Genomic DNA, 144,179 nt, shown 5'->3' with positions numbered 1-144,179 from the left:
GATTTTGGTCTGTGAGCATTTCACTTCATTCACACCTACTCGATTTCATTGAAGGGTTAAAAGATGCTTCATAAAGCTGATATGACATATGTAAATTCATAATGGCTCATTCATACACTGCATCCATTACAAATCTTCCCTTTTGAAGAATGACTGACTTTTCCCCAAGTTTCCTTACTCATAAAAGACACATTCTAGCTGTGTTACATCAGGCTGCAGATTTCAAACACCCATGTGTTTGAAATAAGGAGATTGCAAGGATGTTAGGGTTATTTGTAATATTTTCTCTTCTGCAATTAAAGTCAGGTTGCAGTAGGTTCCAGAACCCACTGAAGCCAATGCTGGTCACTGTGTGCTCTCTGCTATGTCTTTGGCCTTGAGCTAAGGCCTGTGGTACTGCTGGGAGAGTGAAATCATATCATTCTTCATCTGTTAGAGCAGCCCTTGGACTGCAGTCCTTCACTCTGAAGTGTATTTACTTCAATAGTTTTGGCCTTGGTGGTTCATTTCTCCTCTGCAGGTACACCAGTGATCAGAGAGCCTCGTTTGTCTGCCATGCTGAGGATCCTCATCTGTCCAGGTGGCATAATTTAGTCCCAGCGTTTGTCAACATTTCTATCCCAGTGCTTCAGGAATCCACTGGTTTTGACTTCTGCTCTCAGCTGATAGTGCTTGTAGCCCTTGAACCTGATAGTTCCCAGTTCAGATAGAGGAAGGCTTACAGCTTTATTTGGTAACAATTGATCCTCAGGGCTCATTGTTTACCCTGCTTTTTGGGGAGCTATTTCATTTAAGAATAAATGAAGTTATCTCACAACTAAGGCCTAAAACTAAAGAACAAACTTTTACCTTTATGCTGGGGGAGTTAATGGCAGGAAGTCAAACCTGTCCTGTCTGACACTGTCAGAATAAGACTTTTACATGTTATTATTGGTTGAATTGTGGACAAATTCAGCTTGTGTATTTGTGAGCCAGCAGTCTTCCTCTCCTGTCACCTCCTGCCTGGATACAGGGGAACAGGAACCGGGAAAGGACCAGAGGTTGCTCACTGAGAGCTCTTAGATCAGTACCTTCTGCAGGTGTCACAACCGTGGCAGGTTCATGGGCTGGTGAGGAATGGTGTGACTGCCTTAGGTTCATGGTGGCCAAGCATGACAACCTGAAGCCACAGCTCACTGCCAGTTTGCTAATGACAAAGATTTTTGCCCAAAACATGCTGAAATCGAGGGTTTGTGATCCATCTGCAGCATAATGACAGCATAACAGTAGGGCTGAATTTAACGACGGTTTATATTCCCTTCCTAAATGACTTCCAAAGCCACTATTTGCTGCTCTATTTGGTGTTGATCAGTTCAGCCAGAGTGAGAAATATTTATGGCTTTCATGCAGTGCACTTATCACATTAGCAAGCTCTATAGCAACTGTCTTGTAATTAAACCCCACACATATTCTAGTCTGATTCCATTGTGATGGAACTGATGTCCTTTTCCAGTGGGCACAGTTGAAATAAAGGATCTGTTCTTCCACTCAGGAAGCCTCTCACACACATAGGACCAACACAGTATTAGCTTAGAGCATATGGCTAAAAAATTTTGTCCTTTCTGCTGCTTTACTTCGTTGATACTTTGCCTTGGGTAGGGTTATGTATTTGTGTGCTCAAGAAATTGAGAGCTTTTGTGCTGTAACAGGAGATATTTAACTTTGCTGTCAACACCTGCAGCAGGTGATAGGTTATCTACAGATATCTATACCATGCACTGCTTCCATTTATTTTTTTTTACTAGGTTACCCTGAAATGTTAGAAATTAATTCCTGGAGTCAGTGTCAGCTAAAGTGACAGTGGATCAAAGCTGTGAGACAAATTGCTCATCACAGTTCAGGGAGCTGACTCCTCTGTGCAGGCAGCTGTACATCACTGGAGGCTCCTCACCCCCCCAAACTCTGCTCCACAACTGCTGCCAGTGCTGGGGAAGATCATAGGTGGATGTCTTTAAAATAAGCTCATTCTAAACACCCATCAGAGGCATTGCTGCATCTTGGAATTGTTATTTGTTTGGTTGGGTTTGTTTCTTGTCACCCTGTTTAGAGCCTGTGTCACTATGCAACAGCCTGAACTACATAAACAATGATGTTAATCCATGAAAAATGAGAAATTAAACCTTGGCAGGATTCTAGTGATCCCTGTCCAGGTTCATCAGATGAAAGCTCTAGTTTTATTTTTAATTTTTTTCTGACTATTTCTAAAAGCTCAGAAGCACAAAATTCATTTAGCTTTGTTGTCTGACAGTCAGAAATCACTCTTGCTGATAGTGAGCTTGCTTCATCTGTTAGGGAAAGCAGATAAAAACATTTTTAAACCCCCAAACCAACCCCCTAAAAACCTTTTCCAAACAGTCACTTTGTTTCCATTAGCTCACCAGTAACGTTCGAATCCTTCCCGTTTGAGAAGCTGCTCTCAGTGAAATACTGTGTTTGTAATTTTTTCCCTTCAGGTATTTCCACTTTGAGCTGTTCTCGTAAATTAATGTTCATTTTGATTATCTGTGTGAGATCTGGGTTGGTGTGTGGTGAGTCAGAGCATGTTTGCTGTGTGAGCTGGAGGCTCCCAGCACCCCTGGCTTGTCAGAGAAAGTGAGAGAAATCAAATCTTTGTGCCTTTGCTCTGAGGTCAGCTGGGAGACACGCTGCTCGAAACCAGCGATTTAACAGCACTGTGACATCCAGCCTTAAAACTAATGGGACACAAACTAGGAAATGAAAACAAAGGCAATGCTCACAGAGAATGGGCCACAGATGCGAGGCAGGCTGTGTGTGCAGCTGGCAGGGCCATCACAAACTGCTGCTCAAAATAGCTGTCCTTCAGAAAGGCAGGCTTGACTGGGGCTTATTCCCTTATTTACGTGTCAGACCTTTAGCAGTTTGGAATGAGCGTCACTTGTGAGTGGTGTAGGGTACAGTCTAAATACTAATATTTTTTAAAGTCACAGGTATGGCTTTGTTTGCAGTAAACCAAACAAATCTAGGCCAGAATGTTAACAAATATAAACCGATGCCCAGCCAGGATGTGTGTGCCTGAATGCTAGTTTTAATGTAAATTACAAACACAAAACAAAGAGAGGTCAGTTTGAGTTCTGTATGTTACATTTAAATTGTGTTCTGTGTGTTACATTTAAAGCACATTCTGTATGCACAGCTGTAAAGGGTGATTAGGAGTTTGTATCAGGATTAAAGGATGCTCTGTAATCTTGCATAAAATGTAGCCACTAAGATTTTTTTCTTGACACATTCATCTGTCTCATGTTTACTGTGGATGGAGCTGGTGCCAGCCAGTCCTTGGATACACATTCATTCTGCTGTTGCAATATGGATCATATTCATCCCTGTCAAAATACATATTCAATCAGGATTTTTATTCCAGCACAGAACTTGACCCTTTGACAAAAATACGCTTGAGTGAAACTAAACAGTGGCTCAGAATTTGCTTATCTTTTTGTTTGCAAACTCTGTTTTCAGTTTACTTAGAGAATGTGAATATTTCTCTACAAAGTGTTATTGGAAAAATATTGTAAGAAATATTTAAGCATTTTAATACTCTTAGTCTTCAACTCACCTCCCAAAATGTACATTTGTTTTAAGGAGGCAACAGGAGTGGATGCCTGGAAAAGTAACAGTGGAACCATCACCATCAGACCCATATTGGGATGTGCACGTGGTGGAAAGATGACTTTTTTAGGGCTGGCAGATGCACTCACTTCACAGGTCATTAAATTTCTCGTTATACAAACTCAATCATCTGCATTTTTGAAATAGGTTTAGAATCTCAAAAAGATTAGACAGTGTGAAAAATAAACGTAGAAGTTGAAGTTTTGATAGACAAAGCATAATTTGATAAATTCCATAATGATCCTACAGAAGTTTATTCCTGTTGTCTAACTCCTCCATATGGAGGGTTCCAGTCTAACCTTAGGTCTACCACTGCATGCACAGTAATACCAAACAAATTTTGTATTTGCCAGTCTGCTGAGAGATTCTGATTCATCTGCCTGTGCTCTTCAAGGAGAGAATCTTGTAATTTGTGCATGAAGATATTGTCAATCTGGATGTGATGAGAAAACTGCATCCTTTTAAAAGGATGCGTGTTCTGCTTACAGGGCTGGTTTTGCACCCCCAGCTCCTTCCAGAGGTAAATTTAACCATAATTAGTTGTTCATTCTACCAATAGCTTTTCTGCCCCTAAGCCAACTAAAAGAACTTTTCTTTGGATCAAGGGAGTTCTGAGATCTGGGTTTGAAATGATGTCTGTTACAAAGCACAGCCAGCTCTTTCTTCTATGTGAATCTGTCATACTTGGCCAGCTGTTGTTTGAGACAGTTATTCCAGGAAGCCTGTCATTGTGTCTTTTTAATATGTTTTTCTTTGTTGTTGGGGGTTAAAATGATTTTTAGTTCTTCTGAAAAATGTTCATTTCTGTTTGCAGAATGAGTTTTTCTATTTATGGACAAAACCAGTAGGGTGGTTCATGGTTGCTCCCAGGACCTCTCAGGGAATGCTTTTCTGTGGGAATGGGCTCAGTGATGACAATGGCTTTGGCCAGAAATCCATTTACTCGCTAAGTGGGATACAGCAGCTTACAGGAAAAAGGACTCCAAAGCTCCTTTCTTTCACCTCAGGCTACATAGCAAGTCTCACTGCATTGTCTGCATTGTGTTGGCACTTGGATATTTTTTTTTTCCCATTATATGTCTGACAGTGAAATAGAAAGTAGTTCATCTTTCTGAGGGTTTTTTTTCTGGGCCAAGGATAGTACTTGTAGTAGAAGTCAGCTCTGTTTCACTGAAAAATTAATAACATTTTAGGCATGTCTGCACTCTGATAAAACCTATGCAAAAACTGTAAGATGTACACTCCTAGGGGGAAAAAATGTCTTGTAATATCAAGTTTTCAATTATTTTAAAATTCTGGCTAGTGTGGCTGTGGTTTGGGACAACAAAGATGCTCCATTTGCAGGTTTGATCCCTGTGTGAAGGACCTATAAAAGTTGGTGCTCAGTCACAGGCCAGCTTATGGTGCTGTAAAATTTAGTTTCTGCTAGAATTTCATCTCGCAGCTATACTGTGAAGAGGATAAAGCAGATGATCACTGTCAGACACCTCGTGAGGAGCTGGTGAACAGATCAGCTGAGCCAGCCATCCCAGCATGTGTGCTGTGAATGTAGATGCAGGATTCTGGAGATGGAAAATGACCACTCTGCTTCCCTTCAAGAAAAAAAAAATGCAAGCAAAGGTCACATCAGAGTGAAATTTCATTTACTCAGCCCATAAAATGAACACATTTTCCTGCTCACATGTAGGTGCCAAGACTTTTAAAGAAACTGTTTGAAACACTGAAGATCTTAAGGTCCCCAAGGAGTTGTGATAAGAAAGAGAAAAAGGCAGAGGGCGAGGTGTCGACAGCACATCTGAAATCTGCTTTAACCTCAGTGCCCAGCAGCCACATGAAGAACAGTTGTGGAATGTTAAACTAAAGCATGGTTGAGGAGAGAGGAGGAGGTTCAGCAATTTGCCTCCCCACACGTTCCTCAGTGACAGTGACAAATGCTGGAACATTCAGCCAGGCTGTGTGAGGGGATCCGGGGCTTCCATGCCGAGATAGAGGTTTTGGGTTCACTGCCCTGCTTGGAATTGCCAGGACAAGGCACTTGTCCTGCTCCACCCTCATTCTTCAGTGAGTCAAAGAGGAAAATGCCACACTGCTGCTGTGAGGATTAATGTCTTAAAGGTGCTGAACTACTGTGGGAATGGGGACCATGTATTATTAATTAATTATTAAAAATAGGCTGGGAGCCTTCACTGCGGCTGGCTGCCAGTGCAGCCCCTCCATCTCTGCCTTGCTAGAGAGCTCTGTCCCATCCAGCCCCACTTAGCTACACACACATGACCTCTGGGTGTGAGTATTCCTGCTCAGACCTGGGAACCAAGCCAAGGGAGAGGTAAGATCTTGCTCTGGTTTATTAACACACTGACAAGAATAAGTGCTTGCCTTGAACTCAAACAGTAAAGAATTCCTACATTGGTGTTTGATAAATAAAAGCCAGCATGGGAGAAGTAGTGGAGATTCAGGAGGAAACAAGAGGTTTTGGGGATTCTTCTTTCCGATTCCTGAGTCATGATGGGATATTTTGGGAGTGGACAAAATAGTGAAGCGTTAACAATCTTCACAGCTGAGTGAGAAGCAGCCAAAAACAACCATTAAATTCTGCACACACTCTTTGTTTATCAAGCTAATACTATTCACACTCTTCTTTCCCTTTTTACTTTTTTAATTTGGTAAAAGAAATGCTCTGATTGTCCTTGCCACAGCTGTGTTTTAGTTTTGTGTTACTTTTCAACTTTGGTGTTCTTAGTCCTCTACCAGGTGGCAGCCATCATGCTCTTTATTCCATGCTTCTTATTGATTTGGTCAAAAGTAATTAAAGAGATAATTTGTTCTCAATTACATTTCCTTGAATTTCCTGAGGCTGGAAACTCTGCTCTCCAGCTGTGTCTTCCCCCAATTCTTTCTCAAATTAACTTTGCTCTCACTCTGAAATAAAACAGAATAACATGTTCTTTTTTTGTTTGCTGCTTTTGGATTGAATAGAGAGTCTGTGCTGTAGCAGATATCGATCTGATAATTTTATTAGGTACTCCTGCCTTGGTTCATGAACTCTCATGTTTTTAGCATAACATTGCAATAAGAAATCCTGTGTTAGACTAGCAGAAGTAAGAAACCAATTTTTTTTAAAGATGTTTATGGATGTTTCTGCTTTCTGAGTGTCCTTTGTGCCTGAAGGGTTCTTTTCAGCACTTCTGTAATCTATTTTGAACTCTAATAGCAAGGGGGAAGCAAGCAGTATTATGGTGCAGATGAGGTTTTCTTCTTTTCTGTTTAACAGTGATTGCATTAATTTCTAGTAGAATGGATTTTTGGCAATTGAAAATGGCTTTGGGACATTTGGTATTCTGGGAGATTTGGCAAAAACATTTGTAATTTTGACTTAACTGGGGAGAAAATATCTAGAAAACATTAGCTAACGCTGAGTAACATTGTCATTGCCAGTAAGCAATCAAAAAAGTGCATAAAGGGCTTTGGGAGGGTTGCAAATATCTAATTACAGGCACAATGTCCAAAGACCACAAAAAGGACAGAAACAGAAGAAAAAGATAGGTGGTATAGAGAGATGTCATACCTAAGAGGACACTTTTTTTTTCCTTCCTTATTTGTATTGACTTCCAAGGACACATTTTAAGATTTTTAAATCATCTGAATGAAAAGAGTTTACAAAGACTATAAAGATGGAAGATCAAATTATGTAGTTGCTTAAAGGGTTCAAAGTTACTGTAGGGTAAATGCACTGATAACAATAATATTGCAACTGTGATCAATCTGATCCAATTATTTTACAAAACTTACCAACCTTGCCAGCACTAGTAAATAATCCTTGGAGACAAGAAAATAAAAGGATTTCTCACAGGAGTATGAGAAATGGAAGCAAATGGATGGAATAAACAATCCCAAGCTATTCAAGATGGTTTTGTTATGAAAACAGGGTTTTTTTCTTTACAGGTGCTTTCTATGATATCGATAATATCGAAATGCTTTTTCTGATATCCATAATATCAGAATCCTTTGTGGATGTTCATGGAAGAGAAGTGCTTTAATTCCCATTCCAGGCACAGTAAGTGGAGGCACGATGAGCCGTGGAATTCATCACAGTCAAGAAAAGGCCTCTGCTAGCTGGAATAAGGTGCTAAATGTTTTATTTAGGGTGTCAGAGGAAATTCCTGACAGAGATGAAATTGAATCTATTTATTCCGCGTTTCCTTCTTATGCTCTCACTAGCAGGCAACCTTTGTCTGACTCCTGAGCTGTCTCCTTCCATTTGGCTGATGTGTCTCCACTGACAGTAACATGTTCATTGGAGTGCAGAGGGACATCCAACAGGACTGGAACTGCTTTACTCATTAAAACTGCCATGGAAAACCAGTGGGATGAGGCCCCTTTCTGTGGGTGCTGGCTGGCACCATTCTGACCAGAGCAGCAGTGTGGGAGCTGGGGAGCTGCTGCAGCAGCTCTTACCAAGTGCTCCCCTTGGCAACTGAGATCCTCAACTGCAAAGTGCTTTGCATTATTGATATGGCACAGCACAGCCTTAACAAATCAGGTGTTTTGTCTTTGTGCAGATTTAGCTGTGGCTTTTCTCCTTTTTTTCCTAAGCACTAAAATAGTGTTGCTCTGAAAGAAATCTAAATTTTCTGCAGTCTATTCCTTGTCACGTCCTTTGTCTTGGAGCCTCTTGTGTTTAATTGAAAATTCTCTTTTGGTCCTGATGTCTGTTCTGTGTTCCCACTTTCTAGTGAGAGGGCAGGATGGGTCAGTATTGAGCAGCAGCAAGAAAAGAGGAAATAGGGGAAAAAAAATCCTGAGTGCTTGGCTAGAACACTGTCTTTAAAATTCAACATTTAGAATCCTGCCTGCAGAACTGCAGCAGCCATCTCTGTATGTGGTGCTTTACAAAAGCTGCCTAAACATTTTCATAAAAGCAAAAACCACATTTTTTGAGGTCAATCTTGCATGTGGGTGACTAAATGTTGTCTCGTGATGAGGCTGTGCTGATTCATTTTCAACAAAAACACATTCAGTTTGCAAATGTTATCATAATACTCCTGGTTGAGTGATATATTGTCAGGAAGAAGAGTGCAATAGGTGTGTCAATCTGCTAGTTTTGACACTACATATAAACTTAATGAGTTACCCGGAATGAAAAAACATCATTAATTCAGAGGAAAGAGATTCTTTCACCAGCTTAAACAAGCAAACAAAAAAATTGGGAAAATCTCAAAACTTACAGAATGACATCTGCAAAGATGACAGGTGTGTGACACGGGGTTAGTGTTATCAAAAGAATGAATTTGTCAGAATCGAGCAATTTTTAACCTCCAGAATTATCTAAAAGAGAAAGTGGAAGTATTTGGGAGTTGTTAGGGTGAACTCTAGAGTCTGCAGAAGAGGGGTTTGGCTGAAAGAAATAATTTTTTTGATCCAAAAATACTTCAGGAGCTTGCAGTTTTCTTTCTGGAGGTGAGGAGATGACGAGAGGAGTTGTTTGAGGCAGGGAGCAGGGATGCCAGGGGTTCCTGTGAGCTCTGGTCGCCTGCAGGTCCTTGGGAGGGCACGGAGCTCCACCTGCTGCAGCAGCAGCACTGCAGCCTGGCTGCCTTCCTCCCACCTGCAGCTGCTCCATCCCAGTTCTCAATCACCATCATCATTCCCACAGAAAACTTTTGGGTCATTTCCTTATCTAATCTCACTTTATGGTTGTTTTTTTTTTAATTTATTGTTTCTCACATATGGAGCTGTACAAGCTTTTTTTTTTTTTTTTTCTTAACGTCAGGATATGATCATTGCAACTGGCTTGAAGGAAATTAGATGAGCTATAATAAAAGTCTTCTTAAGTTGAAGATGCTTTAAGTTGAAGACACTAAAAAAAAACCCCACCAACACCCAAGCTGCAAAGACTGTTCAGATTGTCACAATAATGTATTGTTGAGTTTAACAAATGAGACACTCCAGCAGTGTTCTCTGGCTTTATAACTGCACGGCAAATTAAAAAGAGAGAGTTCTACTGTTCTATAATTACGTCCCGTTTTAAGCTCGGATTGCACCTTTCCAAATTCATGCCGCTGTAATGACAGATAATATTGAGGAAACGAAGTTTTTCCCTTCTGTTTCCCGAGAGGACGGCGATGGAATCACCCCCTCAGGGCCTGAGGGAGGGCGCGGAGCGAGGTACGCCTCCCTGAGGGAGGCCGGGGCGGACACAGATCTTGTCCCTTCCCCAGGGACTAGCAGAGCTCGCTGGCCAGAGGCAGGAGAAAAGGAAATGTTGCACTTCAGAGAACAAATTTTGGATCTCTGTGGCGTTAAACACTTCAAATAATTGCAGTCAAACGTCTCCAGCCCGTGCCCGTGGTCACCGGCGCTTTCCCGCCATTGAAACCTGAGGGCTCCGTTGCCGCCCACCCTCAGCCCCTCAGTGGGGAGGGAGCCTGACAGATTCTTAATCTGTATTAATTGTGTAATCAGGGAGAACTAATGGTACCTGGCTGCTGGCAACACTTAGCTGCTTCTGGAAAACAAAACAGAAAAATCGGGGAAAAAACCCCCAAAACCAAGTAGGTGTCATGAACAGAGCCAATTGGAAATTTCCTGTTCTTGGAGTATCCAAGTCAGGTTTCTTCTAATATTTTCTTTAAATACAGGGTGTGTAATTTAAAAAAAAAAAAACACCAAAAACCACAACAAAATAACCGGTGCTGTGAGTGTCACTCTGTTCCATGCTGTTCCTGGAGAGGTGATGAGAAAGTTAGCACAAGTTCATAGATTTTGGGGATGTTGTTACATTTTGTGCTGTGGGATGGGGCTGAGGAGGTGCTGTTCCAGATTACAGACGTGCCAGGGAAGGCAGCCTTGAGGAAATGGTAACTGAAAAGGAGAAAAAAGATCAAAGGGTGTTCAAATACTTAGAATTTATTGGATTTTTCGACTGAACTCTCAAAAACCATGTCCCCTGATACAAGTTGAATATTACTCAAAATATGAAAACCTCAGTTTTTAAAACCAATTTGCTTCTGAAGCAGCTTCTCTGAAGGTGTTCCACCTGCAAAGTCTGTTCCATCCATCTGGCACCTTTCTACCTTCAAAAGTACTGTGAAATTTAGAAGGGCTTATCAGAAGAAATCATTATTTGTCTTTTAGCATTATTTATGGGTAGATCAGTTGTGTTCCTGAGTGTACAGGAATGAAGTTATAAACATTTATGTTTTTATGCTGGAAATAATTTTTTAAAGTGCTTTGTCTAGTAGCTCGTTTCTAAAATCCAGTCTACTTTTGAAAGCCTATTTCCACAGACTACGACATTTAATATTCAAAACCTGCTTTTTATTACAAATTGTTACAATAAATAACTTTGATCTCTGGGGAAAAAAAAGTCAAATTGTGATTATTAAATTTATGTAATGACAAATACTTTTTTTTTTTCTTACAGTTCAGTATAAGAGACTCTTGATGCTGAATGTGTCCAGTAATCTCTGATTGGCATTTCCAGCAGGTGAAGGCTGAGTACCCAAGTCCCTGCTCCTTACATTTTGAACCTTTGTTCTGCTGAAATCTTAGATAGGAACATGATTTTTTAAACTTTTGTGCCTTCTTAAGTCAAGATTCTAAAAAGCAAAATGTTCTCCCCCATTTTTTTAAGTACCTGAATGTTCTCAGGCTTTGCTCTGTTGTGCAAAAGCTACACAGCAGAGCAAGTGTTCCAGCCACAGCTCTGAGTCTGCTGGGCCCCTTTTTTGTGCATTTGCTCTACCTGGGGCACATGGACAAAAATTATGAGGGCCTGGAGCTTTGGATTGCTTGGAATCAATGAATAAGTCCTTTGATCTAAAACTAGTGCAGGAAGGAATTACTGTTTTCATGCTCCTTTTAGCCTGAACTCCAGACACAGCTGAGTGATCTGAAGTCTTTTTTTATTAATCTACCTATATAATTTTTTTTAATAGGCAGGAATATGTCTTTTTTTTGAAGAAACTGATGGTTGAGGGAGTTCCAAAATTGTGCTTGTGTCTGACTTGAGGGCTTTTTATGGGTCTGTGCCTTCCTTGGGGGTGAAAGCACAGACCCAGAATAGAGGTTTATGACAGCGTGTACCTTCAGGGAAAAGCAGCTACAAGTAAGTAATTTTCTATTCCCAGGTTTGGAAATTGGATATTCTTTTTATGTCAGACACAGTAGTCTATATAATAGACTCCCAAGAGAAAAGTTACATTTCTTAAGCATTTAAGCATAACAATTTATAAAGCATACATGCATTTTGCACAGGTACTATGTGAATGTATTTGTGCACCAAAGACACTTCCTGGCATACAAAGTTTTTCAGCACTAGACTTGTGGAGACACTTTTGCTCTAGTTTGCATCTCAGTAGAAAAATGTATTTGCACCACTTGGTTTTGAAAATTATGTGTAACTTTTGTAGATTGTTAATCCCTGAGCACTCAGAGCAGCCATTCTTTAAGTCCAGGCCATTGAACAAGCTCTTCTCCCTGTCTGGTATTTTAATGAAGGTTGTGGTTGCTCAACTTCCTGCAAAGTCTCTGTCAAACTTGAACTCAGACTTGTTGCCATGCTGGTGAGATGACACAATGCTGTCACAGGTCATGACCAGCTCAGAAAATATTTGGAACCCTGAGACTGCACATACCTTCTCTGTGCTGAGCTGTCCTTAATTAATGCTGTAATGTTTATTTTCAGTTTGGTGACTTTCAGTCTGATCCACAGGAACCAGGGAAGATGTTCTTCCTCTTCAGAGAATTGGGAATGGATCTGAGTCAAGGGAAGGAACCTGAAGCACTAGACACGAAACTTCTGGTCCAGCAGGACATTTCTTCTGGTCTCATTTCAATAAATAAATAAACATTAGAAACCAAGCAAATGAAACAAAACACCCACATGCAGGGGGGGGTCTGTCGAGAGAGGCTTTGGCAGAGTAAACTCCCATTTAGGCACAGGTGCTCTTAATATATAAAAATGTGTTGTCACCCAGGTGTCACCATTGCCACTGCAGGTGGTGCTAAGGCTGACAGCCCTGAGGCTTCATTCTGCTTTTCTGTGGCACTCACAAGTTCTCCTTGCACTCCAAACTTGCCTACAGAGACCACTCACTCTGTTTTCTCAGAATTACCTTAAACAGTTGCTAAACTGCATAATCAGCCTTAGAGTAGGTGACTCCAGGGTTTTCTAAATTTTTCTGGAAACTTCTGACTCCCATCAATGGATGGGAGTGTTAATCTAAGGAAAGAGATTCATTTGCAATTGAACAGCAAAGAGTACAAAAAGATGATTTACATCTGGCAGGGTTTAGTTACGGCCTGCTGCAAATAAAACTGACAAATTACCCCTGCTAGCCCCAGCAGGGTACAAATTACACGAGTGTTTACAAGCTTCTGAGACTTTAGGTCTTTGAAGAGCATTCACTAGGGGAAAAATGTTGTATTACAGCAAACAGCAATAAGACAGACATCTATATAAAGGCTTAATAATTAGGTTAAATCTAAGCAAATGTGGCAGTCGAGACAACGTGGGATATTGTAGCAGCGTAAGTTGGAGAAAAATTAAACTCTTGCATTGTTTGAGATTAACTGCATAGAAGTCAAGGAAGTTAAACCAGTTTCTTTGCATGTACTGCTGTAGAGACACCAGAGCTTTACATTTCACAATAAAGTGAAATTTAAGTGTTTAACTGTTCTAAAATTTTTATGTGAGAGCAATTTCTAAATTTCATACTGTTTACTTCTGGTAACATTAGATTTCGCATACTTCCCTTTCCCTTCTCTGCCCCCAATTATTTTTATTATTCACTTAGTCAAGTGAATCAGTTTTAGTGGATTTTTCCCTTGATAAACTTAACTGAAAATTGTAATAAACTGTAAACAAAATAATAAATCCTATGTATTTTGAAGGCTGGATAAGCCATTTTAGTAAAGCATGACTTGGTTTTGCCATAAATGCACTGTTAGTTATGTTTGCCTTCAGTCATTATTCTCTGCTAAGTTTCAGAGGGATTGTCTCCTTGAGGACAAGTTAAAGTTCTTCTGATGATAACCTGCCAAAGATCACTTTACTTCTTGATCTACGAGTTGCAGGTGCTTGGAGCTTGCTTTTGGTTGCTTTGCATTCTTTATTTTCAAATTAGTAGGAAGAGAAATAGTTGCAAGTGTTCTGTAGGATGCAAATTCCCCTCATTTAATTGGTATTAAAAGACCTGCTCAGCTCAAATAGTAACACATTGATTTGTAGGCATTTAGATGAAGCAAGACGGACCACTCATTTCAATGCAAGTTACAGGATTTTTACACATAGGTAATATTTGTTCTTACTATTTTAATTGAATTATTTCTCTTTTTTAAATCTTATTACCACTCTCTTAAACTTTTATGAATGCTAATCTGATAAACCTTATAATGCTTAATACTCAAGTATGTGCAGGCATTGTCCTGTTCATCTCTGCAGCACTGATAGGTATTAGGTGGATAAATATTATTACTCTCAGGGCTAAATTATGGAAGTCAAACTGGGGATGTGAGATTAATTGTCACTTTTACAGTTGCAATTGGAACTTTGGGTGTCTTGGGGAAGTAAATACCCAACTCACCTTACTAATTCTTCTATACTTCAGTGCTGCCTCTGCTTCTCTGATTTTATTTCTAATTTCAAAGTTGACCTACTAAATTAGAATCTCCAGGGAAAGACTTTTTGTGAGCTGCAGCCCATTACTCTGGGTGAGTGCAGTTGTTCTCTCTAACAGCTGGACTGTTTAGCCTGGTTTTACTGAGGACATTTGTTTCCTAGGCCACATTATGATAAATGCAGACTTGCCTTCCACTGAATTTTTAATGGTAATGCGATCTGCAAAATTATGTTAAACATATATTTTTTAATGATGTGAATAGATTTGATCTTAATGTGTTTTGATGTCATTTTTAGGACATATTTAAAGGACTGTGGTCCTTTATGTACATTATCAGCAGAATTGTCTGTTCAGTCCTGACCTGACCTGTCCTCCAATCCACAGAAGACCATGGTTTTTGTGAAACTCTTCTTGGCTACAAAATTTGGTTTGCAGAATCCCTTTGATTCCTGATGCAGAAGATGGAAAGAGCCCAATTTAATTTTAACATCCCAAGCAGAGTTTGAAAGGCTGGTAAGTAAGAAACCCTCTACCTGTTAAGCATCCCTTGGCCATCTTCTAGTCCCACAAATTTAACTTGCAGCTACATTCAAAACTAAGTTCACATGCCTGGTTGGAAACATTTTCACAATGAAATCGTGATAGCCATTCATCTTAAGGGTTTGTTACTTTGGCTAAAAAAAAAAAAGAAACAGTAAGAATGGCAGAGAAATCAAACCCCACAGACGTTTTAACCAAATATTGAAATAGGAAGTTGCAGGAGAAGATAATTTCAAATAAGAATGACTATGCTACTGGTTTGGATCAAAGGCCATGTCAGCAATGCTTCTTGTAATAATTTCAGACATTAAAAAAGGAGAATGGAAAGTGCAAGAAATAAAGAAGAAAACTGGAGTTTTCTTCTCCAGGGCAGCAACTTTTAATCTCAATTAAAGCAGTCAGGCTAGCAGAGCAGCATGCTAATACTTACTACAGAGAGCCAGTGAATACAAATGACCTTTGTGGATTTGGTTTTTGCTGCTTTTCCTCCTGATTGAAAAGGACACTCAGCAGTTGTCTTAATTGGAAGTTAATTGATACATATTCACAGGAAGTAGAGTCTGTGATCTTGCAGCTTGTTTGTATGAAAGAGTATAATGGAACGAAGTGTGAGGAAGTTTTTTAAATGATCACAGTGACAGAGCAGAGTAGTAGGAATTTTAAAATTATCTCAGAAATGTTTAAGGAGTCATTACCGGAACAGACTTAGCTGCATTCACACAGCTTTAATATTCTGCCTTACACATTAAAAACATAATTAAACTAAAGATAAACCTTATAATTATGACCTCATACCTCCTGTCAGTAATATTCTCTTACAGTTTCTTGAGTCCTCATGATGATATAAAAGAGGATGATGAGACAGGATGCAAACTACTCATCTTTCAAAACTATCAGTCACTATTCCCAGGTATGAAGTGCTCTCTGATGATGGGCACAGTCACTCCAGGAGACCCCTGTCCCCTCCTGGATATCCTTTTACCCCCACACAGCATGGAAACATGGGAAGGAATTTGCTTAGTACTTCCCAGTGCTGGATTCAGTTGGTTGAATACAGTATGGCAGGAAAGACACCACCTTTGTCCTTGAGCATTCAAATATCTGTGGCTTTGAGCTAAGAATTATGTTTTCATTTCTATTGCTATTTTTACTAGAACTGAGTAAACTCAAACAGCACAGCCCCTTCAAAATGCCATTGAGCTCTGAGGGAGATCCTGTCTTATTGCTTTGTTCCAGTGACACCTGTAAATGGATCCAGAAATAATGTTAAGTAATCCCTGCTTGCATGGAGGTGTACTGTATGAGAGCCAAGAAAGTAGAAGTCTTTCTAATTAACAAATTGCAGAAGCATTAAGAACTACTACACAGCAAGAGAGACTACAAAACTATTGGAAACTTGTAGTGGTTAATCCATAAATAAAAGCAGGTTGCCATAAACCACTTCTGAGACCAACTCAGCCCACTAAGACCATGCAAGTGTGTTGGACATACTCTTATTCACAAAAAATAGTATTTAAAATGAAGCATAATGCTTCAAATGAGACTGGCTGAAAACACCTTTTTTGTGTGTGTAGCTGGAAACTTTGCAAGGACAGTCATCTGAGCACAGGTGCCATGTAAAAATGACAAATTGTGGTCATCCTCAGTGTCTAAGAATTGACCCCTTTGAGCTGCAAGCCCAAAGGGGAAGTGTCTGTGCTATTCCATGAGCCAGCCAAGCCCTGCAAAGGGCACACAGAACCTCTGCATGGAATTAGCCAGAGTCAGGGAAATGCCTCCTGTGCTCCTGTTTCCCTGGGCTGTGCTGGTTAGATAAAATGAAATGTCAAACTGCTGGAAGTTCAACAGTGTTCAACCGGCTGCTTTTTCTGGTTTAAATTAGGAACTGGATTGCTCTTTAAAATGGTTTAAGTTTCCTGAAGGCAGATCTCTAAAAGTCACTCTGCATGCAGAAAGCCCAGCCTCTCCTAATCCATCCTTTCTGCCTGGAACAACAGACTGACTGTAACCTGAAGAGCAGTTTCTCCTATTTCCTTTCCTGATAGTGGCTGTGGATCTCCCTTTAGTACAAAACCATTTCAATGTGATTGAAATGGCAGCCTGTACTGACAGACTTTAATGTGTTATTTTTGGAGTTCTAGTTACAACCTTGTCTGTCCTTACCTGTGAATCTGTCCCAGTGCTACTCTAATATATGCAGACAGAGGATGTTTAATGTTTAGGAGTGTGATAAGCTGGCATCCCTTAGTGCATATATTTACTGCAAGGTACAGTGGAGTCTATAGGAACAGGCAGGAAAGCAAAAGGGAAAGCAAGGCAGTGCTGAGAAGGTGAAGTGTTTACCTGCCAATTTTAGTTTCCAGTGTATTTAATACTTTATAATGTCAGTTGCTTGGAAACCAGTGTTTTGTGCCCTTTTGCTGCTTGGCAGAAATCACTCTAATTGGCATGTTTCTAGCACTGTCACTGCTAGCAGTTTGCAGCATTTTTTTTTTCTCCAGAAGCAAAATTTTTCTTTTACATGAATGATGGCTCACATTAATTAGACAGCAGTCATGGGGAAAGACAGCCATTTAAGTGTATGGATGTATGAACCATTATCTCTATCATCAATCACTGGGAAAGACTGCTATTCCTATCAGCATTTCTGCCTTTCCAGAGGCTGTTCCTTTGAGTCTCAATTCCTTTCCTTTTAGACAAAAATACTTGTTTATGTTTGAGATTTCTTGAGTGGAAATAGTTCATCCTTATTCGATTTCACTACTTATCTAAACACAATAGTGTAATTCCACATTTTTGGTACCCCAATGACACATTGTCACTGGATGCTAGAACAATGCTGACATGTAAAATGAGGTTTCCATTATTTAGCAGTAAAATGTCATTGCTCTGTAAATACCTTAATGTAGTAAAGCAAGACATTAAGTCATGAGAATTGTTTTCTACTTTCACATGAAAGTCTTGAAGCAGCATTATTTCCTGGTGGAGGATCAGGGTCCTCACTGAAATTCTGCTTAACAAGAAGTGAGTTTTTATTGGTAATTTGAACATAAGGTCGCTATAGTACATTATTACAGCTAGAAAATGGAAACCCCAGAAATTGTCACATGATTTTTTATTTCTTTTGAAGTATTGGTAATAGCTTACCCACAGCTTTTTGGAGAAGAATTTAAAGCAAAGCTCTGAAATCTCACAGGTCTATTTTTATGTTCTTCATCAATACAAAACTGACTTTTTGGTGCTGCTCTGGAAGTACTTCACCCACTCACCTTTGTTCATGTACTCCTCCTGAGACAGGGTTTCTGTAACTCCTAGAAGTCAAATGTCTTTGGGCTTCTCAGTGTTAGAGAACCTCCTCATTTTCCAGTGAGAGGTTCTGTCTCATTTCACACTGGAAGCAGCATCTGTGTTTTAACATCTTTGTAGTTAATTGAAAACCACTCTGAGACACTTTAAATATGCAGCACAACGTGAATGCATCTACCTGTGACATCTCCTGTCACAGTGTGGGTGGTGTTTTGACTATTGAAGATCTTTATTTCCTGCCACACAACCTTCTGTGACTGTACCACAAATTTGCTCATGTCTTATTTGAACTTGTTTCTTGACTTATTTCCCAGTCAGATTTCCATGGATAATGTGCATCCTTCCCATTATGCAAATCCTGGTTTTGTTTTTTAAACAGACACTTGAGTACAGAATATTGTAGTAATCTGCACGAGAATAAGATGGAAATCAACATCTGAAACAGTGTGGGTATTCCAGATTGTTTGTCTGTCTTCAACTGCTCCACACAGATGTTGATGTGCCGCTGCTTGAGTTCCTTGGCAGAATCATCAGTGGTTCAGCCTGGTAAATGATCACAGATGTCTGAGTTTCTGGGGGTTGGTACCTGCATTTAATAGATTTTAAATGTCATTATCATCTGGTCTTCACTGAATTAAAGAAAAGTGGGTGGATGAATATTTACCCATTTGGTTCTTAGTGTATAATTCTTCAAGCATTGAATGGGAGCAGTCACCACTGTGTTCCTGATTCCTCATGTGGGCATCTCTAACTTGGCTGTGTACACTACCAAACCAGAATTTTAAAATTATTTGCCTTAATATCTACATTTGAACTGTGAGTAGTTGCAAGCTTTTTCTGTCCATGTGCTGAGCTTTAGAGCATGACCCAAATGCAGAGCTCAGTAGTAGGACTTGCTGGCTCAGGCTCGCTGCCACGTAAATTCAACTTCAGGGCTTTTGGTAATTTCAGAAATAAATTTCAGGATAATGTGTGTGCCCTGTAATAACTCACTGAATAATTTTAAAGTGAGCAGTGCCCTGATTCTCCTTTACAATGAGACTGCCTTACACTGCTCAGGAAAGATGATAGAATAGTCGTAATACAAATAAATTTGGGACATACTGGCATGGATATAAATTACAATGGTGAATGTAAGGCCCTGCAGTACTGAGTGAAATGGTCAGCAGCTCCAGTATTTGCTGATAAGAGAATGCAACTGGTGTAAATCAGTATCACTGTTGACAGTTTACAAGAAATGCAGGGTTTGCTCTCCCATTGTTCTGTGTGTGCTTTGTAAATAAGAAGAGCACTGTGTACATATGGCTTTTCTTTTACCTTGGCAATTCCTGCAGTTTCATAATTATTTGCTATTTAGCTGTTACAGCACCTTGTCAGAAAGTTAAGGGACATGGAAAAATTGTTTTAGCCATTAGAATGCAGCAACAGCTCCACTGGAATCTGATGTGTTCTAAAGCAGATACATTCAACATATATTTTGGGAGACTGGAAGGATTTTTTAAAAAAGTGTCCTATTAAAAGTGAAACAGCAGTGAGGGCAGTGGTGTGTAATCAATTGAAATCTGATTAATGCAGTGTTAACACTTGTGCCTCTGCAGAGAATTGCCATGACATCCTGAATCCTTCAGCTTGTCAGAACTTCCATTTTAATATATGTTCAAAAAAACCAGACCCTCCGGTACCATGGTGCCCTGAAAAGGGCGTAGATTTCAAGTTTACTCCAAATGGAGTCAGCTTTCTACTCTCCCTGTTTCCTTCCTTGGATATTGCTTTGAAATCTTCAGGGTGCAGATGCTCGCTGTTCTCATTTGAGATTTGTGATGGGATCACAGCTCATGATGGCACGGCTGCAAATGATGCAAAGTGCTCATTTAGAAGATTTGTAGTGGGTTTTAATACAGTTTTAGTCTGCTCGGGAAACAGTTCAGCTGTATTTGCTGTAGTTTCAAAGTTGTTGCCTCCTGCCCTTTCTGGTTTACAACAAAATGGATTGTTGTACTACATTTTGTGCCTCAAAAAAACAAACAAACAAACAAAAAAAACCCAAAAACAAACCAAAAAAACTTGCTGGCAGTGATGGAAGTTGCAGTGTGAATTAAATTGCACTTGTTTTTCACCTGGGAAGCTCCTCTCCAGTTTGCCACTCCTGCAGCAAGTCAGGCAGTGCCCAGCAGGGCCTGGCCTAGTGCCCAAAGAGGAGCTTTTATGGCTCCAGCAGGGAATTGCTGCAGATGCACACTGAACTGCTTTTATGAAAATAAAGGAAATGGCCTTAGCCTGTGCTCCCAGTGGCTTTCAGAGCATTGACACACAGGTTTCATTTATATTTACAATTGGCTGTAAGCCTCTGGAAAAGGCTGGATTCTTTCTAACAGTGTCTGGAGCAGGAGATGTTCTGTCATTAGCTTTGTTGATATAAAGGTTGATTCCATTAAAGAAAGAAAATGGCATAAGCCATTTTATGAAATGGAGGCTAAAAATTTCCATGATCAGAGAAATACCTATGTATACATTGCTTGATAGCTACCTAATGACTTTATTTACTGCTTAAAATATTTGTTTACTAGGAATCTTCAGCCTTAGAGAGAGAAGCAAGCTGGTATAAATTGTCTGCAACTCCAGCCTCAGGGAATGGGGCAAAGGGAGATGAGCAGGATGAGTGAGAGGCTGAAGCACCTGGTGACACCAGGGTTGCATCAAACAATGGAGCAGCCAAAGGCTTTGCAATTTTCTTCCCATTTTCCTGGCTAATCTGTTCAGGCTGGAGCCAAACCAGCTGAGCTGAGCAAGGGGTTGGCATCACATCAGTGCTTTAATAACCATCTCTCCCCTGAATTTGTTTTTGCACACCGTAGATCTGACATTATCAACTATAAAATTTGATCTTCTGCAACAAATACAACCTTGCTGTGATTCCTTTGAAGGCACTGAAGATGACCCAGGATACTTAAACAAGTAGAAACTATGTTAAAAAAAAAAAAAAGGTAAATATCTAGCTTGTCCTTACCCCAATGAAAAAGTTTCTGACATTGCTATCACAGCTTCATAATATTTTACTAGCACTTAAATGATAACTAAGACAAATTTAGTATTTCCTTTTTTTTTATGAATAATTTCTTAATCAAAGGCACCAAGAATCCCAAATCTTAGCAGTAAAAGTTCAATTCCCCAACACTTTAATGGTCAATTAACTGATGACCTTGAGTCTCTAAAGGATTTACAGAGTAATTTAGGAAGTGCATAGTTACACCAAGCTCTGAAAATACACTTGCAACCAATTTTCTGTATGTGCAGTACACTGCTGGGTCACTCCTTTGTGCATGTCTTTGACCCTTATCTGTAATAATATATTCCTGCAGAGAAAACTGGAATTATTCCACAGTACATTATTACTGCTCAGAAAACTCTTTTAATGTTCATGCTGATAAAGATATTAATGTGGAAGAATTAGACATATCCTTTTGTCTGAACGGCGCTTGAAAATCTGTGTTGTGACTACAGTTGACTGAAGCTCAATTACTTTAATAAATGTATTCCAAATTTCACCTTGATTACATTTGCATTTTAATGAAGGATTCTCGCCTACTTGTCAAATAGGCAGCCCAGCCAGATTTATTAAGTTATTGTATAAACAGTTTATTGTGATGCCCAAATTTAAATGGAGAAATATTTGATGTCATATTCCAGAAATATGTGGTAAATCTACAGTGTAGAAGAGTGCATTGGTTATGTCTGTATTTTAATTTTGAGTTTATTTTACTGGGGGTTTTAAACAGCCCATGAACCTTTAGGATAATTCATAAATACCCCAAAAAATGAAATTATGGATAGGTGTTTTGGTGTATTTATTCCAGATGGTTATTACAGCACTTTTATATGCTGCATTGCTGTTAAATATTCTGGTTTTTATTTCTTTTGCTATAGTTGAGAAGGAAGGAGGGAGTAAACTGGGGAATTTGTTGCCTGAAATTACAGAATCACAGAACGTGCTGAGTTGGAAGGGACCCACAGGGATCACAGAGTCCAACTTCTGGCCCTGCACAGGACCATCAGCACCAGACCATCATCATATCCTGTGCCCAGGAGTGATGAGCACCTTGTGGCCTTTGGGTGCTTTAACTCCTCTGGTAAGAAAAGAGAGTTATTACTTGTCAGTAAAACAAATGAGGCCCAGCTTTTGAGCCTGGATTGTGTTTAAAATAATCAATACCGTTTGATGACACCTGAGCCAAAAGTCAGCAGCACATTCACTGGCAGGGATGTGTCCTGTAGTGTGGGCTAAGATGCTCCTTGGACTTGGATCTGCTGCTACATCCTTACTACTATTTTACTCCAAGGCTGCAGAGTACCTGTGTGCCAAATCCCTTTCATTGCCATAATCTTTGCTTGTTCTTCTTCTATTATTTTTTTAACCCGTGTTGTTATCCCACAGGCAGCACAGCACGGTCATTTCTTTATTTCCTTCTCCAGCAGTAATACCCTGCCTCTTCCCTGCAGCTCACTGACAGGCTGCACTGGCACCTTCCCTTTTCCTCAACACTGCAGCCTTCCAAGAGCATGTGGAATTCAGCAGTGAGCAGGCAGCTGCAGGGCAGTGACAGCTGAGCTCACACAGTGAGCCCAGTACTGCTAGAAATTAGAATTAGGATGGTTTTGAACCAAGGACTGGACAAAGTGATGCCGAGCTCAAGACATCCCATAGTTCTCCTGTGTGATACTGAAAGAGATAAGGGAAAGTTCTCCCACTGCATCTGGGGCATTGTTGTCCTTTATTATCATAGTGCAGAGGGAGATTCTAATGTTGAACACTTGAATATAGAAGAATATGAAATGACCTTTAAAAGTTAAGTTGGTGGGCAACAGAAAACTCAATTAATTTAATAGTGTGTGATCAGAGCCCTGCCCAAGTTGTGATGATTTTTGGCAGGCACCACCTCAGTTCTGTGAGGCAAGGTGGAGAATACTTTCATATACTTGGTCAGGAATCACTGAGGAGGAAGAGCACACAGAGAGCACCCAGCAGGCTTGGGGCACATGAGAAAGAACTGAGCTCTAGCCACCCAAATATTCCTCTGATGTGGAGGAGTCAAAGGAACAAATAAACATGTAAGGTTAGCTCAGAGGCCTTTAGGTGATCTGAGGGCAGTGATTTTCAAAAGCAACAGTTTCCAGTTTCTGTCATTCCTTGCTATTGAGGCAGTTCCCCTGGATGGACATGAAAGGGATAATGCTTGAAGTCTGGGTAAGTGAGCAGCTGTAAACTTGGCAAGTGTGGGGGGAAAAGTGCTTGAAGTGGTTTTGAAAAGAGGACCTTTAGAAGGCAGGAGGAAGGTGAGTGAACGCTGGAGAGGTTTCATAGCTACCTCAGAAATGAAGAAAAACCTGGTGAGCTTGTGCCATGCTTTTTTCTTCCCCAGTGTGGGACCCCACAGCACTAAGAATAAAATAGAATTATACTCAGCAGAAGTAACTGGGTTTCTTCATTACTCCACAACTATTGCTTACAACCTTCTTCAGGTTTTCTCTCCATTTGATCACTGAATTTTCTTCAGTCCTTTGGCTCCCACTGCCCCTCTAATGCCCATTGTAACACTGGAGTTGTCCTCCACCTGCCAGCCCTCACTGATGATTAAATCCTTGCTCAGCATGGCAGGGGGACTCTTCTGGAGGTTACAGACCTTTGGGGCTTTGGTGCCTCAAAACCTCACCCATCTCCAGCAGTCTTTGCTCATCACTTTGCTGTGGCTTTTGTCACTCCCAAGTACCACCTTCCTCTCATGAGCTGACTCTCAACTTGGAAAACTCACTCTCCACCGTCATCAGAGATGCCATTATGCTCTAGTCATGAACTGAGACAACAATATGTAACCATTAATAAAAAATAAGAAATAAAATCTCTCCTGAGAGTACAAAAAAAAACCCAGATCAAAAAAACCAATCAAGTAGTACAGACAGGCTGAGTAATTCTCAGCAGAAAAGTATCATATTTACTAGAGTGACACTGAGTATCCAGCATTCTAAATGGTCCCTAATTGAACAGTTAGAAAAGGTGGGAAAGGAACAAAGTATTCCTGGGAGACAGTGTGATGGAAGGAGAAAACAGGTCAAAGAGACTCATGCAGTGAATGAGCAGCACCCACAGCCTGTAAAAAGCTCAGCTTTCTGTTACACTGCTTTGGCCAAGACCCTTCTCACTGGGGTGAATCTTTTCAACTTAATATTTACTATTTCTGTGCTGACAATATGGTAACCCAGGAAAAACTGAACAGAATTTGAAGCACATCTTAAAACTCTGGACTCAGGTATATAATCCTACCACCTCCAGTGGCATGATTCCAACAGAAAACAAGTGCAAACAAAAATGGAATGCCAGCAGTGTGTCAGCATCTGTTCTCAAACAAATCAGTCACATTATTTCCTCTGCCTCCAAATCTGATTTCACATAAATGCTTAATTACAAATAATAAGCAGTAGTATAAATTTGTGGATACAAATAATACTGTATTATAATTTATAAAGTACTGTAAGCATATTAGAAATAAATGAAAATTGTATATCCTGATAAACATAGAACTATCCAACTCTCAATATTAATAAATGCTAATAAGTGCAGTCATTAACAATTTAGAAATGCATCTAAGTATTCTTTAAAAAGCTAAGAAGGGGAGGAGATGTGATGAAAACAATACACAGTTTTATTTTTTCTGCCTTCATTTCACATACTACTTTTTTAACTTCAGTCTTTCTCCTTTCCCACAGGAGACAGCCACATCAGGAAGTCAGGAAAGAAGAAAAAAAAGATGACCTTACAGTGGTTTATTACTGTTTATGCCAATGTCTGGATTCCAAACCACCCTGGAGCAAAAAGGTAAGTTTGAAGGAAGATTCATGTCCTGCCTTCCATGAGTGAAACCCACAGTGACACAGACCCATCACAGGTACACCCAGAGCTGCTGCTGAAATTGTATTCTGAGAATTTCAGGACTTGGTGGGGATACAGTTTGTCTTTACTGACAGCAACTGTCAAACTTTAGCATTAAATGATTGAATCCTGAAGAGCACCTTGTGTGTGCACATGTGCAGAAGCACAATCACATGTCATTTGCCTTGCTGCCATTCACTCAGCAAGTTCTAAACTGCATAAGATGTTTTATGTGGTGCAGCTTTCAGGATTGGGCTCATTTTAAGGAAAGGCTGTGAAAATTAAAATTCAATCAGCCAAGGTAAAATTGGGCCTATGAAAGAGAGAGAAGGAAGACAGTGCTTGTACCATGTTTGTTTCTCTGTACTTTGGATTAGTCACTAACACACAATCTGGTCTGTTCTAAGTTCATTAACCCAATTGCTCAGCAAATGTGTCTTTATATATTTACATGGAACAAGCTGAATGCCAAAGATAATGTTGGTTTGGAAAAAGATGAGCTCAACGTTTTAAATTTGCACACTGTTTTTACTTAAATGCAAAACTTAGAAGTTCCTATAGCATCCAATCCCCCAAGAATCCACAGCAGAATGGGATAAATGTCAGAATTCTCCTAAGTTTGAAAGCTCTGGGCACGTCATCACAATAAACCCATTGGAAATTTCACATCGAAAAATATTCTTTGAGGATACAGAGTTATGTATCAATACTAGAAAAACCTTGAGAGATGCCTAGAACCCACTGGGACAATTAAACCTCCTGCTACAGAAATAATTGGATGTGTCTGTTTGAGCCCACATGGTGCCAGCTGGGCTTTTTCCCTGACTAGAATGTAACATGTTGGTTTCTCCTCTTTCCACTGAACACCTTTTCCAACAGCTCTGTGCCACACACTGGCTTTTGGAAGCTTGGACTTTCAAATCCAACAGCTTGACCCATTCCATACTGACCTGTTGGAATCCAAGGGGAAGGAGTGAGGTGCTGAGGATCTTTTTTCCTTTGTATGTTGTTGTTTCTCTCCTTTCAAGAAATAATAACCATTTCAGTGGAATGTTATTCATTCCCATGCACCAGAAACAAATCCTGGATTGGCTTTGTCCCTGTGCAGTCAGCAGGGAGTGGTACAGTCAGACCTGCAGCACAGCATCCTCCTCTCTTATTGCAGCTTGCAGAACCAGGAGAAAATACTGAGATCCCTGCCAAATCTGTGTTTTCTTCCCTTTTTCTCTTTTGGCTAATAAATATGCAAATTAAATACATTTAGTAATAGATGTATGTATATTCCCACAGCCTTCCCTTGAAGGGTTATCCCACTGAACTCAACAGGAATTCCATATGCATTATCATTACACAACAAAGCCAGCTATTAAGTGATATTTAGTAGCTGATTTTATTCTATCAATTATGTATGACAGTGATGGGTATTTTGTAAAAGATCTCTTGCTTCTGAACTTTATACTGCCAAAAGTAAATAGTAATTTAGATTTTCAACATTTTTTTAGTCAATACAATAATGTTGACATAACGTGTATTTAAATTATTCATGAGTGGTTGGTAAGAACAGTGAACAGTTTATGCTCTGACTTGCAGGGTAAAGCTCTCCAAAGCTGCTGTGTTTTCTGTCTGTGTTCTCAGCCAAGACAAAATATGTCTGTGTATAACAGAGGCATAGAGTAGCATTATGTAGAATTAGCCTGATAAATTGGAGGACAGAAGCAGTCCTGGTGTATGTGGTGAATGGCTTTTTGACCCCTTTACATATGGGGACCAACCAACAGACTGGGATAAAGCAGAGTTTGTCAGCAAGACTCCCAGGTACAGGCTGGCAGCAGGGTATAAATGCACAGAGCCCTGGATTTTCCCCAGGTTTTCCAGTCCTGCAGCCCCTGGTTGCAAACTTCCTTTTGCCTCTGACCACTTGAGAGTCTTTATCTGTTGGCTCTCAATGCAGCTCACTACAAAACTACGTGATCTTAAATATTTTTGTTTCTTTCCAAGTCAAACTGGACCAGAAAGGCACGTTTACCATTTAGTACTACTAATTACTTTTTAATTGGTATTTATATTATCATTATTAGGCTGACAGCATGCTCTGCTACACTCTAAATTACCACTCAGGAAGGAGCTCTTGGACCCATTTGGGGAGAGTTCTGGGACTGTTCAGGAGCTGTCAAAAAGGCAAGAAAACCCCTAAGAATGAAGAGGAGGCAAAAAAATAAAGTATTTATGGAAAAATAAAAATATTTTAAAGTGCTTTATCAGTTCCCATCCTTCCCATTCACCCAGGCTGGTTTCACAAGTAGTAAAGTAGTAAAGTTCAAAAAAGTGGTGAGATATGTTACAGATCTGAAATGACTTCCACATGAGAAGCAGTTAAACAGACTGAGGCTCTTCAGGGCAGGAGAGAAATGGCTGGAGACAAGGTTATGACAGATCTCTCTAATGTCATGGAGCACATGGAAAAAAAGTGATTAGAGTGGTTATTCACAAGTTCCCTTGACACCAGATTTATTGCACACCAAATTAAATTATCTGGCAGAAAATTTAAAGCAATGGGAAGTGTTTTCAAGCATGATTAAATTTAGGAACTCATTGCTACAATATATTGCTGGAAGTATATTCAAGTGCAAACACAGTTTAACAGAATAGAAGGAAAAACAATTAATGGATTACGAGTGCAACTGCCTTGTAGCCTCATGCCCCAAATTCACAGATCTTTATGTAGCTCATAGATATAATTTTGAGAGCACACACAACCCTAACCCACATGGGCTCATATTTATATTTCAAAGCTGGGAAAGAGATTGTGCAGCAGGCAGATAATCTGTAGATACAGCTGAGCGTGACTCCAACAGAAAGATTTCTTTTAAGAATTCATGACTCAATACAAAGCCTTTAGTCCAGTGGTACCTTTGCTTATACAAATTGGATTTTTCAGTGCTTGGTGGCTGAGTGAGGAGCTGCATTAGTGCAAAGGTTAAAATGTTACATCATGCTGACAGAGGTAAATGTTGAAGCTGCAGTGGTGGCAGCTGTGGTAGAGCAACAGGTCACTGCTGGGGAAGTATCATTTATCACTCAGCCCCCGCCCAATCAGTCAAAGGTTTTACAGAGCAGATTAGAGTTCTAAGCTTGCTTTCTTCACCCCATTTTAAGAAAAATTAAAAATCTCATTTTCCACAGACAGGGAGTATGTGATCCAAATGTACAAAATGCAAGCCTAATTTTTCATGGCTCCTGTGTAATGAGCAATGTGTGTGTGCAGACCAGTTCAGATGACACACATTTCCTTCACAATGCAAAGGAAAATGCGGAACTTGTATGAGAGATTAAACACTAACTGGATATTTTTTCCCCAAAGCTTTCCAGAGCAGTGTAGCTTTGCCTTCTCCGTAAAAATGTATTTTTTAAAGGAGGATATAAGTATTTGTGCAAAGGATCTTCCTTATAAAACTTACTCCTGAATTTGGGGCTTTTCTTTGAGGTTGATCAGTGCCTCTTCAACTGATTTATCACTGTTAGATCTCTGCAGAACAGGTAAATGTAGTACCCCATTTCATAGATGATTAACTAAGGCATAGAAATCAAAGGCAGGTGAAATTACTGAATCCTTCTTTGCTTTTTTCTCTTTTCTAATTAATGTCTGACTAGCTCACAGCCATGGAAGTTAATATTTCAAAAATATTATTATTAATACAGACAAGCTTGATTATTTGTCTTCAGTTCTTCCAGGTGGAAATGAATGAAAGGACTGGGCTCTTCCAAGCAGGGTTCTGACTTCTACCATGTAGAAACAGCTTGGGCTGCTATTTAACACAGCCACCATTCCTCTTCTGTATGCAGTGCTTCCCAAAAAGAGAGGAAAAGGACCTTTTGAATTTGGGGATTACAACTTCAAGGTGTTGTGTGCTCAGGGAAATGTCACTTATTGCCATGTGGGACACACCAAGCACCTCGGAGGATGATTTAGGATTTGACAGCTAACACCGGGATTTCTGCCAAGGAGCCTGACAGGTGTTTTACTGCATGAGTGATTGGAGGGGATAAGACAGAGAAAATGGGTGTGTCTGACTCTCCAGGGGATTGGCACCAAAGCAGGAATGAAACAGCAGTGGGAAGGGCGACAAAGATGTTAATTTGAAGGAAAACAGTGAGTTAAATTGACTTTGCAAGTGTTCCAGGGATGGAGAAGAAAAGCATTCACCTTACAGTGGGAGGCAAAACCAGTAAAGGGTATTTTTGGAGAGAGATCTGCTCAAAGAGGGGGAGTCTGGAAACTGCAGCCAGTGAAGGACTGCTTGAGGGTGTCTGGAGTGGTGGTGGATGCTGATAAGGAGACACAGAGATGTAATTAGATACCTGATGGTGTTAAATGCATTAAATTCCACATGACATTTAAAAGAAGAATGGCAAAGTGATACAGTAGGTTTAGGAATTCACCAGGCTTGACAGTTATGCCACTAGCACAGCATGGCACTAAAAACAGACTTTCTTCATAGTTTTTTCAAATCTACCTTATTTTCTAATACATTATTTTTATAAGCATCTAATGTAAAAAATATTTAGTGTCTTCCACTTAATGGCTGGGGTTCTTCACAGCTGCAAGAACAAAGCTTATCTTTTCAGCAGTGATTAATGAATTGGGTGCATTTGTATTTGGGTACCTATCTTGAAACCTCTCTAAAATCTGCTTTTCTTTGAAGAAAGTTTAATTTTCAGGAATACTAAGTAGCAGGTGTCTTTAGGATGTCTCTTTCAGGGCAGCATTAGTGGCATCCTCTCTGGAAGGGAGAGAGTAATCACTACTGAGTTGGCAAGATTTTACAGAATTGTTTTTGTCATCCCCACAGGTAAAACATGAAGAGGTGTCAAATGGTGTCCATAAACAAAAAGGTGGTTAAGAATGTTGGACTGCAGGTATGTTACCTGATGGTTTCTGCATGACAAGAGAAAGCAACTCATCGCAACAGTTTATGCCTTTTCCTTTCTTTCTTTTTATTCTTTTTTGATTCCCAAACAACCTAATGCAGCATTCGGTAAATTCAGATAATATGTGCGGGTTTTTTTGCATGGGTGGCAGAATAACCATTTTGCTGCTGTGCAAGCAGTATATGCTTTCTGGAAACTACTCCATAAATCTTGCCTTTGCAAATGGAAGAAATCCTGTGCTTCAGCAGCTTTGTAGAAAAAGCCATGTTCTATCTTATTCCTGTGGAATTGTTTCTATTTCCACCAGTGCTTTTTTCTGTAGTCTCTCTATAACATTTCCAGCTAACATGAGGTGTGTTCCCTCATCACTCAGCTCTGGGGTGGTTTCCACAGCTATAAGATCAACATAAAAACCATTCTTACAAACAGACTTTGCTGGAGGTTTTTTTTTTTTTCCCTTGAGGTCAAGAGAAATAAATTTTATACCTGGACAGCCCCATCAAGTGTGCAATATTAATAGGGTTTTACCAGCACCTGTAGAATGTCTCACATCCTGGAGAAGGCACAGTGTGCATTATTTTAAAGGTGGTTATGTCCTAGGGTTTGCTGCCAGAAGAACTACAGAGTGAACTTGCCATTCATTAAGGACCATGAGAGTGTAATACCAAGGAAGCAGAGGCCCAGAAGGCAGGGTGAGGGCACAGAACTGGTTCTGATGCACATCACATGTTCTACAAACTCAGCCCTCTCCATGCAAAGCACTTGGCATGCAAATGTCAGGGAGCATTTTCTGACTTGAGAGCAGCACAGGCCAGGGAAACCTTGCAGCACTTTTAGTACATCCCAGTGCAATGTGAGGGCACTTCCCTGCCAAGATGTGACTGGGGTGAAAGATGAAAACAATCCAAATTCAATATAATTTACCATTTTTTTTAATACATCAAATTATTTCATACATTTGTGTTTAAAAAACCCCGCCTGTACATTATATTAAATTTCAATTTTTAGTGAGAATAAGAGGTCTTGCTGTATGTTCTGAGCAACACTGGTGCTTGCCACAAAATGGTTACTACAGGATGTCAGTTTCTTGCTTTAGCTGCCCTGAGAGCTCTTCCATTAAAAGCAAATCCATCTTATTGCCAATATGAGGCAGAAGATCATGAAGAAGCAGCTGAATCCTTACATGACACCCCAGTGAGCCTTCAGAGGTAAGAGATTGTTTTTTGTAACTCTTGTAACACAACTCAGCTTCCATTTGACCACATTTTGTTTTCAGGCCTTTTAAAAATGAAGTTATGTGATTTGACATTAAAATAAAAATATAGGAATGATGATGGACAGTTTTATGACTGTGTACAAAAATTACAGGTTAACTATTTACAGCAGTGTTTTGGGGTTATTTCTGAATGGGTTTTTTGGCATATACAGTGGATATATTTACTCTGGACATTGTAATCCTTTTCACACAAAAACTGAATAATAAATTCAGCCCACACACAGTCTGCAGTTTGACTCTGAAGATTTTCTTACCTACAGCGTAAAGTTGATATAAAATGTAAACACTTTTAATATAATTGTAAAATAGGAATGTATACACGATACTGCAAAATCAAAAGCTGGTAGTAATGCCCACAGGCAGAACATAAAATATGTTCTTCACATTCATTGTCTTCTGCCTTCCTTAGTGTCTTCCCAGTTAACTCTGCAGAAGTATGAGCATGTTTAAAACACAGCTTGTTTTCGGTTGGCTAGGCTGGTTTGGTTTTTTGCAGCAGGCAGGAAGGGTGATATTGTCAGGAATAACAGGCTCTGAAACAAATGAAGGATTTTGGAAGTGACATGGAAAGATTAAGACAGCTGGGCATGAGAACTGAAAGAGAACGTGATGAAGATGGACAAAACTGATAAGGAGGCACAGATCCCCTGGGTAGCTTTGACTTTCTTTGCAGCACAGAACAGATGTGTTCAGCTCCCTGTGCCAGCCCTGCCCTGCCAAGGGCTGCCTGTGAGGACTGAAATCTCAGTTCCTGCTCCGACAAGGCTGGTCACCCCTCTCGTGGAGACACAAAGCCATGACAGAGGCGTTGCTTTCCCCAGGCACTTGTCTCGTTTACAATGGGGCTGGTTTTTCCATACTCTGCCTGCCAAGGAAGCTGAATCACAGAGGAACACTTGACTGCTGCGTGCTGCTTGTCTTGGCTCTCTCATGAAGTGAGAAAAACAAACAAATATGAGCAGTGCAGTGTACGAATGCACAGAGCAGAACTTCCCTCCTCAAAATAGTGCATGGAGGGGCTATAAAAGGGCTGTGTGTGACATGATTCCAGTTACCTGGATAATCCAGCCAGGGATAATAAGGATTTGGCTGTACAGCCACAGCAGCAGGACACTACTGAGTGTAGAACCGGCCCTGCTGAAGCTGAGAACCAGGAGTTTCCTTTTCTACTGCTTTAATGAGGAAATTTCACATCCCTTTCCTCCTATCCCAGACATGTATCCTAAACTGGTGGGAGGCAGCTCTTCCTCATGATGTGCTGCCAAATCCTCTGCCTTTGCAATGGAAGCCACAGCCCAGTCATGAACAGACTAGAAAGGTTTGGAACAGGACTGTCAAAGCAGCACTGCAGAATTTAGACAGAACATTTAAAAATGGCAGTCTTTTCACAAGAGTTTTATTTTTATTGTAAGCTGTAATTCTCCTCCTGTATCTCTGCATTCAGAGTGAAATGGTAAAGGCTGCGTGTTGCAGAGCCCTTACATCAGTGAGATTTATCTCAGCACAGGGAGAGAGGAGAATGATGATAGCACAGGGAAAAGGGATAGTAAAGACAATCAGAAAGTGTGGCAGAACAGGCCCTGGTTGCACTGGAAAATCCATAGAGACCAAACAAAATAAATAGAGAAAAATGAAGAGGACAAATCTGTAGTAAAATGAAAGCATTTGTTGGGATTTTATTATTTCCTTTCATACCCAAGTTTGTCATCCAGAATTTGATGAACAATGAAGAAGCCGTGATTTCAATGCTCAGCAAAGGGAATTGGTGCTCAAGTGCAATAAAGTAAAGCTCTTTGGCATTATTCGCTTTAAAGGTGCCTTCCAACCCAAAACATTCTATGATTCATTCAGAATTGCACTGAGTGCTGCATTCCCCAAAGAGCCATTTTTTTCTGTGGAAGTTATAGAGGCTGTGAAGTGGCAGAAATGCCAGGCAAACTCTGAGTTATTAATCAGACATGCATTTGTTCCCCAAAGCTTCTCTTTTATTGCTGCTCTTTCTGTTAAAGGTTTCCTGCATTGCTTGCCTGACTCCCAGAGTGTGTGAAGGGTGACCATTATGTACAGAAAAACTGGAAAAATATGGAAGAATCCTGATTTGAAAATTCACCCAGACACCTTTGTTAAGGTTCTGGCTACTCTGCAGGTGTGTTCTCCAGAACTGCTGCAGCTGTGGAGGTGAGAGGAGCCCAGTTCTTGATTCCCTGTGGGATGAGGGTGGGGAGAGAAGACACCTGTGGTGAAATCTCTGGTAACTGAAAAGTTACCAGATTAAATCATTTAGGATCTCATTAAATGAAGATTCATTTTTTACAGTACATTTTGAACTCTTCAGGGGAAAGATGTTATGACAACTTTTGTCTTATTAATCAGTATAATTTGATTATTATGTCATTGTTGATTTATTTACCGCCTCAGTGTAAGTGACATCTGTCATAAACTGTTAGGACACTCGAGGAGAAACATTAACTTGTGCTCTCCCACAAGGGGGGAAGGGGGATTGTTCCCAGTCCTTGCATCCATGAGCTATTCAGGTTTTGTAAATTGCCACAGACCCTGGAATCCTCTAGACACATTTTGTTCAGCAACACTGGGGAAAAAAAAACCCAGCTCCTTCTCAAGATCTTAAGTTGGGCTCAATTCTTATTCTGGAAGTTACTGGCCGGCGAGGAAGGACATCAGGAAGGGAGGAGAGCACGTTGACAGCGTTACCTCTGTGCAGTGCAACCAGGAACCTCTGACCAAAATGGCAACGGTGCCACCTCGTGTTTGCTGTTCTCATCACTGTTCCCCTGGCTGCGGGACCAAGAGAAATCTCTCACCGGCAGCGGTTTATTCTGCATTTTACACATACCGAGTGTTATCGTGCCTTACAAAGGCAAATTTTTAGCACCCAACGCGTCCAGATCAGAATCTCTGTATTGTCTTGATGTTTTATAACGTCCCTGTAACAATACCTTCAGTATAGGAAGCATCTACTCAGTACAGATATCCTGATTTCCATCTCTAAACAGCATTAACTCTATCTGCTCTTCAGTTTTGCTCTCCTTTGTATAAAAATAGCTCAAACACAGGGTAGTTGTAAGATTTAAGACAATTTTTTCTGCATTAATTATTTTATTTTTGTTATTCAGATGGGGTGGGCAATAGGCATTGAGTTTATTCTGGAGTTATTTCCTGATTCTGGATTAATTCTTGCCTTACAAACATCAGTATTGAAACACCAAGCATCATTAGATGCATCTCCCAGGTTTCCAGCTGAAGGTACATTTTACATTTTCCCCTGATTACCTCAGCATATGTTTGCCATCACTTTGCAGGGAAAGGTAGTAGAATGACACCACTGAACTTGTAGACAGTGATAAATATGTGATATTTATGAACCTGTCTGGGCTCAAATGTGTATTTCCCGGTGGGTCACAGTTGCTGGATGATGGAATTGGTGACCTAGTGATTTTCTTAGCTGATTATTTTAATGAACTGATTCCCTGCCTGTCAAAGCTTCCTGAGGGCACACTGGGAAGAAATGCTGTTTATCCTTCAGCCACAACAGGGGGAAACAAGGCCAGGTGAGCACAGTGACCATTGATGTGTAATATTTTACTGATTAATGGCCTTATTTTGTCTTCCTCATTATCAAGACGTAATTGTTTCTCAGGGAAAAGAACCAAGAGCACAGATTCCTTTGACTTACAGACATTAAAGATAAGTAAGTTCTTAAAGTTCTGTGCAGCTCCCGCTTTTCTCTTTCTATATGTGGCAGTGATAAATTAGCACTTGTATAGGTAAAGAAATCATATTTTCCCCTGTCCATGCTTTTCTTTTCCTCCATCTCAAAGTCCAGTGGAAAACCTTCCCTCCACAAACTCTGTGGGCCTGATCTGATGCTCAGAGAAATCAATTACAGTGATTCTGGCAGATAAGCATGACCAGGTCTCCTGATCTCTGAAACCTCAATTCCAGCATTTGTTTCTATTTCTTTAAACTTCCTTGCAGCCCTCAACAGGTTTTGAGAGCCCCCAGTTCTGTTGTTCTTCTGGGATTGTTTCACCATGATCTGGGTCAAGTTTCATTGACAGGGCTGCTGTGTTACCCTGTGGCCAACAAAAACAAATCTTAATTTAGCAGCTTGGAAGCTTCAGGTTAAACTGTGGTTACAGAGGGTGGAACCTTCATCTCAGTCCTCCCTCACTGTATGCAACTGCAGGCAGAGTTTGTGAAATTTCATTAATAAATGAAATTTATTTATATATCACATATAAAAAATAATGGAAACAAAGGGGCTTGCCCTCAGCTAGAGGGCACGAGCCACACTGCCAAAATCCAAACTTTATACCAGCTAAGGAGGCAACCTAATGTGTCTGCCTGCATGTAAGATGAGAGGATTGTGCCAAATGTAATTAGCTAATGTCTGAGAAGCCCTGTGAGCTCCCAGAACAGGATACCAGTGTGAATGTTAGGAGTCTCTAATGGTTTTGTCTTTTATGTATGCTTTTGCTTGATGATAGCTCTTCTCTCTCCTATTGCCACGAGGTTTCTCTCTAAAAACAAAGCAGATTGTCTTTTTTGCTTCTCCAGCATCAGCATAATGAAAAAATTTCTGCTTCTTTCACTCTGAGGTGACAAAGAGCTCCTCTGGAGCAAAAAAGCAGCTTTCCTTTTCCTGCTTCCTGAAAAGCTTGATTTCCTCAGGCAAGATCCTCAGCTCTAGTGAAGTCTTTATCTGCCAATTTAAAGGACTGAAACAGAACACTGAGAGGGCCATACCCAGATAAAAGAGGATTTGAGCTTTTTAAACTTTGGAGAGCTTTTCCCTGCAGATATCTTGGATTCTCCCAAATACTTCCATGAACAATCTCTCAGTCTTAGACTCTCAAATTCAGCAGCCCCTTGCAAGGGAGGTTCAAAGTAACCCATTTAACACCTGGAGATGTACCAAGAGTCCAAGCAGCTTGCTAAAGGTCACCAGAGTGTGTGGTGGAGCTGCTCAGATCAGAGTTCTGTCCCATCCTGTTCTGACCCTCTACAATTTCAGCTGATGGAGCAGTCACTAACAAATTCCATTAGCCAAAACAAGCCATGAAAACTTGGGTTGGTCACTTGCTTGGAGGGGATTCAGAAAATGAACCGTTTCCTGCTGTCCATTCCCAGTGTCACCCAAACCCCTCCCTCCTCAGGTTTCACCTGTGACACTGAAATAAGATTTGCCTGGGTGTCACTGGGCAGAAAGCTCTGCTTCCATGAGAATTTCCTGGATTTTGGGCTGGCAAGTGCTACAGGAAAAATCATCCATTAAAAGAGTAAATAATGCTTCTTTCAGCACTCACCCTTCCCTTCTGCTTCACAAGGGTTCTGAAATTGTCATCTCTATTCTCTTTTCCTAGGAGAGATTTCACCACTGTAGAAAAGAAGCCAACCATCCTATTTTATCAACAATAGTCCCTCTGTGTTTTATACTGGACATAAAAAGCAGCATCTTATAAATAGGGATTATAAAAGAAACATCTCTGTCTTGGAGATAGGCTGTTTTATTGGCAAGAAATGTCACTGGAGGGGTATTCACAAACTGGGGTGCATCTAATCAGAATTTCAAGTTTATATATCACCCCTCTGTTCTGCTATCTGGTAAGTTAATGGTACCACACCAGCACGTTAAAGAGATGGAATTATATTTATCCTGGCATACTAATAACAACAATTCTTTCTGCTAGGTTTCAATCAATATCACTGTTGTAGCATTGCAGAAGATAAAAACTCAGGCTTACAAACTCCAGGATATTTGGGATCTGCTCCAGCTGCTGTTAAGGTCAGTGGAAAGATTCTTGTTTACCCTGATGAGTGTTGATGACTGTAAAATCAGAATAGATTATTATCACAAGTGCCATGGCTGATCTTGTAACCAGCAGTTTGATCTGATAACTGGGTCTGTGTAGCCACAATCCTACACACACAATACATTTCCCAGTAGGAAAACTGACCCACCACATCAAAAATATGATCAAAGACAGACAAAGATGGGACCAAATGCAGCTGGGAAGAATTCTCAGGTGCCCCAAGCTTGATTTTCTTGATTTTGAATCAAAACCAGCTGATTGTGAGGAGGTGGGAGGAGGTACCAGGGCCTGAAATACCCTGAAATAGCCCTGGGTTTGTACTCTTCTTAATCATCTGAGCATCAAAAATGGGCTGTAGATGCATTTTGATCTACCTGATGTAGTATAAATCAGGTCCTTGATTATTCTGCAGTCAAAAAGGGAAATAAATGGTATATTTCACTAGAAGGGAAAAACTCACTTTTGCACAAAGTACAGCAACCTTGAAACTCTTTCCCCTCAGAACATGCCTCCCCAAGGAGCTGAAATGCTCCAGCTACACAAACCTCCTGCAGGCTTTGGGCTGATGGATGCATCAGTCCCACACTACAACATTACTTTTAGTGGTGTCAGTCCTGATTAACAATGCCCATTTTCAAGATTCTCATTTTCCATTGTTGATCCAGATTTCTGCAGTGCACTTCACAGGGGCAAGATTAGACTTGAAGTAGGGGAAAGCTGTAAAGGAATCCTTTTTTCTTTGTTGACATCTTTATTTTTCCCCCCTGGCAAATGGTTGTTTCTTTCCCATGTAAATTATATAGCTTGTTATTAGGGTGGCTGTATTTTAGTACATTACATTGTAAATTACACTCAACCATTACATGATAGATTTGGTCATTGTGCCATAAATTGTAGCAGATTTTTAAAAGAACTCATTCTGGTTGACCACTCCAACATCTAATTTATTTCTAGGTTGCTGTAACAGTAATCAAAACATTGAACACAGAGAGTTCATGAGGGCATTTCTCAGAATATTCCAGCAAATCCTTGCTTTTCAAAGGCTGCTGTTCCTTACCTGTCACCCTTCAAACCATGCTTACAGAGGAGAGCAGGTTGAAACTAAGGGAAATACACATATTCTGTAATGAAAAATTTACATTAAAACAATGTCCAGCTGTTCCCATTTCTTGTAGGAAAAGAGGAAGAACTGTGACACACATACACACATAATCTAAGTGGCTGGGAGAAAAATGGCAGAAAACCAAGCTTTTGTTCCTGTAAAAAACCAGACTTGATTACTGCAGGCTTCTAAAAAGAATCCAGGGCATGAGCAAGGGCTGAAAGTTGTTCAACCCTTTTGGAAGCCCTCTACAAATTCCACAAGAGAGTTACCAGATTTTCTCACAGGTGAAGTGCCAAAGGAAAATACTGAAATTATTAAACAGGACAACCATTTAGCATGGAAGCTCTGTGGGGATGAGCAGTGGGCAGTCAGACTCCTCAGTCATAGACAAGGAGCTGCTAATTTTCCCCTACAATTGCAGTTTCTATATCCAAAGGGGAGCAAAATCCTCTCACCCTCACAGAAATCCACAAATTCTTACAAGTAGCCCTCTAAGGAGCTTTTGCCCTATGACAACTGCACCTGGATTTTTGACAGTCATGCAGCAGAGCATGGCAATTCTGTCCCAAACCAGAATATTTTGGGATATTATTTATCAATCTGATGTGCTGGTGTCTGTACCATGGCTTGTCTTGGTATCAGAGGACAAACACGTTGAATTCATACATTTGAACTTTTTAAAATTGTGATAAATGTAATGTATAAATTAGGAAAAATAATGAGGTCCTGCTATGTTTACAAGCAGGTTATTTCCTGGTGGGTTCCTATCCCACAAGTGCCTCACTTGCTTTTTCCTCATTAAATTATCTCTGACACAATAATTACCTGAGCCCTGGGCCATGTTCACCAGTGCACCCAAGGCCACTGCAATTACATTGAAATAGAGCTGGAGTGGCACTGATCAGCCAGATGCAAATTTGATGACTGCTCTAATTACTGTATTTGGGAACCCTTAATGAAAGAAGAGTACGGTTGTGTATGTGTGAGAGAAGGAAAGATGCCTCCTTTGGGATGCTACACAATGGGAAAGTGCTAGGTATATTAAATATTTATAGAACAATTAGTATTCAGCTCCTCCCACAAGTTCAGATGTGAGTCCAGATCCAAACTTTCCCTAATGGGTGTATTTAGCCTTTTGTTCAAGCCTGATCCTGCTTGTAACATAGCTGTGCACAGCCCTGCCTGTGTTTTCCTGTTGCTTGTGTTGTGTGAAGCTGGAGCTGACCAGAGAAGTCCATGAAAAGATTCCAGGCTGACTGTGGAGTGGAAACTAATTAAATTAATTGTCTGTGTCAAATACCTTTATTAATGGAATATGAGATAATTAAACAATCCCAAAATATTTCCATAAATGCTTGAATTTGTGAAAAACACTCAAAAGAGGAATATTTCAATATTTGCCTCTACAAATCTGTTTGTAGTTTCTTTAATGACAAAAAAACCACTCAGGTTGGCAAAATTGTTCAAATTCTTAAACTAACAAGTTTGTTATAAATGGTTTTTATGAACTCATAGACAATTAATGGTCAGTAATAGTTCCAATAGGCTGAATTCACAGCACTGCATTGCACAGCCACATCTGAAAAGAATCCTCATAGCAGGAAATCTGGAAAATTAGGTGTCCAGTTTAAAAAAAGCATATAAATGAGAAGATATCTGCTATTAAACTCCCTTGTAGTAACTCTCCATGTGGATTCTGAAGGAAATTTGACTGAGCTGAGCTTTGATGCTCTGTTTTCAGAGCATTAAAGTGAGGTAAGATAAGCTCCTGCCCTTTCAGTACTACAACAGACTGTCTTGGCAGTCACAAGGAGAAAAAACTTTCAAGAACATGAACTGGTTTGCAGGGAAGTGGAGCAGTGAGATGAAACCAGGGCTCCTCCCAGCACAGCACAGGTCACCCATGGCACTGAGCAGATGCCCAGCACTGTCTGAGCTGCTGGAACAGATCCTCTAATTTTGATATCTGACTTCATCAGACAGGTCAGAAGCCAGGAGACAGCATGGAAAAGGACAGATCATGGAAAACACCCAAAGACATCTTCACATGTGTTTGAGCTCTTGCAGGCTTGCACAGTCAACTTTTTATTGACTTCAAATTGTGATAGCATTCCAGAAGGTTATCACTGGATGAAAAAGCAATCTCAGACTGTGAAGGTAACTTTCATTTTTATCTGAACATTTCACTGGTCACATATTTATTTGCCATGAATAATTTAGCACAGTTAACAGCTCATCACAAATCTTTGGTATTTCCAAAGCCACAGCCCTCAGCTGTGGCCCGCAATGAAAAATAGGAATCTGCAGCTGCAAGAGTAAAATTGCAAAGCTTGGTTTAAATAAGAAAAGCATTTCTCTCACAATACCTGTTACAGTATCAGTGTACAGAGTAGAGCCCCACGGCCACTGCTGAGTCAGTAACAGAAATACAACAGCAAAACCAGTCCTGATCTGTTGCCTCCGCTGAGGCGTGGCGACCTGGTTCAGGAATGGCGCGGCGGCCAACCCTCGGCCACTTGGGCCATAAGCTCACAGACACCAGTGTGGTGGACAGCAAAATGGCATTTATTAACTGGTTACATGGGGTTATATAACCTCGGCTCTGCTTGCATCACTCCTGCTTGTGTCATAAACTGGGTGTTGCTGGCCAACAGACGGGGGTTAAGTGACTTTAGCTGCTGAGGGGAGAGGTTCTGTCTGCCTGTACAACACGATATCTTCCAATCGCCTCTCCCTAATTTATGACACTGATCCATAATTTTTAAGGAAGAGAATGTGCATCCTTCCAGTCATTATAGTTTCCGCTGCTTATTATGCCACATATTAAACTCTGTCCACTTCAAGAGCAGGAACAAGGAGCTGTTTCCTTTGCATAGTGTTGACAAGTGATTTGATTCATATATTCATTTGGAATTACCAAATGAGAAGTAGTTTAAGCAGCCTCCTAAACCTCTCCCTTTTCATTTCTCCTCATGCTTCAGTTTAGTGCTCTCAACATGTCTGAACAAAATGCTTCTATCTACAAGCTTCACTTTACAAACAATATCATCACCTGAAGAGCAGATAAAAGGTACTAAAACACCTAAAACCAAAGGTATAATGGCTATTTTCCAAAGCCTGCCGGTAAACAAAACTTTAACAAACCAAATTGGGAAGGTATTTGTGTTTAATACCTCAGGGGGGAAAAAAGGAGGGTGGGATGGAATGTTTTCTGCAGCTGAAGTTCAGGCAGAAGTTAAAAAGACAGTTCACCTCAGTTCACTACAAATAGAGGCTTCCAAGCAAAGGCTTATCTGTGAAAAGCAAATTTGGACACCAAAATGGACAAACTGTACCAAGGAAAGAACTGATTTAGCAGGAGACCTGCAAAGAGGAAAAGCTGGAGACACTGGTGGCTGCCTGGGAACAGACAGTGAGCCATTTCTCTCCAGTGGCTGCTGGAGTGGCACAGATTTCCTTCCAACTTCACAGCACCAAGAACCAATATTGCAGCTCTGGCTGTGCTCCTTCATAGCCACAGTCCCTGAGTTTGGGAAGTGTTGCTGAGAGGCCTGGCAGTCCTGAGGATGGGCAGCCAGCAGAGAAGGGAGGTCCCCATACTCTTGGCAAGACCAGAATGACCAGATAGAGAATTGTCTTTGAAAAGAGAAGGGTGGGTTAGTTTTCCACTGCTCCCCTGCAGAATATTTCTGTAGAAGGACTTATTAAACCAAGCCAAAATACTATTTTTTGGAATATGGGAGGCCTCCATCCAACCTGTTGTGTCCGTCCCATCTCCAGGTGATCCCCTTTTTGGGTAAGGGGAAGAGTTATATTGAGCTATGTGACAGAAGGAACAGCCCTGCTGTGTATGCATAATTCCAACCCCATGGGCTTTCTCCAAAACAGGGATGGGTTTTACTATCATGAGATATTGTGATGAAGTATATAAGAACTTTAAATTACTGTGCAATGGATGCAGTATGAGAATTTTAGGCACTGAATTACTTCATTTCCAGTCTATATTTTTTCTTCCCTTTGAAGGTAGGGAGGTTCTTTGCTCTCTCAGGAAAGACAAAGCATGGCTAAATGTTGGAAGATGGTGAGACTACTTTTTTTTTCAGGTAAGTAGAACTCATCTTGGAGCCTGATGTGCCCTTTGGCTGTTACTGTTTTGTGTCTGGACATACATGTTAGCCCCAAAGAACCTCTGGGCATTAAACTGCCATTTTTGGTGTTTATGTGATCTTATGTGCAGACACTGGAACTTTGCAGGGCCACTCTGAGCTGTGAACATGCCTTTGAGGAGAGTCCTACCAGCCAGGAACACAGCAAAATGTGGTGGAGAGACCATATTCCACTGTACAAGGAATCCTGTTGGCAAGCCATAGCATCTGAAATCAGGAGACCTTTCCAAAAAAAAGCTTTTTGCAACTGTCATGTTTCTGGCTCATCTGCTTTGCCCATCGTGATAAGCAATTTATCCATGATCTTGCCTTACTCATATCCCTGGAAAAAAATTGCTGCTCTGTGCAGAGTGATCAGTTTCTCTTTCAAGTTTCAGCACGAAGTGCAAGGCTGTAAGCAGCAATATTGGGTACTCTGACTCATTCCCTTGGAAGGCTATTTTTATGATTGTTCATGGAACTATATCTTAAAACTCTCAGGTCACGTTCTTAAATCACTTTCACAGCTTTCTGCCAAGCCATCCCAGCGCAGTGGTTCTCCCCTCTGGGGTTACAGCCTCCCCGAGGCTCTCAGGGCTGGAACTGCCCTCCCTCTGCAGCCTGAGAACCCAAAATGTTGGCTGAAGACCTCCTTCCTTTTCCTCACCTCGGTAAGTGGCTACAAGTCAGTGCCGTTTAAAATTTAATCAGTCTTGTCCTAACAGGACATAGTTCTTGGATTTTAACCCATCTTCTACACAAACCACTAAATTCAGCCCCACTAACTGCCTCCTGACAGAACCTTTATCTCAAGAACCTCTAAATGAGCTCTCATTAGCACAAATTGGCCCTGAATATCTCACCACTTCCTATCTCCTGCTTTCTCTGCAATCCATTAGCATCTGTTAGCAGCCTCGTTTGAACAATTAAACTTTACGGTTTCTAGAAACACACAAGAAACACCAGGTTCTACTGTTAGATCTGTGTCTTTGAGGGACCTGGGAAGGGATTCACACGGCCCAGCTTAAGAGAGCCCAAATTCTACCTGCACTTCATTGTCCTCAGAGGAAGATTTAACACAAGTTGTTTATGTCAGTGGTGACTCTACCAATCTCTGGATCACTCTCTTGGAGGTCTCCTGGAAAAGCACTAAAACTCAATGTCTGATGTTAAACAGGAAGAATCTACATACTTTCCTCATAGCCCAGGGTCATGTTTCTCTGGCTGATCTCTGCACACAACTTTGCCTTCTCCTCAGAGCTGACTTGCCACAGTTTTTTGTTGTCCTTGTTTATGTCCACCTTGGATGGCTCAAACTGCCCTAAGCAGCTGGATTTTCACAGTCATGAGATAATAAATTCTTATTTAACTGTATTTCAACCACCAGCAGGCAAACTCAAACTCTAAGCCATTACAATGGGTCCTGAAAGTGTGCTCGTGGATTAAAGGCTTGAGGGGCCCTGGAAGATGCTGATCCCTGGCAGAGGATATGGACTCCATCCCTACTGAAATCAGCCCCAGCAGTAATTGTGTGGTGTGGTGTGAACTGTTTTTCCTGAGCTTGTCTGGTGACTGTGTTTAAAGTCCCCTGAGAACAAACAGATCAGAGATTTTACAGCTGCACAGAGCTTGTGCCTGAACATTAATGGCTACGTTGGCAAGCAGATGGGAGCTGGTCTTTCTTACTCTTTCCTAAAGATGTACCATCTCTTCTTTTGACATTTTGATAGATCAGCAGATTCTCACTCTGTGTTATATTCCAGACATGCAGCTGAGAGACGATTAATGTCTAGGAAAGTGAAAATGCTGCACCTTTATTCCTTATAAAAGTCTTTACTGTGTCACATCTTGTAGGATAACATCCAGAACAGGGGAACGGTGGCTCCATTCAAGTCTATTGCAAAACTCCTGGGGATAAAAGTCTCTCATTCATAAAGCTGTAAGCACACCTTACTACTTTTTTAAACTTTAATTAATGAAATGCTCTCAGGACGAGCCAGTGAGAGCAAAGCTTCAACTTCAGCCTACATCTGACCAAAAGTCTCTATTTTGCTGATACAGGTGTGAAGGTTTTTCTAGGACCACATAGCAGAAACAGCCTATTCCTTTCTCAGTGTAGGCTGCCATGTCATTCCTCACCAACTTGAAAACCATTATGGAAATAGATCTTTATTTGCGGTTGTTTGGGGGTTTTTTCCCCATATGTTAGGTTTTAGAGATAATATTGATTTCCTTGCTCCCTTTCAGGCATCCCCCACAGTGGGTTTCACCTTATAGATGTCATGTTCAGTAATAACGGAATAATTTGCTAAAAAATTGACCCTAATGTTTTAAATTCGTTAGTTTCTGCTGCTCTTCAATGCTTTTTGCTAAGTCTAGCAAGAGGCCGAGGTTAGGAGATGGCAGATTTAGTCCAGGTGTGAGGAAATGGCTTTGCGGGCTTTACCCCGCTCGCTGAAGCGGCTCGGACACTTGGGAACGCGAGTTTAAGAACGCAGCGCAGTTCTGCCGGGGGTTGTGCAAACTCGGCTCAAGTCCTTTAACTGCAGGCGCAGGAGAAGTTCCCTAAAGGCCGGACCAGCCGCGGGCTTTGCTGCCCGGCCGCGCTGCGGCAGCGCCGGGGGCGCTCCCGGGGCCGGGCGGGGACCCCGCGGGGCCGGGGCGCTGGGAGCCTCGGCGGGCGGTGTCGGGCTGGCGGCTCTTCCCACCGCTCTCCGTGATCGCTGAGACCCGCGGCAGCCCCCCCGCCCCGCCCGGCCCCGGCCCGGGGCGGCTCCCTTGGCTCGGCGCCGCTCGGTCCCGCCTGCCCGGAGCGCTGGGCTTTCCGCGCCGCCCGCCCGCCGCGCCGCAGCCCCATGTCCGCGCTCCCCGCCGGCGCCGACATCAAGCGGGCTCTGGAGAACAGCCCCGAGACCAACATCGAGGATGAGCTGCCCGACGAGCCGCCGCCGCCGCGGCCCAAGAACTACCTGCTCCTCAGCATCCTCTCCTGCTTCTGTCCCGCCTATCCCGTCAACATCGTCGCCTTCGTGTTCGCCGTCATGGTGAGTAGCACCTCCGGCTTGGGCTCCGAGCGGCCGCCGCCGACCCCGGCAGGGAAAGGGGCATCAGCCGCCTTGGAGCCGCTTGTCCCGGGTGAGGCAGCGAGCCTGGGAGCATCAGCAGGCGCGGGCAGGGGGACCACCGAGCTATCCCAGCAGCGATGGAAAGCGTGGAGTGAAAGGCAGATTCCAACAAGTTTTCACTGTCGGGTGGCGGGTTTATTCCAGTTAACGGGGTTTGTTACATCAACTAAGTCGCACGCTGAACTGGACAGAGTATCTGTGTGAAAGTGTCCGCTGGAGAACAGAAATCAGATTTGGTTTCTGCTTTAGTTAATCAAATATAATAGGAGTGCCTTTTTTCCAGTAAACAGGCTCTTTGATACTATTTGTTAGAATAATACAGATGATGATAACGATTGCAGGTTGTTGGCAACTGCCCATGTAAATTGAGTATCAAACACACTGAGAGAACAGCCTTACTCCTACAATCTGAAATTGATACACGTTGTCCTTAATAACCCAGCAATCCCCTAACTTCCAAAGAATTGTTGGAACAGAATCTCCTTCTCCGAGTTAAAAGTTGCAGAGTCAGATCCAGAGTTTTCTAGTCATATACATGATCGGTGTTATCAGTAACACTGCAATGTGTTTCTGTTGTTTAGGAGCTGAAAAAGGTTTAAAACATGTTGTGTATTTTCATCCTTTTCTCTGACAGCCAAGCTGAGAAGGTAAGTAAAAATGTAGTTATTTCTTTTTGCAATTAAGTATAAGAATAGCTAACTATGTCTAAAATATCCCAAAACAGACTCTTGTAAAGTGTGATGAGTAAAGATTGATGAGAAATCACATTGCTGAAGTTTGAAAACTACTATTCCAAAGCCATTGTTCAAGTCTTTTTTATTTTTTTGTAGTTAAGTATTAGCTGTCTTTTTTTTATTATTTTTTTATTTTCTTCCTTCTCTGTTTATTTCCTTTGTGGTTACCTTAACTATACAATATGCTTTTTTCCTTATTTTGGGAAGATTTGGTTCTGCTGGTACTCAGCATCCTTTCTGTCCACGGACACTGAGGGTGCTATATAAAGTAATGAGAGCTGGTGATCTGGGGCTGGGAGCGTCTGTTCCCTGTGACAATGCTTTCATCAAGGTGCTGGGGCTGTACAGAAGTTAACTGTCAAGGACAGAATTTGGCCTCTAAAGATTTTTGCACCCCATATGGAGAAATCTCCACCCACAGCCTGGTTGAAGTTCATGCAGGCTTCTGGAGTCAGGCATCAGTAACTGTTACCAGGGGATTTGAAGGAACCAGGGTGGGAAGAGCACTTCCTGAAAGCTGAACAGCCTGTGCAGGTCTCAGCTGCCCACTCCTTTACAGGGGGAAACAAAAACCAGACCAGTGACCTCCCCTGTCTGGGAATAGCTTCTGTTTCAACACATCCTACCTAAAACCTCTCCTTTTCTATAAAAATAGCATGTCCAACTTCTTTTCCACAGCCTGACCCCCCTGCCTTTCCAAGCTGCAACCTGTAACTGCTGCATTTTCCTCAGCTGCAGGTTCTGCATTGTAGCCTGGGCTGGTTTTATTTCCACTTCTGCTGGGATCTGCACCCTCCCTCCCCTTCTCAGCTGGAGCTGCTAAGGGTTAACACTGAGATACAAGAGTGGGTTGTTTTCTTTTCTTACAGAAGACACCTCTACAGTCTGCAGAGCTTACCTGAGACCTTGGGTCAGATTTAAAGACCCTCACAAGTGGATTTTCTACAAATTTCCACTTTGTAAAATCGACCCAAAAGGAAAAGTCCTGTTGGCTTCTAGAGGGGGCATGGTTCAGCACCCTGTGTACCTGTGTCATGTCCTCCTTAACTGTTCTAAATTCAGACAATGTTTTCACTCTAAAAGTAGAGTCTGGGCTCTAACACACCCCCAAAATAAGTGACAGATTTGTCTTCAGTCTCTTCTGTCTCTTCTGCTGCCCCATTTACAACTCCAGCACTGGTTTCCTCACTCCTTTCTCACCTTTGGAGGCTCAGACCTCACCGTTACAGATCTTACCTCCTTTACTTTATTTTTAGAATAAACCTTTTGCAAGTTCTCCTTATTGCAATAATAACTTTCCTTGTTCCTTACCTGTCTGTCTCTCATGGCAGAGTGCAGAGGAGAGCTGGTAGAAAGGGCATTATTGGCATCACTGTGTTGCCATATTGGCATTACAAGAGCCCCCCTCCAACGAGCCACTGGCCACCTGCAGGGTGAGCACTGCTCAGCATTTCTGGCAAACGGAGTTCTGTTTTCTCCAGGACTCCTGGCTGTAGGATTACTGCTCTCAATACCCTTGTGCAGCCCCAGATGCCATCAGTTCTGCTTCTTGTTGCTTCCAGCAGCTGGGTCACTGTGAGCAGCTGTGTCACGTTGCTGTGCCATCAGTACATTTATTTACTCAAGTAAATAAATGCTGATCAGCCCCAGGGACACCTCCCTCAGCTCTGCCCTCTTCTTTCCCATACAAGTGTAACCACAAGCAAGAGTTTGGGGGCAGGTACCAGGTCAGGAGGCTCCTGTGGCACAGGAGATTTCTCTGGTGTGGGGCTGGGGGTGGGCACTGTGTCACTGAGCTCTTTGGCTCCTTCTCTGCAGTGGTGAACCCAAAGAGCTCTCAGTGAGCTGCCAGCTGTGCCTGAGACCTGGCTGGGGTGGACTGGCTGTGTCTGGCTCATGGGGTCAGAGCTAGAGGGAGGCTGTGGAATAACTCTGGGAAATGAATCAGATATTTTCAATGCCAGCACTGAGGTCTGACAATTGAACACCTTTTGTTGGCCTTTCTCAGTACCCCCCCCTCAGCTGTCTTCATTTCAAAGATCTGTATGTCAGACTAGTTCTGTAATTCCCTAGGGCTTTACATTTATAACAACCTCCAAACAGTCTCTCCAAAGCTATTTCTCACTGATTTTTTGCTCTAAACTCCCTCTTGCTGTTGACACATTTTTGTTTAATCATTTCCATGCTTCAAACAACATATGTGGTCAAGCTGCCCACTTGACAATCTTGGCTCATCTGCCTCTGATAGTAACAAGTTCTTTGTCTGCATTTGTTGCTGTTGGATTCAGATGCCTGGTCTTTATATGGGTTTCCCTAAGCAGAGACAACAAATTAGAAGGTGGTGGAAGCTGTGGAGACAGGAAAGGATGGACCTTGCTTTGTCAGGGAGCCACCTCTTCTGATTGGGATCCTAAGGAGCCATGTGCAGTGTGTTGGCTGTGGTCAGCTCAGTGACCAGCAGAGTGACCAATGTTTCTGTATTTAGAAAGTTTACTTGTAGAGTTTATTATTTATATATCCCTTGTTAGGTAGCTTGTAGGTACCTGGATATCTAACACCATATGGGACAGCTTGTACTCACTTCAGGAATATTAAACAGCATATTTAATATTCAGGAATATTAAACAACAGGGCTCAGCAGCTGCTGTTAAGGCATTTTTGCATGGCCCTGCCTTTGCAAACTGGTAGGTTTTTGTTTTTCCTCAGCAGCACCCTGCAGAGCCAACTCCCCTTTCACATGTCCTGCTCAGCACCTGCCTGTTCTGAATTGCTCCCCAAGTCCCCCCTGTCCTTTGTGTTTCCCTGTGAGCTGTTCCCACAGTGAGGAGTCACCCTGAGTCAGCAGGTCTGGTTCTTCCTTAGGTCTGAACTAGAGAGTGTCTCCTTTCCAGGCACAGCCAATTGAGGTTCACCCAGCCTGGCTTATAGAGCCTAGAAAATGCTGATCAGAGAACCTCAGTCTGGTCTGCCCAGATCTGTAAGAAAAGTAGAGGAAGATTTCTGAAGTTACTCGGTGTTCTTTCATGAATTTGCCATGATCAGTGTTCTGGGAGTGTGGAACAGAAAATACACATAAAAAGGGATTAATATTTTATAGCTAATTCAGCACATTTCTGTTCACATGAGGTTAAGTCACTTTATTGTTGAACTGAGAATGTTTTATAAATAGATGTGTGTGAACCTGCTGAAGTCACTGAGATTACTCAAGTAAATAAACAGCTGCAGAACTGTGGCTTTAATTTACATTATGACTTCATAGCCAGTGAGGTAGCAGAAACCTGAGAAATCATATGGTGTTTGGTTGAAAAGGGCTGAAATTTGTTTTAAAAGTTGGACAGACCAAATGCCTCATACAGATGCTGTGTTCTCAATATATTGCCCAGCCCTTGGAAATAAATAGATGTAACAGTTAAAGCTTTAACAGTTGATGTTATCTCTGTCTAATGTTGAAAACTGGAAGCTTGACCAGGAGCCCTTTGAAGCAGATGGAAGTAATGAATTTCAAAAAGCTTTGCATCAGACCCCAACCACTCCCTCAAACCTCTTATTTTTTTATTGAATGCTTTCTAAGTTATTTCATTTAATTTAAACCTCTTTATAGAGAAACTTTGGTCTCCTTCCTGACTCTACCAAATCCTATTCTTTAACATTAATGTTGTTTTCCTCCTCTTCATCGTGGATTTAGATTAAAATGACATTATTTATTAAAGTTTGCATGATGAATTATTTATGCAGTACCTGCAGAAATCACATGGACATTTTCCAGACTTCCTAAATACATTAGTAAAATGGCCCAGAACTGCAAGGTGGTGCTGTCAGGTCTTGCTTACAACTCTGTCTCACTTTTGAGACCACAAGCCTGGGGAACTGGGTCGATGGTGTGTGCAGAACCCCTCTGCAGATGCCATGCAAGGGGAGTGCTTTGGTAAGAGGTGAGTCCAAAGTCCAGGGCCAGGTGTCTGTGGTGCTTCTCTGTGTTTCCCTGCAGCCACAATGGCATTGGTGGTTGTTGGCAGGCACAGGAGGAGGTCAGTCTGCTCAAGGCCAAGCTGAGCTGTGTTTCTCCTCATAATCCTCTAAAAGACATTTCCAAATGTACTTGGAGAAAGCTCTTCTGCAGCCAGGACTGCTGGGGACAGTGGAGTGGCTTTGGTGAGAGGACAGTGCCAGCCCCTTTGTAGCAGGATCACTGTCCTGTTTGACCATGTGCTCATGTCCATCTCTCATTTCCATCTCTGCCCTCTTTCCCCATTATGTGCTTTCCAACCTCAATGAAATCTGACAGCAGAGCAGAGATTTTAGCGATATTCTTTGGGGACACAAACCAGAGAAATGTTTAGGCATGTGGGCTTCCAGGAAGGGAAGAAATGTATCAGTGCTCTCTTTAAGGACATGAGTGCATCAGTATCTCAGCCTTTTGTAGACTCCAGAGAATAAGTACCTGCACTTATCCTTGAGATGCAGTTCTAGGAATGCAGGCTGTGTTGCTTTGGGACTGTCTGGGCTGGGCTGATGCTCCTGCAGTGCTGACACCACGAGTGCACCCAGCCCATTAGCTCTGTGTGCTCACTAATTGACACAGCACACACATCATGCCCCTCATTGCTTTCCTGCTTGGGAGAAATGGCTCTACAGCAGTGCTTGGTGTGCTTCATCCCTTTCCTGCCCTCCACAGTCTCAGTTCTTCACTCTGTTGTTCTGTTTGCTGCAAAAAGTGATTTATAGCTGAAGCACTTCCATTATAGCACTTGGTGATACTTCATACAGTCGTTTTCTAGAGACAATCTGTATTCTCTAGTCCAGAGAGCAGTTAATTTGATCAGGTCCCCATATCTCTCCCCCTACTCTTCCCATTTCTCTGATACCTCCTGAAATATATACAAGATACTAAAAACCATGTTGTGACTAACGTGATTCCCCGAGGAAGTATGCTGAGTTCAATAGTGAAATCTGATCTAGAAATCTGGACTCAGTGTTATGGCTTATGAACTCAAACTCTCATGATTTTACAAAAGAATTCTTAGGAATAATGCCCTTTTTAATGCTTTGATAGCATCTCATTCTTGGGGGAAAAATTTCTACAAACTGTGTTTAGACTCATATACTACAGTACTTGGTGTGGTTCACTGAATCTTTTCCTTTTAAAATGGTTTGGTTAAACCAAAAATTAATTCAGAAAATCCTACAGTCTGTCTCACAAAAGCCTAGAGGGTCAGAGTGGTCCTATCACACATTGCAATCTGAGGATGTAATGAATGTAAAGCATCTGCTAAGTCACGGGTGGGTAGAGAGAAACTCGAGTCTCTTGAGAGAATATCTGATGCACACCTCAGGATGGATATGATAATAATTATCAGTGTCTTCCAGAAATGCAAAGGAACACAACTTCTAGCCCATGAGGATGGCACTCAGATATTTTGTTCAGATGCCTTATATTTCTTTGGTTTGTATTTTTCCCACCACTGGCAAACTATTTATTAATTCTTCAAACTTTGTTTCGAAAAGTAAAATATTGGAAAAATAGGTAATTAGTAAGCTTTTTAAAGTTTTGCTGAGACTTTCTCTAAAAATGCTGCCTATTTATGCTCTTTTTTATGCTTATAGTCTTGTAAAGCATACGAATTTATCTCACTGCTAGTGAAGTGGCCAACTAATAATTCCCATATACTACAAAACTGTTTCCAAAGATAAAAGCCACTGGTTTATGCAAGTGGGTTGATGGTTTGACAGCTTTTATGCTGGTGTGTGTGGTATTTTCAGGGCCCCATTTCATTGGGAGGAAAGATTAATCTGACTCCATGTTCTTAGAAGGCTAATTTATTATTTTATGATATTATATTAAAGAATATTATATTAAACTATACTCAAGAATAGAGAGAGGATACTTCCAGAAGGCTAGAAGATACCAATGAAAAACTCATGACTCTCGCCAGAGCCTTGACACAGCTGGCTGTGACTGGCCATTAAGTTAAAACAATTCACATGTGGGATAAGCAATCTCCAAACCACATTCTAAAGCAGCAAAACACAGGAGAAGCAAATCAGATAATATTGTTTTCTTTTTTCGCTGAGGCTTCTCAGCTTGTCAGGAGAAGAAGAATCCTGGGCAAGGGGATTTTTCAGAAAATATGACGGTGACAGGTGTGTATCATATAAACAAAGCCCCACCACTGAACAAAAAAAAAAACCCAAAAAGAGCTGTAGCTTCAATGAAAGGTACTGAAAATTGTCGGCGATGGAGAGAGATGGGGAGACTGATTTGGTGATCAGAATCCAATTTTATTGTGGGCTACAAACACTTATATACTATTTCAGGGAGACTGGTAATGTGCACTGCAATGATTAGGTTAAAATCACATACACAAAGTTATGCATATAACAACATCTCTTGCTTGCAGAGTTAATGGGATTTTTTTTTTCTGGTAACCTGTTTGATTTAATCTTCTTGCAATCCAGATCTAATTTTCAAAGTTCTGTTTGCTTTTGCCAAAGCATCCTGTTATCAAATCTCTTATCTTAACCAGGTCCAAAGTCCATGATCTGTCTTGTGTCCCCCAACATTCCAACATAAAATGAGTGGAACAGAAAATTGGACTCCCTGCTTACCTTGGCAGCGGACATTGATTTGTTCTGTTGCTTCAGGGGTGTCATGCTGCTTTGCCAACAGGTTTGTGTTTGAAGGGCGGAGCTGTGATTCCCTGTTTGCCCTCTGCAGGCTCTGAACAGTTACAACCAGGGGGACATAGAAGGCTCCAAGCGGCTGGGTCGCAACGCGCTCTGGGTGGCCGTGGCCTCCATCATCATCGGCCTCATCATCATCGGCATCTACTGTGCGGTTCACTTCACAACGGTGAGCAAGGGCTCTCACAGCCCTCCCTGCAGGCCTCCAGAGCAAGGCACTAAGGGCTGCCACAACCACCTCTCTTTATCTATCTTTATCTATCTAGGGATCCATGTATGCTTTCCAAAAGGATTTTATCGTATTTTACACTTTAGAAAATTCTGTTGTCTGTGGTTAAACACAAGCGACTCTGTCTTAGCAGCAGGTGGTTTTCTAGCAACTCTGGCAGCTCCAATATGTTTTTCCAATTTTGGCCAGTTACTTTTGGGTTTTCTCCTCCTCAGCTTCACCATCTTTCAGATCAAGTGACCTGAGATCTTTAAATTTCAGGTAACAGAGCCCCCAGGTGATAATTTCCAGTCTCATGGTCTGGCCAACTGATCTTTTAGCTCTGCAAGGAGGAGACAACAGTCAGTTACTCCTCTACTGTTTGACAGTAAAACAGGTGATCAGAACTATATCAAAAGTGATCAAAAATGTCATTCTGACTTGTGTCTCTGTGGGGTAAGGCCCTTCACTCTCCATGCTGTGTTATTGTCCTGTCCTCCCACACCTGCAATAATAGAAACAAACAAATGAACAAATGAAGCTCTGGGGTTACCCAAATGGATTACTGGAAAAGAGAACAAAAGCAATTGAGGGTATTGATAATCTTTCTTAAGGTTGTGCAACAATGTGTTCTTTTCTCCACAGTACTGTGCACTTCCCATTAAAATAACCAATTTAAATGAATTTATTATTGGCTGGTTTGGTTGGAGGGCATTTCAGTGCACTGTACAAACTTATGCATAAGCTATAAACAGAGAACACCCCATTTACCACTGAAATGAAGACACCTCTGGGGAGGGAATGCAGTAACTGGTTAAACGTGTACAGCATTTTCATACAAAAATTGAAGTACAACATATTGAGCTGCTGGGAAATTACTGGACAGGGGGTCCAGCTCTGTGGGATATTATTAGATGGTGCTGCAGACTCTAAGTGTCCTGTGCATTCATTAATTTTCTGTGCATTTTGCAAGCATGACTCTTGGTTCAGCTTGTGTTCAGCTCATTCAGCGCTGGCAGATTTAAACCCAAGGCCCTTCAGGCTGGGAGTGCCAAGTTTTGTAATTGACAGCAGCAGTAAATTCCACCACCTCACTCATCATTTCTCAGGCAAGGAGAGCTGCTCAGTTATTTTTTCAGAGTAGGGGAGGGAAGGGCAGTGTGAGGAATGGCAGACAGCACTGACCTGAAGAATTCACAGTGACCAGGCTGCAGCAAACCAGTATAATACAACTTTGTTTTTCCTTTGAGGACTTTTTAATTTGATTTTGGTTCTGGGTTTTTTTTTTTTAAAGAGAAAACTCTCTGTTGGGTGGAAGCAGCCAGGTGGTTGGGAACCCTCAGAACACTGCTGGGATATTAATTTCTGTACATAGTTTCCACAGAGCTTTCTTGGCCAAATGGTACCAGGACTTTTGTGAGGAGTCCAGATTCACTGGATTCACTCTTCTCTCTGCCCTTCCAGCCTCTTCACTGCTCCCCTTCTCCCTCTCACTTGTCACCCTCCAAAGAGCCTTTGCTTCTAGGAAAGGATTTGATGGCAACAGCAATCTTTTGATGTGAAAATGAGTGAACAGAAGCACCCAGCTGGTCTTTCCACTCTCCATGCTTACCTGGGTCCCCTCAGTTGCCTTACTCTTGGACATTTTCACTTTATACTAGTAAAGTATAAAGTTTTAGTCTGATATTCCACTGCTGTGAATGGCTTTGCACACTCCATTCAGTGACCTCACACCCATTTGTGCCTTTCTCATGGTTATTTACTGACAGCCATTTTGCTGAAGGGATTGTAAATTAATTCTATGCTCACTTTAATATATGTTTCAATATTAGTAAGGTAGCACAAAATAGCCTTTATATAATAATATGGCAGATTTATTTGATCACCATTAAGCACAGATTTAATGTTACCATGACCTACACATGCATTTTTCCTGGAAGTTAGATTTCAGCAATATGCAGGAAAAGCTTGACCCTTCCAAGATTAATTCCTGTACTTTATCCACTTGAAATTAATCAGATACCACAGTACCCAGTTCTTTCTGCTGACATTCCTTGTGGCTTTTTTTGTCTTCAAGGGATAACAAATCTCACTGCAAATTACCTTGGGGAGATACTGCTGCCAGCATCAAAGATGCAAAGTGTACTGAGAACTCAAGTTCTCTTCCACAACATGAAGCCTCTGAGAAGCAACAAAAATGAGACATCCAAGTCAGGTTGGCAGGGAGGAATCTCTCTACCAGTTGTTACACAACTTTTCTTATAGGTACAGGAACTTGAATCAGGTTCAGCTGGCTCTGAAGCCTCCTTCAAAACAACTCCACATGCCTCAGCCAGGAGAAGAATATTGAGTCAGGTGTGTTGAAGGTAGAAATGGTAAAAATTGCAGAGAGAGGAAGAGCAGGAAATTCCTGCTTTGAGCAAACAATGATTTTACACCACCAATAATACTCCCAAATGTACCCCAGTAATAGTGCCAGACTTGGGAAGACCCTTTCACTTCTCAGCAAACCCCCACTTCCAAGTGTCCTCATGTGCCTTCCTTGGCTGGTTCAGTCACAGAGCAACAGTAGCACAGGAATAACAGCAGCCAACACCTACACATCTACTGCAGGGAAGAAACACCCTTGACTTCTCATTTTGAAGATTTACTCAGAGCTAAGTCAGCTTGGGGCTTCTCCTGCTGCCTTGGAGAGCCTCATTTCTCTCAAGCACTGGCATGTTATCTTTAACAAACATATATTAAGAGAGGTAGTGATACATATTTATATCCTGGAGCAGGGCCCACCCAACACTTGGGAACCATCTATGATCTGCAGCCATGGCCCTAAATGTAGGCAAGGGGAAGCCATCACTTGCATCACTAGAGCTGACAGCCCAGCAATAAAACTCATGTGTCCTGCTCAGTGTGAAGTGGCATGTCCCTCATCCTGCTGAGGACTCTGAGTGCAGAGCTGTGGTGTGTGTGAGATCAGGGTTGTGCCTCATTCCACACTGGGCCAAATTTATTCTTACTCTGCCCCATTTGCTTTTAGCCTCCCCTGTCAGCTTCCCCTGTCAGCTTCCCCTGTGCCCCTGCCTTGCCAGTCCCGAGTGCTGAGTTACACTTCCAGGGCTTGCTCAGATGTAACTTTAGCTGGTATTTGTGTCACCACAGTCTGGCCCTGCATGTGTGCCTCAGGCATGTTGTCCATCAAGAACTGCAGTGAGAAATGTATTTGCCTTCCCTGAGGGGACAGCACCGTGACCTGGAGCAGGGCAGGGCTGTGTGCCACAGCCTGTGTGTGCCATACCCTGTTTGCTCCCACCCAGTGCCACTGTTCTCATCATGCTCCTCTCAGAAACCTTTCCCCAGACTTGCACAGCCTTGGAGTCAGCCTTCCCACCTCTAGGCATTTTGTTCAGCAAAAGGTGGTGATTTTGTCAGTCAGTGAGGGCTCTCAAGTCATTTACAATCTGTGTTTTCAGAGCAGCCTCAACGTTTTTGAAGCAGATTCCAAATTCTGTTTTGGTTTGGGTTTTGCTGACATGAGACACCCTCAGATTACACTTGAGTTCTGCTGGCAGGGTTCAGGGAAACAAGAGCCTGGGCTGGATCCTCCTTACTTAAGTGAAGGAGATCCCAGGTATCCCAAACCCTACTCTTAACTGGATCTAAAGATGTCATATTCTACTTCATGCTGCCATGTGAGTAGTTCAGAACAATAGTCAGCTCCTCACAGCACATTACTAGACCACCTCTAGTGTCTGGGTGACACTTTGCAGTGCTGCTCAGGGCTGAACTAGAGCTCACATGAGTTTTGCCACCCAGCTGAGCCACAAGGCGTTTCATATACAGCCCACGTCTTCTGTGCTCCTCTCTTGTGGACTTCTGCAGTCTGGACAAGTAGGAGTGAGCCAAGCAGAAATGTGGAGGATGAGTGAGAGCTATTAGAAGTAAAATCTCCAGTAGACTGAGACAGCAACAGTTTTGCTCTGAGGAAGGAAGCCAAAATGCTGTGAGTTTGGAATTTTATGCAAACCATTAGGATATTTCAATGCTTTCGTAGAGGAGCCTGAACTTCTGACCCCTTCCTTAATCTCACTTGATTTAGAACTTTGCCCCAGGGAAGCCACAGAAATGCCACCTGTCAGCATGGCTTCCAAGGAACACAGAGCCAGCCAGGCTGTGGGGAAAGCACCAGCTTGCACTGCTCAGAATCAGAAGGGTTTTAAATCAAGCACATGTGCAGTAATGCAGCACTGGTAATTCCAGGTAGAAGGAAAAGGAGTAAGTGTTTAGACTGTGCAGCTGGGACAGATGTACACATACAGTTTCCTCACTGACTTAGAAATAATTCTTCAGGAGGAAAAGGAGTGCAAAGTTATTTTTAGTATCTCTGCTGTCCTGTTCCTGAAGCTCTTGGAAGCCTTTGCAGACATTCCCCTCAGTGACTGCCTGTCTTTCAGTGCCAGAACAAGCTGAAGACCAGCATGAGGACAGGGATTACTCAGCCAGCCTACAGATCTTTACACTGGCCATTCTGTCCTCTGCACCTTACCATAAAAATAAACAAGTCAGCGTCTCGTGCTGCAGGGACTGGCCTGCCAGTAAGGGATAGAGCTCTAAGCCTGAAGTCAGGGCATTCCTGTTCTTTAATTCTTGGTGTCCACCCAACCAGGGAGCTCATACTGCTGCTTTTCTATTGTAAGGGTGCACACTGATTATTTCCTTGATCCTTACCTTGTTTTACTGGATTTCTGAAAACATAGGAGCCTAAAGTCCTCTACCTCTCTCTCAAAGTGTTCCCTCCCTCAGCTGGGAGGCTGAGCAGTGGCACAGGGTGCAGTTGCACAGACAATGTGGTTACATCAGCCTGACTTCCTTAGCAAACTACATGAAAAATCCTGGTCCAGAAAGAGCTGTTTCATCTGTGCACAGAGGAGATGTTCCCACAATGGATTCTACCCAGTGGAGCCATGAGCAGCATCCAAGAGACAGTCAGCAAAGGCATTAATGCTGTCTGCAGGATATATTTACTAGGCAGTGCCTCGGGTCCCAAATCCCTCCTTGAGGAGCTGCTAGAATAATGTATCTGCCTGATGGAGGAGATCCCTCAGACTCCAGCAGAACCCAAAATCTGGGGATAGGTCAGGGCATCCATGGGTATTATCTGAGAGCTTTCCCCTACACAAGAATTTGAGGGAACTCCTCAAATCCCTCCTCTCCTAATGCAGATGCACAGGACAGGTTTCCCAGTCCTTTTAAAGGATGTTGTGTGTTACTGTGGGATTTACCAAGTTATCCACTGCTGGAGGGTTGTTCTTGTCTGACTGCTTTATGTACCACTCCAAGGAAGCAGAGATGCTGTTGACCTCATGAATCTTTGCCAAGTAAGAGCCCATTTCCTGGAATGGAAGGCCCTGATTTGCATTGATTCAGGTAACCCAGTTTAAAAATTCAGTTCGGATTGACAGATGACCAATGCCATTAGAAACTCAGCTCTTTGACTCAAAACTGTATTGAGCTGCTAGTCTAGAGGGATGTTTGTTAAGAGAACAAGTACCATTAATGTGGCATAATGTATCCATTAGATCTGTAGAATTAATAATTTAAACTCACAGGGCAAACTCTGTCTTCTCCTTTAAACACACATATTTCTGTGTCCTTGCAGCATGCTATCTGAAGACCAGGACTGCACTTGGATGATATCAACATGTAAACCTCTGGAGGGAGAAAAAGAAGAGATGGAAACCATTCCAGACTGTTAGCTCTGACCCTACAAGTCTGCAGAGGCATGTTGCTGGTGAATGAACTGATAGCCCAGTTAGTTAATCAGCATGGCGTGACGAGGTTTTCAAAATTATTTATTTATAAGACATCTCAGTATAAAGCAGCATTTTCTCTTTCACCCTAATGTATGATGAGATCTTGCCCTAAAAAAAAAATCCCTTTTCTTTCTCTTTTCCATGGAATGTCTGCTGGATCTGTGATGTTCCCTGGCTGACCCCAGCCAGACAAAGCCAACATATCCAGACTGTTTATGGTGCACAGTGTAAGATCTGATGCACAGCCCACTGAAGCTAGTAGGAGAACTCCTGTTACTTCTGGCAGATTTTGGATCAGGCCATTAAGGATTTTTTCATTACTTTAAAATATTCACATCATGATACAACTGTACCCATGGGTTTGTGATTTTATCCTGCTCTGTGATTTTATAATGCCGTGGGCGCACTCTGACTCAGCAGCTGCTTTCTTTTGTCATTCTCAGCTTTTAGAACTTTACCTTGGATTTTTAAACACCTGGGACCGATTTCAATCACTTGATTATTAAGAGAGACTCTTGTTCCATAGCATCCATATTTTTCTTAATGATTTATCTTTGTTTTGTTGTCTTTCATTGTTGCACTCCCTTGACTTAGCTCCTGTCCCGTATTAAATTTGCACTGATCATACTTTCTTCTTTAAACCTCACATATGTAAAAAGTTCCTATTTTTTTACCTGACAAAAGATCTTCTTTTTAAACAGATGTCATTCATCCCTTTGTTGTTGTGCTTCTAGCAAGGCACATAGTTTCATTGTGTTCTGCTTTGTTCATGTGGGTTTTGTTTAGCTCATCCTCTCATCTCTATGACTGTGTATCACTGCAGTTAGAGATGGACAGACTTCTGCACCTCCGCCTAGTTACAGACACACTTCCTGATCCTTAGACACTACTCAGTGAGCAGCCTCAGGTTCCAGAATTGATGGCCTCTAAATTACTGCAGTCTCTTGCTACCTTGTGAAAATCTAGCATGGGACAGCTGTTTTTATTAGCTATTTCACAGAATACAATTGTTTTGTCACACAAATATTCCATGTTAAAAGGAGTGAGCTCTGGTGAGCATTAAGATGTGGCTACATCCTCAGCAGTTGCTGCTCTGCTTTATTACCACACCTTCAAGAGAGCTGTGCCAACTTCCACTCCCTCCCCCTGCACCAACATGAACCTGGAGTGACTGCCCAGAAATCCAGGGAGTTCTGCAGGTGCAGGTGAGAGAAGAATCATCTGTCAGGAGTTCAACAGCCTATTAAAAACCAAAAAAAAATTTCTCCCAGAAACCTTTACCTGTTAAAGCATATGCCTGAAAGTAGCATGTATTTTTTGTGCCTTGATATTATATTTTCAGTGTGCTTTTTCGCTTTCCTTCCTGCCAAATTCTGTTTTTCATTGAAGTCAGTGAAGCATTACCTCTCCTTAATTCCTGCAGTCTTAAACTTCACAAACACTGGTGAAGTCAGCTGATTTATTAATCAGCTGATCAGATTTGTCCACATGGGAATCTTGCCACTGATTTTGATGATCCCAAGAATTGGCTGTTCTGTGAACTCCTCTTTGGTTTTTGAATACTATTTTAATGGTCTGATATGTCTTGTGGGACTTTTAGTAGCTTGCCTTATTATCAGATATGATAGAAATGTCATTGACAAGTGGAATAAAATTACTTTTAATTCATGTCTATTCTGGTATGTGGGAAGTGTCTTTCCTAAGTTTTGTTGCCTCTTCTATTGGAAAGAGTAATATCCCTTTTTCTAAGCCCTTGGACAGTTTCAGAATGAAGTGAATCACAGCAAAAGGAGGTTTCCAAAGTTATGTGGGCACTAGAGGATAGGGATAGGCAGCTTGAAGTATTTTTTTAACTGCCTGACAAGGGTTGAGATCAATAGGAGCTTAGACACCCGACTTGTTCAGAAGCTTTTGAAAACCATACTGGAAATCTAACTTGCATCTTGTTCCTCATAAATATCTTTGAAGTCTCACTCTTAATATAATTGAGAATTGAGCCATTGTACCTTCAGTGCTTCTGAAGAGAAATGTTGGTACCGTACAGTGCTATTGATTGGTATAAAAATAAAGGCTTTATATTAAACCACTTAATGTGACAGAGAGGAGAGAATGCAGCAATTCCTCTAATGTCCTTAGTGCTTCTGTGTCATAGGTAATCTTATTTTTGCTTTACTAATGTATTGGTATTGGTCCTCTTCATTTATTTATGTTTACATAAATTTTCAACCATGTTTGGGAAGTGCAGCTTGTGCTGGAAAGTGGTATGGTCCTTGTAGAACCACATTGTTCTGATGTGTGGCAGAGACATCCCAAAGCAGGCAGCAAACACAGGGAGCATCAATGACATTTTAGTGCCCAAATCAGCAAGGCCCGAGTGCCAGCAGTGGGTGTGGAAGGCAGAATGCAGGTGTCTGACTGCGGGATTTGTGTCTGCTCCATATTTAGAGGGGCATGTATACAAATCCCGCTATCTCTGACAGCTCTGGAAATTCATTGTCACGCATCTAGATTTTGATTTGGTCCATTATTCTACATTGGACCTACCTTTTTTGTAGGAAAAACCCCTGTTGTATGATATATGTGCTGAATGATGTTATTTGATGAAACAAAGGGAGGTGGGAAGCAGTAAGATGTATTTCAACTCAACATCTGTGTCCCAGGTGCATGAACAGCGTCTTCCTTCTGCAAAGCTGCTTCTGGCTTCCATTTTTTGGACACAGTGTCCTCACGCACTGAAGGCACCAACTAATGCCTCAAGTCCAGCTCCCTTTTCTTTCCTGCACATATTACAGGCAGAGACAGATGGCAACTTGAAATTGCTGGCCTCAGCTCCTGGATCATGTTGGCACCTTTGGCTTCTTACAAGGCAGCTGCATTCTGCAAAACAGCCCAGTGCACGTATCTTGATATGTAATCCTAGAAGAGGCTTCTAAATATAAGTGGGGGTTCTTTGCTGCTGTATGAAGGGGGTCAGCCAAACACTCAAAACGTGGTGTAAGTTTCTTCAGATTGCACAAAAACCAAATTATCTCAGGGTTAATATGAAATTAAATTCTTGGGGCGCCTCCCTGCAGGCACACCCAGTGGTTTACAGCTTTCCCCTGAAGATCAGCACTGGCTCTTCAATTTATGTGGTTGCAGCCAGGATCCATGAGTGGTGAGGGTCCAGAAGTTGTAGCTTTTGGACCTCTATCTTTGGATATGTGCTCACAGTGTGTTCTGCCTCTCAACCTGGAAATAGGTTGTATCTGGTTGCTGCCACAGTGTCCCTCACTCTCAGCATCTGTTCAGGTGCCTCTGCTGAAACAGTGGGCAGACGTCTCTCTCTAAGCTCATTTCCTCCCCTGCACTCTAACTTGCTCTGCCAGTTATTTATTACTGTTTGCCTCAGAAGGGGGAAGATGGAGTCATCTCCCCCATTGGTTTTTACTTTGTGTGTTTGTGTGTGCACACATGCAAGAGTTGAAGGCCAGTAAGATCTAAATACAGGGAAAGTCACTGGACTGGTGGGGGCCAAGCTGGTTAGAAACATCCTGGTTACCTGACAGCTGCTCAGGAGCCTTTGTGGGAGGTGGAGTCCATATCACCAAACCTTGAACAGATGTGGAACCTACCCTGGCTTTGTAGGAGATAGCTCCAGGCAAGGCTGGAGCCCTCAGGGCTCTGCAGAGCTGCTGCCTGACCGCCACCTTTCTGAGACAGCCCTCAGTCTCCACAGGCAGCACCTTCAGGCTCAAAAACTACCTAAATGTTGGTTTCCTCTTATAATCCTCCCCTCTCCAACTTTATTTTGAATTGGCAGATCTCAGGAGATGTGCAGTGTTGGAGCAGAGGAGGGATGCAGTGGTGTGTGAGGGATCTCTGTGCACTCCCAATTTTCCATTTCCCAAGCACAATGGCACATTCTGCAGCACAGCAGGACACGTGTCCCTGAGATGGGACTGAGCCTCTGAGGAGGCTGCCCAACCTCCTCTGCTGCACTCCCTGCCAGCCTGGCAAAGGGGGCTAAACCCACAAGTGACCTAAAAGGAGGAGGGGGCCTGGAAACAAATCAATCAGCCACTGCAAAGATGGAGGAACAAATCTGGGACTCAAGACAGTAAGAAATTTACCCTGTCTTGAACTCTGGGGTAAATTCTGTTCTGTTCCCCCACAGCTCACTCTCCACAGTATTCAAGCTGCAAGAAGCACTTGCTCATGTGTCCTTTATAATGTGATTTATGGCATGTGTGAATCTGATCTCCCAGCTCACGTCTGAGGATGGCTCCTCTGTGTTTGTCATCTCTCGCTGGAGGGCTGAGTCAGCTTCCACACCACTTGCAATGACTTCTCTCTGATGCATAAGCTTGCATCATGTCAAGGGAAAAGAACTTTGCCAGATTTCAATGGATTCTTCAGGACTTTGAACTGCACAGCATGAGGCTGAAGGCATTTCTTTTTTGACACCTACTCTGAGGTAAGAGAAGGGGAAACTCCACTGGAAGTGAAGTATCCAGACGAAAGCAGGCTCTGTGGTCATGGTGAGCTGTGGCAGCCTCATGTTCCCTTTTCAACCAGTATTCAGTGGGGGCTTAATTGCCTTTTGATTTTAATCAAATAACAAGAGAGATAATCTAAATAGTGCAAATGAGAGATTCTGGCCTAGAGCATGGTGTTTGGTGAGTGCCATCCCTGACTTCTGTGCCTGAAAAGCTTGTAAGGTCACTCTTACCCCATAGAATCCAAGACATGCATTCCCCTAACACAGGTCTGTCCTGACCTCAGACCTATCCTGTTTGGTCCTTACTCTCTTTTAAAATGAGTCAGCTGATAGAGAGGGACAGTAAGTGATATCTCCAAGGGGTTAGAGTGACTCAGTAGCAAAGATGTCACTTCACTTGACCTCTCAGCTTGTACAGCACCCAAAGTGCTCTGTTAATGATTCCCAGAACTTTGACCAGCTCAGCTGCGTCTCATCATTTTAAGAGCCAAGAACCAAATTGCCTTAAAATTAACTTCTGACTAAGAAGATTTAACAGTCAGGCCAGGTCTAGCTCATGTTTACTAAAAAAGGTTGGTGTGAGGGAAGGAAAAAGGAGCTGAGCTTTGCTTGTGGCTACTGACATGGCAACTAACAGAGACCACACAGCTCTTCATTCATATCCTGCAGGTCCTTTACAAGCCTCTGCTTTTAAAACCTCACATTGTCCTAGGAGGTGGTGTGGCACAGTCACAAGATGAAGCATTTCATCATTACTTTTATCTTGTTTTATGGGCTGTGAAGAGTCTGAAAGTGAATTTTGGTTTTGTTTGTTTGGGGTTTTTTGTTTGTTTTTTTTAAGGGAATTTCTTATTCAGAATTAGTCGCTTGTGTTTCCCCCCTGCTCCTTTTACCCCAACAGGGGCAGAAGTAGAAAAGGTATTTTTGTAGTCTTCCTTTGGAATGTGGAGGCTGGTTCAGATGGGATGGAAGAGGGAGAGTTTTTATGCCCTTCAGGCTGCAGAGCATAAAAGGAGGCAAAAAGTCACAGATGCTGTTAAAGGGAGGAGCAGAACTCCAGGGTTCCAGAGAATCAGTGGGAGGCTGAGCTCTGCCAGGCCCTGTGGCTTGTCTTTAGCTGATCCCTCACTTCCCACATCTCCTGCACCAACAGCTGTGAGGGAATGGGGCTCCCACTCAGGCTGAGGGGAGAAAACAACCCTCCAGTGAAGGCAAGGACCGTGCACACAGACGTGTGTGAGGAGGTGGGGGATGATTTAGGTGTTCATGGTGGGATGTCATCCAGCCCTCTCAGGGAGCAGCATCTGACAGAGTGAGTTACAGCTGATTGCTCCAGGAGTGTGCTACACCCACCTGTCAGGAAAAGGAGAGACAAGAACCAGTCCTGAAAAGGGAGCAGACACAGGGGAAACAGGGAGGGGAAGGCAGCAACAGTGAGGTTGAGATGCCTTGTCCATGGCCTCTGTCCTGTCCACAGGCCAGCAGCTCCCAGAGGTTTTGGCATGGAGCACACCACGGATAATTCATCACCATGGCAGGAGGAACCATCACATTTTAACAGCAGACTTTAAAATGAATGTTTGTATCTACAGCAGACTGGTTACCACAGCCTTGTGATCTGCTAGCCGTCTGTGCCCTGCAGTTTGTTTCCACTCTGTGGTTCCTAGAACAAAAATCATTGCAAAGGCCAGGCCCCAGATGAAGGTACCGTGGCCTGTAGTGGATCTGTGTGGCAGCTGTGCAGATCATCACAGTGGTCCTGGATGAGCAAATGATGGGCAAGACACGGTACCTTGTACTGCAAACAGTGCTGGCCAAGAAAACTGGGGAGAACAAAACAACCGGGGTTAGAGACAGGGAATTCAGGAGCACTAAGCTGTGTGAAATGCCAATAAAACAGCAGCTGCATTTTATAGCAGGGGCTGTGTGCAGGGCTGGGGAAGGGCTGCCTGCACACACTGCCCTGGCAGCCCCTGGCAGGGGGCTGTGAGTGACAGTCCTGGGCAGGGTGCTCGACCCCAAGGGGCATAAAGGGAGCAGCTGTTCCCCACAACACAGCGGGAGCCAGCGCTGCACTGGCACAGCCATCCCAGCAGAACTCGTCCCACAATGTTACAGCGTGTGGATGCTTCCATTTGGTAGGAATCCTTCTGTCTCTGTGCAGGTTGCTTCTATTTGTAATGACACAAAAGCAATTTATCTGTAAAGAGAATGGTGACACACCTGCAGGCCTCAGCTCTGGGGCTGTGAGAAAAGGGGAATAAAAAACCAGCAACAGCTGGGGGAGAGCCAAGGGCAAAACCAGATAGTGTGAGTGGGAATGCTTTGAGAAAGGTATCAGTGTAATTTCATTTGGGAAACATTTATCATTTAAGGACTTGGCCTTCCATCTGTGCCCCCCCAGACGCCAGAGCTGATGGTTCCAGCGTGCTCTGACCGTGCTCAGGGACGCGCCATTGCCCGAGGCTCCAACACCACCCTCAGGGGCTGCCCGGGGCACCACGGCTCCTGGGGCGGGCACGGAGCCGTGTCCAGCAGCAGTGGGTGCTGAGGAGGCACGGGGGAGCCCGCCATGGAGCCGGCCTTGGAGCTCGCCATGGAGACTGCCATGGAGCTGCCCATAGAGCCTGCCATGGAGCCCGCCATGGAGCTGCCCATAGAGCTCGCCATGGAGCCCGCCATGGAGCCGGCCTTGGAGCTCGCCATGGAGACTGCCATGGAGCTGCCCATAGAGCCTGCCATGGAGCCCGCCATGGAGCCTGCCATGGAGCTCGCCATGGAGACTGCCATGGAGCTCGCCATGGAGCCTGCCATGGAGCTCGCCATGGAGCTGCCCATAGAGCCTGCCATGGAGCCTGCCATGGAGCCCGCCATGGAGCTCGCCATGGAGCCCGCCATGGAGCTCGCCATGGAGCCCGCCATGGAGCCTGCCATGGAGCCTGCCATGGAGCCCGCCATGGAGCTCGCCATGGAGCCTGCCATGGAGCCTGCCATGGAGCCTGCCATGGAGCTCGCCACGGAGCTCGCCACGGAGCCCGCCATGGAGCTCGCCACGGAGCCCGCCATGGAGCCCGCCATGGAGCTCGCCATGGAGCTCGCCATGGAGCCTGCCATGGAGCCTGCCATGGAGCCCGCCATGGAGCTCGCCATGGAGCCCGCCATGGAGCGCGGGGCAGCCCGGAACGGCCGCGCCGGGCTCGGTTCCCCCCGGCGGGCGCGGGCCGGGCCCGGCGGAAGCGGAAGCGCGGCGGCGGCGGCGGGAGCGCGGCGGGCGGTGGGTGCGGGCCCGGCGGGGCCGGGCAGGGCAGCGGCGCTCCCGGGGTCGCGGTCCCGGGGCTGGCAGGCCGGGCTGGGCCCCCCGTGCACTGCGGAGCTCCCGGTGCGCCCGCGGGCCCCTTCCGTGTGCACCCAGGCGGGGCTGGGTCTCTCGGAGGAGAGCGGGGACAGAGGGAGCGGCAGCGGGACTGAGCTGTCCCCAGGGAGCGGTCACAGCCCCGAGGCTGCCAGAGCTCCAGGAGCGCTGGGACACCGCTCTCAGGCACTGGGTGGGAGCGGTGGGTGTCTGTGCAGGGCCAGGAGCTGGCCCGCGTGGTCCCTGTGGGGCCTCCAGCACGGGACATTCATTCTGTGGTTCTTTGTTTAGAGCCCCTTCAGCTGCTCTCAGCATCCTCAGCAGGGTGAGATACCTTACTCTAGTGAGGTCACATTTCAGGCTGGCTGCTTTTGGAGCCTTCCGACTGAAAGTTCCCCTGGTGTTGCAGCTGGCGAGGTGCAGCGCTGTGTGCACGGGGGGCAGGAGGCAAAGATCGAGCCCTTGGCTTGGGGGGCCACAACAGCTCCGTGCTGTGTGCCAGGGACCTGCTGGGTCAGCTCCCTGCTCTGTAGAGCTGCTCATGTATAGAACTGCAGCACATCATCAGCAGAAGCTGAAAACTGTCAGTGCCTTTGCTCAGAGTGTGGTGTCGCTTCACAATGAGTTAATCACGTTTCTCAGGCTCTTCAACTCAAAAGCACAGCCCAAGGCTACTGATGAGTTTCCTTCCCTGCCTGCTGGTGTTCCAGTTGTGGGAGTGCCTGTGCTGATCCAGCTTTCCCTGCTCTTTCAGATCCACAGAAATGGGGAACACGAGCAGCGAGCGCGCGGGGCTGGAGCGCCATGGGCACAAAGCCACCCGAGGGGACAGCTCAGGAGGAGCCACCAAGGAGGGGGACAGGCCCAAAATCCTCATGGACAGCCCTGAAGATGCAGACTTGTTCCATCCAGAGGAAATGAAGGTATTGCTGGTTTGTTCTCCCAGCATTGCTTGCTTGGAGTTCTCTGGGGCTGTTTGGAACCTGCAGGGAGCTTTTTGTCATTGAGTTTACACAAAGCTGTCCATCCTTCCTCCTTCCCAAGCCAAGGAGAGAGTGAATTGGTGTTTAAGCAGGTATAATTTGGGCTGGAAGGAAGAGCATTATTTTGCCTTCCACTCTTCCTGCAAATTTGGAAGGCTTTAACACCTTTGCAGAATTTGTGCAAATGAACTTGTGAACAGTATCTAGAAAGGCATTTTAATTCTGCATCTGACAAAACCTGCTTGTAGTAGACTTAGAGAATCCTGCCTGAGGGCAAAAAAAGCTTTCAGTACAACACAGGTTGTCATAGTCTGGCAGGAAAGAACCTTTTTTTTTGATTGAGACATTGTGCTTGCAGGCTCCACTGGAGAAAGAAGAGTTTCTAGCTTGGCAGCAGGACCTGGAGGTGAATGACAAAACCCCCACTCAAGCTCGGCCTACGGTGTTCCGCTGGACTGGAGGAGGGAAGGAGGTTTATTTGTCAGGCTCCTTCAACAACTGGAGTAAAATTCCTCTGACAAGGAGGTAAGGAAGTGCTGCTGCAGTGTGTTCCCCATGGACTGGCAATGCTCAGAGCCATGAGGGAGGTGGGCAGCTCAGAGATGGCATTGGGCTTGGTTTACCACTGTCCTGCCTCTCTCCTCTGCCCTTGATGACAGTCTGGCTTCTCCGTTCTTGGATGGCACAGGGTGGAAGTTGAGCTGTGTGTCAGTTCACTGGGCACAGCACACAGATAACCCCGGACAGTCCCTGCTGTGAGTCTGTGCCTGGAGCAGGGCTGGGCAGTGCAAAGGGGAGCTGGGTCCAGCACACACAGTGTCTCTGTGACACATCCTTGCCATGTCAGTGGCTTTTACCCAGCTCAGAGGCCCAGTGGCCTGTTGGAGCCATCAGGTGTTTCTCAGCTTTTTTGAGATGCTGCTAAAGCCTTCTGAGGAATCAGGGAGTTCACAGCCCAAGGAGTTTGGAAATTGCCAAGCAGCAGCTCTTCAGACCCAAAGTAACCCAGAAGTATCGAGTTGCTGCTTTTATCTGCTCATTGTTCATTTATTTCATGGGCATTTGGGAAATGCAATTTATGATGGCAAATACTGAAAGGCAAGGAAATATGAGAAAGCTGATCTTGTTCCATCAGCAGTTAAATGAGGTCTCCTGTGCTAACAAGTACCGTGAAGATGTGAGAGTGATTTTACAAAAGCTCAGTGCCAGTTATGGGATGTCAGGAGTGTGGGGGAACTCACTGTCACAGAGGAAATTATCATGAGCATTAATCATAATTTGATTCCTTACCTTTGGATTGCATCAGAGATTCTCTGCCTGTTTAAGGTTTTGCATGAGGAGGCTTGTGCTCTGTGTCACAGTGTGTGTCACAGCTTAGAGACCAAGGCACTTTTCAGAATTTTGCAGAGCTGATTGTTTGTCTTAAATTCCAGTCACAATAACTTTGTGGCAATCCTGGACCTGCCAGAAGGAGAGCACCAGTACAAGTTCCTCGTGGATGGGCAGTGGACACACGATCCGGCAGAGGTAAAGTTTGCTTTGAGTCTCTGTTTATTGACTGATGCATCTGAAGAGGAGAAAGGGGCTGTTCAGGCTGATGAGAGAGGTTTCTGCTGGCTGCTGGCCTGGGTGGCAGCATCAGCCTGAGCTCAGAGGGCAGGAGATGCAATGAGGGACAGGATCTCTTGGCCATTGGTTTATAAGTGATGCCAAGCTTTTCTTGTCCAGTGCCAAACTGCCTTTTAGAGCATTGCAGCACTGCTGGCAGCCCAGAGCTTGCTGTGCCTTCCTGGCTCTCTGTGCCAGCATGTTGCTATTGCTGCACTAGATCTTTTCACAGTCCAGTAATTGTGCCAAAATCTACCAGGCCTGTTTTTCCTCCTCTGCTGTAAAATGAGCTTTAACCCCAGCCTGCCCAGCAGTTCCCCACTTAAGGATGCAGTGTCCAGAGCTGGTGTCACAGGTAACTCCAGCCCAGACTGACCCTTGCCTTGTCTGGAGCCCTGTGGGCTTGGCAGGTTCAGCTGACATTTTCCCCTCCCAGCCCTTAAAATCCTGCACTTCCTCTTAACCTAACACTCATTGAGCTCTTCTCACATCTGGTTCTGTCATATTTCAAAAGTAATTGTACCTCATTCTTGGTAATGCTGCTTGTGCAGTTCTGAGAATCTATTAGTCCCACAGGCTTTTTTTTATTCTGGTTTTTCTATCTTGTCTTTTGGCAGCCAGTAGTAACCAGCCAGCTGGGTACTGTCAACAACATCATCCAGGTGAAGAAAACTGACTTTGAAGTGTTCGATGCTTTGATGGTGGACTCCCAAAAATGTTCAGACGTGTCTGGTATGAGCTCGCTGGTAACTTTATGTCACACTTTTTAGAGCTGTTCAAAATTTCATTTTCCCTTTTTATCTGAGTTGAAGCTCCAGCAGAGATTAATCTCCACTTGTGTCAGGCCCTGTGATGTGTGCAGGAATCACAAATGCCCAAAGGAAGAAGGTGGAATGCACAGAGGAGGAAGCCTATACAAAGCAGCACAGATCTGATGAGGAGGAGGTCCTGGGTGCTCAGTAACTTTGTTTGCCCCTGCTGTGTGCAGTGGCTGGGTTTAGGGCAGTCACTGATGGATCAGTCTCTGCTTTACCACATCAAACCAACATTGACAGCCTGCACTGCTCCTAATTCAGTCTTCCTCTGCTAAGGAGGTGGCTGAGGGGACCAGGGGTTGCACTTTAGCAGGGAGAAATTAGGTGCATCTCAGTCATAATGCAGGCTGGGGAGTATCCTCACGGTGTAGTGTAAATTATCTACCTAAGAATAATACAAAAATGCAATTCTTGCCTTCAGTTTCATGTTCCAGTGCAACAGGAGAGAGGTGAGATTTAGCTTGAGCCGTGTCTGAGGTCAGCCCTGCCCTGTTGGTTGCTGAGCTCTGTAGGGATGGAGCCCATGACTGAGGCAGCACCTTCCACCCTCCTTCAGCAGACCTTTGAGCCTGGGGCAGGAGGTGTGTTTGGGTGTGTTTTGCTCTGTGTGACTTTGCCCTGGACAAAGCCATTTTGGAGAAAGTGTTATGTGATAGTGGGGCAGGCCAGGAGGGGATTCTAGTAGATGCCTTCCCCCACAGGCTGTAGCAGTGTTTGCTTTCCCTGATCAGACTTGGAAGGGCCCTTCCCACAGCCCAGTCTGCAGGGGGGAGCAGTTGCCTTTCTCAGGTGCATCCCATGTTCTTGTCCCTTGTAGGGCAGCCTGCACTGTTGGCTGTTTGCAGGAGAATTGCTGGGCAGAGGTGACAGAGAAGTTCTGAAGTGCAGTTGTGCCCTCAGAACTCTGCTGCCCAGACCCTCACGGCTCCTTCCAAGTCAGACTTTGGGCACCTTAAATCCCCTCTTGGGCAGTGACTGATCCTCTGGCACTGCACCAGCTGCTGCAGTTGTACTTAAGTGCCATTGATTCCTTTAGGCTGCGTGTACCTATAAAGAGCAGATGTTCTTACAAAGTATTCAGGATGAAATATTTACCATATTTACCATTTACTCTCTGGCAGAGCTGTCCAGTTCACCCCCAGGACCGTACCACCAGGAGCCCTATGTCTGCAAGGCAGAGGAGCGATTTAAATCCCCACCCATTCTCCCCCCACACCTGTTGCAGGTCATCCTGAACAAGGACACAGGCATTTCTGTGAGTACATCACTTTGGTTTGCTAAATAATGCCCTTTTGAGGGTGGGAACAGATGGGGAAAAGTCTGGATATGGGGAAGGGACAGCTTAGGAAAAACCTTAGGATAAGTTATTGTGCTGGTGAGTTCCTTATTATGTACGTCCAGATGCATTCATCTGAAGTAAATCTATTTTTCTGGTTGACTGTCTTTAAAATGGAAATCTAAAATGCTGTTTTCCTCCCAAAAGTTTAATCTTGTTAACTGTTAAGACACCAGAAACACATAAGGGGTAATCACAGTCTGATTCATGGTCCTGGTGAGGATGCAGAGGGTTTTACCCTGGGGTTGTTCTGAAATGGTGACTGTGTTTGTGATGGACTCAGTGGCTGGTTACAGATGCTTTGTCACCCCTCAGCTGTGAGGAGTGAACCGTGACTTGTGTTACTGTCACACTGTCCCTCTTCTCTGCAGTGTGACCCCGCTCTGCTCCCTGAGCCCAACCACGTCATGTTGAACCACCTGTATGCACTTTCCATCAAGGTGAGAGGCCAGGGCATGTCGTGCCCAGGGGCAGCCTGGGGGTCTGGCCATGGCACTTGCTCACTTGTTTTCCCTCTCCTGTAGGATGGAGTGATGGTGCTCAGTGCTACACACCGTTACAAGAAGAAATACGTGACCACTTTGCTGTACAAGCCAATATGAGCATCACAGTCATTTGTGACCAATTGTTCTGGGCCAGTGCAGTCTCAGAAAAAAATGCTTCACTTAACCAAATGTACTTCTGCTCTGTGCTGTAGCAAGCAAACTCTGATTTCATATTTTTCCTGAGACTTCCAGGTTCTCCTGTATTTGCCTTATTTTGTTAGCCCCACCGTGGAAGTTCTTGGAAATGGCAGCTTCACAGCACCCAGACAGGTGGCCAAGGTGTCAGTGCCCCTTGTCAGCTGAGTTAAAAAACCACCAATTTAATTAGGCTGAATAATGTCAGGGCAGCAACAGATCAAAGAGCTTTAGCAGCGAGGCAGACTGGGAGTCTGCCAGCCCAAAGTCTGGAAAGTTCAGGATTCTTGGGGAATCTGATTTGAGCATAACACTCAGCAAAAGCAAGCTCACTACTACTTCCATTGCTCATCAAATACTATTTCAGTAGCAAGTTCCAAGCTTGCCTGGCTGAAATAAGTGTGAATATTGATGATCATTTTGTAGCAGCCTTTTCTGGGCAAAATCAGCAACATAATCATCATCACTACAAGCTCGTTATTATTTTACAGTAGAGTGGGGTGCACTGTTTCTACTGTGAATAGCTCTGTAGTTTTTTCTCTTCATGAGAACTTAAATTCATCTTTTCCCCTGTGGAATTTCTGGTAAAGACAATTGTTTTTAATGGCTGGATTTTTCTGTAAATCATAACTGTGTCTTGCAGTAATCTGCTTTTGGAAAACTGGTTTCTCTTGCTGTCACTCATGAGGACTTCCTTATGCTGAGAGAGGAAGGAGATGGATGGATTCAGTTTAGGGACGAGTCCCTCAGTAACAGCCCGAGGGTGACTGTAAGTCTCCTGTGTCCAGTGGCCAAACTTACCCCTCCGTGTCAGCAGAGTGCTGGATGTAGCACCCTCTGTGCCCAGGGCTGGAGCCGGGCAACTTTTTATTCTGTTTCTGTTTTCTAAGTGATTCTAGTAATGCCAGGCTGCCTGTCCTTGGTGCTGACAGCCTGTTTTATCCCAAAACAAATGCAACGTTAATGCAAACCTGCTGCCAGTGTGCTTGTTGTGGTGCCTGGGGCACCGTGACCGTGCCAATGACAAGCAGCCCCTCCCACTGTGGGGGAAGCACTTTGCACAAGTCTGTGAGGACTCTGGGTGGGGACAGAGCTGCAGCAGCCAGCGTGGGGTGAGCCACAGTGGGAGGGTGCCTTGCCATCCTGGGGTCTGTTCACCAGCCTTGTTGCAATATCTTCAGTAGCTGAGTAGATCTGGGTCTAGTGCAATGGTTTTCTCTGAAAACTCTTTCTTCATTCTGTGCTACGGATAGTATTTAGTATTCTGAACTACAGAATTGCTTGTTTTCAACCTCTTTAGAAACAAATAAAACATTTTCAAGAGATGTGAGTGACTTGTCTTGTTACTACCCTTCCCACCTGTGGTAGCCTCGCCTCAATGAGTTATTTTGTTATTACATGTGATTTCCTGATTGCAGTTTTATGCCTTGGTGGGTTGGTCAAGATTTTCATTAAATGATGCAGATTGGAACACTTTCTCCTCTTGCTCCCAGTCAGTGAACAAGACCGAGGTGTTCGTGTTTATTTCTGATGTAAAGTTTACAGGAAGGACAAGAGTCCAGTTATTTAAAAGCTCCAGCAACAGAGCTGGAAAGCTTGGGATGGGCCTTAAGCCTCCTGTCAGCTTCTCTTTGTTCCAGCAGCCACTTCAAGCAGACCTTTTCCCCAAGCCTTTGTCCTCACCAGGGTGACTCTGCAGGTCCAGCTGTGAGGGGACAGTGTGTGACAGTTTGTGTCCCTGCAGTGTCCAGGGAATGCCAAGGCTGTGGGGTGTGTGCTCAGTGCTGGTACCTGCAGATCACTCCATGTTCTTCAGCAGTGCATCAGCTATGGTGGAACCACAGGACAGGAGCAATTGCTGTGTAGAAAGCTTGAGGATTTTTAATTTTGATTTTTGGCTTGTAACCCCTGGCCCTGTCTCAGCTGCCAGAGGGCTCAGTACAGGGACTGCAGCTGCCACTGCACCATCAGCTTTTGCAGCCCCAAAAAGTTGGGAACCCAGGGTGTGGAGGGCCTGCAGGAGGGACCCTCCCTCTGCTCCACCCTTCCCTGCCCACGGGGACCAAGCCCCGCTGCCCCCAGGCCTCCCCAGCCACGAGCAGCAGTGATGGAGGTGAGCTGGTCCCTGGCACCCCAAGTGACAGTCCCAGGAGCCACAGATTTCCTCAGGTAAGCCACTGCCGCCCCCAGCCCCCCAAAGCCTTTCTCTCCAGCAGGATGAAGAAGAGGTAAGCTGGTTGTTTTTGTTTTTGCTGGGGAGTGGGTTTTCAGGTGTTACATTGGGGTTTTTTGCTAGGTCATTTTCTGCTTGACAGGTGAATGAATTAATCACTCTGTGTTCCCTTATTGCAATGGGATGAATCAAATCCCTCCAAAGGCAAAAGCTGGATCAAGAGTTGGATTTATTAGCTCACTTACATTCCCCACCCACAGCTCACAGTCTGTGCTGTTATGTTTATTCTTGGCTGTTGCTAGGAGAGCACATTTTTTTAAAGGTAGATGCAGACGCTTTTGTTACAGTCACTTTTGGGGACCCTGGAGTAAACCAGTACAGGAATAACAAGAGCTCCCTGCCCTCCCCAACCCCCTGAATTTCAGCACAGCATGTGGGGGTCAAGCTGACATGGATTTGTGTAGGGTTCTTGGGAATCAGAAAGCTCAATAAATAATTTTTTTTTTTACTCCACCAGTTTCTGGATTAATTTAGTTTTGTTACAATTCGGATCATGCATCATAGGACTGCAACAATGAGCTTTAAATAAGTATTGTTTGTGCACAGTAAAAGAAATAAAGGAACATTGAACAAGTCAGCATTTCATCATATACATCATAGTAGGCACAATAGATAAATCAAGCAGCTCGGGGTTGATGGAGAGCATGTTCATGGAGAGTGTCATGTAGACCAAATTGTAAGAGGAGCCATTGGGTACCCACCCCCAGAGCCTCCAACAAGCCCTTTCTCAGGGCTGAGGGGGTGGGTATGTGCACAGAACCAAAAACACTGAACAGTAGGAGGACAAATTAAGTTACTGTAGGCAGCAGTGTGAATATTAAAAACCTCTTCCCGTGAAAGAATACTTCAGACCCTGTAAAAACTAGTTCAGTTAAAAATAGATGTATTTACATTTAAGTCTGATCTAGCAAGTTTTCCCAGCAGGTGTAAGTTGAGCTGTACAGTAACTGCAGGTTGTACTCAATCTGACTGGATTTGTGAATGGTCTTTTTTTAAAGTTGCAGCTATTAGGCCTTAAAGCACCAGTATTTTACAGCAGTGGGATGAGGATCTGCCGCCCTCCACTTTGCTCCCAGTAGACGGCTGGGATAAGTCCCAAACCTGTCATTAGATCACACTCTTGTTAATTAAGATGCCTTTTTTCCAGCTCAAGATGTGTGGGGTCACTTACCAGGGCAAGACTGTTTTCCCAGATACTCACAGGTGCTTCAGCTGTGCCCCTCTCACAGGTGAGGCAGGACTGAGCTGTGGGTGCTTGCAGCTGACTGCTGCTCTAGTGCAGCACCTGGATAAACCCACCTGGGTCAGTGCATGTGAACATGCCTGGGGTTTGTGAAGCCACTTATGCTACTGTTCAGGGAATGAAGAGTATTAAATGCTAAATATTGCCAGGGTTTGCTCAGGGGTCAGCTGTGACACCAAGGATTCCCCAGCCCCAGAGCCAGGTGTGGGGCAGGAGGGGCAGGGGCACTCCAGAGAGAAGGAAGCCGTCATTTCACCATGCCAGTCAAGATAGTTATTTGTTTTATTTGGTTATTGTTCAACAACAAAGTTCAATACTTTCCCGGTGGAGCTTTGAACTGTCCCTCTGGTTCCCTCCCTTGTCAATAATAAAAAGGTAATGAAGAAAAATCCTGTACTTTTAGAGACCTAAAACCTCATTTATGCTAACAAGCTTCAATTGCAATTTAATGTTACAATATTTCTTCATGGGAGCGAGGAGGACTGAGGCGAGGCCCCTCCAGTGTCTGAGGATGGCTGTCCACAACCACCAGTAAAACAAAAAGCCAGTGTTGAAAAACGCACAGTTTACAATAAAAAAGTAGAAACCAATTCAATTCCCTTTTGTTACGAATATAAAGTTTCTTGTAAATATGTACAGTCCTTTGAGCTATTTCTATAGCAGGAAGCATTTCACGAACAAGACACAAGATATACACTTTCAGGACTCAACAAGCCCGTTTCTGAGGTCTTGAAGATCTTCCATGAGATGCAAAGATTTAAAGACTGATCTCAGTGACCTTTCGAAATATTCAGACCAGGAGACAAAAACTTTCAGCAAATTTCCTGCCAAATCATCTGACTGAAAATAACCCAACAGACAAGAGAACAGAATACAATATTCATGAAACTCGCCAAGGGACACTGACAAGGCATTGGAATTTTGATGGGTTTCTAGAACAGGTTAGCACAGGCTTGCAAGGGACTAGCAGAAGTTTAAGTGTGGCGCCAAGGGAAGAAGACTGGATGCAGTTTTGCTCTTTCCAGTTGTAAAGAACATGGTTGTTCACTTAGAATGTTGCTATTGCAGAGTGAACGGTCAAAACCTGCTTTGAAAATCATTTGCTCTCTGCTTCATGTTCACAGCAAAAGAGAATAGGAAGCAATAAAAGGCTCGAGGTCAGACACGGGGAAGCGAAGGTGCGTCAGCAACTGCCAAAGCTGCTCCCTGTGGGTGTCCTGTGCCAAGACACCGGATCTGATTGCACCACAAGCTACAGCTCACGGGAGGAGCCAGCCCGGGCTGCTCCCCCTGGGGAGCTGAGGCTGGCAGGACTCATTGCTGAAGAGACCATGTCCAGTGCTGAGAGGAGAACACAAGTGTGACTGTGATTCTTGTCATAGAATAAGGCTTGTTAACTCTTCGGTGCCAAATTTCCAGAGTAATTAACGGCTATTTTGCAGCGTAATCTAAAGGTTTCAGTTAATTTACAAGTGAGGTACAATACACTACTCAGCAAAGCAACCTAAAAGGAGAGAGCCAGTGATGGTGCAGCAGCATGCAGTGAACTGTCATGCAGAAGACCTGGATAAAGTCTTACAACCCAGTAGCTTATAGGTAATGCACTTTGTCTCAGGGCCGGGCAGGGGGCTTGGTTAAAGCAGGGTTCTTCCCTCCCCATCAGAGCTGCTCTAAAGCGATTTTAGTGAGAACAAAATAACTTTCAGAAGTGGCAGGTGAACAGGCTAATCAGAAGAAATTTTTCATGTGTTCTGTGGAGAACATCCAACCACAGCTCCTATTGAAAGACTCACTCACCTTGGCCCTTCTTTTTTCCAGGCCATCAGGGGCTCCCAGCACATCTCAGAACTTTGACCAACTCTCTGTTAAGGGGTGCTAACCACAGTGATGACCTGGGGTAGGACACGAGTCCCATTTCCTGGATGAACTACTAGGGACTAAAGTGGATACAAAAAGTTCATGAACTGCTTGAAAGAGTAACAGTAGTACAAAGTGCAAAAACAGGAGTGCAGGAAAGTGCAGAGAAATTAACTGAGCTGCGAACGGTCTTGGAAAGCATCACAGCTCCTGCTGCGGAGCGAGCTTTGGCCCAGGAATGCTGTTTGGGAACTGGGCTGCAGACAGATGGAGTGCATATACTCAGTATATTTCCTTTTTTTCCTGCAGGTCAAGACGAGTAACTTTGTCTAGCTGAGACTTACACTGAAGACTGGTCCCAGACCTGGCAGGGAAATAAAAGGACAAGTTACAAGTCACAGGTGTTTCTCTTCCAGGCACGAGGTGGTGGGAGCAGTACATCCATCACCTGCTGCTGCCACAGAGCCAGGGCTCCTGTCATCCACAAACACTCACATGGCTAATAGGAAGAGTAGGCCTAGGTTAAGGTCTGCTAAAGAGAATGGAAGGGGCAATGGGGTTCAGATTGAGATTGCTAGAAGTAAGGCTGGTATTGGGGTTGTGATAGATAAGATTGGGGAGGATGTTGATGGTCAAATAGGTTCTTTGATAAATAGTTTTACTCCATCTGCTAGAGGCTGTAGGAGCCCGAATGGGCCAACAGTGTTTGGGCCCTTTTGGCCTTGTATGTAGCTTAGCACAGCAGGCTCCCGCATTCCCTGCTCCAGACATTATTCCCCTTCAAATCCTCTATCACTTGCTACTAAATGCACCTTTGCTTTCAGCCCATTCTAGGGTCAAGCAGCTTTTCCAGTGCCAGAATCAGCCCAGGGCTGGTGGTCACAGGGCCAGTGAATAACAGACACCATGTGGGCTGTGCTCCAACAGAATTTGAGGAGCAGGGGGGTGAGATTTGATCTGCTCTTGTGCTCTCCAGTGCCACCAGCCCTTCTGCACTACACCAACAAGCCTTTCCCTGAGAACAGACATTCCTACAGGCTCCTGCCTTACCTTATTGACTTGAGCAAGAGGAGTTCTGGCCCCGCTCACAGGCACCCTGCCTCGGCCGCTGTCCTCGAAGAGCCGTCCTGGGGAGCGCTCCCTGCGGGTGCTCAGCAGCCGCCCCGGCGACTTCTCCCTCTCCAGGGGCCTCCCCGGGGACTTGTCCCTGCGCAGCTCCGTGCGGCCCTCGCGGTACCGGTGCGGGGTGCTGGGCTCCCGGGGGTGGCTGGGCCCTTCGGGGGGCCCTGGGCTGGAGGCCACCCTCTTGGTGATGTGCTCGTTGTACGTGGGAGGGCCTCTCTTGTTCGGGCTGCTGTCATTCAAAAATAATTGACGCGAACCGCTGAGTGACAAAAACCTCCTGTTACATTTTCTTTTAGCAAAAATGTAACTTTTCCCCCAGCACCTTTCGGGTGAGGAGTATCAGCCCCTCCCTGAGGCAAGATGGAAAATGCAGAGGTATTTTGGCAGCTGGAGTATCCATCATGTGAGCCACACTGGCAAAATGCCTTAATGAATTGCCAGTGTAAGTCATGTTCTCTGGTCTGTTCTGTACACAAGACCTTTTCATACACTCCAGCCATATCCTTTTCCGTATAAAAATACACTAAAATTTGCTGTATGTGTTTTCACACAATTTTCTGTAGCTCAGGGATGTTCAGGCCAGGCTGGGATGAACTACAAGCCTCAATTTCTGTTTCCTGTGCACACAGTGGCACCATCAGCCCCAGTATTTAATTACCTGTATATCACATCACAACTTCCCAGCACTAATCTCCCTAAGGCAGACCCATTATTTGATAGAAGGGGGCTCTTGCTTTACATCTTGTTACAGCCAAGCCGTGTTTAGTGTCATATCAACAGTATCTGAGCTCAAAAAGCTTTGAAGCCAGAGCTCTATCACAACATCAAAGCAAACTAGCACAAGGTCACAAAGCATTTGTGGAGATTATCCCCATCTTCCTGGAGCTGATGTTTGTTTCCTTGTGGATGTTAAGCCATTAGTGACTCTATTCCAGCATTACAGTAACTGACAGTCAGCAGGCTCTAAGAACAGAACAAGGGCATCCCACCACACCAGGGGAAAAGGCATCAGAAGGGAAGTTTGCTCCTGAGGCACCCAGGGACTGTAAGACCCCGACACCGTCATCGTGACACCCGATGTCCCCGTACCTGCGCGTGGCAGAGGAGCCTCTGTGGTGCTGTGGCTGCTGCTGCTCGTTGTTGGTCTCCTTCACCAGGTTGCCCTTACAGCAGATCACCCTTAGCTTGTCCTGGTAGGAGGAGGCCAAGTAGATGGCTCCCGAGGAGATGGCAGGCCCCAGGTACCGCGGGTTCGGGATCTCCAAGTGGGCTCGTGCCGGAGTTCTGTGGAAAATTGCAGCAAAAAGTCTTTACAGTGGCAGCACAGTACTACCTTTTCCTGGCAAGTCCATCTATTCCTGCAAAACAGGTTGTTCAAAGAGATGAAAAGAGAACCACTTACCCTATAGAAGCTCGTGCCTGAATCTCGATCACTTCAAGGGAATTGAAGTGGGTCACGAACAGATAGGGCTCCCTGTAGGCTGGAGGAGCAGTGCAAAGGCAGGAAAAAACACAAAATACATTCTCTATTAAAAACTTCTAAAACACAACAGCAAGCACAAGAGAGGCTGACAGCCCTGTGGGAAAACTAAGGAATACATTTTATGTAATGACACAGACAGCATCAGTATAGGGGGAGATGCAAGTTTAAAGAATTGTTGCTTTGAAACTGTATCTCAAGGACTTTACTAACCAAAGTATCATGAAAAAGGCACTAAAGCCAGACTATTAACTGAACAAAATCCCATTAAGCAGTGCAAAAGGCCTGAGGGACCCATGCTGCCCTCATATCTTCTTCACTATTTCAGAAACTTAGAGCATTGTTAAAAATTCCACTAGCCAGTTCGACCAGTGTCAGAACAGGAACAAAAAGTAAATGGAACTTTGGTTTAGTTTTCCTTAAATTGCTTATTATTCAGAGGGTTTGCCATCTGGATTTATAATAAGCTTAAATAGTGGGAAAAAGCTCCATAGTTTCTGGAAGAATTGGGAAGGGAAAAGGAGACAGAAGGGCTGAGTGCAGAGTACCCATTCCACAAGGATGTTTCCTGGTTTCAATAATCTCCACAATCATAGAGTTGTCCCTCAACACCTACCAAAAGCTAAGGGCAAGCGGTTCCATTTCAGGTCATCTGTCCTACTGCGTCTTCCATAGGAATCCACAAAGACACCAAACTCTGCCAAGAGAAGTCACATCAGGTCATGAGCAGCTGCCTGAGCTTTATTCATTTATTTCTGAAGGGACAAAGGCAGTTGTTTTTATCAGAGACATATCACAAATCCCAGATTGCCATGAATTACTCTAAATGCCATGGAACTGGTTGGATGTAGGAATACTGCCAGGCCAAAAGGTGCTGTGATTCCATGTCTCTTTGTTCCAGCTCAACTAAGGTCATTATTTAATCTACAGTTGGGCAGGTGATGACATTCCTACCATTACTCACCCAAAATTACTGCTAGAGGGCTTCAGAAGGTTTGTGCATTCCCATGACAGAATACAAGAGGGCAACAGAAGCAGCTATACAAAAAAATAACACCCTCTCTTATTTAATCACCAGAAGGTTAAAAAGTCTCATCTGTCTGCACAGAAACCAGACAAAACCTAAGTCTGAGAGCCCCTGAACATCTTATCAGGGTAATCAAGCACCTGTTTGTACTTAACACACTGCCTGCAGTCCCTCCCTCAGGCACAGAAATCTTGTGCAAAAGCTGATCCACCAGCCATGGAGAACTTTTAGGTTAAAGCAGGTTATCCAAAATTCAACAGCATTTGGGTACCCTCTGCAGCTCAGAGAACAGGAGATGTGCAAAACCTGCACAAGCATCCACCACTTACCATGGAAACACAGCAGATACTCCTCCCTCTGCCCTGCTGGGTTCACTTGGATGATACTGACTGGGAAACTGTTGGTGGAAGCAGCAAATACAGCAGAGGCCAAAGTGTGATCATTTTTATCCAAAAACTCTGGAAAGGGAGTGGAGAAAGACACTTTGATTTGCACCAACTTTTTTTCAAAACTGCTTTCAAAAAACCCTACAAAAGAACCTGTGGAGCCACTTGGAGCATTCTCAGGAATTATCTCCTACCCTCCAGTGTGTACTGCTTCATCTCAATTTCATAGAACTTGTTGGTTCCAATGATGATGCTGTAAGTGGTCAAATGGATGCAGCTGCAAGGCTCAGAGGTTTCAATCTCCTGGAAAAAAGGACAGCATGGACAGATATTAGTCCCCTGTACCAGCTTACAGATAACACTGAGTCTGGAAAGTTGGATATTGCTACATTTATCTTTACAAAAGGCAGAGGTTGCAACCTCAAAGACCCTAGCAGTCTCTCAAAAGCATGCGAACAAAAACTCTTGCTAGAAGAAAGTTTTGTTTTGTTGGAAGTGATGCTTGAATGCAGACTTGCATATCAACTCGCCTCTGGAGAGATTCTCTTCCTTTTGCAAGAATACACTGCTCTGGAAGATATTCTTCTGCTCTGCAGCTCAGATTTCTGGAGCAGCAATGAGCATCTCCCTGGTAGGTCACAGCCAATCTTCCTTCCTTCCTTCCTTCTTTGTACATGTGAGAGAGATGTTGTCCACCAAGACTTGCCTTGTGACTGAAGAGCTGGGATACTCTGCAGGTTAGCCTGACACAATGCTCAGATTCCCAGATCTTCTGAGGACAAGATTCCTTACATAAATCCTACTTTATCTGGAAATTTTGTTGGCAGAAAAGAAAAGCATATTCTGGGCTTGCTGCCATCTTGTTAGGATGTAAATTCAGCTGTCTGGATTAGTGGAGATAAGGAAAACCTGCCCTCTAAAACATGCCTTTGCATGTTGTGCATGTAAACCCTCATCTGAGGAAGGGCTGCAGACCCTCAGTGTTCCCTGCTGTGAGCAGGCGTTGGGGTATCAGCTGCAGTGCTTGTAGACATTGCAGGTGTGCCCAGATCTCTGTCAGTCATGCCTTTCCTCCTGAGGAGGCCAGATCTGCATGGCTGTGCCCACTGCTTCCCTCCAGCAGCCTCAGTCACTCTGGAAAATGAACTGGTGCCTGCAAAGTCACCTGCAGGGACTTTCACCCAGGGAGGTGTAGATTGACTGGAACAACCTTTAATTTGTGCATAGGAGAAAACACAAGTTTCTGGGTGCCAGAAGTTTTAAGGCAGATGGTGTTTTAACTTTTTGTCCTGAGGAGAGATTTCTCAGGGTATGATTACAGCTCAGCCCAATATCTCAAAAAATCACAGTTCTGTTCTGCATTTCCCCAAAAATGCCAACTCTTATTAAAGGAAATTGCTGCCTACTCCACTTTGAGTCAGTGCACAGTGCAATTTGTTATCATTTTAGCTGGCAAACAAATTTTCTCATGCTCACAGAAAGGTTTTAGATGTTTGCTCCAAAGAAAAGGCTTAGAGCACTATATGAATTAACCTCAACTACAGCAAGGAGTTACTAAACTCACCTTTCTGATACAGAACTTGCTCAAGCTCTCGTTGTATCGCAGAACCACCACTTTATTGGGCATGGCTGCACAGATACAAAGACTGTTCTCAACCTGTAAGGAAGATAAAAAGCATAGTTCAGGACAGCAATAAAATAAATTCTATTGCTGAGCGTGTGAAACGGATCTGAGAACCTCTTGCCACAAAAAGAACTTTGCAGAGATAAGCAAGTACATTTTATTAATAGGGTAATTATTGTGAATTCATGAAATAATGAAAAGCCTCTTCACATTCTCAAAAAAGAACGTGAATTTAAATGGCTTCTATGATTTCTTTTATGCTTGAAAGACGTTAATAAAATATGAGAAGGTTTTGCACTGAAAAGGGATTGACAAATTGAAATAGGTTAGGTCTACATTTTAACCCCTGAAACTTATCTTAAGCATCACTTTGAAATGAGTGGTGCTCAGTTTGTTACCAATGTAGTCCAGAGAAGTTATTGTTAATGAGAATTTTTGCTGTGGTTAAATGTTCCATACTAAAACCAGCAATCTGTGTAAATGTTTAGAATTAAAGTGACACAAACACCTAAGGAAATTTGCTAGCCTGGAAGCATGACATTCAAGAAGAAAAACTGGACAGAATTTACTAATTAAAATCTCAAAACTGTAGTCAATAGTGAGGAGGCAGCAGTACCATGCTATGCTGGATTTCTTACTGTCTAGCAGTTTAAGCTATACCACCATGGCATCCTGACTGAATTGATCCACATTAGCAGCAAATCCCCCATTCTGTCTCCAGCTCAGCCTCTATTCAGCCCATACATTCTTCTTATTTGAAGAAAAACATTCAGAGCAAGAATGTAGACCTTGGATGTGTTGCCAGTGGAGTAAAGATGCTGATTTGTTAATATTAAACTCAGAGCAGTCTAGGGGTGGTCTGGGGGCACGAGGGAGCTGTGACTTACTTTGCCAGCAGCAAAAAGGTGACATCCTTTGACAGCCTCAAAGACATTTGGTGAGACATCAGGCTGGGCTGGGAGGTGAGACTGGGCTAGGGACTGCTTCACTTTCTTTACATCAACAAGACACAGAGCCCTTTCCTCTCCTGGAAACAAAAAAAGGGTGCATTTCATCAAGGGAGAACTCCCTATTCACTACAAAAGTCTTACCTAAGCAGCAGCTCATTGTTACAGGCTGTTACTGTGGAAACAGTCACAAGGTACCAGGCAGAATCCATGCCATATTATTCCTATTCAAACTGAAACAGAAAACTTAGAAAATCCCAACCCTACAACAGGCAGTAAATCCACCAGGAGAAAACCATTCCCTGTGTGGATTATTAGTGTTGCTGAAGTCTAGCAGAACACAGTAATTGTGGCCTCATTAAGACATTATTCAAAATTAGCCAGTAAGTTATATTTTGCCCTTCAGAACTTCTTCAAGTACAAGATGTTTTAATCACTCTGTGCCAACAGAACTGGCAAGGGATTTCCAAGAACTGCCCTAATGAATTGCATTACAGCCCAAGGCCAATTCCTCTCAGAACTAGTGACAGACTAACACAGCTTTCTCATTACATGTGAGATTTGCTTTGTTCTCTACTACCCTGGCACAAACAAACCATGGACATCTTAAACCCTTACCAGGAAAAAAACCCCATAAAACTAGCAGAACAGGAAAGAATTTCTTTTTCATTCCCTGCAAATGTCATATAGACACTTGATAATTTGGGCTTTCAGATGAAGATACAGCCTAATGTTCAGCATGCCTACATCCGTGTGGGAAGGATTATCTCTGGAAAACCACAGATGGAGAGATTAAAGCTGGTGTTCCTTTCATAAAGAAATCTTAAATCATGACAGGAGTCCCAGCTTTGTTACAGGGCAAGAGAGGGTAAGAGTTGGCCCTGTGCCCCAGTGATCCCATAGAGGTCCTCAAATATTTAATTACATTTAAAATGTTATGCAATAATTAGGAAGAGATGTTCACTGATTAGCTCAACACTTTTTAAACTGAACTTAAAATGACAACTGACCTCTAACCTGGAAATGTTTTGTCTCTGGTTGTTCCCTCCCTCAGCTCTGAAATCAGTGTCTTGTGAAGGTTTAACTGAGTGCTCATTCACACAATCCCTTACCAGCCAGCCTCAGACAGGACTGTGTTAACCACAGCAAGGCATTGCTGCCAATTTGCTGATAAAAAAACCAGACAAAAACCTGGAACAAACCCAAAGGCAAGCAGGGCCTGGCAGCACAGAGCCACTGCAGGGCCAGTGGGGACACACAGCCCTGTACCTGCTATCATGAGTAGCTTCTCCAGATCCTTGATGAGGTGAATTTGGAAGACAGCTCCCATTCCTGGGATGTGCGTTAAGGAATTCTTCAGTACATTCAGAGCATAGAGACCTTCTTCTGCACCCACCAGCACTACCTACAATAGGGGAAAAAATAGCTCTACGTGAGGAGAACAAGGAATGCTCCAACAGCAGCTTGGGTGATACTCTTCAGCAATGAAGAGAAAAATCAAACCCACAAACAAGTGCATAATTACACATTGCAATCAAGATACCATTTCCCTGAATCAATTATCCACTTCTGAGAAAGACCAAGTGCACATGACCATTACCTGGTCACTGAAGGGCATTGTGCAATTGATATCCAAACGGTCTTCACCCTCCAGCTTCAGCAGAGAGTTCCCCAGCAGTTTCTGTAAATGACAAAAATATTTTTTTTCTTGTTGAGTTAATCTTCATCTCTTTATCTGTGGGTATTTTAACAGTGCAAGGTCATCATTTCAGACAGGCAAAGAGATTGGCATAGATTTCTTTTTCTCAGAAAGCTAAAAGTTGCAGGGATGCCTCCTACAAAAGAATTAGTAAACTTTTATCTACCTTAGACACAGTAAGGCAAACTGATCAGAATTATCCTAAATTCAGGCAGAACCTATTGTTGTCTCTATCCTTTCCATTTTCCCCAACCTCCTACAACAGAACAGTGGAATTTTCCAAGGGGAAGGATTAAAGAAAAGTATAAATGTTGGTGGGAGCATGTTTTTTTCTCAGAAACAAAAGAAATGTGAGCCTGAGGAAAAAAGAGTATTTCCTGCAGTCAGATATTCCCTACCTCCAGAGCTAATTCTCTTATGCAATGCCACAGAATCCAACTTCCCTTTGCCAGAAAATAGAGTTATCAGTGTAACAGTGTGAGAAAGGCTATCCAAAACCTAAACAAATCTGTATAACCTCTTATTAGGAATAAAAGTTAAACTAAAAAGTACACACCCACACACACCTCCCCCAGCAAGAAACATAATACCTCTGGCTCTCTAAGAATGGGAGGGGAGGGAGTTTTTGCTTCTTTTAAGGTCTGCTAGTTCCATGTGGTACCTTATGAGACTGGATTTAAACAATGTCCTAACTGCTCTTCCTTCCTCTGCTGGAATTACAGAGATATTTTGGGATTCTCTTACTACACTCCCCAAGTCTAAAGAAGGGTATTATAATACACAGCATCATTCTCACAGTGAACTGGCTCCTGGTGCTCAAATCATAAGGCAGAAGCAATAACTTACCTTCAGTTAAACCTCAGTATGTCAAATACCGAAAAAATATTTTTCAAAACTCTGCTCCCTCCCAGAATATTTTATTATTAAATGAAACTTTTATACTCACAGCATCAGCCTCAGCTTTTTCTCTGGAAACTCTCCCACCTGCCACTATTGATTCCAGTGCTGTGACCCAGCGCTGTTTGTCAGGGAAGCTGGGTGCTAACAGGTAGAGTGTTCTACCAGGCCAGCAAGTGGTGTGTGGATGAGACTCCAATTTTAGGATATATGGCACATCTGAGATGTTATATAGATAGAATAAGACTTAGATTAGTTTTTGGAATATTGTCAGTGGACTTAAAATCAACACCTTTCAGCCTCATTGGAGAGAAGTTGTATTTATCATGACGTACCATGGCAATTTACACATTGGTTTCTCCTTTACAGGTCCTGCACAGGCTAGCTACTTACACCTAAATATTAGCTGGATGTATGCAATCCATACATACAAGGCTGTCTTTAACTCAACAAAAATAATTTCTTGCCTTTTATTCAAAAGAGAAAGAAATTCCATTGTGGGGAAAAAAAAAACCAAACCAAAACAAAACCAGCCCCTTGACTAAAGTTTTCCCTGTACTGATTAAGGAAAATCTGTAAAAACTGGTTATGGAAACCTTTGTTTTTAACAGTCTGTATCCTTTAATGTAACAGTCAAGACATACAGAATCTTATCCATCAGTTCTCTTCAGTACATACAAATCAACACATCAACATTTTTTCATAATAAGAGACTGTATACACCCCACAGCATTTCTAAGTTAATGGCTTTGTGGTCAGAGCACAATGGTGGCAGAAGTTATGATACATCACAGTTAATAGAGAAGAAATTTAAATAAAGCGAGTGTTTATGCTACAGATCTCTTAAGATTTACTTCCATTTGGCTTGATGACTATATTAACCACAGTTCTACCACGACAGAAGCAACAGCCTGGGTGTAACTAGGTCTGAAGTGCTGAGCTACTCCCATAATTCAGATAGAGGTAAATTACAGCATTACACAATGAAAACTCAAGGGAGAAAATTCTGTTCAGCCAAACAAGGCTAACTGATGGCAAGCCAGATGAAATCCATTTGACCTCATCTATGCAAGATTCTCACCTGTCTTTGCTGTATTGGTAAGCTCAGTAGCTCCTACAGCTCCATGAACAGTTACATCACCATCAGGAAGGCAGAGTTCAAATTCCTCCAGAGGCCTCTGTCCAGCTGCAGGAGAATGGGAAGACAGATTAGGAACAGACAAACAGGTAGGAAGAAAATAACTGTGATAGCAAAAGGAAGTGGATGCACACTGGAAGTTTTCACAGTTGGATTATTATGACATGCCAGCCAATAAAATGGCTAAGAGAAAAAAAATAATGTTTCCTTATCACTGAAGATTTAGCTAAATTTGGTACAGCTATAGGAAACAGTATTAATCTTTAAGCCTCTCAACCCTTCAAACAATATCTGAAGATTAAAATATATATTCTTGCTAGAAATTCTAAGTTACCTTCTCTTGCTTCTGCATCATAAATGAGCACTTTGGTTCCTTCCAGGACAATATACTTCCTGTCCCAGCCCTGTTGCCCACGTTTATTATTCCTGAGGGAAATAAGCACAAAGCCATGTTGGACTTTCTGCTTGGATTCTATATAAAGCAAGCATGCAACTCCTATAAAAGAGAAATTTCAGCAGTAGCAATTGTAATTATAGTGGTGTAATTGCAATGCCCATGTAATAGGCCTTTACCAAGTATCTCATTTTAAGAGCCAGGGTAATAGGTAATATCAGGCCAAATATTTCAGCACTTGACGTGGCACCAAGAGTCCTGTTTATACCTTGGCACTTTCATCCACCCTTCCAGACGCAGACTGGTGCTGGGCTCCTTCAGCTGCAGGCCAGGGGAATTCATCTTATCCCGGCAGAACGCTTCTGAGAAGTGTGTGGCATATTCTGCTGGCAGCCCACAAGTAGCTGGCAAGCAAGTTGAGCATTTTGGGTGACACATCACCTGGCATTCTGACAAGAGGACAGGGAAAAACTTCTGTTAAATGACAAAAAAAAGAAAACAATCATGACACAGCTGCCTCAACTTCTAACACACAAATCCCAGCTTCTCCAAGGTTCCCCTTCCACTCCAAACCATGATGTTTTCTCAATGTTTGCACCAAGTAGTTTCAGAGGCTTCACGCTGTCATTTCTCTCCCTGCTCTAGATGGGTGATGCCTTTCCTCCCCCCGAGCTGTGCTGAGTTTTGCCCTTACCCAGACACTTGGAGGCCTGCCTGCCGAAGTGCACGGTGTCCAGGCACACGGCGCACTTGGTGGCCCTCATGTTGAGCCCCACGTTGAAGCGATGGGGGATGTTGTGGTGCATCCGCTCCTTCAGGCGCCGGCTGTACTCTGCAAGGGACACAACCCATCAGCAGGGTGAAAACGAAATCAATAAAGAGATGACACTGCAGAGGGAGAAGAAGAGGTGCTGAGCAGGAGCCTACCCTCAGGTGTGGAGGATTCCTTCCGGCGGCTGGAGGGTGGAGCCAGCAGGCTGATGGGCGTGGGCTGGTGCTCTGGGGAGCGCACTATGGCAGACATGATGATCTGCTGCCTGGCTGTGGCTGGCGTGGAGGGGTGAGGGTGGTCTGATATTTTCCGATGAGCAGCTACAGACAAGAAAAACGTCCCTGGTTAACAAGACCAATGTGGCACTCTGGTTCGTAGCAGGGCTCTGTGTGACCAGTCTGCAGTTACAGCCCACAGAATCAAGTGTAGCTTTATTGTAACATCACAGCAGTGGTAATAATTAAACAACACAGGTTATTGCTAGAGTGGCACACTATTAAAGGCACATTTTCAAACCAAGAACGTGTGCCTCCTTCCAGATTCACCTTTTCTGTTAACCCCTACCTTCTTCACGAGCAGATCTGAGTTCAATGCGTGTTTTCTGTAGAGCCTCCTCCAGCTCAGCAGAACGAGCCTTCTCCTTCTCCAGTGCCACTTTCAGCTCATTGTATTGCAGGGGAACCTGTGTGGGTAAAGAAGGGTCCTCTTTCCGCCGACTAAACAGGCCCTAGCAACAGAAACACACAGACAACTCCTAACTCCTAGCAAGAGATGGCTTAACCTAGGCAAAGTGACACTAGCTAGTGGCAGTCCGGCCAGAGGGCCTAATGGCAATTCTTATGTGTAAGGATGGATTTTTAGTTCATATTGGCACTGGAGAGAAAAATGTCAAGATATGGATTAATTTAAAGAGGGACATACATTACCTGTTAGTACTCACACCTGGAGTCTCTGAAAGCATCTAAACAGAGGATCTCAAAATATGTGGTTAAAATTAAATTACTTCATTCAAAATGACAGAACAGCTTATGACAAAGATGTGACAGGAGTCACATTGCCTGACTGCTCCGTCCTATGCTGTGACTAAAGGACAACCACTCTTGATACACATTAAGTTTGTACACATATACATACTTAGCATTAAAAAAACATGCTTAAAATTCTATATTCCTACAGCTTCACTGAGGTGTAGCTACTGGGTTGTAACCTAAATGTTGTAGGAATAACAACATACCAGAAAAGCCACAAAGAACACATTCTGCCTAGTAAAGTTTGTGTTCACCAACTCAGAATGGTCTTAAATGAGGACAACATTTTGTTACACAAAGAAAGATAAAACAGAATATTAAGAATACACAGCACATAACTAATTACAAAACCATTTAATTCCATGCCTCTCAAACCTTCTTCACCCACCTTTTTCTTTTTTGCTGGTTGGTCCATCTTTGCCTGCAGGAAATCAATGAGTTTAGTTTGCTGAGAAATAGTGCCCTCCATTTTCACTTTTTCATGGGAATAGAGAACCTGTGAATCACACACAGACGCAAGAAATTTCATCTTAACAGAAGAAACAAACAACTGGAGAGCAAAACAGAGCTAAAAAATACCCTAAAGAAAGTGTCACAGACAAACTGTAAATCACATCCTAAAGCCTCACAGGGAATGAGGCAGAGCACTGCCCTGCTTCCTCACCCTCACCTGAATGTTTTCCAGCTGATATTCCAGGTCACTTCTCTCAGTCTTCAGAAGATCTGCTCGGTCCAGAGCCTCTTGCAGACCTTGAGTCAGGCGGAAGATGTGATTCTTCTGCAGATCCATTTGTTGCTGCAGCTTTGCCTGCTGTTGAAAGGAAAACAAAGGCCAGGGTTTTGGATTTGTTGTCTTCTTGTTTGTAAGTAAAAGCTATTAAATGTTGTCACTCCTTGTAAAATAATCATCATTGCAGAACTTATAAATAAACACACAATTCTTCAAAAGCTGGGAAATTACAATACTCTAGAAGATTCCTTTCCTTTCAGAATGCATTGTGAATAAACAAGAAATTCTGTGTATTTATATTAATCTGTAGTAACCCTATTTTCTCAAGCTCTCTGTACAACCACCAGAATCCACCTCAGTACTGTGTAAAAATAAATTAAAACTATAATCTTTACTATAAACCAGGACAGTCATAGTCACATGAGATAAGGAAAATAATGGCCAGCTTTTTGCATCTTTGTCTCCAATTAACACCAAAGGAGGGCACATGAAAAAATACTTCTACTTCCTTTAGGATTTACACTTTTCTTGACAAGGTCCCTGACTAGGAAAACTATTAATGTAACCTCTGTTACAAAGCAAGAGCCAGAAATCTTTCCTGGTGATGCATAAAGGAGTAGGCAACATGTCAGTACCCCCAAGAATACCAGAAGGCTCTAATTGTCCATAACCACCCCTGAAATCCTCCTCTGGAGCCTTTTCCCCCACCACCCACAACTGGTTGCCTGCATTCAATTACACTCTGATATGGTGCAGGTGTGTGAACATGGATTAAAATTCTGTGACCCAAATGACAAGAGCTGGGAGAGAAGCCTCACCTGTGGCCTCCAGGAGTGCACCCTCAGCATGATGGCTCCAGAGCTGGTTTTAAGCTATGGCCCTTGCCCTTGGCCTGGTCAGAGCTGTGTCTGTCTGGGCACAGACCTGGCCTTGCAGGTCTGACCTAGGACCTCCCTTGTGACTAGAGGCTTCCATAATGATCACTAGTACCTTCAGCAAATCTGCCCTGGTCCTCTTGTTCAGGTGCTGTGGGTGTGAGCCTGCAGGCTGCAAGGTCCTGTCCTTGCCTGGCACGATATGCCCCTTGGCTGCCAGCTCCCCTGCCCCTGAAGAGCAGCTCACTTCTACTGCTCCCTGACATGGCCACACACTCTGCAAACTTTTAGTGAAAACAACTCCTCCAACTTGATTAATCTCCCTAGTTATATAGAAGAAGGATGGATGTGTAACTCTTATTCACACAGCCTCCCCTCCTCAAGATGTGGAACCTTCTGAAGTTCTAACATGAATCTCCAAGGTTACCTCCTCCAGAAGCCTCTGCTTGAGCTCCCTTTCTGTCTCAAGCTTCTGCTGTAAACTGCGGGCGTTCATCTCCAGCATGGCGTGCTTCTTCTCCAGGTCATTGAGCTGGGAAAGAGGGTCAGAATAACATTGAACACTAATAAATATAGTTCCACACTCTTAAATTCAACTTCACCAAGCACATGTTGAAGAAAAGTGATACAATTAGCCTTTGGTTGCTGGGGAAAAACCAGGCAAAAGACATTTTGGCTTGTTCAAATGCAGATACCAAGTTATTGAAGGACTTCATTCCAGGCATCATAGGCTGCTGTCTGCTTTAGTCTTTTTCAAAGAAAATTTGAGGTCTTTGGTTTGAAGATAGAATTCTATTCTATGCCCTCCAGTCTTTTTAATTTGTCTCTAAAACATCTTGAAAAAAACTGCTCAAGGCCACATTTCTAAAAGTAATATCAGTGGAAAAATATTTCATCTAATTATGAAAGTCTAGGATTGAAAGTTACTTACCTTATCAGAAAGGCTCTCTGCTTTGAGTTTTTGTTCCTTGAGTGCTTGCTGCAGGGCCAGAATCTCTGCCTTGTGTTCCTTGACAGCCAGTTCTACCACCTGGCGAGACTCAGTAATACGCTGATCTGCTCTCACTCTGCATTAAAATGGAAAATAATGTTACCTAACTCCTTGACCTCTCCCTAGCAGGCAGTGGCATCAATAACTCTTTCAGAGGTTGCCTCAAAATTCAAGATGTTACATTAGAAAGCCAGACTGTTTGCTGCAACACTTTTATATTATATAATCCTGTTCCTGCCCCTGCTAGAACTACAGCCTTAAAAATTTCAAGACCCCACAGGAACAGTCAGGAGCAAAGACTATTTTTTTCATAAAATAAAATAGCAGATAATAAATCAAGACATTCTATAAATTACAATGATAAATACCACTCCCCTTGAATCGTTCACTTGCAAAGAAACAAAAGGAACAATATCAGTGATGACTATTAACTAATAAACCATTTTTAGAACTACCTCACAAGATTTTATATTTAGCTCCAACTCCCATATCCTATGCTAAATATAATTTTTGTACTAGCTTCTATAGAGAATTTTCATAAAAGTTCATAAAAGGGAAAGAAGAGAGAGAGAGACCTGCTCTGTTTCTCAGTATCCAGCATCCTCTGCAGCTCTCTAACTCGACATTCAAACTGGGACTTCTCATCCCCTAGAACATTTCTCCACGCTTCCCACTGGCGCTCTTTCTCCAGCAGTTCATCATTCAGGGCCTCCAAGTCCATTACTTGCTCTTCCAGCATCGTACATGTTGTCTTCAAGGCCTCCATAGTCTAAAAATAAATCCTCCTATCAATTCTCACATCCCACATCAAGCGTGCACTCTCAGCTTCAGCCGTAGCATTTCGATTACAGTACATGCAAATCAGCAGCCAGCAGGAGCTGGGAAATCACAGCCCATTTATTTCAAGGCTCCTGTACATTCACTTGTGATCCCTGATAATGTCAGGTCGATCTCATTATGAACATTTTGAGATTTCCAGAGCCACAAAATTAAAATGAGTAATTCTAAATGACAATGCCTTCAGAGTGCAGGATTGCTAAATAAAATGTTATAAAAACATGATGGGAAATACCAAAAATTTCCATTCACTCAACTGCCCTGGGAAGGAAGGCTTAAATGCCACTGCCCCTGGAAGCATCATCACGTCTTATGTGTTTCCAGATGTAAAAGGAGTTTTTGCCAGCTCCCACCAAGGGCTCCTGAGCAGACCTAGAGAGCCTTACTTGTTTCTGGCTGGTCAGCTGCATCTCCCTCTCGGTGATCTCCCGACGGAGATGATCGACCTCACTCCGCAGCTGCACAACCTCGTCGTTGGCCCCTGAGGCCTCGTCCAGTTGTTTGGACAGGAAGAAATTCTGGTTGTTCAGCTCTGCATTGTCTTCAGTGAGCTGGTTCAGCTGCTCTTCCAAATCTGAAATCACCTAGAAAGAAAAATAAATTACATGTGAGTAAGCACAGGTTTTTGAAATTATCCATCCTTCTTCTGTATAACTGGGGAGATTAATCAATTCACACAGAATTATTTACTGCCAAGCTTTTACATTTTTTCTAATTCAAAAAAAGGGCAGCATTATAATGGTAGATATTTTTGCATAGTAATGTACTTGGATTAGGAGTAGAGTTTTCTGTCTTAGATAAAATAGCTTTTTTAAAAAATCTGGTTCAGAGCATAAATATGCTGCAATGTAATTTATTATTTGAGAGAACTGTCATAGTTAAAGCACTGGATTGGGAGCCAGGAGTTCTGGCTGGATTCTCAACTCTGCTGCTGACTTACAGTGACCTTTTTTTGTCTCAATCTCCCCTAAGTGCAATGAGGCTAATCACTCTCAGAAAGGCTTTCAAAGTGTGGTACTGAAGAAAACAGACCAAGAGGTGCAGTGGAGGCAGTGCAACCTGATGGATGTCCCTGGGAATTGCTTATATTATTATTTGTAGCACCAGGTATAACCAGGAAAGGCAGAAAAATGTTAAGAAATACATTCTATCAAAGTAACAGCATTATAGATGGCAGCTGCATACACAGGAGGGAAGAAACCAGTGTGGTAACACAATATGGAAAATCAGTGAAAAGCAAAAACTCAACAAGGCCTTTGCCAAAGTGGGAGCATCCATTTGTTCAGTCAGCACTAACTAAAAGCTTTCAACCACAGTCCCCTCCAACTGAAGGACAAATATAAACAACAGTGGGCCATTTTCACAGTTGGTTTTATGAATGAAAGGCCTGAACACTGGGTGGATGAATTTGTACCTCCTAACTCAAAACCAATATCACCACAACAGAAGAGAAAGAAACCTCAATAATCTTGAAATCAGCTTAATGAAAAGAATTTCAGAAACTGGTAAACTCCATACAATTCACATTCAACTCTTAAAAATATGTTCTAGAGGCTCTCTTGCCTGGATGTCAAAGAAAAGTGAATAAGATACTTCATTAAATGGGAAAAAATAAAATCTGAGCACAGTTGGCCACACATTCAAATGTAAATGTTCCAATTTCCTACACAAGCCAAGGACTTAAATATCTAAAGCAGTAGAGGATAGAGCACACAGCTCTTCTCAGCTCTCTGGAAAGATGACAACCACTTCTTTTTGAAGAATCTGTAATGCATATTTTGGCAGCCTTTTACCATGCCTCTCCTAGACCTAAATTAACAGTATTTGGTTTTTAAACTGTGAGCAGGAAAAGTCCAACAGCCATTACTCCCTGCTGGGTGAAGGGGAGTTCCTGCCACCCATATGTTCAGGGTCAAATCGAGATGATTCACACTTCAAAACACAACATTTCTGAAGAAATCTGATCATGTGCTTGTTTCTGAGCACTCTCACTGCCCTATTCAAAATACACATTTTCCCCTGCATTGTTTGCACCAGGCTTTCAGAGGGAGCAGCCTGGGTTGTAAGGACATGTTAGTGCCTATAGTGCTACAGAAATAAGAACTTAGATTTGTTTATACAAACAAAAAGGAGCAAAAGAACATTTGCTTTTACAGTGTTTTACCTACTGCTTTTACAACAGCTGAGACCTCTATTAACTGCCAGATCAGAAACTCACTTTTTCTTCCATTTCTTTTAATTTTATGTTTAACCACACCATGTAGCAAGGCAGTTTCAAGAAATATTTTATACATTCATGGTTTCTTCCACATCTATTTTATATACTAGTACAAGTATTTTCTATTAAAAAATTATTAAGCTAGTTTTGAAATACAAGAAAACTGAGGTGAGGGAAACACAAAATGGATAAAGTCATATGCAGAGTTAATATGTCCAACTACTTAATGAATTATTAAAACTGGCTGTATTTCAAGTTGATTTTATTCCTTAAGGGCTGGAAGTTGAGTTCTCATTTTCTTTTATTCTAGTTCTGAGATTTTGACTTCTTTCCCCGAATCCAACTAAAATTAAACCAGATCATATTATATTTCATTGCTATATTTTATCTAGCAGGATATTTCTGGAAAACTTCAGACAAATAACAAAGCACTTAACAAAGAAGGGTTCCAGAAGATGTGACATGAATTCTTTCCTTCTTCTAGCAGTGTATTTACTGACAATTCCAAAATACCTTGGCTTAAATTCCAACTATATTAAAATCTAGACAATGTAATCTAGATAGATATAATTTTTTTTTAACAGGAGAAAAATTTGTTCCTCTTGCTACAATCTTCCATTTTTCATGGGGAAGGGGGATGTTTTTTAACACATCCAATAGCTATCTACAGCTATGTATAACCCAACAGGATCAGAGAGTTTATTAACACTAAAAGCCTAAAGAGTAATGGGTAATGCTGACACAGGAAAATGGGATGTAGTGTGATATAAATACCTGTCCTGGGAATCAACCAAAAAAATCCCAAACAAACAAAAAGAAAAAAAACACACAAAAAACCCACAGATCAAAAAAATTCAGATTTAATTGGAAATATTGGCTTGGGCATACATACACCCTATACCAGAATCCTGTACCTGGAAAGAGTTAATAGCTTTAGATATTTTTCTTTTCAGTTAAGGAAATCCCCAGGCAAAAAAACAGCCCCAAAAAACCCCAAACAAGCCAACCAATTCTGAGCTATTCTCAGGTAAATGTGAAGTATATTAAAGGGAAGTCAGTAAGAAAATGCTATTATTTCCTTTAGAAACCCATTAATATAATTAGCAAAATCTTCACATTTCAAGTTTATAAATTAACCAAACACTTGAAACATTGGAAAAGCAATTCTAGACAATCTAGACAGCCACTGTATCTGTGCCACTGCATCACCACTCAAAGCAACTGGAATTTTCTCCTCTATTTATGCACATCTTCATCACAACTAATCCATAAACCAGAGATATCATCTAACTACACAGATTGTTCACTGCACACCACATCTAAGCACACAGCTTATCTTTATCCTGATGCAGAGGACTGTATCTCATTTTTAAATATTGCAGAGCAACCCAAGCACAGCAGCTCCTCAGCAGAAGGGGCCATACCCAGCATAATTCCCTCCCCACTGAATAATCTGAGGAAAGCAAAGTATTCCTCTGGTGAGGCTGAGCAGATCCACAGCTGTTACCCCTGGTCCTACAAACCTCTCCAGCCATGGATTAAATCAAATATCAGCACAACAAACAGTCAGGGCCATGATGATTTGGTTTGCACCCCAGATAAAAATGTACTAAATTTAATCCATATGCTCCACATACCAAAACCACAGGCACAATAATGAGGAAAAGGAGAAAAATAAGGAGTTTTATTTATATACTAGTAACTGCAGCTTGCAAACTTCCCCATACCCTATTCCTTCATAAAGGTGTCTCAGTTCTCAGATGCCATCAACAAACATGCAGAAAAATGCTAGGACACAACAAGGGAAACTGCTTTGGGATGCTATCAGCAGTATCTTTTTTGGAGTTTAATATAATTCCAGACTAATAGTGTTGCTCTATCCATTTCCACTCCTCCCTATCCCCACTAATCTTTACCAGAAAGCTACCTGTCAGAAGTAAATAGGAAACAAGAAAAAGCTGTCTTTCAGCCCCAAATTATTGTGAGAAGGAAGTGAAAGCAGAGACCAGACTCCTTTTGTCTTCACCTACTGCCTGAGACAAAGCTTTTCAGGCAGAGAAATCCCAACACTGGGAGGCTGGGGCTCTCAAACAGGGCTGCAGACAGATTGTATCTCCGCCTGTTCCATCAATACCCACCAATGAATCCCTCACTTTCCTCCCCTCTCCAGAGTCAGACAACACCTGTGCCTTGAACACACCTTAAACATGGATCTCAGTCTCCAAAAACTCTTCATGGCTCATCCTGAGGGACACTGCCCATTGGACACTGCCCAGACTGCACTCCTCTCCTCCCCTGTGCTCCCAGAAGATGAGCTGCCTCTCCCAAACAGGAGCCTCTTCCTCGAATGATGGTGATGTTATCCACAGTGAAGTTCTCATTAACCTCTCACAGCAATGTCTTAGAAGTCTCTGATTTTTTGTCAGGCTACAAAAAATATAAAACTCCATTTCTGCCTGTAACTGGTATCTGCCATCACATTTTCTGTGAAATGGGAATCAAGGATAACCCTTTCCATCCAACAGGAATTTTACTTTTAAAAAAAAATTTAACAAAGCCATATAAAAGTTTTTGCCTGGGTATTAGCCTTGTCACAGCGGACAAGATTCCTTCACTCTGAAACACACTTTAGCATCAAAGTAACATCTCTGAGTATTATTTTGGAACCTCACAAGAATACAACTTATGTCAACTTATGGAGCAAATGTGGAATCAGGATCTTAGACTGAATTCAGCAGGAATTCACAATAACTAAAATTATACCTGTCTGATGGGCTCACAGATTTAATGCCTCAGTATCCAATCTCTTGCACAAGTGCAGATCAAGCCTGTTCATGTTTAAGACTGGAACACAAGATGATGACAAAAGAAACTCAAGAAGGGAAGACAAACCTTGTTTTACTGGGGAAAACTTGAATAAATGGAAATGCAATATCCAATTAGGAATAAGAAATTCCACTCACTGCAAGAGTAAAAGCAACAGCCTGTACCTGAAAAACCCAGGTGGTTCAGATGGTGGTTCTCTAGTATTTTACTAAGCTGAGTGCAAGGCTTTTATAGCACTACTTCCTGCTAAATATTTAAAGACTTTAATTCCTGCTTAATGGAAGTTTCCTTTTGGAAACAGTTCTATTATTATTTAGATAATTTAGTTGTATTTTTAAGTTTAAACATGCTGGTGATCTCAGAACAAGCCACAGTTTGGAGGTATCTGGAAACAACTGACAAATGCATAAATTTTCCTATTTAAGAATGCCTTTTATTTCTAGATCTTGCTTTGATTGCCTGGAAAATACTTTTAACACTCAAATGGGACATTTATTTCACAGAGTAAATGTAGGGAACTGGTTCTTCTCCCTCAATGGATTTGGTGGATAAGCTATCATTGTGAGAAGGCTGTGATAAGATATGACTCTGTGTGTGTCCACAAGCACATGTGTGTGTTCAGCAGGTAGCACAAGTTACAATTTTTGTTGTAATTATGTATCCTATTATTTCTTGCTCAACTGAGTGACAGAAAGCATGAAAAAGGAGAACCTGAAAATGCCTCCTTGGTCAGAGGCCTCAGCAAAAGGAAGAACAAATGTGCAATGAGGATACAAGGAAAGCAGACACAGCCTTCTCTACAATCAGAAGCTGTGACCTTTGTGAAGCTAGAAAACAGGAACAATACTAAAGAAAGTAGATTAAATATTTTTATTTATCTTTTGAAGACTGCAAAAGTACTGAAGTAATTCAATTTCTTAATATTTGTTTCCTGTATAATCTTATTTTTGTAATTCTTATGCTGTTTGGGGCTTCTCAATAAGATCAAATAAAAAGTAATTCCCTACCAAAGTTTGCCAGACTAGTTCAAGGAGTTTGTGTCAGCTTAAAAAGGATCTCTCTTGAGAACCTCCTGAAAGAATAAATCCATCCTTTATCAGGCTGTATAAGTAGCAGCATATTACAATTATTCCCTTAAAGTGTTGTTGGGTTTTAAAAGGAGTATAAATTCTAATCACCTTCAAGTGGAGTCACATGGTCACCAAAAAGCACAGCCTGCATCATACTGGTACCATCAGATAAAAATGAGTTTGGAACATCTGGTGAAAGGACTGTAATTAGCATTTCTTGACCCTCACTGGCAAGAGAAGATTGCCCTGATTTCCTCATTCCTCAGGCAGGATGGACAGCCGGGAACAGTCATAGCACACAACATGAAATTATCTGTCCATGGCCAATTAAATTATACATGCATTCTCCTGGGCTGCAAAGAGAATGTACCATGGGCATGTATTATTCATTTAGGAACTATTTAATTAATTTCTTATTGATGAGGATGTCTGATCCCACTTATCCCACTGGAGGGCCTTACAATGCACAACACTTTTACAAGTCCTTTGAAGCTCTTGACATTCTGGGAATGTTATGGGTCATTCTTCACTGCTGGAGCTTGTTCCCCACACTCAGAGCTGAAGTGTCACTGGATAGTGAGTTACAGCTCTGCAAGGCAGCTGACCCTGCAGTGAACAGAAGCCACAGAGTTTTCACACCTGGTTTTTCCTTGCATGGAGATCACAAAAGTGTTTTCAGAGAAAGCTGTCACTGAATGAAAGGCAACATCCAGAGCAACAGGAGATAGCTCTGGATGTAAGATCTATGATGACACATAGGGAGCTAGACAGTCAATCTAAGAAAATGAGGAAGGGAACAGAAAGTGAAGTTTCTTCTGTAGGATTTCTTTTAAACACAGGTTAAAGCACTTTGGAAAGCTGTACTTCCTCACTTCTTCCTATCTGGATATTCCATGTCCAGAATAACCCCCTTGCTTACTGCTAAAGAGCAAGTGAGGAAAACAGAATGACTCTCATGCTGAAAAGATATTTTAAAAGATGAAAACTGACACATTAGATACTTACTCCTACAGCATGAAAAATTACATTTGAGGAAATCACTGAAGCAGAGAAACAATCAAGATAAAAAGTCCCAGCAATTAAGCCCTGCTCACAGTGTGGGGTAGAGAGAAAAAGCCCAGAATAATTTACAATCACTGCTGACCAGAGGACTGTGGTCCTTATCCAACACTTGTGTAATTCATGTCACTGGAAGGCAGATACTCTCCATCAACTGCCATGAACAAGTGCGAAGATAATGTTAAACTGCAAGAGTCCCTGTGGATAGACAAAGCCCTTGGAGATCAGTCCTGGACTGATGAAATGAATCTTAAAACATGTCAAAGATCTCAGGCTACAGAAGGTAAAAATTCAGACCCTGGAGTTCTCTCTGCTGTTTGTCAATGTATTATTTGGAACCTTAACACTTCTTGTTTCTTCAAACAGTGTTAAAATCCTCCTTAAAACCCACTCAGGCCTAGATCTACAATGCAGCTCAGAATTTGGACAGGTAGATCTTTTCTTCTTGTGAGCAGAAAAGACCTTCATCTACAGTCATTTTTTGCAGCTGCTACACCATTCTTATTAGCTGCACTGCAATGAGATATTTTAATTTATTTTCTTCTCCAAAAAGAAGAACAGTGACAATTTCATGATCAGACTAAAACCTCAAAATTGAGGTTTACCTGAAACCTAAAAGAAATCCAATCCAATCCATCCAGCTCCTACTAGCACCTTGAAGCCAGAAGTCCACATTATGAACTAGTGTCATCAAGGATTAAATGAGGAAATTGTTTGTTTCATTATCCTTAATTTCAAAATAATTCAATGATCTGTTTTTAATACTCACTGTGCAGCTATTACGAAGGGCTTCAAATTTACGCTGGATTTCATCTCTATGTGCCTAAAGGAGGTAAGAAGTTCATCATCAATTTTTCATACATTAGAATTCGAGAATGCTGTTGCTAAACAAACTGCAGAACAATCTACCAGCAAGCAAAGTTTGGAAGGCAGATGCTGCAGGCTATGAAAGCACTTTGCAGTGGCAAAGAACTGATTAGCAAAAGTCCCATCCTACTTATCAAAATACACTTCTGCTCCCAACTCTGGAGTGCTTCAGGAAAATCTACAAGCTTAAGAATGGAATTATGTAACAGGTTCCATCTGAAATGGGCACCAGAAGACTTGTTGATCCCATGTTAAGTTTTTACATTCTTGACATTTTAATTTGAGTTGGTTTTATTTCTGTATCCCCATTGGTGTTTCATAGAAAATAAACACTGCACAGAATTTAATGCTTGCAAAGAAAAGCTATAGTGATGTATAATGCAAGCTACCCCAAACAGCTCTGCCAATCTACCTGAATCCTACCATAAAGTCACATTTAAGCCTGAGCCTCTCTAAAAAGCAGTGATAAAACATAATAATCAATTCTTTGGAGGACAGCATCTAAAGTACAGAAAAGTTCAAACACTCATATTAAAGAATGCAGCATTGCATGCACCATTTTTATCCCCTAATTTACAAGCAAAGCATGACAAAGCAAAAAGTTCTTGTTTCAGCCTCCTGGCCTCTCTCAAAATTCAAAGGGATTTAACAAGTGTCTAATGTCATGTGCTATCTGAAAACTTCACAAAGGAAAGGTTACTGCTCAAGCACATCCAGCCACCTTTCTTCATTTAGAGCATTTTCCTTAGAGCCAAGAGACTAAACAGGAAAAAAAAAAAACGTTCAGCAGAAGTCAAATATGAGAGCTTAAAAGCTATCTTACCACAACAGGCAATGTGAGAAATAAAAGTATGTAAAAAACTTCATGGCAGGAACAGCCCCAAGCCTGCTTGGCTGGAGTGTCTGACAGCAGCTGGTCCAGCACTACCAGTTTGCCCCATTAACTGGAGCAATAACTGAGTGAACACAGGTCATGAATATTCATCTGTTTCACTGCTGGGTAAGGATCCCAAGTGCATTGCCAGCCCCCTGGCAGTGATAGTGACTGTTATGCAAAGCTTTCAGCTGGGAAGGGACTGCCTCAGTTCTGAGCAAAAAGAACCCAATGCCATTTCTATTCAGTTATTCTTAGGCCTCGATGCTGTTGCTGCACTTGCCCAGCCTATGCCCACTTTAGAACGGAGAGAATGGTTCTGCCATTCATCTACCCAAAGCAGCAGCATAACACCAGTGCCCATGCCAGCTGAGCCCCCCTCCCCTCCCAAAAACCAGCAATGGCAGCAATATTCAGAACAGTTCTTTGATTAAATGCCACTGGAGCACCAGAATGCACATTTTCAACACTTCCAAATCACAGGATTTGAAGGTCATTTCAGGCTGCTGCTCAAGGAGGGGTTAGCTGGTAGCAGGTCAAACTCTCTACCCACAACCTTGGGGATCTTTTGTGAAGGAAATACTTAGAATCAAACAGTTTGAAAGCATCCTTTTGTGCTCAAGAGAGAGCATCCAGCAGCATATAATCTAGAACTCCATTTACAGGGGTTGGGGTGGAAGAGGGTGGCAGGACTTGAACTTTGTTTTCCTTTCTATCACTCACACACCTCACCAGACACACATGACAATTTTTAATGAAACTAGCATTGGAAAAAAATTATGTGTTAGAAGACTCTCCCTAGGAATTTGGTGGTAGAATTTGGTATATATACCCCTGAATTTGGTACATATACCCCTGAATAAGTATCCTCAAAGCAGGGTAACTAATAGGAAAAAAAAATCATCAAAACATTTATCATCATCAAGTATTTTCAAACTCATGAACTATTATTAAAATAAGTAAATCACAGAGTTAAACTCCTAACAATACCAATTTCAGATGCAATTTTCACCTCAAAACAAAAGTAATGATGCTCCTGCAAGCCATCAGTCAGTTTAGGCAGCAACGGACCATTACTAGGAAGTATTCAAATGGTTAAAGGTAAAATTTGACATTTTAGCCTATCAACACAAGGCACAATTCATACCCATTTCTGAAAATTAAGAATTAGATCATGTAAATTCCTTTTATCCTCTTTATGAAACATGCACCTACATAACTCTAGTGTGTATCTGCAGCTCACAGGACAAGTGCCAGGGCTCACCGTGAGGGCTTGGATCTCCTCCTCTGCCTCGGCCGTGGTCTCCTCCAGCTCAGTCTTGGCCTCTCGGAGCTGGTTCTCCAGGGCTGTCCTTGCAGCCTGCAGCCCAGTGATCTGGGATTCCCTCTCCTGCAGGGTCAGCTGCAGCTCTGTCAGCTGCCTCTTCAGCTCCAGCTTTTGTTCTTCGTGCTCTAGGCTAACCTGAAGGAAGTCACAGTAGTACCAAGCGTGAGTTACTAACAAAGACATGACAGGCAACGGAGTTTTGTTTCGGAGCCCACTTTAAGATGTCATTGCCATGTCTGTTCCCGAAATCACATCCTGGCACACTGCTTAAATAAAGGACACAGCTTTGTCTACTCCCTAAAATCTACTGGTTTTTTGGAAAAAACAACCTGGCATTTTGAAACAACAAGGGCACAAGAATAGTTCCAGCTGTAACTCAAACATATCAAACATGGATATAAAATGTTGAAGTAGTTTGTGATGAACTTTCTTCACTGAAGCTAAGAGTCTCTAAGGATCTTTATTTGGGAATCTCTGGGCATACATTACATACATTTTGCAATTGACTTCCATGTTTCATCTTCCCTTCAGATTCCTTTTATAGAAACCCACCAGCTCATCTGGCTCTGGGTTTACCTGAATGGCTTCTGATGAAGGTTTTCTTGCAGCACAAAAAGGGATAAACATGTCACTCCAGGGATAAGAAATAAATAACTAAAACACATCTCAGTGTTCAGAATCAATTCCAAACCTTAGCACCTTCTTCAGGCTCCCTGCTATCCCAAGGGAATCTGTCTGTTGTGCTTGATATGTGTGACAAGGCTGTCAGAAACCTAACATGGTCTCAGTCAGCTTCTGGCCAAAGTAGGACAGGTTGGTTGTTCAACAACCTTAGCTGAAAGCAAGATTTCAGCCTTAGCTGAAAATTAGTGGACTGAGACTGGAGAAGAATTTGTAGAACCAAACTAGTTAATACAACATTAAAACTGAAGCACAGCTCACAGATCTTTAAAAAAGTATATTTCCATATTACTGTTAGGTTTTCTTTCCAGAAAACTCTGAAAATGGTGCATGAAGCAGTGGGTTCCTTTTTTCTTACAGCAATTCTGCTGTGTCCTTTGCTTTCTAAGCTGTAGACTCTAAGACAACAGGTTATCTGTCTGGTCATTGTGCATTGCTGAGTTGTTGCTCTCTACCCAGACAATATTATAAGGGTATGGTACAAATAAACACAGAAATGGAATTCTGAAAAAGCAAGATGATCTAAAAGCTCAGATTCAGCATGAATAGTCCTTAATACGTACATTTAGCTCCTTTTTAATGAGCTTTTTTTTAAAATTACTAATACACTTTCAAATACCACTACAACAAGTTAATCTAGTTCTCACTGTATTCACAAAATGGGGTACATTTAGGAAAGTTTGTTGAGAGGGATCAGAGCCATGTTTTCACCTCTCTCAGCCGTGTCTCCAACTCCAGCAGGCGGTTCTTGTCAGTGTGATCTTGGTGACTCATCTTTTCCAATTGTTCTTCTAATTTTCGATTCTGGGCCTCCAACTTTCCAGCTTGTGTTTCCAAGTAGAACTTCTGTTGCCTGAGCTCTGAAATCATCTCCTCTTGGGCTTTCCTGATAGGAGAAATGCACAAGTGACAAACCTGAAATGCCCTTAACGTATGTCATTCCACTGGGGTCAAGTAAGGAAAACACAAGTTTGCTGTAAGGTTAAGTTCATGGCTTAAATTTTACATCCCAGCTAAAAATAAAAAATACTAGTGTATTCATCAGCATATGCCCAGAGCACTAAAATTCCATATTTGTCAGTTGCACAAATGAATAGAGGGTAATCTGTAATTTAAGGTACAATTAATTCTACTCTTTTCATCAGTTGTCACATGGTTTTCTATAGGGGAAAAATAAATTCTGAGAGTTGCTTTCTCAGAGTGTATTTCCATGAGATAAGAGGAACTCCATGCCTTAGGATTGGGAGTAGTGTGTTTGGGTTGTTTTGTTGGGGGCTTTTGAAAGTTGTAATGGACATAGAACTTGACCTACACTGAAATGAAGCTTTGCTGTCTCTGATCAAAGTCTTAATCCACAAACTGAACAAAAATAATTACTTGTTCTCACAAGAATTTTGAGAGCTGGCAATTATTAATTATTATCATTTGAAATTAACACCCTCAAAAAAAAAGGGTCTTTCTGCATTATTTACAGTTCCTGGAATTGTGTTATCATGCATTGGAAAATTCTGCCTCACAGAGTGCTTTCTACTTAGAAACCTCACAAAGCTCTACATATATTAATGAATTAATATTTTAAGAAGTTCACTGTGAGATAAGCTGTTATTAATCCTATCCCAGAGAAATTATGTGGGTTGCCCAAGATCAAATAGGAAGACTTAACAAAACTAAAAATAGGACTTAAGTCTTCTGACTCACATTTCTGTGCACTGCAAACAAAACCAACCTTTTACCCTCCCTGTTTTTTTAATTTACCTCTACAGATTATTGTCAGCCAGAACTGTCAAATGGTGTTATTTCATTTCCTGCTGTTTACTGGGCTATCTTCTCAGGAACCTGATAATCATTGGTTTCCTCAGATACCGCTGGAACAAAAGCTTGCAGAGCTCCCCTCTCCTCTGAAGAGTTTAATCACTAGCTCTCCTCTTGATGCATGCTCAGATTAGCTGCAGCTTTTGTGGGTTGAAAATGCAGTCCAACAACAATTTTATACATTTTCAACAGCCCAATTCACAAAATAAGCACAAATTCATTAACTAACTGCATGCATAATTAAGCAATTTTCTCTCAAAATGTTGCTAATTCTGTACTGTCTCCTACCAATGCTGCAAAGTTCATCATTTGACAAAATGTCTCTCAATAATCTATTTTAAATTGTATATTAAAACATTATTATATGTTTTTCTTGTTTTCTGTGGCTCTCCAGTCAAGGATATGGCTCCCAGAGGATGCTTTAAGTCCTTACACTCAGTTCAGCACCCATGACTGAGACATTCAACCTTCCCTACACTGAACAGCTCCACCTCAAGACATTTCTGTTTTATTTTAGACTGAAGGTAAGTTATGGCTTTTGCTGCCTCAACAAACTGCCTGGGTGATTAACTGGAGGTCATCTGGAGCATTAAGCAACACAATTAAGTTCCCCAGTTATTTCTGTGAATAGTTTTGGCTGCTAAGGCTAAAATAAATTGCAAGATATTTGAAATGCAATGAAAATTGGAGCCATTACATATCTGGAGGCATAATGACCACAGAAAAAGGACTGAAACTAAAGCAAGTCTTTGCCAAAACTCATCCTTGTCTGATTGTATTCAATATCAGAGGTGAATCTATCCAAGTGCTTCCTACACTGCCTGATGTTGGATCCAGCAGCTGATGGACACTGTACCTTTGTGCAAACCAAGCTGGCGAATCTCTGAACTCAGTAAGGGGCAAATTCTGTTTTAGCCCTGCCCTGCAGGAGGTATCAAACAACCCATGCTTTTGCTACACTTGAAGTAGAACACCTCTAAGTCATTTATGAAGGAAAAATAACATTGTAAGGATAAGGAATCTCAGCTAAAATCCAAAGAAAAATAAAGTTCAGGCAGACAAAAGGATAAGAAACAGAAGAATTCAAAAGCATGCGGAGAAATTCTTGGCTTAAATATCTACTGTTCTTCCTTGTCTTCTCACCCATCAAGGCATGATGGAATGTTTGTGAGTGAAGAGTGTTTAATGTTTTCAATTTCAAAATCATGTGTCAGGGGAACTGAGTAAAATATAAATCTATTAGCAATGTTTATGTTTAAAGAAGGAATGTATGCTTCTCCAGGGGTATTTTAGACATCAAATTATTAGTATTCATTTAACATATCTGGCAAACCTACACAAATCACCTGCCTTAGGAAACGCTCCAAAGTAAACACCGTAATACAAACCAATTTTCCCAGTCATGTTTGAGGAAACACAAAATACACAGCAAGCCCCAACTATTTGAAGAAGGAAACATATTTTTGAAAGGCTATCAGTGAAAAACAAGCAGGGAGCAGAGCAGGCCTACAAAAAAGAGCCACTATTACACGGTGAATCAGAGAATCACTTCAATTGGAAAAGGAGTGACAGAGCTGCCACACTTACATGTTCCTCTGGGTAAAGAGGCTGCTATTTGCTGCCAGTTTGTTGGCCTCAGACAATTCCACAATTCTCTGCTCCAGTGACCTGATCTTGGAATCCATTGCATTGATCATCTGAAAAACAGCAGTGAGCCTTTGAGACTGCACAATGCAAGCAGTTACAAAAATAAAGTTTATAAAAAAGTCTGAACTTTTTCCAGAAACAAAAAAAGAACTAAAAGAAAACTGATCAAATGGCCAAAATGAGCAACACAAATGCAATTACTGAAGCTATTTGCAGCTGCTTGCTACTGCTCTAATGTTAAGAACAAGCAACCATTATCAAGGCACAAAATGAGGGGTACACAGCAAGCTGCATGACTTTTTTAAAGGAAATATTCTTGAATACACTCTGAATTTTAAAAAAAGTCTCTTAAAATTCATATTAATCAGTGAATTTTTTTCAAAGCAGCTCAGCAGCACTACAGAACCTCAAACAAGATTATCTTGCTTGAAATCAGCTTTAGAAAGCTCCTCTTCAAACAGCTTTGATTTCCAGCTCAACACCACATACCGCCTTCTGTTCAGCCAGAACTTTGCATTTCTCACGTGCTTCTTCTTCATGTCTTCTGAGCATATTCTCAAGTGCTTCCTTATCTGCAAGATCCTTCTTCATCTGATTTTCCAACACCTAAATGAAGACATTTCTTTTGTCTAAATTATCTCTGTTTCACTGGGCAAAGGGCAAGCAGAAAGAAAATCATCAATATAGATTTTTTTTTAGTAAGCAATTGGTCATATCTCAAGCAAAATTAAATCCATGATGCAATTGCATGAAATCCACAGAAGAGCAAACTCCAAAAAGAGCACTTGCTCAGTTATTTCTGAAGACTGAATTTAACAATAAGATTTTATAGAGATATGGAGCTACTGTAGGTATTTTATTTATTATTTTGAGTCATATAAACTGTGTTCAATAACTGTTCCAGCCTAATGCAACAGAAACACAGAAAAGACTCTCTAACCCAATATGTGCAGCTGAAGAAATAGGAAAGTGCCCATCCTTTGGCTGCCCTACCAACATGGCTTACAAATAATTTGTGAGTTCCATAGGTACGGATGAGAAGGCAACTGAGACCACACAAATTCTTCCAGTCAGAGACAAAAATCTAACAGCAAAGTAAAAAACTTCTTTTTGTGGCACAAATAGCTGTCATTGGTAACAGGACCAAAGTAACGAATTGCTACATTTTGCTAGAAATGCATGTTGTGTATGTATGAGCAGAGTTATAAATCAGCTGTGAAACTGAAGGTCTCTTCCTTCAAAGAAAAGTTTATCAAAGGCACAAATTCTGCACCACAGGATAGTTTTTACTTTTCCTTACAAAAACTCCATGTCCTGTTTTATTCCTTTGAACTTCTTTCACCTGGCTTCCTGATTTCCCCTATTAACCCCTATATCATAGGGCCCCATAATACACCAGTTCTCTTTTTCTTTTTATTTTTTCCATTACTCATCCTCTTTTCCAGTTTTTTATATACCACTTTTTTCTCAACATCTACATCTGATCTTCCTGCTTTCTATCACTCTCCTCTCATTACTGATAACCACATGCTCTGATCTGCCAGCAAATCTTACTTGTTTTTTCCTTCATATTTCTCCCACAGAAATTTCTTCTCTCCTCTTAAATACTACATCCTCTCACATTTCAGCAAAAATGTAGAATTAAAGTATTAGATAAATGTACAAGATGAAGACTGTTCCTACTGAGAATAATTTGTTCTTATGAAAGATTCTTACAAAATGCATTTACTGGCTGTTATATTGCAAGCTCTTTAGAAAAATCCTTAGCCAGTGCACATACTCCTATTTGCCAGCTTGTTTTTACTAATTTTAGATGGTGCCTATTTCTAACTGTTTGTTAATGCTACCCTGGAAAAGACAAAAACAAAGTGGGTGGTTTCTGTGGCTTCTTGGCAGATGTTCCAGCTCCAAGATGGAATTTCAGAAATGGTCTACTATTTGCTGCATTTAAAACTTGCAGGTAGGCTGAGTGAACACTCACAGAAAATCAGTGGGAACTGAAAGCTTCTTCAGGGTGTGAGATCCAACAGCATTAACTAAGTATTATTTAGTCATCAAAAGTCAAATTACAACCAACAAATGCCTTCCTGTAGTTCTGGCTTCAAATGCTACCTCTCCTAATCCAGTGCCACAGACACATAAGGTACAATGGCAGAAAAAACAGGAGAAATCTGATTCAGACTCCACTAAGCTCCCTCAACATTGCAGCAATGGCAACAAGAAGGCAATTCACAAGACAAAGCAAGCAGAGCCTAAAGGCAACTGTTTTTCCCTGAACTCATTCTACCCACAAAAGCTTGTAGGAAGAGAAGATATTTTTACTTTGAGTTTCTCCTCATAGAATTGTTCCTTCTGTTTCAGCTGCAACTCCAGATGTTGTGCTGCAATCTGAGCCTCACGGTGCTTTTCCTCCAGCTCCTAAAAGCAGCAAAAAATCATATTCAGACACAAGGAAATGGTAGGTGCTGTATGTGTTACACAAGTACCAAACATTCATTCTCTTTTTTAAGGCTTCACACTATAAAAATCCCAAGTCCAGGGCTGTCATGGTAAAAAAAGAAAGCATTATGAGACCTGAACATTATCAACTTTTAGTTTGCATATTGGTGCTGACCTATCTACTGCAGAGTGGGAACACTGCTAAGGACAAGGATTTCTACTTCCATGGTAAGAATCTCCATCTCCCAGTAAAATATACCCAAAGATAGGCCAAGGACATTTGGTGAAAACATAGTTATAAACATTTTATAGCTGCAGTGGCATCACAGGAAGTTCAGATCTATTTTTAACAAGGTCTCACTTGTTTTCTTACAGCAGACCTCAATAACGGGGTACTGCTGTCTGTGCTTTTCATTCTGCATTCAGAGGGGGAATAGCATTTACTTTGCTGTATTCCTTGGACAAATGTTGTCAGAAATGCTATTTATAAATGGCTTCAAAAATGAAAAGTGCAGGATGCAATATATGTGGTGGAACATACCAGAATCTTTCTAGCCTCTTGATTTCACATCAGATAGTTCCAGCCATGCACAATAAGGACTTAAATAATTTGTATTTCAGAAATCAGCTATTTCTGCAGTCTGACTGTATTATTTGGGGGTCTATCTATAATAACCTTTCAACAGGACACTTCTCAAGAGCCAAGCTTACATCTTCATGCTCATTTCTTGTCATATTTGTCATTCCAACAATTTCCTTAGACCAGGAGCAGGTCCAGGTCTGTCATTCACTACCACTGGGCTGACTCTTGCATAGACAAGTTCAGGTGCTGAGATGCATCTGGATCTCCTGTCTGCCCTCATTACTGTACAGCACAGGAAAATTTCATAATATTTATGTGTGTTTTAGTACTTTACACAGTATTTTGATATGCTTTTCCCTAATCTTCCTCATCTTGTAGGCTTTTTTGCTCCAGTAATTGCAACAGACCTCTTTTTCCAGAAGTGAGAATCAAAGAGGAGGTTCACCAAAAGTAGGTCATCAGCAGTGCCTAGTCCCTGACACTCCTGCATGGAATGGAGATTGCTGCTTTTTGCAATTGAAATATGTCTCCCAGCAACAAGAGGGACAACTCACCTCCCCCAGAAACCCACACGTTTCAGGTCCTGGCAGAGAATCAGACAACCAGATCAGCAGCAGCTTCAAAGCTCCCAGCATCAGACTGCTCATATTGTAGCAGGAGCTTCACCAGTTCCTGCAGTGGCACTTAACAGCCAGTGTGGGCTTAAAAAGGTAATCTCCTACCATTGCTGCCCTCACTCAGTATTCTCTATGTAGCACTGACTTTGTTATTGGCATCACAGCCATGATCTGCACTTTGAGGCAAGCAGAACTATCTTCTCTAACTTGTTTTTTACTTCTTCATCAGTTCCTTACAGACAGATGAGCAGGTACTCTCAGGTACTGCTCCATGAGTGTACATGAAAACCATGCCTTTATTTAATAATTTCCACCTTATTCTATGCAATTCTGTATCTTCAGGTCCCCTCTTACCTCTCTATACCAGGAAAAGTCAAAAATGTTTGAAAACACAACGTGGGGGAAGGTACAGGGTAGGAGTGGAGGAAAAAAGAACACCAGTACCCTGTGCACCCAGATCAGTTGCAAGGGACTAGGAAAGACTCTATTGGATTATTTCTTCAATGCTTGTTTGACTTTTCCTATAAAATACCCCTCCAACATTCTGTCAGGACTCCATGGAAACTATCTATAAGAAGAGCTAAGCATATCCCATGGTGTAAAACAATTAGTTGATATTTCTGCCTTCCCTTCCACTTTCTCCTCCACAGAGAACATAATCAAAACCAAGGAACAATTCCCAAATATACACAAGAGGCTTATGAAACAATTCAAAGTTTTACACTATTTCAAAACATAAAGTTGGCTCTCTGCCCAGCACAACCATAGTCTCCCACTTACCATGCACTCCTGCTATCAAAACAATTTGAAAGGAACAGCACTACTGAAGAACTTATTCTACCTTTTCTTGACAGTGCTCAGCATACTGATGCTAAAGTCTATTCACCCAGAACAAGCCTGGGTCATCTGTTGACTCCAAATATGTTTAATTTTACATTTTCATTTGGCCTTTCTCAGGTGTGTCTCAGCTTGGGATTATTATCAGTAAAATGTAATCCTTTTTTCCTTGTCATATTGGCAACACACAGAGAAAATTCATGAGGGAAGCAAAATAAATTTAATTATTCCAGTATTAAATTATGCTTTCTGTCCCAGGGAAGCAAAATTATTAGAAACACCCTCAGCTCGATTCGCTAGAGACTGACATACTAACTTGCCTTAATAGTTTTAACCAGGAAAGAAACAAGAAATTGCCAACAGAGAAGTTATGTGGGTGCAAATGGTTTCCTAACAAATACCTTTGGAGATGAACAGTTTGGATGACGAATTTCTCTCTGCTTCAAAATGTAAGCACTTCTAATAGATCTGACCTCTAAATTCCTCTGCAATTTACTTAAAAAGAGAGATGTTTTTGTTATTGCCATAATCCACCCTCAGAATGTTTTACCTCTGAAACAATCATGAGGTAAATAACTTAAATATCACTGTGTTGATGGAAAAGTTTTCCCACTGAGATGACTCCAGCTTTGAAGCACTATTAAGACTAAAGGCACAGGAGAGAGTTTGTAACTAGGGGTACAAATAGTATTTGAATACTTAAGCTTTCTGCTGGTACAGGAAACAAATCCCTTTATTCAACAATTTCCACCCTATTCAATGCAATTCTACATCTTCTGATTCTTCCCTATCCCTTTCTTACAAACTCTTACCCTCTAGATTTCATTTATCACCTCTGCTCACCAGAATTTTTTCTGCCATCTGTTGAATCTGTTGAGATTTAGTTTGAATATCTTCTTTTAGGCGGTTTTCTCTTCGTTCCACAGTCTCTAATCTCTTCACTTGATTCTCCAGAGAATGGCGTCGTTCCTGCAGAGCAATTATGAGCTGCTGGTTAGGCCACTCTGCACTAGCACAAAGCAAGGAGTAGTTTCTAGAGAAAACAGGCTGAAGCAGTCAATATAAGGCTGGCTTTCATATTTTGAATCCTCATCACACCCCAAATCCCCCAGGCTGACCACATGTCCTTATCCACTCCTCACTGAAAATAAAACCCCTCAGTTTTCCTCAAAGAAATACATTTCATAATTAAAAATGCCTTAATGTCCAACGGCACTTTCCCCTGAAGAATTACTACAGGAATGCTGTTCAGAGCCATCCAGGTGAGTCTTACCTAAACTAATACACATCTCAATAACTGATTTATTCTGGACAGACACTCTGCTCTCACCTCTGCTTCAAGCAATTTTTTCTTCATGCTTTCATTGGAATCTTCCCGGTTCTGCAGTTTCTCCAACTCCTTCTCAGCTCTCTCTTTTGCCTGACGGATATTCTGCAGGAGCTCAGTTGCCTCTGAGCTGGCTTTCACAGCCTAAAGGTCAGGAGAGAAGAAAAAAAAAGTAATATAATGAAAAACACACACAAAAATTTGGTGTATGAAAGATTCAGAACTTCAAAATGGTCAACATTCTCAATAAAACCACTACAGAACTTTGGTTTAACAGTTTAAATTAACATGTGCATGAGTCCAAATTTTAACTTCCAAAACATAACTTTGACTTCTATTTCACAAAAAAAATTTAAAATCTAGGATACACATGTTTGTCTTGCTATTTTGCAAGTTAACTTTCAGTATATAGAGTCAAGTAAGTCTATCCCAAATTCAGCCCAAGTTCTTTAAAAGAACTCAGAAGACACTCTTACTGAAGGACAAGGAGAATAAGGTGTTGGCCTACAGATAATTCCTTGGCATTAATGCAGGTAGAAAAGGACACAGGGGATTAAAACATTATTGTTTTGGAATATTAGAAGTACTATTTCTAGGTAGTTTTGGCCTCCATATTCACGACCATTAACCCTTGAAATCGCCCTCTCTCAGCAGGTGCCAAGTTGAAAAGCTCAATCAGGGGATTATTATGACAACCCCTTTGTTTCCTGCTGAAGGATTCCAAGAGAAGTTCCCTGACTGTTCTTACAGTGACACCTGAAGTGCCAGACTGACCATGACAGCAAATCTTAGATATTCTGCACCACTTTCAGCAGACATTGACAAGGTGTTTTAATTCTGTTGTGAAGCCCTATCATTCAACATTTTTGCTTTGAAGATCCTGTGAAGATCTGAACTGTCAAGTGATTAAAGCAGATTATACTGGGAGACTAAAGCAAGTCCAGCATGGGTTTTATTAGTGAGCAAAAAGCAGCTGAACCCTTCTTCAGAAGCAAGGGACCAGTGCAGTGTCCAGAGCATACCCAAACAGGCCTCATTTAGATGAGAATTTCTTTACACTACTCCAGTTCTGACTCAGCTTCATTTGTAAAAATAAACACTGTTGACATGTCTCAAGAGCCAAAAGCATATTGAGAGCACCAGTGATTTCAGATACCAGTTCCCACCCCCTTTTCCTTATCATCCCCCATGCTATGACTAATTCTATTTTTGAGGGTAAAACAAAGTGCATCCCTCCTCTTCATTAAGGTTTCACTGGGAAATCTTGTGAAAAACTCACTTTCACCACCCAGTCGTTACCTTTGTCAGCTTTTCCTGCAGCTCCTGGATTTTGGCTTGCTGCTCTGTATTGATCTATAGTTAGATAAAAAGATGGAGGGAAAGAGTCAAAACCAAAGAGGAGAAAATGCTCTTTGCTTATGATACCATATTTGTTTCAATTCACTTCCCAAAAATCTTGGTTTCCCCCTGTAATCCCAACACACCAAAACACCCCTTAGCAAATCCATTCCCATTTTGCTACCTTCCAGTTGATTGAATATTTTAGTTACCAAGAAGATTGTTCAGTGTGAGAACACTCAGAATTCTTTCTGTTTTTCACTTCCTCCTCTTTCTGAGTAAAGAAAACCCTGATGGAGCCCCAGCCTGACTCCAAACTCAGATGACACATAGCAGCCTGTCTTTGCCTGGCTTCTCAACACAATCCATTAAGAACAGGTTATCCAGAGACAGCTTTAGACCAAATAAGAGAGAACAGTGAATCACACCAAGATGTCTTAAAACATAAAATGAAAGGAGGTGGGGGCTGTGAGGCCATGCATGCCACTGAGTAGCCACAGTTTGGTTTCTGTGCAAAACATGAAAGACCCAGGAAGAAAAATCTAGAACACTAAAGTAACATACCTTTTCCAGTTTGGAATACAACTCTCCTGCCTCATTTTTTCCTTGATCTTTAACCTGTAACTTAAATATAAAACATATGAAAATCTCAGGAAAAGCTAGGCTTCTATCCAGTCATCACCTCATGCAATTTAAACACCAGTAGTTACACAAAGTAGAAATCCCATCATGAAAAACATGTTGTATTAGTTGTAGGAACCACGCTAATCTTTGAAGGGCACACCCACAACTTGTGTGTGCATGTGTCAAGCAGCACTAGATATTCCAGCAAGCCTCAGCCCCCTCTCCCATGGAGCCTAAACTACCTTTTGCAGTTTGTTGTGGCACTCGGCAGCTTTACGTTTGAATTCCTCGGCTGCCAGGCGGGACTCCCTCAACTCCGACTCGTAGAGATCACTGCGCCTGCGAGCCGAGATCAGATCCTCCTCCAGCTGATTCATCATCAGCCTCATCTCTTCCACTTGAGCTTGGTATTCCTGTGGTTGGGGTGCAAGGGAAGAAGAAGGGGTTACAGTTTAGAGGCAACAGGGGAAATGCTTGCAGCAGCAGATTCCAGAATACTGACTGCAGGCAAGAGATGCACTTAAGAGTACATAGAAGAAAGGTAAAGTACAAAATAAAACAATAAAAACTAACTAAAATAACATCCATGGTGTTCTGGTTTGAGTCTTGTCACTTTCAACTCAATACCTCAAAATCAAAACACCGGCTTTTTGAGAGTGCAGGAACACATAAATACATCTACATACAAATGATAAAAATTACTTACATTTCTAATTTCTGAAACAGAAATGTGCCTTTGAGTTGATGTCTCTACTAAATGCCCAGATGCTCCCTCAAGATCTATTTTCTCAGGCTGATAACATGACAGTTATCACAGATCTGCACAGCTTGGGTAAAAGGAAAGAAGGAGAAGCAGAGGGGTAGCACACTGTGGCTTGCAGCCATCAGATTTCTCTTGACAGAGTTAAAAAGGATCACATTGCTTAGTATGGGAGACAACCTAAAATCAAATATTATCTTAAAAAAACTATCTAAAATTCACATTGCTCATGGAAGATATTTGCCTATACAGGCAGAAATAAAGATTCCCCATGTAGGAGACTACAAGACCAGGCATTTGGAAGTGGAATGTGGGAGAAGAAAAGAACATTTGAATTGACTATCTCAATGAGACTGGGAACTCAAACTGAGACTAGCTCAAGAGATTGTTTCACATATCTTCACTGGAAGAAAAGAATTTAATTATGTTTAGCATTTACTAAGTCCTGCAAGTATGCATTTCATAAAATTCCTCTAAAGCAAAAAAAAAACCTGAAAAAACACACCAAAAAGCCCTCTCCAAAATCAAAGTATTTTTTACGAAGCTGAGAACAAGTAGAAAACATGCACATCAAGAGTTAGGAACAAAGATTGTGAAGGACTGACAGTGGGGGAGTCTATCTTTCTTTCCATTTTAATATCTTACAGTATGCCTGACTACCCCCATATTCAGAAGAGTAACTGTCTCGTGACAGAATCAGGTTTGTCATCGCTCCCTCCAGACAGGCAGTGCCTTCAGCTCAATGAGAGACTGCTGAGCACTGACCCTGATGGCAGCCCCTCATCCTCCTGCATGGAGAGCTTATGCAGGTATTGAAAGAGGCCAGGCCTTTAGCAGGTTGCTTTACTGTCCCTTACAGGGAGCAAAGAATGGCTCCTTGGTTTGTAATCCCAAAACTGGTTCTCCACTTTGTAAGCCAGACAGGGATCTACTCTTTCCAGTTCATCTCCTATGCAAGGATAATCTTATTTTCTTGCTGGAAAAAAAATTAGAGCTTTTTTCCTAATAGCTAAGCATGTATTAACTCAAATATTCTTTTTATACAAATACATCTGTGAACAAAAAAGGCAGAATGGTTTGAAGGAATAAATGTTCTGCTCAGAAATCATAATTTGTTTAGACTTCCTAAAATACTGGCCTTTTATATCAGCGAACACTTGACCAAAGAATTAAAGGTATGACAATAGTTGCCACTGTTACAATGAGCATTTGGGAAGGGAGGAAAATGGGGAGGGAGAAAAGAAGAAAGAAGAGGAGATAATTAGTAATATTTCAGGTTTTCTTGTTTCATCACATTTGCAAGATTGTCTTTGAATAAGTCCCGAGATAGATCAGAGGAACAGGCCACAGCACCCAAGGCAACACAGAACAAACCTCTGGGATATGCATTGCTCAGAGTTCTAAAATACCAAGAGGTATTTAAGCACAGATTACTAGACAAGTTCAGGGCATGTATCTGAAGCAAATCACATCAGGGAGCTACATAGACATGAGTGGGGCTTTAAAAAAAAATACAGATTCTGATTTGTTGCAAGTTTGTCTGTTAGTACAGTTCTTCATCAAATAACAACCAGAGCACAGGTTTAGTTAAAACAAAAAAACAAAACAAAACAAAAACCAAACACACACCCCAAGCAAACAAAAAACCCCACAATCCCACCATGCTCTTCTATCCAAGTACCTGAGGTTAAGTTGAACCTACAGCCTTGCCCTGAAAATATCAAATGCCTAATTATTGGGTTTGGAAGATTCTGATTTGCTGTTGATTTGACTCATTCTCTCAAGCCTCAGATTTCCAACAGCAAAATTCTAAGGGGCTCTTCCAACTCCCAGTTCCCTCTGACTTAAAAGTCATGGTCCAAGTCTTTAATGGCCAAGATCCACCTGCTCACATGAATCAGCACAAATCTCTCAGCATTTTTGGTTGCAAGGTTCTTGCACAAGTGTTTCAGGGAGCTCAGAAGGCCACCACAGACATGAAAGTCTGCAGGACTCATTTCTTGAACTAAGCAGCCTCTTTATGTCATTGTGAATCTTCACAAGCCAAATTAAGAGATTCTGGGACAAAGTGTTTGATTAAAAATTACTTGCATTATGTTTCCTCTATTACATTTGTCTGTACTGCCTAACAATCTGTGGATATTTAAAATCATCACAAATGTTCCCCATTTCAGCATTTAAAGCAACTTTGCTAGCAAAGCACCAGAAGAGAGAGCAGGGAGCTTTAGATCCCTTGTATTACATAAAACAACCACCCAGAAGAATGCTGGGGAAGCCTGTGGAGGCCAGCTACATCCAGAGGGTTGGGTTTGCATTTCATTACTTTTTACATAAGAGCTACTCATGTCTGGAGAATTATTACCAAGGTTTCAGGGCTTCCTTGTCTCAGAGACTTTGAAATGAGTCAGTTAATGTTTGTAAAGTGCTTTGAAGATGAAAACCAACAGATAATTACAAAGAATTGTTTGACTGCTATAGCAAATTTCAGTTTCTTTTTCTCAATGCAGTATGTTGCTGTTAATTCATAAAAAAATGAATGGGTTCTCCCTTGCAATGGCCACATTTGTCACAATGTTTCCATTTAATGTTGACCTTTTTTTTCCTATGAGCAAATATGTGAATTAGTGAACTTTCAACATTCTTTGGGTGGAAAAGAAAATTATTAATTTCTACTTTGCAAACAGATCAAATAAGGAAAAAAAAACAGACAATACACATTCTATTTTGAAATGCTATTAAGCATTTTAAATAGTAAGATAAAGAAGAAAAAATTTTTAAAAAAACCAACACAAAATTCAGGTTAGCTCAGCTCTCTCCCAGGTGAAGATTCATTAACCTGTGACATTTAAAATGGATAGGTCATTTCTAGTGCAGCATGTCACTAAAGCATTGGAAATTTCTCCTAAACTGATTGTATAGATGAAGTACTTTCAGGACTAGGAAAAGAAAAAGGTGAAGTCTGGAGTTTGTGCTTACTTGCAAAATACACAAGTGGAATTTTGTAGCTTCCTGAATTGTTCAGGAACCCCTGTGAAATCACACAGCTTGGGAGTTATCACAGCCTATCAACACCGAGCGCAATCCTGGCACCAGAGCTAGAATGTGCCAAGAATGCCTATTTGTGGGCAGCCACTCTGCTCCCCAAAGAAGCAGGAATACCTGTTCTTTGATCTCTTGCAGTTTTCGGCTTTGCTCTCTGATATCATGAAGTAGCTGCAGTGCCTTATCATCTTCCTGAGACACCTCCATCCGTGCCTGCTCCAGGCTGCGCTTTAAGCTCTGCAGAAAGCAAAATGTTCAATACATAGGCTTTGGTTTCTCAAATGGTTGTATAATGAAGATCTTCAGTTACACAAATGCCTCCTTGACTGCAGTGAGGCATCAGAAAAATGGAGGCACCAATGATGGAATCCTAATGAAATTCATGGCCAGTGCTGCTCCTATCTGAACAGAAGCAGCCCATTTTACAAACACTGTTTACTCAACTTAAATCTTCGTTCAAATCTCCACTTCCTCACATCAGGTTTAGAGACAAAAACCAAACACAGATCACAAAAGGCATCCATTATTGACAGCATTTATCTATATTTTATCCAGCACTATTAATTCACAACCTAGATACAATCCTTCAACTTCATGTTACTTACATTTTTCTTGTTGCTGTTAAGTGAGTCAAATGCTTTAATCATTGTTAAATTTCTGTAAGGAACAGAAGAGCTGAGTGTATCTCACCACATGCCTTACCTCCACATTTGGAGTCACCAGTGGAGTGGTGCTCCTATTAACTGAGTGTTATTCATCAACAGGAAGATACAAACTGAATTTTCTTTCTTTGCCTAGTAGCATTCAGTATAGGAAAATAACTTGGCCCCATTTTAAGATGTCCTTCCCAACAAACCAAGACATCAGAAATGGTTTTCAATTCTCTGGAACAGAGTATTAGCTGCATTTTTGCTCTTGGTACAAGAGAGGAAACATAATTGTGTATCTAACTGAAAATACAGAGACTATCAACTAGAATAAAAATATCCTCACTGGAATATTGCCAGTGACAACTGGGCAGACATTCCAGCTCTCATGAAAAATGATCTTTGAAGACATGGCTTTACAGCCTCATTTTTATATTCTACCTGAAAAATAGCACCTGCCCTAGATCTTCCCTGACACTGTGCTGGGGAACAGGATGGGTCTGAACTCAGGACACCACAGATGGAGGCAACACCACTGCTTCCTAATCCTATTTGTTCCTGAAGATTTCTGTCTAGGCACTGATTAGGCCCCATCCTCTTCCAGCTAAGAAACCTTCAAGAAGCACAAACCAGGCATGTTCTAGCACAGCCAGTAAGACAAACATCACAAAGAGTTTCAGCAAGACCAGGACAGTAGTCACTCCTGCATGATCTAAACACATGACCATGAAACAACATCTGAATAAAACTACCAATCAAGCTTGTGCAAACACTTCAGGGCTCCAGGCTCAACATATATCCTCTCATATAGGATTTTCTCTCCATCAAGTACCCCACTGAAAGCATGATGGAAGAGAAAGACAAAGACCACCAGATTTCAGGCCTTCAGAGCTGAAAGGACTGGTGTAAGGGCTCACACTGCATTCTGTGATATAGGTGGCCAGGTCCTGCTCCAGGAGGGATCGCTGGGTCTCAGAGGCTTTCAGTTCCACCTCCTTTTGGCTAAGTACAGCCTCCACCTCTGACACTCTCCGGTGCAACCGCGTCATTTCCTGCTCCATCTGCAATAAATATCAAGAGGTTATAAAGGGGGGCTTCAAAAGCTTTGTTAACTGCTACTTTCAGAGCTCTCTTTGTAAGGAATTTGTCTCCAAGAGACTTCTAGCTATGTTTCTCCAAATGGTGTTTAAATTCCGATACCATTGTCTCTGCTCCAGGAATGCACAGTTCTTCTTAAGGACAAAGTAGTAAGTCTAAGTCACCCCATTCATTCAAGCTGCTTGTTCATATTCAGTCATTCTTCGAACCCCAGTTAGCAAAGAAGACACAATCATTTTTCACCTGACTTGCAGAGATGGGTCACTTTAACCTTATCCCAAATCCATGCTGGACCAGAAGATGGTTTCCCCCCATCTCCTTGTCAGGAGTAAATGGTCAAATCCAGAACCGAGCAGGGAGAAAAGTAATGGAACTCTCATAAAAGTCTCAAAACAAGCAGTAAGTGTTAAAAGACTCCACCAGGTTCCCTTTATTGGAGCACAGCAACTGTTACAAGACGTTCACCATAAAGCAGTGACGTGACAACAGTTATATAAGCAGGAGCTGATGAGTGAGGAAGAGCCCTCAGAACAGTACTGCTGTAATGTGTGTCTGATGAAGAGGCAGGGCCTGCAGGAAGCAGCAGTCGTCTGTTGCACGCTGACAAAAGCACTGTTTAAAATCCAGAGCCGCTTCTTGTTAAGTTAAAAGTATCTACAGCAACAGCATGGCCTAAATTCATCTCCCTTTGTACTGGACAGGAAGCCACCTCTCTGAAGGAAAAGCACTTTGCCCACCACGAGTCTGGATGATCAGCAGCATCTGACAGATCCCTGGACATACAGTGGTTGCAGATTCCTGGAGCAATGGGTGTGGCCAATCGCATGAATAAATACCTTGTGACACTTGTCCTGGGCGTCTTGGAGCTCTTTGCTCTTGAGAAGAAGTGTCTTTTCCATGGAGCTGACCTTGGCTGGTGAATCCACACTTGAAAAAACAGATCTAAAAGAGTAAAGCCAAACAGCACGTGAATATGGGCAAAAGGTACAGAAATCTGATTTATGCAGCCTCTGTAAAGTCATTGGGTACTTACTTATTCCAGGATAAAAGAAATGTGATTGTGCAGCAATCACAGCCTAACAGCCATCATTGCAGATCAAAGGTACCATAAAAGCTAATGACAGTACATCATTATTAAATAATCCACGTGTACTTCTAGTTACAATATTAATATTTTCCATCGGTGGCTGTGTCAGAGTGCAAAACAATAAATCACAGCAGCAGTTTTGCATGATTTGTAGGGATTTATAGGTGCAACAAAAACAAGAGCATAAAGTCAACATAACCATTTGGAAAGATAACAAATTTTCAGAGAAATGCTTTTTATTTGGTACTTCATTTTTAAACAGGTTTTTAAATTATCATCAAAGTATAAAAGCCCTACAAACTTCACCATGTCATAATCTGCACCACAGGAAGAAGAATTTAATATCCTTAGTTACATTCTGTGAATCAAAATTGAAACTTCCCTAACCCAATTCATATGATCCCTACAAACCCAATCAATATCAATATGATTAGTCACACTGCAGAACTTCAGAGTTCCACTTACAAGTAATTTTTTTTCCTGAGACACAACTGTACTGTTCAAAACAATTTGACTCCAGAAGCCAGGGGAAAATATTTACTTGTTCTTAAGCTTTCTGTCTAATTGGAACTCAGCATTTAAGAAGTTTACCATTGCTGTTAGTCTAAATTTATTTTAGAAGAGGATAGGAAGCCACCTGATGTTTAGAAGCATATTTTTAGTGCTTTGCAAAGTCCTAAATATGCAATCTGCAACCAAAAAATTAAGTACACACATCAAAACACAATTTTAAAAATCACATTCTCCCTTGCATAAAATGATTCAGACTAGAGACTGGAGCAGTTAATGATGGAAGCAGTGTTAACTGATAGATGAAAAAGCAGCAGTACAATGAAGGTGCTAATAAAAGATCACACAGGCTGCCCACACGTTGCTTTCTGCTTCTCCTGGCCACAGTTTGGTGTGCAGCCAGTTATCCCCACGGAGAGAAAGGAGCTTTGAGCAGCTCTCTGCATAGAGCCAGACACCCACACACAGCAGCACAGGCTCCTCTCAACACCAAGGAAAGTTTCATTCCATCACCACCATTTTCTGAGAAAAATCTACTCCTTAATCCAACTGGATATGCAGCAGAGGCACAGAAAGATATACATGGATTTTTACAAAAATGCAGCAACATTTCTGGATCAAACAGATCTTCAGCACCACCACCTCGAGCAGTGATTAGGAAAGACTGTTTTAATATCAGCAAACAAACAGCAAAATTCACCAATGCTGCCTTGAAAGGTCAGGTATTAATATATCTCTTAAGAAACCTGATATGGAAAAACTTAGAAGAAAGAATCCTGCATGTCAATGATAGAGACATGATCAGGACTTACTAAAAAAAAAGTTTAAAATTAATGCTTTTATACAGCATTCCTTTAGCCCTGGTCCAATCAATCTGATCCGTCAAATTACCATATTTAAAAATCAATTTATAAAGCGTGTCTATACTCCTACAGAGAAAAAGCAACCATCTGAGAAAGATGCATATTAAATCCCATAACAGCTGGGTGTACAAACAAGGCTAAAAATGAATAGTTGAGAAAAGCAGTCTAAAAATACAAATTAAAGCTCACATTAGCTAAAAAAGACACTAAGGAATCTGCTTTCAAATGTTAATCAAATATATGTAAATATCTGCAAATATGTACTGAGACAAATCTGAAAATCTTCTTTTAATAAAAATTTAGTTTTACAGGTCTGAACTGTATTGGCTAAAGCAATCTTTTTTTTAAATTATAGTTTCAACCTTAATCATCACTTTTTTACTTCCATTCTTTTCAGATCTCAGGCATTACCTAAGAAAACTCCAGCCAGTTCTCACAGAGCTGGTTTTATTTGCATCTCCTATTCCACCTCCCCAAAGGAGCTAATTTTATTTGTCATTTTTGCTTGTTTATTTTATTTGCTATTAAAAGAATCAGAGCCTAATATTACAGGCACCATTTTGCATTTCAAAAACTTCTCATGGTGAGCCAGCTGAAAGCATCCCCAGGCACTGCAAGACAGGCAGGAACAGGAGGGATTCAGGGAAGGAAATGTGGAGTTCTGCAAAAGGTTCAGCCAGGTGGGATGGGATGGGACAGGGCACAGGAGACTGCCCAAGTTTGGATTTCATGAGGTGACTGCAGAGGGAGCTGCTCCTCAGGGCTGGTGTTGGCTTTGTAACAGGAGAGAAAGCTGCAGACACAACCCCAATCCTTCTTCCCCATCCCTGTCCAAAGTGAGGAAGAAACTCCTTAAAAATATATGTGCTGGTGACACGGTGATTTTCCTGCCATGGAAACAGTACATCTTATCCCCAAGGGAAGCGGATCTCAGTTAGCACTGGACACAGTTTTTAGGAGACATGCTCTCCCAGTAATTCTTTCCTGTGTACAAATTGTATTAGAACAACTTCCTGAACATCCATACAACCTTCAAAGTATCAGAAAGGGGCAGACAGAGGAAATCAAGAGAAATGGAATACTGGCTAATCTAATTAGCCTTGTCATGGTGATAGAAGCTCTCAACAGAGCATGACAAGGTGGAAAATACCCACATTTCTGGGGCACTTATATTCTTCCTCTGTCAGCATCATTGCAGAAATTAAACACATACAATCCAACATCAAAAGCCATGATGCAAAGCTATCATTCAGGATGGGACCATCTCAGAGTATTTCATTTAATTAACTGCTACATCTGGATCAATTCTCTTAGCACAACAGAGCAGTTTCTGCTGTTTCCTCTCAAGTGTGAAAAAAATTATTAACAAAAGGTAACCAGCTCCATCAACAAAAAAATTGCAATAAAAGATTAAAAAAACCCAAATCTAAGTCTAGAGTACCAAGCTCTCCTAGCACTGGCTGTGCCAATTTACTTTCCAGAGAAGCAGTGCCTGCATGACTAAAACCCAAGTTAACTTAGAGCTGACTAGTGATTTCACAGCTAGATCAGCAGCAGCCTCAACCAGCAGAATGAGCAGAATTGGGGCTGCTTCTGTAAAAGCTCCTCCAGTCCTAACGTGGCTGAGATGAAGAAGAAAAAAGCACTGCTATGGGAAAAGCTCCAAGCTGATTCTTGGTGTCCAACTTGTACCTTGCACATCCCATCTCACCTTGTAACTTCCTGTGTCCTTTTCTGCCACTGTCCTAAACCCCCAACTCACCTGTGCTTCCTTCTCACAAGGATTGGCACCATCTGTCCTAATCCTGGCCCCCACACAACATGCTGATAATCTCATCCCCCATCCCTCATGCTCTATTCTTTTTAGCATTATACTCATCTGTACCTTCCACCCCCTCGTAAATGCTTGCTCAGGCCTAAAAAAAACCAACCAAAAACAAACAGTGATACCATCAATCTGTGAATAGAGCTTGCTGAAGCAAAGCATATTTTTGGTATGCTCATCCTGTGCTTCCTCTTTCATCTATCTTTGGTGAAAGAGCTTACCAGAACCCAACAAACTGTTGGAAGAAATCAGTAGAAATCCTTCTTTTTGGAGGAATGGCCCATTTTAACTCAGTATTTTATAATGACAGTCACGAATCCATACCAAATTTTTAAATTAAAAAAACATCAACCCCAGTAACCCAAAAAAACCACAGAAAACAAAACCCCAGAAATCTTGAGAAATACCACTTCTTAGGACTTTAGAAAGAGAACATAGGCAGGCAAAATTTTGAATAATAAACTATTTTTTAATTAGGCACTTATTTTTTATTAGGTATTTTGATGTACTTTATTTGGTATTTATTTTTATCACGCACTAATTTTATTAGGTATTTCTTTTTATTAGGCAGTTTGGTATATTTGGTTAGCTCTGGATTTATAACATATTTATCTTATGTTTTCTGCTAGTCACCTGCAAAAGACAAGAACAATTTTCTTCCACCACTTGATGCATATTTTTGGCAGCTAAGGGTTTCTGTCACTTGTTCTAAGCACTGGAGATCAGCCATGGTTAGGGACAGGAAGTAAGGTGGGGCTGGCTTTTAATGGAATTAAACTCTTGGTTGTCTCTTATCTTGTCACAGTCACACGCTTGCAGCCAAACCAGCAGCCAGATTTGCAGCCAGACAGGCTTTTCTCCCCCACATCCAGAATTCAGAGGCCATGATGAGAGAAGGAGTTGGCTGGTCCTTGATTGCAGCCTCAGCCCAGCTCTCCTAAGAGCAGATTTAACTGAAACACTTTGCTAGTACAGGAGCCCACAACTTAAACAATGCCCTTGATTTCTCCTGATTGCTTCCTATGAGACATTTTTGCTGTGTCTTTTGCATTTTTGATAAATCTCACATTTGTTAGAGGGACACAAATTCTTCTCAAATCTCATGGTGTGGGGCAGCAGACATAGCACTGTAATCCAATGGACCCTTCTAAACCACACACCAACCATGTCATTTCTGGCAACAGGTCTAAGTGACTAAAAGAAAGAAAACCCTTCTAGCCCAAAGTCATTGGGAGAGTGGAAAAGAGAACTTCTGTTATCCTTCTTCTGTCCTTTTTGTAGCTGTCTTTTCTCTGAAGTATTTAAAACACCCAAACACCCAGCTACTTCCTGTCCAGTGGACAAGGGCAAGAGCGTAACCCTGACAGCCCCCAGATTCAAACTGCTGAAAGTTTCAAGGACCTCGTCACCGGCACTCTGCAGTTGCCTGGCCTTACAGTAAGCAGCACTAGAGGGTTCGTGCTGCAGACAGGAAAATAGATCTGCATCACTTAGCAACCATAAGGATAGACTTTCACAGGAAAAGGTTTTTTTAAAAAAATTCTGGACTGATAAACTTCATGACTTAGGACCTTCCAGAGAAGGCATCCCAAGATTCACAACAGATTAGTCCCCTCCACACTTTACTGTTCATCATCTAAGAATTTGATTTTCAAGGCAGTGCAGACAAACAGTACTCTATTTCCTCAAGTAAAACACACACCAGACAATATTTTATAAGTAAGAAGTTATCTTTGTGACCCATTTGCAGTGGTATTGAGAATAAACTAATCACTGCAATATTTAAATAAGGTATTTTAAAGTCTCCATAAGGGCTTTGCCATACTTTAATCACCTTCTTAGGACAAAAGGCAAATATTTACTGCTAAATATAAGTGCATTTATCGAGATCTCACTCAAGAAAAAGAAACTATTAATATTTAGGAGAATATTAAATATAAGATGACTTTCTGTTCCAGTTTAAGAAAAAACAGGCCACACCAAACAGAAATTTTATTTCAGTCAAAATTTCTGCAGAGGACACTAATCTCTATATTCATTTGCTATACCTCTTCTCACCTATTCCCAAAATTCAAATGTAACTTCCATACGCATTTTTGATAGCAGCTCCACAGAGAAAGCCCCTCAGTCCATCTGCTCCAGCTCTCTCAGTCTCCAGCACAGTTACACCACTGTTCTGAGACTTCACCCCATTCTCCTCTTCAGTTCTAGTCCTGGGCCCAATTACATACATGTTTTTACCACACATATATGGTCACTGTTGAGGCTTTTCTGACTGTCACCTGAATGGCCACACAGACCTGGTACATGGATTGCAGTTCTCCAGGCAGACAAGAGAACAGCCTAAGTTATCTCACTCCTAAATTAAGACAGATTTTTAGCTCCAGGTATCTACAGATCTAGCATTCCATCCTGCTGACAATATTAGATCATTTTACCAAAAGAACACTTTCTGAGGTTTTAGATCCTCTCCCTTCCTTCCTCTTTTGCCATAAAAGCAACTCTGCTGAGGAGGGGAAGGCAAAGATTCCCTTTTTATTTCTGGCATAACCATCATATAACCTTGATTCACGGTGTGAGCAAGATCAAAGATGTCAACAGTATCACCAAATTCGGTGACAAGCTTACTGCAGAGCAACTACCACCAATATGACATAAAATGAAACTCAATTAAGACAGATTGACAATGAAGTCCCAGAAGGGAGCAAACCAGCAGCAGGGAATGAGGGTTGACATGATAACACAGTGCATTGAGTCACTAACCCAGCCAAAGCCGCTGCGTTCCTGAGAGGCCTCCTGGTCCTGAGCTAAGGACTTCCCAACTTAACACACTGCACTAATACTTTTTCAATAGCTCTGTCACCAAAAACCAACCACCCACCACATCAAATGGTTTATATCACGCTACTTATATTCTTCTTTTTCTCTGACTCCATTCTCTTGGAAATCATGTTTTCTTTCCATTGAAAACCATTTCTCTGAGGTCTTTACATCCCTCCACACACATGGCCACGGCATATTTGATCTGAATCTCCAGTCTCTGAGCATACACCACAGCCATGTCCAGTCCTCCTATTTAACTTGACCCAGCAGCACAGAGCCAGCTGCCATGCAGCTCCTTCCCTTGCTCACTGACCCATCATTGCACATTCCCAGGTTAGTGGAGCTCCTTTTCCATGGATCACTGATTCAGCCTTACACATTCCCAGCACTTGGTGCTCACTCTGTGACCCAATAAAATAACACCATCCCCTTTTTCCATCTCTGAACTCCTCAGTATTCTCCTCCTTGCAGGGATCTGCAGTACCAGAAATGCAATCACCTACTGCTCCCTGCTTAACAGCAACAACTAATGCAAACTATTTGAACTACAATTTTAATAATAGCTGGTTTAGAATGAATCTTTCCATCCCATTTCCTCCCTCTCATCCCAGAAATAATCAGAGAACAGTAGGACATGCACAAGACACACCAGCAACAGATAAAGCCCGAATCTGGCAGCTTCCCTACAGCAGAGTACAGGTCAGTTAAAACAGCTTTCCCTCTCACACACACACCATCCTCTCTGCAACAAACCTACCCATTTTTCCAGCAGTCCTATCCACCTGAGCAATAATTTCTACTTACTCTGGTCTGAGTATCCCCAAAGCCTTGATGAATGAAAACCCCACAAACGGCAAATCTTCCCCCGAGAATCCTGCTGGGTTCAACTGGCGCGTAGAGGATAAAACCCGCGAATTCTTCTCTGGTTCATCAAAATTTGAGGTGTCATCATCAGACTTGAGAGTAGGAACGAAGGGGGGAGGAGCTGGTGGAAAAAAAGCAAGAAGAAAAGATAAAATTCAGCTACAGTTCACTCTGCAACAGTCCCACTCATTCAGTGCTTGCAATGGCACTGCAGCTCCTGCTTTTAATCTTGCTAACACAAGCAGACTGAGCTGCTGCTCTCAAAGCGTATTACAGCAACAAGAGATTAACCCCTGAGCTGCCAACATGGCTACCACTCTGCAGGCACAGCATCTCCCACACTGATCAAACTAGGATTTAGCTTGGGCATTGGAGATTCTGGGGTTTGAGCTTTTTTCAGGTGAGGATATTGGGTTTTTTAACACATAAATAATAAAATCAAAGCACCAGGCTAAGAAAATCATTACTGTAATATAGCCAGAAGCCTGTCAATTCTGATTCATCTTGAAAAGGAAAATGTCTCCAACCTGTCCAATTAGTGACACTACCTGAGAAAGAAGCCTGATCCTGTGCTAGTCAGCTAAGGGATATATCTTACCCTTTAACACTAACAAGAATCTTCCCAGCATGGGTTTCTAATAAACAGCAAACTGGTCTTTCTCCTAGAAGGTTCTAATAAACTATAGCTACTAAAAGCTCAGTGGTCTTTAGGAAAAGAAGATTGATTTCATTTCTCTAAAAGAGCTTGCTTAAGATCTGGAACTCTTGCCGGGACACCACTGCAGTCTGGCTCTGATACAATCAGCTCTGAAGAGAGGTATAAATAGCAGGAATTACAATGTATTTCTTAATATAATTTCTAAATTGGTACCACTTAACTTGCTAAGCAGTTGTCTAATTTCAGATGATTTTCTCGTGCTTGCTTCAGTTTAATTAACCTAAGGAACAAAAGGACAAGTTCTTCTCGGTGCTGTGCAGCACCCGAGCTACCTGCTGGCTTGGCTACGTGTGGGAAAGGAATGAATGCAGAAGCCCTGCTGTGCAATCCCTACCTCATTAAATCACATTTCCTAACATTTATTTATTTAATTTCATCACTCGGGTCCCCTCTCACTGCAACTCTGAGCTCAGCAAAGGGGAGACAGCTCCTCTGCCAGCAGCTAGAACAGCCCATTGTCATCAGCTGATGGAAGTGGAGTGTGCTAAAACCGTTACCATGGATCCAGTATGGATCTCCCGTAGCTGAAGGGCTGATGAGGATTGAAGGACTGGGAACAAACATTCCAACCCCTGCAGTGCAGGCTCCCTGCTCCCGAGCCGGCGTTAACCCTACCTGCCTGCGGCATGACAGCCGCTGCTGCCCGTGAGTGGCAGGGGCACAGCGAGTCACGGCTGGAGGCTCTGGCTCCCTCTAGGCTGCCAAAGCCTTCCACTGCCCGCCTTTAACTCTCCATTCCCTCGCTGGAACTACCCACCAGACCAGCATTAATAGATTAAAAAAAAAAAATTAAAATAAAGAATCTGTCTCCGTCAACTGCCAAATCCCAAGTACAGGCACAGGCTTTGGTAGCAGCTCCCTGAAGAGCCATCCTGACGCTGCTCCCAAGCAGGGAAGTGAGAAGAAATTCCATGAAGCAGATGCTGCTCGTGTACTGTAGTTCCAAGTGCATTAGAATGAGATAAATGGGGAAAATACACTAATTAAATAGGTTCTGTAGTAAACAGTTTCAGTCTACTGGAACTTACGAGCTCCAGAACATTTAAAATGAATGTCAGTATCACAGATTTATTAATTTCTTCTATTTAATTGATTATAATAAAAACTATAACGTAATGCTGATACTTATGCAACATAAACATAATTTTGAAATATAGCTTGTTGACTGGAATATGTATTTCCTTAAAAAAAACACTTAATATCAGGAAAATGTCCAGCTACTCTTACATATGTTCTTAATGGTTAAAAACAAGAGAAGTAACAGAAAACAATTTGTAAGCATATCATCTTAAATGCAAGTACAAGCCCAAAGTTGTAGTTAATTCACAGCAGAGGAGAATCAGTTCAGGATTAGTATTTTTTAGTTTCAGGACCTTTGCTGAAAGAACTCTGCACTTTCTCTCACAGAAAGAGGTTGCTGTGGGATTTTTAACAGTGTTTTTGAAGGCAGATACTGTCTATGAGGTAAAGTAACAGAGAAAATAGCAAACTCTTCACTTCATCTGCAAAAGTCTAGAACATTTTTAAAGGGGTAGCAAAAACCAACTTAGCTGCCTTTTCATAAGGGTACGAGCACCCTGTTCTGTCCTCCCCAGAGCCTGACAGATTTAACTTCATCTCTGAAAGAGACATCTAAAGCCTTACTTCCCACCAGAAATTAGCAAAGAAGATCTTAAGAGTCATCTTCAGGGCCTTGCAATTAAAAAGAAAGTTGTCCCTCTTACCAACAATAAGAATTGCTACCCAAACCACATGCAAAACAGTCCAAAATCTCTGCAACTCTGCAGTATAACTTTGTTACAATATTTGTATCAAGAAGTAGTAGCAACTAAAGAGAAAACTTGGAACAGTCATTTGACAAAAACACCTCTAGATGTTAAGTAGTTCTGAACTTGTGAACAGTGGCTAAAAATGAGAAGCAGAACTTCTGAAGAAGTTTCAGCTGTTGGAGGAAAATATCACTTAGCAGTAAGAGGGAATAACTTAGAAAAAAACAAAACTAGATCCACTCTGTGTGATGTTGCTAATTATTTGGTAGCTTCCTCATAGATTTTTATTCCTCAGACTAAGGAGTCCTTTATCTGATGTCCAAAATACCCACAGAAAAAACAGAGTAGCCTTGTAAAACCAAGCTAAAACAGACAAGCAACTTTGTTCTCAAGTGTGGGTCACACCATGGCATAACGTCTAGTTAAGTTATTATTTCTTGTTTAAAATCAGAAAGCTGTCACACAACTATAGCACTTTCAGAACAAAATGAAGACTGGTGAATGCAAATACATTGATGTGCTTATCAGTTGCTTCTTTAAAGGGAAGGATCCTTCAGCAGAGGTCAAGATAAGCCTCTGAGAAATAAATGTGAACACCATGCCATCACATCTGACAAGGTGACAAATTTGCACTTTTCTCAGGCTCACCCAAAAGTATTACTCAAGAAGACAGTAAACCCAGTGCTTCTACTCACACAAACTGGTTGGGTACAAAGAGCTCCTTTTTTCCCCGACACGTTACAACAACGTACATGTTCTGTTTACCATTTAAAGTATCTTGTGGAGAACTGCATGTTTTAAAAAAGCCAATTCCTTGCCTAGATACATCCCCACTTGTGGAAGGATGTAACCCTCTTCCATCTGTTCCAAAGAATGACTTTCAGAGGAAAAGGGGGTGTTGTAGGTTGCTAAGTATAAGAAAAAAAAAGAAAAAGAAAAAAGGAAAAAGAAAAAAGGAAAAATCCAAAACTACCACACATACTCCAGTACTTTAATCAGTTTATCATTAAGATTAGATAAAGTGTCTCTTATGGAAAAAAGCCTTTTTTTTTAAAACTCTGCCTCAGTGTGTGTATTTATGACTGGTACAAAGAACATTGCCTTAACCAGGTCTTTCCATCCTTTCAAAATATTTTCATGCAAATTCAGAAAAGAGAGACTGCATTTCCCCTGGGACAGTGAAAGACTCAACTGAAATAGGAAACTTAAAGGCAATACAGGATGTTTCTTAAGGATAAAAATGTGTCTCTTCTTGATCTACAAGGTGATCTATAAATGCTTTCTGAGGAAAAGCATCCACACAGCCTTTTTAAATAGGTTAGGCATTCCTCTTCCTCAGGCTCTAACAGACCTATTTGAGAAAGTGTTAGGAAAGAAAAATAGAAAATCCCAGTGATGAAACTAAAGGAAATTTTTGCTAAGACCACGTATAAAAAAGGCACCATGCTAGTTCTAACCTATCATTACAATATTATCTGAACACCTTTAGTGTTTTGTCAAGACAATGATCCAACACATACATTTCTATTAATAAAAGTGATTTCCAATCTGCAGTGCAAGTGATCTCCATGTCAAGAAACAAGTCAACACATTTTTCTGAAGACAGAAATTTAAATGAAACACTACAATGTGTAACTGTTAACATCCTGAATGACAACGTGGTGTTCATAAGGAGAAGTGTCTTAGACTTATGAATAATGAGATTTGGGTCCTGCCTCTTTAACAGCAGAAAACAGTTTAAAAATCAGTCTTTAATACTTTCTCAAGTTCTTCTGTTTGCACAAGACATTAACTCCGGTCTTTTCATATATATAGTTTCATGTGCAAGTCCAAATATGCCATTCCATTCTTGGACTGTAATTACAAAGCAATTCTTAAAATGAAAGGCTCTTTATGCTGTACACAGATGAAAGTTTTCTGACCATCTCCCAGCTAGACTTCAGCAAGCAGATTTTTGATTCCAAATTAAAAAGCTGATGCAGTTTATGGATGTCAAATAACAAAAGACAAGCAAAAAAATCCTCAGATTATACAGAATGCAGCCTTGTTGCTGGTAACTCAAGTATGCCATTCCCCCATTCTCTACCTCTGATTTTAGATACTTCTTAGGTACTCGAATGGTTCTCTTATCAACTGTCTAGTGAAATACCTGATCATTTAGCTGAAACACAGACAGAAATATGCTTATTTCAGGTAAATAAATTCCAAAATACTTTCAGAAAATTCTTCAGTAAGTGAACAAAAACTTTTGAAAGTTTTAGTTTATTTTATTTTTGGGGAGGAAGTGTAATGGTATCTGTTTGCAGGTGGGTTTTTTTAATAAGCTTTAGAAGTCATAAAATAGCAGAAAAAAGAAAGAGAGCAACAGAGAGCAGAATCAATAAGTGTGTTTCAGTACAATACTCCAACAAAGAGGAAAAATCACCTGTTGAGACAAATTCAAATAAACCTGACTTTAGGTTTAATTGTTTGATTCTGTTTCTGTAACTTAAGAGCTGCTTCTACAAATACATTACTTGGACCCAGGGAAGTTGGGAGCCTTTTTTAGAGGCAATGATCTTTTGGAAAGGGGTTTACTAAAAAGTCAAGTGTTTCATAGGTTACCATAACAACAAAGTGTAACACTGAAAAGCCCCTTAATGACACATTCTTAACCAAAATCAGTGTATTAAGAATGGCTATCCTGGAGCTCCCAGCACGATAACTAAATACCTGCAAGGCAAAGGTACCAATTTTTTTCACTACCTTGCTCAGCCTGAAATAGGAATTACATCACTGCCCTGATAGACTGTAGGAAAGTCTGACTAGACTGACACAGAATTTGTCTAACAATTGTGGATCAGAGTTACTTCAGTTGGCTTTAGGATCACCCAGTCCCAACACTCCATAACCTTAAAGTCTTTGACCAGATTAACTTGGGGTAGTGAGATTCTTTAATGTAAATCTAAATCCTATGACCTCTTCCACCACCCATCTTCTCAAGCTGCCATTTCTCCAGTTAAACACCACTATCAGCAGAGGTCAAGATTAGAAAGAAGCCTTTAGCTTTTAGATAGCCCAGGTCAAATCTGACCCAGGTTTTGAACAGAATGACAGCAAGACTGCTCAGAAAAATCAGCACAGGGAGAACCACTACTGAGAGCAAAGCAATAGGTGATACATTGAATCCGCTGCTTGAAGCACAGACACTGCTGTGTTTTGCGCCAGTTACTGTGGGGGTTTATCAAGTATGAGGCATAACAACAAAATGAGGGGTCAAAACTGCATGAAACCTCCCAGTAGGAAGGTGTGGATATTACAGGGAATGATGCAATCTGCTGGCCAGCTGCAGACAGAAATGGGATTTTTTAAACCCCAAATGGTTATTCCAACATTATAACCACACCAGGGCTGCCTAGTGGCTTGTCCATCAGCATCACTGCTGTCACACAAATTGGCAAAACGCTCCATTAACTCCTGCAGCTGTGTGAATACTAGACAGGCAATTGCCAAGGAAACACCAGAACATACGCTCACATGTCATTCTTCTCTCTATATCTGAGGTAACATGATATAAATGCAACACTAAATTCAGGAACAGAACCTGGTGGCTTAGGCAGGGCTCTAGGGAGAGAAGGCAGAGAGCACTGGGAAAAGTATGCTAAAGTGATGAAAAGGGCTCCAGGCTCAATGGCTCTCAAAGGGCAGAAACAATGGAATTTAACAGAACAGCAGCTCCACAAGTTCAAAATTAATGAATCGACAGAAAAGTGAGCAAACAGTCTGTGGAGCTGACAGCTGAAGTAGTGAGATAGTCATCAAAAGTAGAAGGACTCGCTTAGCAATTTATCATGGAAAATGGAGCAGAATCATTCCCTTACAGCATATTTGACAAAAAACATAAGGCAGACATGTTGCTAGTCCAGATAATCTTACAATCCAAATAATTTAAAATACTCTCCAACACGATCAGATCCCCATACAGAGATCACTGATGAACTGTGAAGTATTTGCTTTTGCCATGGAGCTGGTGCCTCAGTACTTCCAAATACCAAATTCCATTGCTTGCATAGTATTATAAACAGTTTTCTGCATAGAGAATTATCTGGTTCACTGGTTTTATTCTATTCCTGGTTGAATTAACAGATTTTTCACCAAAAAAAGCAGTAATACATTATCCCCATTGACTTTGACAAAAAGCTCCAATGGCCCTTATGGCCACAGACATTTCATCACCTACTGGAACGACAGAAAATAATCCAACCTTAAGTAAAGTTGGTCCACAAGTAACAAAAGAGAAACCTGAAGATTCAACAGCAACAATAAAAGATGAAGCCAAAAATTAGCAAACTGAAGCGGGAAAGGCCTGAAAAAACATACTGATGCCTTCTAATCTGAAGAAGGACATGGAGAGGACCATTTTGGTTTTCCAGTCCAGTGCCTGCAGTAATATGGCAATTGCATCAGGAATTCATGCGGAGTTTAATAAAACATCCTCTTACCTTACAATTTTTACCTGAGATGTTAACATAGCCTTTGCAAAAACCAAAATGAGCTGTTTTGTTAAAAACACCTGCTCCAGGAACCAGTCCTGTTTCATTAGGAATAATTCAGATCAAACACACTTTAATACTCATTGTACAAATTTTCCCAGTACCAAAAAAAACCAGAAATTGTTTATAAATACAATTTTATTCTACTTACAATTACGGATATTGTTCCAGTCAATTTTAGAAAAGAATGGATGGCAGCAAAGATCCTCATAACCCAGCCTTTCCTTCTGCCCACAGAGCAGGCTCTGGATCAGGTCAAGAAAGTCACTGCTAACTTTCACATCCTCTGGGAACTTCAGAAATCTCTGCATTAGAAAGAAATGGATTTCTGCTTGGTAGGAAAACAGGCTCAGAACAGGAAGATTAAGTTTCATTATTCTGAGATATGTCAGGTACAAAGGATGAATATTTATAGCACACAAATAAAAGCGTGGTGCATTTTATCCAAGTAGGCTTTTATATGCATTTACTGCAGTAAAGATAAGAACACAGGAACAACCATTCCCACCCAGGCAAATGGTATCCCAGGTCAGTATCTTATGCTGAACAATGGCCAATGGTACACACAAATGGAAGAGTAAAACAAGACATTTCCCCAGAAAATTCTCACAAACCTCCAAAGGGTGGGTCATAGGATTTTTTTAATTGGGGATGATGACACCTGTTACAAAAAATAACTTGATACCTATAATACCTATAATTTATAATATAAATACAACACAGTGCATATATTCCAAATATTTGATGAACATGACAAAGTAAGGCATCCATAAGCTTTTATGTAAAGCAGAGAAAAACAGCCTTTAGTTGCAGCCTTTTTACTTGAGAACAGGGAGGGAGATGTCTCTACCTGGAAGTTCATGATGTTATTGAAAGTTTTTGCTGAAGTGCCTTCAGTGAAGGGAGACCTTCCATAGATCATTTCATAGGCAATGACTCCAAGGGACCACCAGTCACACTCAGGGCCATAGGAGGCTTTGCCATCCCCTCCCAACCCTGTCAGCATCTCTGGTGCCATGTAGTCAGGTGTGCCCACAGGGAGCCTGGCATTTACCTGGGAGCAAAAATAAACCAAGTGAAATTACAGCACTTTCTGTTCAATGGCATCTTGGTAATAAAACAAAGGTTTTATATTCCCCCTCACCTCTTTTTTATTTTTTTAACAAGACAATTTTCAGCCCTCCATGTGAATTTTAAGAAAGCATTTTTAACCAAAGCTGTTTAGCAAATAAGCACCAGGTTAAGGAAACTGCTGATAAACAAAGAGAACTATTTGATATAAAGAGCCAAATTATCAAAGCTAATTGTTACTATAAAGTACAAACTGCTAAAGTAGAAAAGTAGCATCCCAAAAAGCATAGAAATACTAAACTGATGTTTGTTTTAAACAGCAAACACACTCTGCTTCAACTAGTATTAACAGGGACATCATAGCTGAAATTTCAAAAATGGTCAAGTTCAGACAGAAATATTTCCTGCCCTCATTACATTCTCTGTCATCCCTTTTACCTAGTGTTCATGATCAGCAAAGTACTATTATTTGAATTTCTGGACTGCTTAAAAAGGTAATTCAGGAGCCAATGCTACAACCATTTTTGTACTGAGTGGCATAAAGAATGAAACAAAACAGGAGGCAGGCTAACACAAAAACCTATGAGTGACCGAAGAGATAGCGTGAAGAAAAAATTTCAAAGGAAAATGCAATGCAGAGAAGCACTGAAAATGTAAGAGCAGGGAAAAACAGGATATTAAGAATCACATTACAAAGAAAATGTTATGGAAAAATAAAAACTGTAAAACAAGACAGAAATATGGTACAGAACTTCATGTTCTCACTTAGACACATTTAAATTTTAAAAATTTTCACTGCAAGTTGTGTGCAGTTACCAAAACTTACAAGCAACTTATAAAAAACTCCCCTGATTTAGATTTGATGCAGTACTTTGTGGTGAGTGAAGCCCAGAATATTTAAATGTGACTCATTTTGATCAAGAGCTCCCCAGTCTTCAAAGTTATGTGAACTTAGTTACAACAGGCACAATTTTCATTCCAACTATAAATCCATGTCCCCTTTAAACACAGCATGGAACAGCTGTAAGAACCTGTAGAAATATGATTTTGTATCACAGTGCAGCACCATGAGAAAGCAGACTTACCTTTACCTTTCTTGTGTATGAATATTTTATTAAGGAAATATGTATCTGCTGAGGGCGACAAAAGATACTTGAGCTCACGCTTGAAAAGTCATTCACAAATGGAAAAATACAATTGTGAATAGATTCCATAGTGGACAAGAAAGGCAGAAGAAAGAAGAGCAAGGTGTAATCAAAGAACAGATACCAAGTTAGTTTTCCTTTTTCAACTGGACTATCCAAACAAGGTACAGACAAAGTTTAAATCCACATTATTACCGTTTTGTTTACTGTCATTTTGGCAGCTGACCCAAAGTCCACCAGTTTAATGTGTCCTGTTCTGTCAATAAGAACATTCTCTGGTTTGATGTCCCTGTAAGCCAGAAGAAAGCAATCAGAACCTTTCCAGACGATTCCCTACTGGCACATCCAGATAACAGGATATCCCTATTCAGCTATACTCAACCACATGCATAAAGCCTTTCAAGTGGGAGCCTTTTTCCAAAAATTGCTCTGTTTCCAAGCAAATATGGAGGTATTACAGCTCTCCTTATTTCATGGAAGGTTAATAATTATTGACAGCAGATGAAAAGAGAAGGTGATTTTGCACCTCGACCACATTGTAACTGAGTTGCAGTAAAGTATTTTATATTTTTCTTCCCAAACTCCCTCACGACTTATTCTGCACATCTTCCAAATTCAGGCAGTGACCTTGCACTAGAAAGCCACAGCCCATGCTCTAAGTGTACTCACTACAAGCTCTTGGAACATAATATACTGCCTAACATTTCCACACCCTCAGAATGGAATAGTTTTTTGAAATACCAGTATGATTTGAAAATGCACACAGTAACAGTCTCCAAGCCCTGAGAGAAAACTCTGTGATATTTAACTACTCCAACATCCTATACTGCCCTGTTCACCGATCAGCACACAACCATTTTTAACAATTACATTAATTCCCTATAGTATTTGGTGCCAAAAGCAGCAATCCATGGAAAATATTTAAATTTTTTATAGTGCAACATTAAGGCTTCTTTTTACTGAGCATCCAGAAAAATGTATGTAACAATCCTTTCTTGATATTGGTCTGAACTTTACATCAAAGTTAATGCCCTGAGCTACAATTATAGCTGGGAGTCTGATTAATTTTCTAATTCTGTCCTCTGACACAGCATGTGAAATACTGAAAGAGGACAGAATATAGAAGCACCCAAAGGAACCTTGACATACCGGTGGACATAACCCATCTGATGGACACTGTGAATGGCCAAAACCAACTCTGCAAGGTAGAACTGCACCATATTCTCATCAAGCTGGTCCTCATATCTGTTTAAGAGTGACAGCAAATCCCCTCCAGGCTGATACTCCATAACCTACACACAATTTTAAAGGAACAGATATACAAGATAGTCCATTCAACTCCCCAGTATGACACTGGGCATATATCAAACAGTGCAACATAGTGCAGGAAAATTTACAGAAAACAAGCACATTTCAACCATCACATTATTCTTTAATAAACCAACAACAATGGTGTTCAATAGAGGAGAAAATCAAAAACTAGGCATTACCAAGTAGAGATTTTTCTTGTCTTGAAATGCATACTGTAACTGTGGAATCCATGGGCTGGTGCTCTGAGCTAATATGCTGCGTTCTTCCTCAAAAAATGACACCTACCAAAAAAGTGTTCAGTTACATCATGATGAGAGGGAGTGAGAATACATTATAATCACCTAGTTTTAGAAAAACTTGGCACACATCACAAAAAAAATTACACTGAAATTATTAAGTGCTGTTTCCTGAGCAAGTGCCATGTGAGGGTAGCACCATACTTTGCTTTCTTGTCAATCTGTGCCCCAGAAAGGGTAATTTTAGTTGGGTTCCATTTCTCCTAGCCCCAAACAATGCTGAGGGATATCAGGAGCAACCTTAGTGCACCATGTATTGGGAACAACTGATCCAGATATTGTATAAATTCATGAAGTCTCTCATGGAGTATCCCTGTCCTACTTGTCATCTCATGTCAGCAAAGATTAACTTCTGTTTCTCACCAAACTATGAGAACAACCTCCATTATCCCTTTTTTAAGTTTCCAAGTAACACATTTCTCAAGCTAGCGAGAGGCTCTCCATAAAAATCCAGTCACCACAGTTTGCCTTCACACCCACTCCTGACATTCTACTTTGCTCTTTAAAATAAAAAAAAACCTTAATGAATAGATTGTCTGAAAATTCAAACCATCTTCAACAAGATCAATACTGATTCAGTGTTTTCATTATCTGTTTTTCTTTTCTTATAATTAGATGGGAAACTCTTTACAACAAGGGCCATGTTTTGGTACCTGAGGATGGCACCTCACCCAACAGACCCATAGACTGTGACAATGACTTTTAAACACAGCAAAGCTACACACAAATTTATTGCTTCACTCAAATGCAGGATGTACTTTCTCAAGATATATTTTTAACTCAGTTCTAATAATAGTGACAGAAAGGAAGTGTTCAACAAATTGCAATTTATCCTCCTAGTCTCATAACAGAAAAATATACATACGTGCTCCTGTGCCAGCAAGGACTCCTTGCTCATCACCTTCATAGCATAGACATCACCAGTGACTTTCTCTCTCACTACTTTGACATCTGCAAAGTGACCACAGCCAACCACACTCTTTACTTCAAAGTCCTTCACACTGGGTTGCAGTTCCTTTAGTTCAGCGATAGCCTCTGCATCTATAAAAATAAAATACTTATTTTTACATTTGGCAACTGGCATTTCATAAAAAAGAGACAACATCGAAACTGGGGAATAAAATTTAAAAAGCTCCAGCAAACCAAAACTAAAAAAATCCCAACATTCAGTTCCAGATTCTCAAGAAATGTTAAATCTTTCCAGAATATGCTTCTTAAAAATAACAGCATGCATCAGAACTAGAAAAAGACTGTATCAATGCAGAGTTAAGTCTGAAATATGGTACATACAAAAGGATCAGGAAATGATAAGACAGTTCCCATGGCAACCATAATTCTGTCCCATTCATAACATCAGAGGCTGAGAACCTCTTTGGTTCCTAATTTCTTTCCAGCCATCCTTTATCAATACAAAGTACATTCTCTAAACATGAGGGCTTTACCCAGCAAGTTCTAGTCCAGGGGCAGGGTTTGCTCCTCTGCCTGAGGGAGGCACCAGTCTATTGTCTAACAACCAACCACAGGCATTTACTGCAGATATTCAGCTCAAGTCTTCCACTGACTAGTTCCAGCCAGCATGCCCTGTGATAATCAGTCACTCACAGGAGATTGTTCTAAAAATTCTTCAAACTAGCAGAAAATTACTGTCTGCTGATAATACCTACAAACCATTGGGCAGAATTATAACAGGGGGCACAACATGTTACTTGAAATCAAATGTCTTTCTGCTACATCTTAATGGAAAAATTGATGGAAATTTTCTTTGCTCTTCCCCAAAAGGAATCTGGGCACATTATCAATAAAATATTTACTCCTTTAGGACCTGTATTTCTGAAGCACAGAAATACTCTTTACAAGTTACACATGCAGAACTTGGGTAACACATGGAATCCAAAAGGTATTATTTTGAAAGAGCCAGAGATTACCAAGTTTCTCTCTCAAATCTTTTTTTCTGATAGTCACCACCCTGCTCTCAACTTCTGACATCCTTCTGTGGTGCACACTCAGAGCTTTGCTGTAGCCAGTACTCACTTTCCAAGAAAATACCACTTCAAATATAAATACGGTACAGACTAAGAAGGAGGCACATTTGAGTCACAGCACTTCAAAAGCCACTCGCATTTGATCTTCTTGGACCTGAACAAATCCTTACCAAGATTGCCAAGATCCCCTTTGCAGAGCTGAGTCTGCCAACAAAAAATCAGATGCTCAAAGTCCTGGGTTACAATCAAAGCAACTAAAGCATTACTCTAACATCCAGATTCTTAAGAACTGTTTTATAAAGTGACACCTGAAAATTAGTGTAAACAAACTTACACTTCTTGACAAAGTTGCCAACATGTTTAATTTTCATTAAAGCAGGGTTTCTGCATTCTTCAAAAAGAACAAATAATGAATCAAGGATGCCTTCCCGGGAGAGAGGAGACATCTGCTGTTGAGTCACAAAGAGTGGCTTCCCCTGGAAAAAAAAAGCAGCAACAGCAGATGGAGTCTCAGACAACAATGAAAAGCCTCAAATCAATAACAGATGTATAGAGCAGATAATATATATCCATTTTAAAATCACTACTTCAGAAATTAGGCAAATTATACAGAAGTGTGAGGTAAATATATCAACTCACTATGTCTATTTGTAATAGCTGCTACAGGTATTTTTCTTGTAGACAAAGCAATCCTTTAATGTTTCAAGCAACTAAACTAGCAGTCTCAAAAAAAGTTATGATTCAAATTTTAACAACCTATATCCTCCTGATGACTCTGATCTGACTGGCCTTTTCCTTGACAGTGCACAATGCAGGACTTTACAGGGTACAAACAATTGAAGAAATCAGCATCAACAGTAGCTCTGGAAGGAAAAGCTGTTGGACCTCAGATGATGAAAAAGCAGCCCCTTAGGTAAGTTCATCTTGGGACAAACCCACAGCTCCTTCACTCATGAAAAAACTAGAGATTACAGAAAGCAATATTACATATTTAAACGGAAAAATCGATCAGGCTAAAACATCAGCAGATGCACAAAACATAAGACCAGTCACTATCCACTGAATTTTGTGCAAACCAGGTACGCTTTGAACTTCACCCTTTTCTTTTACCCCAAAGAACAACTCAGGCATGGTTTCAGCATCAGCATGCAAAGCTGTATTTTGAGATCCTGGGGATAGACAAGGATAAAACCAAGATCAGCTGCTCCCAGGCCAGATGTCCTTCACCTGAAAGAGCAGATTTAGCCGAGACACTCGGCTGGTGAGGGGCTCCATTGGTCCTGCCTCGACTGGATTTCGGGCTCCACATTTAAACTTCAACATCTTTACAGCTTATCTCATAGAAACGAGTGCCTGAAAAAGGGAACAGGGACATTCAGGAAGCACTTGGCTGGCTGACTCTAAGCAAAAAATATGGATGAGAGGAGATGTAATTTAAGCAACATCTACTTTTCCTCGGGGACAAAATTTATAAGTTTAAAGGCTGGGAGCACCCCAGCAATTAAAGTGGGGAGAAGCACAGAAAGAATTACATTGAAGAAGACCCTCCGAGACCATCCAGTGAATGAACCCCACCGTGCCACCTTCCCCGTGGCACCCAGCGCCTCGGCCAACCTTTCCTTAACAACCTCCAGGGACGGTGACCCCACCACCTCGCTGGGAGGGCGCGGAGCCCCCCAGACCCCGGAGGTTACAGCGGGCAGACCAGGGTTCCCCTCAGAGCTGCCCCATCCCGAGCCCCGGGTCCCCCTCAGAGCTGCCCCGTGCCAAGCCCCGGGTCCCTCTCAGAGCTGCCCCATCCCAAGCTCCGTTTCCCCCTCAGCGCCACCCTGTTCCAAACCCCGTCCCCACCTCAGTGCCACCCTGTTCCAAACCCCGTTCCCTCTCAGGGTCGCCCCGTTCCCGGAGCCCCCCGGGCCCCGTCAACCCCCGCGCGCGCCCCACTTTTACCGCCGCCAGCGTTTGAACGGCGCGGTGGGCGTGGGGCTCCTGACGTCACTTCCGGTACGGCGGCGCGGGCCAATCGCGGGCCGACGGGGTCGGAAGCCCTGCCTGGGTGTGGCGGCGGCCCCGTGAGGGCGGGAGCGGCTGTGGGCTCTGAGGGGACCCTGAGGGGACAGTGAGGGGGCTCCGGTGCCGTGGGGCTTCCCCAGCTCCGGAGGGAGCACAGAAGGGCCTTCGGACACCGCTGGCGCTGCTCTGCCCTCACGGGTTTGCTCGCGCTTGTCGTGTATTTCACGTCCTTTTTGTTTGTTT

The 144,179-nt window shown here is 42.0% G+C and overlaps 3 protein-coding genes across 16 annotated transcripts; 2 read left to right on the top strand and 1 right to left on the bottom strand.

Moving 5' to 3' along the window:
* Positions 1-45,148: 45,148 nt before the first annotated feature.
* TMEM233 (transmembrane protein 233) lies at positions 45,149-60,563 on the top strand. The gene is made up of 3 exons (XM_030958971.1): positions 45,149-45,386; positions 52,917-53,051; positions 58,744-60,563. Exons 1-3 carry the CDS (start codon positions 45,198-45,200, stop codon positions 58,753-58,755), a joined length of 336 nt encoding a protein of 111 aa, XP_030814831.1. The 5' UTR covers positions 45,149-45,197; the 3' UTR covers positions 58,756-60,563.
* Positions 60,564-66,642: 6,079 nt separating this feature from the next.
* Positions 66,643-73,467, top strand: PRKAB1 (protein kinase AMP-activated non-catalytic subunit beta 1). 6 transcript variants are annotated; one of them, XM_030958750.1, is made up of 8 exons: positions 66,643-66,651; positions 67,484-67,652; positions 68,071-68,237; positions 69,146-69,239; positions 69,938-70,052; positions 71,257-71,390; positions 71,843-71,911; positions 71,996-73,467. In XM_030958750.1, the coding sequence occupies exons 2-8, from the start codon at positions 67,494-67,496 to the stop codon at positions 72,071-72,073; spliced, it is 816 nt and encodes a 271-aa protein (XP_030814610.1). In that variant the 5' UTR covers positions 66,643-66,651; positions 67,484-67,493; the 3' UTR covers positions 72,074-73,467. The 6 variants fall into 6 exon arrangements, with proteins under 6 accessions (XP_030814610.1, XP_030814607.1, XP_030814606.1 ...); XM_030958749.1 differs by lacking the exon at positions 66,643-66,651 and adding an exon at positions 66,929-67,054; XM_030958747.1 differs by lacking the exon at positions 71,996-73,467 and having other exon boundaries at positions 71,843-71,995.
* A 2,424-nt stretch (positions 73,468-75,891) lies between these two features.
* On the bottom strand, positions 75,892-143,913 carry CIT (citron rho-interacting serine/threonine kinase). 9 transcript variants are annotated; one of them, XM_030958786.1, is made up of 48 exons: positions 143,874-143,913; positions 143,151-143,276; positions 142,258-142,399; positions 140,807-140,982; positions 139,825-139,926; positions 139,484-139,626; positions 138,530-138,623; positions 136,969-137,172; positions 136,270-136,423; positions 129,040-129,220; positions 121,964-122,069; positions 120,947-121,090; positions 119,500-119,619; positions 115,823-115,993; positions 115,521-115,580; positions 114,918-114,971; positions 113,622-113,762; positions 113,135-113,260; positions 110,138-110,233; positions 108,305-108,421; positions 107,756-107,865; positions 105,068-105,242; positions 103,613-103,810; positions 101,377-101,430; positions 93,821-94,018; positions 93,173-93,366; positions 92,538-92,673; positions 92,034-92,138; positions 90,672-90,812; positions 90,390-90,497; positions 89,538-89,700; positions 89,129-89,293; positions 88,896-89,033; positions 88,470-88,650; positions 88,142-88,233; positions 87,751-87,855; positions 86,719-86,888; positions 85,674-85,754; positions 85,343-85,478; positions 84,014-84,153; positions 83,067-83,159; positions 81,697-81,805; positions 81,446-81,574; positions 80,706-80,786; positions 80,012-80,090; positions 79,699-79,893; positions 78,535-78,868; positions 75,892-77,848 (listed from the first exon to the last, which is right to left on the bottom strand). In XM_030958786.1, exons 2-48 carry the CDS (start codon positions 143,244-143,246, stop codon positions 77,825-77,827), a joined length of 6,261 nt encoding a protein of 2,086 aa, XP_030814646.1. In that variant the 5' UTR covers positions 143,247-143,276; positions 143,874-143,913; the 3' UTR covers positions 75,892-77,824. The 9 variants fall into 9 exon arrangements, with proteins under 9 accessions (XP_030814646.1, XP_030814645.1, XP_030814648.1 ...); XM_030958785.1 differs by lacking the exon at positions 143,874-143,913 and adding an exon at positions 143,775-143,855; XM_030958788.1 differs by lacking the exon at positions 143,874-143,913 and adding an exon at positions 143,775-143,855 and having other exon boundaries at positions 78,535-78,838.
* Between the last annotated feature and the right edge of the window lie 266 nt (positions 143,914-144,179).

The sequence above is a fragment of the Camarhynchus parvulus genome, chromosome 15, assembly GCF_901933205.1.
Source record: "Camarhynchus parvulus chromosome 15, STF_HiC, whole genome shotgun sequence".
NCBI classification, from domain to species: domain Eukaryota; kingdom Metazoa; phylum Chordata; class Aves; order Passeriformes; family Thraupidae; genus Camarhynchus; species Camarhynchus parvulus.
This window is presented reverse-complemented; position numbering and strand designations above follow the sequence as displayed.

Bases quoted from the DNA above. Each gene is read 5' to 3' on its own strand.
- CIT (XM_030958786.1), bottom strand. From the start codon at position 143,246: ATGTTGAAGTTTAAATGTGGAGCCCGAAATCCAGTCGAGGCAGGACCA. The intron at 87,856-88,141 runs GTAACTTAGAAT...ATTCTCCTGCAG, and splicing joins TGATGCAGAAGCAAGAGAAG to CTGGACAGAGGCCTCTGGAG. The intron at 83,160-84,013 runs GTAAGTCACAGC...TCTTCCTTACAG, and splicing joins ACCTTTTTGCTGCTGGCAAA to GTTGAGAACAGTCTTTGTAT.
- TMEM233 (XM_030958971.1), top strand. From the start codon at position 45,198: ATGTCCGCGCTCCCCGCCGGCGCCGACATCAAGCGGGCTCTGGAGAAC. The intron at 45,387-52,916 runs GTGAGTAGCACC...TGCCCTCTGCAG, and splicing joins CCTTCGTGTTCGCCGTCATG to GCTCTGAACAGTTACAACCA.
- PRKAB1 (XM_030958747.1), top strand. From the start codon at position 67,494: ATGGGGAACACGAGCAGCGAGCGCGCGGGGCTGGAGCGCCATGGGCAC. The intron at 70,053-71,256 runs GTATGAGCTCGC...ACTCTCTGGCAG, and splicing joins AAAATGTTCAGACGTGTCTG to AGCTGTCCAGTTCACCCCCA. The intron at 71,391-71,842 runs GTGAGTACATCA...TCTTCTCTGCAG, and splicing joins ACAAGGACACAGGCATTTCT to TGTGACCCCGCTCTGCTCCC.